This window comes from Phaenicophaeus curvirostris, chromosome 2 (assembly GCF_032191515.1).
Source record: "Phaenicophaeus curvirostris isolate KB17595 chromosome 2, BPBGC_Pcur_1.0, whole genome shotgun sequence".
Lineage (NCBI taxonomy): Eukaryota > Metazoa > Chordata > Aves > Cuculiformes > Cuculidae > Phaenicophaeus > Phaenicophaeus curvirostris.
In genome coordinates, this window is record NC_091393.1 from 74,667,418 (window position 1) to 74,797,199 (window position 129,782).

Here is a 129,782-nt window from a genome sequence, read left to right on the forward strand (position 1 = left end):
ATCACATTTATTTAGGAAGTAGCACTTCTGTTTACGTTAGTTTTAAGAACTTGAGTTATGTCCTTCAGAAATTAACTGAGGTATCTATTGTTCCATCATCTGGTATACAGGACCCAATTTATTTTTTGTAACCAGCAGCGATTAAACCAGCTTGAGATTTAATGAAAAGGCTCTTAGTTTTGGACGTTTTATCTTATGAACAGGCAAGAAAACAGTAAGAACAGGACAAATGCAATGTTTTATTGTGAAGCTAAAGCTATGTGACTGCTTATCATGCTTTTTTTACATTGCTTATTAATAAAACAATGCTTAACATTTCAGAAAACATTATTAGAACAACAATGAAACAAAAGTGCTTCAGAACAACAAAATACAAGAATTAACCCCATCCCAGACTGGAGTCGTTCAATATATTTAATGGGGTGGGGTATAACATTTTGTATCCACCTTTGGTTTTTTTCACTTTAATCCAAATTTCTGAAAAATACTGACTCACCCTTCACAGCAATAAAAATCTGAATCATGTGGCAAACTCGGTTTTGATATTTGCAGTCCCTTTGACAAGTAGATCAGCATTAAATAAAGCACCTTCTTCCCCACTTGTAACAGTAAAAAAAACCTGCAGAACTGAGAGGCTTCTTGTGAGAATATGCCTCTATTGACCAACTACAAAGCATATTGACCTTTTTCCTCAAAGCCGCTTTTTTGAAACAGGATTTTAAGAAGCATGTCTTAGGAAGGCAAGGAAAGTCTTATGGCAAAACAAGGCTGATCACCATAGTTTCCAGACATGTCAAGAATTTGAAAATCCAAAGATCATACTCTGAAGAACCCACAGTGTTTGGCCGATGCATTTAATCCACTGGAGGAGTGTACGCCTCACCAATTATTGCCAAACTCGGGAGGTAGTTACTGACAAAGTAAACAGTTTCCACTCCAAGACTGTTAACGATACATGAGAAGCAAGAAAACCACAATACATATTTCCCCATACTTCAGATGATTTTGTATTTGTAGGAAGCAATAGTTTAACTTCCTCCATCCAGTGGAATTATGACTACAATATTTAAAAAAGTATTGAAAAGAATATTTAACAGAAAAATTCTAAAAGAAATAACCAATTCATCGGTCATCTCTTAGGATGAGCAGCAGATCATCCTAAGCATGAGAATTCACATAGGTGACTAAACAATGTCCTTCAATGCTAAATAGGAGCTCAAGAGAACCTAGCAATGAAATCAGCAACTGCCTCTAATTAGCACAATAACTGAGATAACTAGTTGCATTCACTATCCACCTGCTACTTTTCATTCCACGTTTAATATCTGGTAGAAGTCCCCAACACTAAAAACGTAACAAAAGCTTGAGACTGCCACAGATAATTAAGATCTGTAACCTACAACAGCACTTGCCACCTCCCAAAGCTGCCACATGCAGAAGCATCACTTATAGCACTGGAGTGGCTAGATACGTGTGCCTTGGGCACAGCTATGCATTATCCATGTTTTGAGTAGCAAAGCACTGTAAGAAACTAGGGCACAAAGTTTCACCAGAGGTGGTTAAGGAAGCCCCACGTAGAACACTGCTTTCCATACTGGTCACAGAGCAGACATCTCAGTTAAATTTTCCAGCATAATTGGCTTCTGTAAAAAGTACTTAAATTTCACAAGATGGATTTGGCAGTGGTGCCAACTAGTGCTAAAACCCGCTTGTTTAAAACAGAAAAAACCACTACTGCTTCTACACCAGAAGATAATGTTAATTGTCTGAGTAAGTTATATATGTATAAAACTGTAATTTTAAAAACATTTGAGAGAATCTAACAGTGAAATCAGCAATGGCCTCTCTTTAGTGGAGCGACAACAAATTCCTTGATGGTTTAGAGATCCCATTCTTCTTCATTTTAAAGTGTTCCTATCATATTTATTGTCTACATAAGGTAAACTGCAAGGTCACAGTCAACAAAACTGTATTAGTGACCGACTCCTGAAGTAGTCCACAAGATGCCTCAGGAGCAGAATGCCTATTTCTAACACACTCAACTCTGTAAAGTCTAAGAAACTAACAGGGCAGAGACACTTACGTGTACATAAATGTCCTAGTTTAAAGCTTATCTTTAATATTCAGTGTTGAGTTTGTCTTGGCCGCAAGGAGAAAACCTGTACAGGTTTGGTGTACTTTGCAGAAAAGTCAACATTAGTAAAAGGAACTTAACGTGACAAATTTTCATTTTAAGGAGAAAGAGCATCACACAGTGCTTGAGGTTTTTTCCCTCCCATTAAAGCCACCAAAAGCAGCAATCTGCTGCCTGAGAAGACATTGTTCTTCCAATACACAAAAATACAGGAGGTGCAATTCTTGCTTAGCAAAAAGAGGCAAAGATGCATGAAAGGTGTTTTAAAAAAATAGGGGGCTTAGGATCTGGGTTTTTTTTTTCCTCTCCCTCCAGTAACTGCTACACTTGAAGTCAGCAAAACACACTTGTAGAGGGCCAGACAAGCTGCTTCCTAACATCTCAAAAAAGTGAGCCGTTCATTAGTAGTGGGCAGATTCAAGGAAAAGAGAGGTGGTTTAGACAGCTAATGTTAATGCAAACCTTTCCAAAGGTTAAAAACACCCAAGCTGCTGCTCTGCTTAACCTACCCTACCTCATTCAAGATACTGTATAAGAACATAAACTGATTTTATGGTAAATATAGTTGCAAAGTGAGATAATGCCTTAAGGGGAACAGAATTATTCTTAAAAGACACTGTTCAGAAAACAGCATAAAACATTTAAAGGAGATTAATGAGCCAATTGGCACTTGGTCATGGGCTAAAAATCCAGCAGCTATGGAACAAACTGATACTGCAGAACAGAACTGAGTTCTTATTACTGTGTTCTAGAAATAATTTTTAGAGCTGTAGTTCACCCATTATGTAGAAAACAATCAGGACAGGATAGATAACCAAAAGGCAGTGGTACAGTCACACAGCAGCTCAGACTTCTGACCCTTTTAGCTGCCTGCTGGTGGTGATTTGGCAGATGGGAACTTCTACCTCTGCATTTCAGGCACCTATCACATGCCACAAGGTATGTACTTGAAATAAATACAACTATATTCCTTAAAATGACTTGAAGGACAACAGTTTGTTAAAAAAGTTGAGGAGCACTCAAAATCAGAAGTGTTACCCTCAAATTTGTATTTGCAAAGGATCTCAGGGGAAGTTTTCAAGCTTTACCTACATAAAGGCCAAGGGCCTTTCTCAACTGTTTAGCTATCTGGCAGATGCTAACAGAACAGTAACATTTGTGCTCAGTACTATGAAGTCTATGACAAACACAGATCAGGTCAGCCAGGCATCTCTAACAACAGAGACAGTCTACTGAACGCAGAACTAAGGCAGAGCAAGCAAGACATGAGATTAACAAACTGAAATCTTTTAGCACTTCTCACTTCTTCAGGAAAGTGAATCAAGGGAACAGAAGCCACACATTACATTTACATCAGACACACATTTGAGAGTCATACCCTTAGAAGGCTAAAACTGGTTTGGTTAACTATTTCAAAAGGCATAGTATTGTAACACAATCATTACTTATTTAAGAGCTTTTAATCTTAAGATCAATTAAAAGCAACTCTGGTTCAAAGAAAACAGAACCCCCAAAATATTGCATGTGTGCATCTCGTAAGTTTGACGCAGCTTCTGCTATTGAGTATTCAATACAATACAGTGAACACAGAGCCCTCTCTGGGTATTACTACACTTACACTGCAACTATCAGCTCTGCATATATATATATATATAGAGTGTGTGTATATAATATTTATAGTCAACTTTCAGGTCAGTAATCCCAGAAATATTCAACTTTCTCCTTCTAGTAAACAAATAAGATAAATGAATAATTAAGAACAAAATCTTCTGTTAATACCAACAGCAAACAAAGCTTTTAACTCAATTTAGTTAAAACAATTGTAAACGATAGTCACATTACAAAAATATGTAACTTGGGAGAATTGTCTTTTAAAAACAAAAACCCCACAAACCTGCTCTAACAAGGAACCAGTGTTGTGACTTGCAAACATCTGCATTTATTCTATGTAGAATTTGTAAACAAGATGTCAGGCCTTTAGAAGCAAAGGCAAAGATGTTTTCTTTTATTACAGTATTTAAAGGCTCTTACTTAAGTGGTTATTTTAATAGCTTATCATTTACATAATAAAAACAAGTATTTGTACAAAGATGCAGTTTCTTTTTAAAAAAGCAGATCAGTTGAGTGTTTCACACTTTAATATATAAACCAAAACATATGAAAGCTATAAAAACATTAGTGTACCATGTATTAAACATGTAGCCTCATGTTTTAATGCTTACATGTATCGATTAAAAAGAATTATCACAATGGAAATTTTACTTCCAATTATCATAAACAGACCAAAATACAGAGTAGAAACACGTCATTTCTGAAACTTGACAATTAGCATCACTTACTCTCTCAAACATCAGCTGGGCTTCAAGTTGTACACCATAAGCATAAGCTAACATTCTACCAATGAAAGTGATACAAAAATGCGTTAAGAGAAAATACTGCCAGTAAATGAACATCTTAGTCTATTTTTTTTATTTAGTAATTTATTTTTTTAAAAGACAGTTTGAATTTGGTTTATAGTGTTGGGGTTTTTTTGCTGTTCTGCTATCAAAGGTCTTCTTTAAAACTGTTCTGTGAACAATACAGTCACATTACAACTAAACAAAAAGACAAGTAATAACAGACCAGCTGCTTTTTACATTTTAATAATCATAATGCCCCAATGCTGTTCTTCCTCTCTGCATAGGGAAATTGTTTTATTTGGCACATTAAGGATAAAAAAAAACAAACCAAAAACCAAAAACTGAACCGAAGTTTACAAACCACCAATTTTAAGTTAGTATTTATAAGGAAGAAAGCCAAACATCAATGTCATGGCAAAATTAAAAACAAAAAAACCACACAGACACAACATAGGGAAAAGGTTTTCCAATGATCAATTTCATCAGAACCTTCTAGCTGAAATAAAATATATATATTATTGTTGTTCAAATCATAATGAGATTGCTATGAATCTTGTCTCAAGTCTTATTGTGCTCTTACTTACAGACTGTAAATTCTCACTAACTAGCAAGGAGGCTTCGATGAACACTTTTCACATTGTACAATTTTTTCTTAATCTCAAGTTTCAATGCAGATACTTAAAGATCTGTAAAGTCCTGTAAACTCTGGCTGCTTTTCAGTAGTCTGTACCAATTATTCCTTAGGCAGCACTTTGTTTCACTTCAAGTAGCATTTCACACTGTGGTATCTCCAAAGTCCTTGTTCCAGCGAATATATGCTTCCAAGGTCTGCGGGCTCAAACTGCGCTTTATCTTCTTCAAAGACTCAGTGAAATCTGATAGTTTGATATTTCTCATCTAAACAAAAAGCAAAAGACATCAGGATCACATCTGGTTTATGTACTTCAGTTTATTCACAAAGTGCTTTAGCATTTGTTTTTAACAAAGCATACGCTATGAGTGCTTCATCTTGATATGACAGACATTTTTTTTCTTTAAGAACAGCTAATCATTTGAACAACCTGCTCAGTCACATGGTAGACTCCCCATCACTGGAAGTTTTAAAGATGCAGTCAGGCAGGGTGATAGAGTCTCATCTAAGTTCCTTTTTCCCCAAAAGGTTGGGCCAGACAATCTTTCAAGGTCCCTTACAACCTAGGCTGTTCTTTGATTCTCTAACCTGATGCAAGAATCTTGTAATTTAAGACTTACCATTTTTAATAAGCTAATATTTGATAATCATAATGCCTTGTTATTTAACAGCCCATAAAACTGTGTTGTGATTTCTTATTTCACTAGGTGGTGCAAGCTCGTGCCTTTGAGGGCACGGAACTGAGTGAAGAGAAGACCTGGGATTTTTTCTTTTAACACATTCAAGTTACACCTCTACATACCAGAGGAGACTAAGGCACTGAAAGCTCCCACCCACCCTTACCACAACTGTATTCAGACCACAGTATGCTGTCAGCCAAGTAAACCCGAGTATCTAACCTCTCTGATTCAACACATGCCTTTCAGCTGTTTGCTGAGGACACAGTTAGAAGCAGGTATTTCCTCAATAGAGAAATGCCCAGACACGACAGGAGATAACCAAAGTGTGTGGAACAAGCAATCTCAGTATTAAAGGAGTATTAACATTACAACTGGAAAAGATTCCTCACGTTTCTTTGGGACTAGTGTTCATGGGCTACTGGAGGTAAACTTGCATTCACAACAAATTATCACAGATGTTCTCATCTTTGTGCAACAAATCCTTTCAGCTTCTCATAGCCTTAGCCAGGATCTCAGGCTGAACACAGAAAGCAAAAAGGGAATTAACTTTTGCTTCATTTTCCCCTGCATAACTGTGGTTTGCACATATATTTGAACAGAAATTTTTATATGCTGGACCAACCTCTTTCTTTTCTTTTGTTTACAGATGCAATTTTTGGCGAGGAACTTGATCCATTTTTTATTTTTAGCTTTATAACAGTCCATGTGAGTGGAAGTATTACACATATAGACAAACAACTATTTTAAAGTCACTCAAAGGTTCTCCCTAAGAAAACCTGCTTTATGGGGGTAGTGGAGTGAAAATAAAATCACTTGACAGAATACTTCTAAAAACGCCTTGTGGGAGTAACACCGTAGGAAAATAAAAGCCAGGCTTCTGGCATCATCTGATAGGTAACAGACGAAGCTGCAGTTCAGTGTCAAGGAAAAGACAGGACAGTCAACTGAAACTAACAACAGCAGAGACTCACTATCGGAAAAAGAGGTGCTCTTAAGCCTGGTAACAAACACAAAAAAGAACCTCAGACATGCAAGGACAGGCTTTCTTCTCAATCAGTATTTGTAACAAATTTTCTTCAATGAAGAAGTAAGCAAAAAGGGTAATAACCTGCAAAGTTATGCTAGGTATTTTGTATGATACTATATGTAAATAAGGGGACCTTAAAAGTTTCTGGTGAGTGCGCGTTCTATTCAAAGGGGAAAACAAAACTGCTAGAACAACATACCTCACTGGCAGACATGTTCTTCACCTGTTCTGGTTTTAATTCTGTAAAAATAATGGAAAATAAATGGACAAATAAAGCATGTTAGAGGCACTTCTATTTTGAGAAAAGCCCACAATTAAAAATGATACCTCTCTGCCTCAACATAATCTCCTGTACAGAAAGGTACATGGTTGTTTTACATCCTGCTTCCCCATGCATCAGCTCCTTGACCAGTCTGCTCCCACACTCAAGCACTGCAGAAACAGTACAAAGCGGTAGCAGAGCTACTTCCTTCTTCCTAAAGTACAGACAACAGCACACAAGCTTAGTAGAGCAGCCTCCCTCCATATTATTTCTGGTCCCTACAACCCTCCTACCCCTCAAATCTACAAACCTCCCTACCCCTCAAATATGCACAAATTTCAGGAAATAGAAGGTACCATCAGCCAAGAATACAGAAAATCAGGCAGGACACAGAGGAGTGCTTCTTGTCCTCTGGAGCCCTGGTGGAATCTAACCTCTCCCAGATCTTCTACCATTTCACACATATTTTTTTTTACTGGCAATATGCTTATATTATCAACATATTAAAGCAAACTCTTTGCTCTGAAGGTGCAAGAAAAAAGGATCTAGGCAGGATTGGCGAGGCTGACATTAAAAAACATTTTAAAAAATAAACTGTTTAACAGTGAAGCCAGAAACAGGTGGAAGAAACAGGCAGCACAACATTTCATCGTTTCTTCCCAAAATGGACCTGCATGTGAAATGATTCGTCAGCAAAGTAAAGCCTGCACACCTAAATGCATACATTATTAATTCAACCATTCTAAATACATACAAAGCCTTGGGAGACATCATGTCTCTTGTTGAGAGCTATTTAACATAATTCTGTTTCCCAGCTATTGTGCAGGATTTTGGAATATGTGCCTTACTCTTAGCTGTTGAGATTCTATAAGTGCGTAAAGAACACTACTTTCCAGCAGCTGCTTTCAAAGAGACAGCTCACTAACAAACTAGCATGCTACAGGATTTTTGACTCAATTAAAAAAAATAAGAAAACAAACACACCCACAAAACCTGCATAGTACTCTCCTCCCCATGAATCATTTGAGAAAGTTGCAACAACTTTCATTTACATATAATAGGCTCATATTACAAAACACTTCCACTCTAGCTGCTTTAGTATCTGTCAGGTAGGACAATATATATGCAAGCAGAAAACTATCATCAAATCTTCACCATCTTTTCTTCACAAAATCCCACTATTCTACTAAGTCCACTAAACAAAACCCACTGCTCCACCAAACACAATCAGCTCCTTCAGATGTGGCTACTGGATACGCAATAACTAGCTAGTGAAACTCAGCACAGGGCTGGGGGGTTGGAAAAAGGCATCCGTTTTGCATTAAAATTCTGTTTTTTCAAAGTTGGAAATATCAAGGAAAACCAAGTATATGTAAAATTCTACTTGAGTCACAATTGTCATCTCAATCAAAATTCAACATTAAGAAGATTTAAAAATAAAACTATGCCATTCAAACCATATCTAAAAGAACCACCAAACATAGAATTGCTTCTGTTTCAGTATTTCTTTTAGAATGAAAGTGATCTGCCCCACTTAATAAAGACAAGTAATGCAGTCAGACATTGCTATTCAAGTGAAAATTCAGATACAGCAGAACTGACACCAGCTTAGTAGAGGTGCATTAGTTAACACAAATAAGCAAAAACCAGTTCAACTTGCTTCCCTCTTAAGACACGAAAATTGTTTGACATAGTGAGGTACTACGGAGCTGTGTAAGGTCTTATAAACATGCCACTACAAGAAGAGACCAGAATCTAATCTAAAAAGAGGTTTAAGAAATATAAAGATGTAGGAAAATAAAATTTCTCTAATATCAAGGACAGAGTTTTTTCAAAACTGAAATAAAAAGCTATGCAGCTTACCTCGAATAGGGCCCAGTGCTGCATCCTTTGCTAATGCGGTTAAATCACTTCCAGAGTATCCATCTGTCATTCTTTGTTAAAGGAAAAAATGGTGGAAAGGAGGAAGGTTAAAAAAGCCCAAACCTGCTTCAAATCAATTGAATTGCAAATGATTAATGTTACTTAATCAGAAGTAGCAGTATATTGATGTTGTTTTTCAAGTTTAATAAATCAGAAATGCATTCAATGTAAGTGATCTATATTCAAGTCTCCCCCTCATTAAATTTAAAGTGCAAACATTCAAGTCCCAAATACCATTCTAGGAAAAGCGAAAACACAGCAACCCACTTGGTTTTGTAAATGAAAATTAATCTCAGTCACGTTGACTAGTTCTGTTTCAAGAATGTCCTACTGTTAGTTTGTCGTCATCTGTCATAGATCAATGTAAAACCAAAACATCAGCTGTCCTGTACTCTTTCAACTCAATCAATACAGTGAGAACCCAATACCAGACATTTATAATGATGTGCACTCTCAGTTGACATAGGAACCAGACAAAGGGCAAAATCAGGCATTACTAAAAATCTAACAGTAGCATTTGGTTTTGAAAATGACTGACAGTTTTGTAGTATGCCCTTAATGGAAACACATGGATGCACTTGACCAGTGGGATCCAGAGAGTACAAAATTACACTATTTCAGAAGAGTAAATACAAATCTGAAAAGCAGCACCATTTTGCTTAGCAAGTTACAGTACTGACAACATTACTTTGAGAGGAAGACTTGAAATAATTTTTTTCAGTTTTGAAAGCTTGGTAACTGACTCTACTTTCGAAGTATCTGGGAAGCTTCTCAACATTCTGAATTTACAGTCTACCTTTTAGCAGAGTACTGAAACAGCCTCCTATAGTTTACACACAGAAAATTATCTCTAGCACAGCCAAGTCTGACTTACCAACTGAATCCAATATTAAAGCCTAAACTTGGAACTACTAACAACCAAGAACCAACTGAGGGACTTGAGACGGCTGCAACGGCCTGAGCCATAGTCTCCACAGTTACCTGCAGAAGCCTGAACATTTTACACATTTGGCTTTAAGTAAGGATTATAATTCAGTTTGGAAGTGACATACAGCAGACAGGTCCTTATTTGGAAAGAAACAGGTTCTGTAAGTGTGTTTTGCACACACTTGCCATTGATCTGGAAAATAATATAATGTAAATGTGGGGTTTTTTGTTTTTTTATTGTAAGACTGGCAGATATACAGATCGCTCAAATCCTCAGAACCACAAGGAAGAAAAAAAAAAATCTAACAAGGACCCAGTCTCTATGGGAGCTTTTCCAGAAGGAGACTTCATTTCCAAGTTAATTAGTTAAATACCTTGCAGATCAAAGGTCTCCACTGAAACAGGAGGCCACCAATACCACACCACCAACAGAAGTGAAAAGAAATAGTAAAGAGTTATCTAAAGAAAAATTTCAAAACAACAAAAAAAAAAACCCACTCAGCTTGTTGCTGCAGCTACCCGCTGCTCTACAAGAGCTTAATCACTCAGTCTTCTGGAGAACATTAATTCTGTTCTAGTTTATAGAAAAAGTTGCAGAGGAGTAAAGGAACACAAAATCATGAAGGATGTTAAATATCTATCACTTCTGAAACAAAATCATGGCAGACGAAGCAGGCTTTTATGTTTTTGCTAAACCCTTTAAAAAAAAACGGGTACTTAAATTGCAGTTGTAACTTGGTTTATACATTTGCAGTTAGAATCCCAGACTGTCTTTTTCTTCCAGTTAACTAATACTGCAGCCTAAATATGGCCTGAGCTAGCATCCTTCAAGCAGAGAAAATTTATTCACCTGCATAATACATCAATTTCCATAATCCTACATCTTAGACTGTACTCACAGCCTATGCACAAACAGAAACAGAGAATGAAGTACATCCATGTGCATATTTTTGATAACTCGTGCTCAGTTTTCATTTCTTCCTGGCTTAGGTGCTCTACCTGCTTTTTAGTCTAGCTTTCGTCACATCTATTATGTTTAATTCCTGAGGGTGACAAATAACAATACTATGTCAGTCTTAAAGATGAAAACCAAAAAACAACTTAGTTCCGTAAGAAGGGTATTTAACCCACATTTTCCCAATCAAATATGAAATTGACAAGAATCTAAATTTATCCAGTGCTTGCTCTGCTATGTTGGCAATACCTTCAACACAGCTGCCCAGGGACAAGCCAATAAAAGTTGCTTTTGATTTGAAATGCATGAGAAGTGCAACACTGGTACTGCATTTTTGCATCAGGGAGGGGAGTTGGACTGTCTGGGGGATGGGTGGAGGGAAGCATCCCCCCATCCTTTGTTTTAGAAAGGAAAAGCCCACTTGAGCACGTCTCAACAACAGAAACCTAGCCAGGTGGTATAGGGAAAAAACAAGCACATTTATATGCAATCATTCTCAGCAAGTGTTGTCACTGTCTGATAATTCACACTAGTTATGTTTTGAATGAGTTGAACAGTCCGAATTAATGCAGTAGAACAGTATTTATATTTAATATAGTTACAAAATACTTACCTAGCTAGTTGTGCCAATTCTTTTTGGGTCAATGGACTTCCTTGCTTGCTTAGAAGATTTTTTAACAAAATCAATCTTGTCTGAAAAAAAGATATATTTATCAAATGTAAAACTTGTTTTCATGGTGCACTTAAAATTCTGTTGCAACAACAAAAACTACGTGTTTGTCAGGTTGGCTTTTGTGCGTCACTAGTTTAAATTTGCCTATAGTGCTTTAGAGATCAGAATGTACATCATCATCTCTTCAGCAGAAAAGATAGGGACTTGGTAGTAATGAGATCAAGGGTCAAAATACTTCAAGAATAATACATTAGAAGCCTCATCAAAAGCCCTAATCTGCTATTGAGCTGAAAAATTTTAAGAAAGCTACTTTCACCTTTTGCAATAAACACTCTTCTCCAGTCAACTAAATGTGCTCCTGCAAGCCCTACTTCAGACCTGCCTGTGCCTGCCAGTATGTATGCAACACCCCAATAGCCAAGAAATACTCAATAGCTGTTTTTTTAGTGTTTGATAGGAACGGTTGGACTCGATGATCCGGTGGGTCTCTTCCAACCTAGTGATTCTGTGATTAAAGCACAGTGTATAGGGCCAAGCTGGACAAAAGTTAATTCACAGAACTGTAATCATCAACTAGGACAAGATCAGAACAGGCTATGAAATATATTTTATTCTCTTTTTAATAAAATTCATCTTAAAAAGAAGGAAATGCATGGAAATAAATACTTACTTCTTCATTTGGTAAAGACACATATACCCGTTTGGTGAATCGTCTAGAAAAAAAACCACAACATATATACATGTATATACACACATAGCTTAACTTTTTAGTGTATACAGATCTAACATTTGGTTTGATAAATGTAAAAATTTCACTTCAAAGTCTAGGGAGTAGAACTATTGTTTTTAAAAAGCAAACAAATAAACAACATGTATGAGCCACTTGGTTCCACTTTACTTTTATTGAAGTTACGGAACTCCTCCCAGGCAGGAACACTCCAAGGGTAGAAATACCCCTGACTACCAGCAACAAAATGAAGCATCTCTTCACTGTACACAAAAACTCTTTAGTATCATTAAAAATGTATTTTACTTTTTCAGATAGTGCTGACATGCCTATTTCCCTCAATCACGACTTAAAAGAGAAGCAAGAATGAGAATTCATAGCAAAAAGGTCCTAAGGCAAATCTACAGCAAGATCTGTAATCACATGGAACATCTGAAATCCAATATTCATAAAGAAGAAATACAGGACTTAACTGGTCAAATTTCTTCCTTCACCTGCCATTAAGATCCAAATAATAAAAAAGCCATATATATATATGATAGAAGAGGTCTATAAAATGCTGACTTGGTCTCAACAGACACTGCTATTTAAGACCATTCCAAGGCCATCATGCCTGTGCAAATGTATCCCAAAGGGTAAGAGACAGGCACCTCTTCAAGAAATTAAATAATTTAACCTTGCCAAAAAACTTTTGCTACTTTGTGTCTTCATTTTTTTAAGTTTCAGACTAAGTAGCAAAACGTGCTGTTCCTAATGAATATCCTATTATCATGTTCCAACCAAAGAAGAGATATTTTCCTACCTGAGAACAGCATCATCAAGCTCCTGTGGCCTGTTTGTTGCTCCCATCACAAGTATTCTGTCCTCTCCAGAAGACTGCACCTATATAATGGAGGAAGAAGGCAGGCCAGCTTTCAGTTTACATCAAATAGCAACACAAAACCAGTCAGAGACTGGCTGTGCATTCAGTGCCCTGACGGGATCCTACGTGTATGCTTTTCTTAAATGCCATTACCTTTGCATTTATCTAAAGCACGTTTTAAAGTTCCAGTAAAAAGTAAAAAGAAAAACAAAACAAAACAAGATGGTATGTGAACACAGGACACTGCCAAAGCTACAATCTTTGAAGAGAGTCTTGCAAGAGCACAAATGTTGCTATGTAATTGCAAGTTACAATGCTGGAGAAAACTGCGACTACAAAAAGCACTCAGAAGCTTAGTCATCCAGAAATAATTATGTTTAAAAAGCCAGACCTTCTGCTGTTGTGGGTTTTAACATCAAACATTGTTTTGAAGCCTACAGAGAAAAGGGGAATAAAACCTTTAGGCTAAGGTACAGCCAAAACCATGATCAGAGATTTCATCGAATATGGGTCTCACAAGGAACTAGCAATTAAACAAGAAGCTGTTCAGTAGTACACAGACACAGTAATTTATCTCCCAGTTCACTCAATTGCAAGACTTGATTTTATGCCCTAGAATATGGAGACTTAAAGCTTCCAGACTCCAGAGAAAACACCTGGGTATCAGAGATGTGTCATTCTCCTTCCAAAGTGTCAGAGCTGTGCGTACCCATGATCTGAGCTAGTCTGTTTGAAATCCTCATTCCATAAGCCTCGCCATACCCCTTGACAGTGCATATATGTATAACAAATAGCCATTATAAACCAAAAGATAATACTTAAAGCTATCTAACCTTCTTTTACTCTGCCAGAATGAAGAGGTTTGCTTCACCACAACATGACTAACCCACAAGTGTCCCTCTTGCCCTTTAAGAAAATTTTTTTCCCCTCACAGCTCCTTTATTATTGCCATGTTAACCTTTCTTCTCCGTCCTTAGCCTTTCAACCCATTATGTCAGCACATCTCCAGATTACTACCTTTCACCTCAGACTGAGTCTTTCAGAATGCCACAGTAAGCAGGTGAAAAATTAATAGCAATAAAAAAAGCTGTTTGCTGACCAAGTGGGAGGGAGAGGACCACACAGACAGACAGAGCTAAGCCCCAGCAGCCAAAACCTATTTGTGCTTCATCTGTAGCTTGTACTAGCATCCACTACACATTAGCTAATTCAGCTAAATCAAACAATACATAAGACGAAATACTTACACCATCAAATTCTATTAAAAATTCTGTTTTTAGACGCCTACTCGCATCGTGTTCACCTTCTCGTCTTTCACATAACAGGCTATCAACTTCATCTAAAAAAAAAAGAAAAGAAATTAAGCATAAAACATTAAAGACTTCATATTTGCCTATGCTTTTTTTGCTAATGTAGGGCTCCAGTGAGCGACCAGTTCTTTATTGCTTAGTTTAAAAGCTTGCATAATTTCCTGATTTATCATGCTACTTTGTGTTGTCCTTTGAATACGCAACACCAACCACAGATGAGAGGAAAAAAAATCCTGCTGGATAACAAACTGCAACTCAGGACAAGCAAAACTCAATTCCAAGTTTGAAGTTTTATATATAAATGGGCTTACTTTGTAAAGGTAGTACAGCATGCACACTTCTAAGCATGCAGCATTTTTTCCCACTAATACAATTAAATAGTGTAACAGATATCTAGCATGCTCTATACGGAACTACTGATTAGCATGCAGGTCATACTGAAGATGTTTCCTCTACATTGCAGAATTACCCAAAGAAGTTTACTTCATTATTCCACTTTAAAAAGTCAAAATGTTTAAGGAAATACACAAAGCCCAACAACATTTAAGGTCTTACCAATAAAAATTATAGAAGGCTGAAGTTCTCTGGCTACTGCAAATAAAGCACGCACCAGTTTCTCCCCCTCACCCACCTAAAACAACAAAAACCTGTTTATCAAGGGGGTTTAGAAAATGTTTTTTACAAGAAAACTAGCATAAGGATCTACAAAAAAAAATCTTGATGAACCACCACACAATCCATTCGTGTACACTCTGTTTATCACTAGTTTGCATTACATATGGCAGCACTCTTTCCACCTTAAAAGAAATGCTGCATCTTCACTGATGATCATGACTGAGATGTCAAGAGACTTTGCTGCCTCAATTATCAGAGGGAAAGGGAGCTGGGACTCACTTCATTTACTTCCTAAAGGAGAAGAAAAAACCCACCACCACTCATCTAATATGACAGCCAAGGCCACCCTGAACTGTAAAAGCCTTAGACATTGAGTTATCCAAGCACAAAACAATTTTCACTTCACAAGTCACTTTTCTAAAACTTTAAGTTCACTACAAGCTAACAGTTCATCAAGAACTCAACAGAAGTCTCTGGCCTTCTTAAGGCCCAGTTACAACATGCAATCAATCTGATCAATATAATTTACAGCTGCTACTTACGTATTTTGAAGTTAGGCTTGCTGCACTTATATTAAAGAAAGTAGCATTTGATTCTGCAGCAACTGCTTTGGCCTAGGAGAGGGGAAAAAAAAAGTACTTTTTAAAACATCATACTGAAGACAGCTCTCTTGCTTCTGTAGCTGGCACTCATGTCCCAGCTAATGATTTTGAAACCCCCTCTTCCTTCAAAGGGAACCATGTGCAGATGCTACAAAAACCATCTGTACAGGCTGTTTAGGAATAGATAGCAGCTAAACTACTAGAGAAGTTCCCAAGGCTCCCTCAGATTTCTCTAATCACATCATCCTCCTCATAGCCAACTAAAACTTGCTTACTAAAGAAGACAGGTCTCCAGCTCCTTTTGCTGTATCCTGAGTAGACATCTGAAACAGTTTTAAACAATTTAAAGTGGTAATTTAGAGTAGCAGTTGGATCAAATCACATTAAAAAATATGTTTGTTTGTTTTCTTCTCACCCCATCTATTCAAAAAATGTTTTCACAGGAAAGCTAGGGAAAAAAATCAGTTCAGCCAGAATGCTCATACAGAGTACCCTCTTCCTTAACAATTTCACCATATTCAAGAAAATGATTTCCTGGTTATGCAGGGTTGGTTGTTTTTTTTTGTTTGTTTGTTTTTTAGTGATTAGCAGTTGTGTTCTAGTATGTAAAACATAACAAATGAGCCCAAGCGAGCAGTTCAACATTCATACTCCTGTGCTTCAGAGCTGACCCAGCTTCAGTACCAGCAAAGGGAGTGTGCAGCTGCAGCCACACCACGTGATGCAGGACGATGTGCCTGGCTCAGCTGCATCAGGACACACGACAGGCCCTAGCTGATGCACAGGCATTTCCCTTCAGTTCCCTGAACCTCACACATCATGCTGAGAAAATAAGCGGCAGCCAGGCAGTTCCACAGGACTGATGCTCCTTACACACCAGTGTGGAAGGCAAACAACCCCCTTTCTTGCTACTGTGCTCCCTCTCTGTTTCCAAAACACACTTCTAGCATGTTTTAGTGGAGAGCAGACCATTTTTTTCCTAACCACTGCTGTCCACAGTTAACCATGTTACTTTTACTCTCTGACTCTGAGCTAGAGATCTGTCTTCTTTAGTAAGCAAGTTGTAGTTGGCTATGGGGGATGATGTGATCAGAGAAGTCTAAGGGCGTCTGGGAACTTCTCTAGGGGTTCAACTGCTTATTTGTTCCTATTTGTAAGTAGTGGCCTGTACAGAGGCATTTTGAAGCATCTACAAGGTGCTCCCTTTGAAGGGATGGAGGTTTTCAAAATCATCTGGACTTGCTAACTTAGGTTTTAAAACACTACTTGCAATATTGAAGAGAATCAATGAGAGCAGTTTAGCAATTGCCTCCTCCGTAAAATCCACAGTTAAGAAAGATTTTGCATTGTTGTATTAAATGGACATCATTAACAGATGTCCAGGAAGAGTATACAGTTTATTACTACAACATCCAAACCAAAACCCACCCCTCATGGTTACAATTTAAGCCCACTAACTCATGCATGAAGTAATTTTCTCACCAACATTGTCTTCCCATTTCCTGGTGGGCCAAACAACAATAAACCACGAGCAGGAGCTCTGAGTCCTGTAAATAACTGAAAAGTACATCATCATAAGCTACCTTCAAAGTCTTAAAGAAAACATTGATTTACCTTTGTAAGAAAACAGTTCAATACAGAGGAATGGCTCACTGGGTAGCACTGGTAGCAACAGTAGCAATGCTACAACGGTACAGGTTTTTGGACAACTACATTCTATTACTACCTTGACCTAACGCATGCCAACATTGGTTCCCACACAATGGTTAAATTATGTCATGATCATTCTGTGCACAGAGGCACTGTGAAAGAAGTATTAACAAGTCTAAAGCACCAACTGCATTTAAAAAGAGAGGGATGCAGATGTGTAGTAGGAGACTTAAAGCAAAGTTCCTTCTAAGTCTGTATGGAAGAACCCCTTCATTTTTTTTTAATTAAATAAAACATGAGAAGACAAGCTTTGCCTGAAACTATTTAAAATACTACTTAACAACCAACTACCTCCTCTACATCCTACTGATAATCATCTCCTCCCTCTCCCTTGGCATTGGATTCACTTTTCCAACACTATAAAATTGCACCCATTATATGGAGTACCACAGCAAGCAAATCTACAAGTTCTCACAGAGTACCTATCTTAGTTATTCCTGTAGCTTGGTTTCCCCAGCGCTTTGTCCTTATCCTCAAGATTTTAAGAGTTTCTTTTTTGGCCTCACAGTCACCTCTCCATTCCAGCTTCCAATAATTCCAACAAATGACTAAAAGACATAGTAACAAGTCTCTTACACGTACACACCATTTGTAAACACTACCATTGACAGGCACTTCTCTCCGTAACATCCATGGCAAAAAAATGGCCCCATTACCACTGTAGCATTCCTAAGACAACTGACCAACACGCATTTTCTCTTAGTATTTCATCATTCACATCACTTTGTTCATGCTTGACCGTTCAAAACAGTTATCCAGCATGATTCCATTCACTAATACCTGCCACGTATATTACAAATGCACTTCAGCATTTTAACCTCGATAACTGCATTCCTCAACTGTTTCTGCTTTCCATGCTGCACATCACCGTGTGCACCTCCCACCTAACTCCTTCTGTTTGAAATCATTCCCTGGGAATTCCCTCATTTTAGAGGTAGCCCAGACCAAATCTACAACTTTCCCTCATCTTGATCATCACCCACACGTTTCAGCCATAACTGCCATTTATCACTGAGGCACACTCAGCTTTTAAAGTTTTTATTAACAGACTAATACTAATCATGGCCTGAACTAATTGTTACTGGCTTATTAGCATCTCACTGCTGACATGGTTGCACTCAGGTCTCTAGACAGTGTTTTCTGCTTATTCATCTCAACTCTGCTCTCGTACCAAAATACGCACTAACTGGCTTGTTTAAATATGAATTTGACTTCAAAACTTCATTAAGATTAAAACTGAAGTAGTATTAAATCAACTAAATATTACCCTACACTTTCCACATCTACCATGTTCATTTACAACCCCTTTACTTCCAAGGAATGTTTTACAACTGGCAGGACTTTCTGTCCTTGTTACACCTCTATACGTGGACCAAGGTCAGGCCTATTGCTGAGTATTGCTAGAGTAATATGAAGATGACCCTCTTGAAAATACCGTTACCAGGAAAGAGTCATAACTATTCCAAGCCTCACATCTCAAAGTCATTCTCACCCAGCTCATTGTATTATTGTTACTAAACAGAGTTCACATACTAAAGCACTGTAACAACACAGACAGCACAATGACATTTTCCTTCTGCATAAGAATACTAGAGCATGTATATTACATGCAAAAGCTTTGTTTTCCTTAGGGCTAATATTCCTATGATGTTATGTCAAGGTTTAGCGTTCCTTCCCTGGGACACTTCAAAACCAAAAACTGCACTGAAGGAAAGAGGTAGACCACAGAGCAACTCTGGTCACCCATCCATGTGACAGACAAGACCCACAAGCAAGCAAACAAAGAACAAAACAGCAATTTTGCCTGAATAATCAGCACTGCAGTAAATCATTGCACACAATTTCTGCAAGAGTCTAGCAACTCTTAAGAAGTCCAGCTTTAGAAAATGACCAGTTTTTTTTTTTTCTCCTTAAGCAGCTTAGAAAATTCCAGCAGTACCTAGACCAGACCTAAATGCAGGTAGGCAGTCAGCAGTTGAGGTACCACCTACAATAAATGAAACAACAAATGAAAGCCTGAATGACCTATTTCCATTCCACTCTATGAAGTGAAGAGAAAGCTGCCCTAATATGTTACACACTTCTGTGCACTTGGCAGCTCACCACTAATTTCTTTGCACCCTCTCCTGCTGTGAACAGATTCTTCAGAACGCCTATCCAACATCCACACAGAGAACACTACCACAATATCAATTATGTATTTTTAATATTAAATAGTGTCATGGCTCAATTTACCTATACAAACTTCACCCGTTCAACTCTTCCGACTACAGGCTTTGTCCTTTACATGCCCATATAGGGTTGGAGACACAGCTGTAGCTACCAGGAACACTCAGCCTCATAAATTTTCAGGTTTTCCTTTGGGTTTTTTTTGTGGGGGTTTTTTTGGTTTTTGTTTTTAAGGTGTTTGCAGTTTGCTGTTTTGTTTTGTTTGGAGGGGGGAGATTAAGCTATTGCCTCAGTCACTTTCTCCAACACTGACTAACCAGAAGACAAGGAATTTCATGGTAGTATTTTAACACAAACTCTTCATTCTCCTTTTCCAAGACAGCTGTCACCACACAGCTATCAATAGCAATCACAGCCAGTAACTACAGCATTCACGAATCACCACTTAACGTGTGAAGCATCGATATATTTCCTTGATTCTGTGACAGTGTAATAACAAAACCCAACTGCTTACCTCAGGTCTAAGAGAAGGAAGGATAACAATTTCTTGCAAAGCTTGTTTAGCCAGTTCCTGCCCTGCAATATCATCAAATTTGACAGCTGGCCCACTAACAAAGAAATGGAATACTGATTAGTCTAACAATGAGATACTCTTTTTCAGCTGCAGCTGACTAATTTAATGCATTTGACTATTTATACAGAACCCTTCTGAGGCAACCTACAACTATATAGCCAAGAATTTAAATAAGATAAGCATTTCTGATTTGTATTTTCATCCTTCTGCCAAAGTAACGAAAACAACAACAAAAAAAATCCCAAACAACCCCCCAAAAACCCGCAACAAACAAAACCTACTGATTTTCTTTCTTTACAAGTGAACCAAGATTATACTGAACAAAAAAACCTGTTTTTCTGCACTGGAAAGCCGACTTTTCTTCAGACTTACCTATCAACAATTTCATTCAGGATAAGATTAGCAAGGTTACTGTCCACATTTCTAAATATCTTCAAGTCTTTCTTTTTTCGAGGAGCAGGGGTAGGAGTAGAAGGCTTATTTGTTCTACTGTTTTTAGGAGCAGCCTGGAGAGAGAGGGGAGGAAAAAGCCTAAACAAAATACATCTTGATTCTTTTAAAACATACTGTTAACAAAATTACTTCTAATTTTCACATGCTCTAGTAAAACCTAATATGCTTACACATACCAGATATTCTGACCTTCTGTTTTGCTGCAAACCATACAATCATATTCAAGCACAGGTAGAACATCTTAGGCTCTAGGGGAGATTTTTTTTTTATTATTTGATTTTAGTTCTGGCTTCTTTTTTTTTGGGAAGGAGAGGCAGGGAGATAATTCATTGTATTTAACTACAATATTTTCCTCCAGCATACTTTAGAAATAAGAGTATCACAAACTGTTTCAGATTCTCAGTATCTATAAGCAAGAATTTCTATTACTGTCACACTTCACTGATGGGCAACTTGGAAGCCTTCATATTATAGCAGCAATAATGCTTAACCACATTTATGTTCTTTCCATTCTACTCTTTATTCTACTTTACTATGAAAGCAGCAGTGGGGAGATGAGGATGGAAGGGAAAGAGATAGGTAAAAAAAAAAATACAGCCTTTTTGTGTCATGTTAGTATACAGATTTCTACATTTTGGTCACAATCTATTCATAATTTTCTTTTCAATGTGGTTGCTTCTCTTCCAAAGCATGCACGCACAGGTTGTATTGCAATGTGGAGAGGGCGGGACAAAATGTACTTCTGGGGTATGACAGGTTTTTTCCTTCATCTTTTCCACACCAGGAATAACATTTATTTTTCTCCTAGATAAGCTTCCCTCAGTTTCTCATGCAATTTTCAAAACAAGTATTATCATTCATTACTAAAATCACAATTAAAATCCATTTGCACATGCAGCCAATTTCTAAAAACCACTCTGCAGCCTAGCTCAAGAGGCTTGGCCAGAAAGGTTTTTGGTTTTTTTTTCTCCAAAAACTCTCTGCCACTACAACAAGAAATTAAGGCAGTAAATTTAAACTTACATTGATTTTCCAAGTGTACACCACTGTATTTATCCTTACTGTACCTTATGAGTTGAAGCTGCAGGATTAGGTGCTGGTCTAGACACTGAAGTTGATATCCCACTGTAGCTTGGTGTTCTATGGTGACCTGAAAGGCCCGTGGATCCAGTTTTTGCAACAGTTTTTGAACGAGGAAGGGAATTACTTGTGTGTGTTAAGGGATCCTTCTTTTTTGGAACTGCTCCACTTTCTATAAAGAAAACCAATGTCATGATAACATTTTCAGCAGTCCTATTTTTACCATCACTTCTAACTTGAAGACAGTATCGTTGACACAAATAATAAAGTATTATAGTAAAATAATAAGTTTTCAAGTGGTTTAATACTTTTAAGGGGATTTTAACTTTAGCTTTCTCCTAAAATCAAGTTTTTAATTTCTAGGAGCCCTCAAACTCAAGACTAGTAAAGCCATCTTAGAAAAGCTGAAGACATTTAAGCCGTGTAACAAGGGAAGAACATGATCTGTTCCTTAAGACAGAAGATGACAGAACACTAGTCAGAAGATCTTCCTTCCTAAGAACTCTTAAAAATAATTACAATAACCCCCAAATTTCAAGCCGTTACATTCAGACCATTCATTTAAGCGACGTTAACTGGCTGGTTACTTTGGGTGCTAGCTAACACTATCTATCACCCTCTACACAGAAGCTTAACCAAGGCACTTTAATTTGGGAAAATTAAAATAGTTATACCTGCAAGCAATTACCAGAAGCTTTTTCTCACAACTGTTTCACTTCAGGAATCTCAAGGTGTACGTAAATTCTGAATGGACAGCTATGAAGCAGCTTACTTCCCTACCTTTAAAATTGAGTCTTAAAATACTATATTAAACCACTGAATCCAAACACCACTACACATTCTATACATGCTTACTCTAACTCACCTCCATGAGAGAGCTGGAAGGTCTCAAATGAACTGTCAGATAAAACTTAACATATTGGCAGTGATTAAACTGCAAAAGGCCATTCTAGTCCAGCATAAGTGTAACAGCACTTTATTTCTACAGTCTCCATATGGGACACATGAAAAAATAAGGTTCATCGGCACAGAAATGGCACATATAAAACATCAAACAGAGACTAAGAGGTAAGAACGTGCTACAGCAAGCATGCGGATTGGTCAGGCTGATTAATGCTTAGAGCATAGCATCAGATTGAGGGTTTTCTGTGGTGGTAATACAGTACTGGAAGCTGTCTAGTACAGTACTGTTGTTTGCGAGGGAAACTGTAAATATTGCCTTATTTTATGTTCTTTTAAGAGAATCGAGGAGCCTTTTGATTAGATAAGAGAAATATGCCATCACAGGCAAGAAAGTTCCAGATGGATTTCAGTTACAGGCTTTCCCATTAAGATTTTCGAAACATGCAACCTGCAACTCAGTTTGACTTGTTAGCCTTAACCAACAGGCCAAAGTAGTCTGATTTTTAAGGAAGTTAATGACGCTACAAAGAATTTTTAATTTATAATATTGCAGTTCAGTGAAAAATACTTTAAGTGTAAAATCTTGTAATTTCAGTGTTGTGATTAAAAAAGTCACGCAAGAATACTTCAGTGAAGCAGGCCCATGGAAGGATGAATTAATTACTATGATGTTCTCTGCCTGTTTAAACATAAGAGTCTTGCACGCCACCAGGATCAAATCTTTACACAGCCTGCAGTTACTTACGTGTTGAAATCTTTGGCTAACAAGCTTCTAAAGACTTTCTTCAGTCACAAATCCACCCATTTTGAGAGTTACAGAAACTCTGCGGGGGTCATTATGAACAACGCAGAAATATCAATACACAAAGAGCAAGGCAACTTGAAGAATATCATTAACTGCATTTACCTGTAGGATATTTCTTATAAAAAAACCCAAACCCCCAAAAAATAAAAAAACCCAAACATACAAAAAACCACTAACTCAGAAAAAGACCCCTTCAAACAGGCTACTGACTAAATCACACATAGATCCAGAGCTGGTTGAATTTACTTGCATAGGAATTCACAAGTCAAAGACTCATCAAAATTGGGCATACTTAGTAACTTTCAAGTTCAAAAAGCAGTACATAAATCTATTCAAAAAAACCCCAAACAACTAGCTACTCAATGCTTTGACTGGTCCAATTTAATTGAAAGGTGGTACTCAGTTTGAGTGGGTTTTTTTTCTTTCTTCAGGTTCATTTGCACAGCTGGCTTAAAGTCAATATGGAAAGGCTTAAAAAAGCTGTAGTAGTTTTCTCTGTCTCCTTCACCTTAACATGTTGCTCAATTACCACACTTTCCCAGAACTCCCCCAGTCTATCAGGAATGATACACACACACATTGCAGTTCTGAATGTTCTAATACTGCACAGTTAAGGACTCTTTCAGGAAGATGGAAATACAGAGAGGGCAAGGGGAAAGGAGAACGGTTTAAATACAAATTATAATTTACTCTAGTTGTACCTCCAAGAATTAAGGCCATTAAGTTTACATATGTGCTGTGGTCAGTCCTGATGGTTAGTGCAGAAAGAAGCGCTGATTAACCACTCTTGAACATGGTTGTTAAGTGCCAACTCCAGAGAGAAACTTAATTTTATATAGAAATGTTCATTAAAGGAGCAAATAAAAATGTGATCAAACTTTTCAGAATTAGAGTTTATCTTATCTAAAGTTTACCTATTTCTAAAGGGTGAAGTGCTTCAGAGCTCATACATGTCTCTTATTGGACCAGAAGCCCCTGTTATTCCACTATATAAAATACAGTGTAACGAAAGCAAAACCCCAAAAATATTTCTTATCCATTTGTATTTCTCATCTGCCCAGAGACAGAAAATATGCTGCAAGTGGCCTTGTAACTCCTGCAATATCTCCAGCAGCCTTTTGCCAAATGTTTCACCATTTCATATAAAACAGCAAGAAAGTGCTTAAAATACGTCTTAATCACAAAGACAGATTATGGTATGTTCTTTTCAAGTGTATCTGAAACACAGAACAATGCAACTGTCTGCTTCTTATGTACTTATAGAATAGCAATGTGGGCTTGATCATTTTGAATTTACTCTCTAATTCTTAACTGGACAGAATAACTTTAGTCAAAAGATCTGAGCTAAAATCACTAGATAATAAAGAAGTAATAAAGCTCTTGTCCTGAAAGCAGCCCTACAATTCTAATCTGTCATCCAAATACATGCACAACAAATTATGAACAAGCAAGGAGTAAAATTTTGTCTGAGATTTTCTATTTGTTAAATTGCAACAAACTACAGACACAAAGGCCCAATTTCAAGCTCCCTTATGGGAAGAAATGTTATATTTAACTGGTTTTAAAGGTAAAGTGAAGTAAGGAAGCAAAAGTAAAGTGAAGTAAGTTTGAACAACTTTAAGAGAGTCTCAGTTAGACTACACACCTGGAAACACAGAAACTATCTGGGAAACATGCAGCTCTAGCTTATTTAATAAAGATTAGAATATGCTTTTTATGTCTGAAAAGCAAACCAATTATATTTTCTTCTGTGCATCGAAACCAGATTAAGGCACACCTTAATAAACAAGTTTCTGCTAGTTTATAACTTCTTGAGCATACAAAAACCAGTTTAAATTTAAATTAGCAGCAGCAGTGCCAGTACTGCAGAAGAGTTTCCAGCCTTTGATTGCAAAACCTTAAATATTCAGAAACTACTAATGTATGCCCTTTAACTAAAAGAAGTTGTGTACTGTGGACCCCAAGTTGGAAAAAAAAGATACAGCAGTCTAGAATTGTCTGTGACTTTTTATATGTAGATTCATTTAAAAAAAAATTTCAAGTCTTTCAACTGTTTAACTATAAATTCCCTGCAAATACTGCACGGCAAAATACAAGCAGCAATTGCAAGACTGATAGTTACTTGGGATCAGCATTCACAATAGCCCACAAAACAGTAATTCTTTCAAAGATTATATTCAGATTTTTCAAATTAGTGCATTCAAATAATAAAAAACACCTAATGGAAACCTTCAGGGACTAACAACAATGTGTTCCATATTTCATATGGTAGCACAGCAACACAGGTCACGGAACACAGCTGTTCTCCTTCTGAACTGAAGGAGTCGTGTCAGTTAAAGAGCTAGTGCTGCCAAATTATGATATTAAAAATTTATCTTATTGCTAACTGTTCTTCTGCTTGGGCAACTCCTTAAAAAGCTTCAGTATTAAGAGTAAAATTTATGCAACACGAAAAACATTACTAATACACGCCTACTATAAAAGGCATGCCAGCACAACCTTCCAAGTGAAAACTGAGATTACATACCAGCTACATGTACAGTGCTGATGCTGCAGTAAGAATGAGGAGCTTAATGCTTCTTCTCATATGTCATGCTCAGATTTATGTGTTAAATGTAAAATGGTACACTGGAACTAGTGTAATACTACCAGTTTTGTATGCCCAGTAAATAGGTTCATAAAAATCAAACACTGCCTTTGGCAAGACTGGCATAAACTCCTTCCCAATCTAGTTTGAAAAACAAAAAGATAACAACCCTGAATGCAAAGGAAAACATGCATGTCTGATAAAAAAACCAACAACAAAAACAGATAAATTGTTTTACATCTAATTTAAGAGAACAAGAGTGACGGATATTAAGTAATAAATACGTATTTCAACATAAAGTTTTGGGTCAAGGCTACCTGCTATTATTCTTAAGACAAGTCAAGTTACCGTGTAGCCTTCTGCAGCTGAAGGGCAGGTAAAACTGCTGTAATGAGGTCTTAGGAAACTTCATTATAAACCTATCAGATACATCTCTAGCTATCCAGTTGCATTAGGAAACTATGAATGAGGAAGAATGGGATAGGCAGTAATCTGCGCTATAATCAAGTAAATTGGTCTGAAAGGCTGACATATAGTATCTTGGAAGAAGGAAGAATCTCAGATTAGTTACATTTTTGGAAATAAAGTGTGCAGTATAGATGCAAGAACAAAATAGCAGAAAGAATTAAGAAGCAAAAACATCTTTGAAAATGTTTTGCTTTAAAGGCAAATGAAAGAGAACAAAGCACTTTTTCACCAGAGAACAGGCAAAAAGCCACTTTCTTGATGTCAAAACTATGAATGACCATGTTTCACACTTCATAAAATCCTGGACTTGTAAAAAGCCCAGCCTGATTAGGCAACAGCACAGACAATGCCTTACGAAAATAGAAAAATGAAGCTTATGCCAGAACCCTGTGGCTTAGTATCTCTGCAGCACCTTAACTTTCTCTGTAACAGCAGGCCTCTTATGTCATGTAGTCTGCAAGCTGATTTTGTAGTTTTCTAAGAATGTCATCTACTTTGTGTTTCTAAATGACCGCTGCTGGCCGTGTGAAAATACCATCTTTACCACAACATACGTAAAGGAAGTACTTTCCAGAAAAAATCGTAGCACCAACATCTCACAAACAAGACTCTCTACCCTCACATCCCAAAAAAACCAGATAGAGCAAGAGAGAGAGCAAACGTGCAAGCGTAGGCACCAGCCAATTAAAAAATTCAGACCACTGTTAACAGGCTGACTTTCCTGGTACTTTCAGGAATCCCACAGCTACAGAAGTGAGGTGCTTTGGCTAAACCTCTAACTTCCACAAGTTATGAATCTAAAATTTACCTTTGGCAATGTAAATGTAAATGGCAATAGAACAAGCTTCTGCAGTCTTGTTCAAAGTAATCAGTAGATGCCCAGTACCTAACTTTTTTTATGACCTGCTCTTTAGTCCTTCTGTTTCTCTCAGACCCCACTAAGCCCAGTAAAGTTTCTCCACTAGACCGCATACATTTTCAGAAAGTCAGAAGACACTTTCTTAGAAAAAAAGCACCTCCAGAAGACCACGACCCTTTGCAGCTGTTCAACTGCCCTTTCCTCTGTAGTTTTGCAGAAGACACTCAGTCATCCATCTTCTAAAAGTCACGAGGAATGTGACTCCAAATGGGTAAATCAATTAACACCGATTTCCACAAGTTTACCAAGTGACCACCTACTGCTGCAGGAATTTCTGTAGATAAAAACACCTGCCACAGAACTGGCAAAATGTTTCTTCATTTCCAGTAGATGTCAATGGACATTCAATGCTTTGTTACTAGCAGATTTAGGTAAGTAAATTAACAGTTTTAAGAGTTAAAGTTAAGTCTAACTTTCTCCTGCAGCATCTAATTCTGAGATATGGTGAGAAAAAGGTGGAAGATGTTATCAACTTTCTGTATATACCTGTGTATTTGTTCACTTAATTTCTAGCCAATCAGGTAAAACGACAGGGGTTGTACTGGATCATTTAAAGTAAAGAGTTTTCTAGCTCAGTCTACATAGGAACTTCAATACTGAAGAGCCATTTTAACTACAACTTTTTGACAAATGCAGTTAAAAATACCACACATACAGTAATCTAAAGGTGCCTAACATGACACAGTTCCACTACTTTAATTTCTCATACATTAGAAAGAATAAAACCAAGCCATCAGATGACTTCAGAACTAGAAACGGAGTGAAAACAAAAACCAAAATAAGCATGTGGTCTACACTGAGTTTAAGTTCAGTTACTTTAAAAAGTTAACAGTGCTCTTGAATTAATAGACAAGCATTACAAATTCCATTGCTTGTTAGTTCTCTATTTTAATTACCAGCTGAGATTCCAGCTGCGACACAATAGCTCACTGCTGGCTTAAAACATTCTCTGAAACACTCACAAACTTTGGAGTGACTTTCCTCCTTGTGTATGGACAAACAAGTTTACTTCTGGTATTCTAAGACCTGGTGCAGTCTTCCGAGAAGCCTAACAACAGCCTTCCTTGACAAAAAGCAAGAGCTGGTCCCCGCCCTCCCTCTTGTTTAACTGTGCGTCACTTTCTCAGAGTAAAACACCCTGAAATTTAAAGCAGCTTAAACGCAAAAGCACATTCACTCTCACAATATCATAAAGGAACAACTAATTACATAGGCACAGTATATAAACTATATAGCCTACATTAACTTTCACGCTTTCTAGAACAGGTTTAATTTAATTCCTTTAAGAATATAACGCCAGAAATATTTTCTAAAATATTGTCTTAGTAAATAGTTTAAGATTCTAGGAAAGTCATCGAAAGATAGAACTGAACACTACAAAATAAAACAGTGTTGTCAAAGCCATAGAAAGGATGGAATGTATTTCACATAAAGCCTTTAAAAACAGAAATATAAAACAATTATTTCAAAAGTTGGTGGGGCCAGAACATAGCATTGCGTATGTTTTCCTGTAATACATCAGAAACTGAGAGACATCCCTTCAATAGGCACTGGTAAAACCAAACCCACCTGACTGGAGATGTCCATTGCGGCATGCCAGGTTAGTACTGTCATTATAGACCTCCATTTGCGGCTTGGAAATTTGCAAAACTGCCTGCAGCTTCTCTACATAGTAAACAGAGGGGGAGGAAGGAAAAAGGACAAAATAAACAAACAAAACCCAAAAATGAACCAAGAAAATTTATGTATGTTGAACACACAAATGTCAAGTTTGGCTTTGTTATAATTGATACAGGGTTAAAGATAAAAGGAGTACTTCTATCTATTCTATGTGTTTAACAAACTTGTAAGAAAATTCTGTCAGCATGAGCATGACTGAAAACAGCTTTAAAACTGGCCATTCACGGCTGAGTTAATTACAACAATCTTTCCAGTCTAGTGATTGTTGTTACTTCCCAAAAGCAATGGTCAGGATTAATTCAACTTAATATGCTAAATGTTTGTCTTGATAACCCATTTCTGAAAGTACTCCCCAAGGTGTTACTTTTGATCAACTGCAAGGAGTCATCATTTTCCTGCATACTGAATATTTCACTTAAGTAGTAACAGCCATTTTACAGGAACCTCAACGATTTTGCTCAAACACTATATATATTATGATCGTGTCTTTCAAGATCTCTATTTAGGAGCATAATTGCATTGAAATTAAGCCAATAAAATAGTCATGCAAGCTGTGTTCTTCAAGAGGATTAACTTCAGAAACATCTGAACACGAGCTGCAGGAAAACAGATGGCCAAGTAGAGGACCAGTGTCTTCTGGCAACATGAAAGCACATACTGCAAAACAAGCCAAATTCTACCGAAAATGTACACAGTCAAGATGATAAATATCCCAGTCAGAGGAAGAATTGCCCTTCAGAGCTTGAAGGTCACACAACCGACAAGTACAAACACTACCTTGCTTCCACTTTCTTTTCTATCATAAGATCTTTTTCCAGTACTCCTGCTCCATTCCTTTCTCCTTCCGCCTGCTCCTGATCACTCACTGCTTAGCTTCCCTGAAAAGTTTCTTTAGACCCAATATTTTAACTGATGTTTTAATAATAACATCCAGACTGAACAAGATGCAGTTTAGACTGAAAACTTAGTAGCCACAGGCAAATAGGAAAAGCTTAGTATGTGCACCCAGGGTTTGTTTTAAGTTTAAAGCACTGAAGAGTCGAGTACAGTAAATCAACAAAATGTTAGTCACACAAGACCAGCCTACAAAGAACCACAAGCGTTGTATCTTGCAAGAAGTTATCCTAAGAAACCTCCTTCTAAAGGAGCCTAAGAAAAGTCCTTAGTTTGACTGACTGCAAACAGAGTGTACTCTCTTAGCAGACACAGTGCTATGAAGGAGACAGCAGAACAGTCTACTCCCTGCCCAGTGCATGCAATCTGAATGGAAAATACATAGGGAAGCTTAGGAAGCAAGATTAATATTAATAAACTTGATAAGGTATTAGACAATTGTTCAGAACACTTCTGAACTTGACAAAAAAAAAACAACCCTTCTAGTCAGTGACCATAATAAAAGCAATTGGCTTGGCCAGGAATTCAAGAAACGTTTGCTTCAACACTAACGTTTGAGATTGGGATTTTACCACAATTATCAATGGTTTAACAAATTCCTCACACTCAGGAACTCCAAAACCGCAATAAAAAAAAAGTCCAGTTTCAATTCACACACAGTCTTCCCACCACTTTACATATGAACACGTAATTTTAACACTGCACATCAAATTACATAAAGCAAATATATCACTTTTCTCAAGAGATACTGTAGCTATACAGCCCTCTGGAGTAATGAAAATAAATGAGCTATTAAATATTATTCCAGGGAATTAACAGGACACCCTGTCATCTTCCATTTAAATGCTTTCTCCCTTTGCCTCCATACAATAAAAAATATTTACAAAATCTCATTATTTCTCCTTGATGATTAATACAAATCTGTATGTATCTCCTTGATACATTAATACAAACCTACCAAATAAATACCACTGCAGCCAATGTCAGTTTAAAGTAAATGATTTCTAATAAAATAGCTCATTACTCAATAACATAAGCCTGAAGCAAAACTACCATCACCTGCAAGGCAGTGGAAGAGTCCTAACAGTTATCCATTGAAGCCCGTATCTGTAGAGGGGCAGAATTATTACCAAAGAGGATACAGATGAAAAGATATTTGAATTATGTTCTATGTACATCTTTTAACCAAAATATTGAAGCTACACATAGTACACAGAATAGCTCTTGGGCTGACAGAAATCCAGCTCTCTACAGAAAGTCTCTCAGAAATGGGAGAACAGATTAGTACAACACATGTACAGAGTTATAATTGAATAGTGTTGCACTGGACAGTATAGTTGCCCATCTTTAGCAATGTCAAACTGCTGAGTTTTACGCATTGATTGTAGAAAGTAAATATCCTCCTGTGATTCTAAATATATCGAATATAATTATTCTAAGATGGGTGATCAGTCATTCTAGAGAGATTTGGTCTATGAAGACCATCAGAGCAAGACTTACCCACTCATCTAAATAACTGCACCGCCAACACAACCTAAACTATAACAAAAACAGGGACCACCATGAATTCAAGTGGTAGAACTTGGAAGTCCCCTAACAGTGGGCACAACTCAATATTGTCACTGGACTGCCAAAGTGACCAAGTCACCCTGAGGTGCTCTAAAACATACCTTGAGTAACTTCAGCTTTCAGGCTATGCCATAGCACAGCTTTAAATAGAATACAACACAGTAATTTAGACTGAAGATGAAAAACAGGGCTCAAAACAAATCCACATAAAATGACACAAAAAAGCAATAAAAACACATGCTATCAATACCTGGGAGTTGGTTAAATGGTCTAGGGAATATCACTCAAACAGACTCAAGAACATTCAAGCTTGCAAGGATTTAAATCCATTGGAATACCTCTCCAAACAACACCTTTTTCCTTCCTAAAAGGCAGATGACTTCACTTGCTCCTTTCTATCCAAACTGCTCTGTACACTGTTTGACGCAGACCCTTAGTCCAAACTGAACAAGAATCTAAGCAAAACAAAGTACTAAAATTCCGATAATGTCAAAGTAAAAATTTGTCATATTTGACATCAATTTATGCAATAAACACTATTCTATCTGCTAATCTTTCAAACTGCACTCCAAGTGAAGAACACAAACAGCATGTGAATACAGAGTCTGGTAGTAGAGATGAACGTACCAGCTTGACTTCAACTTTATTTCCTCCCCCCATGTTTACCTTACTTTCTCTTTTCAATCAGAGCACAGCAAGCCAGTCACCTATCCACATCCCAAGTGCTACTACAATAACACAAGCAAGGATGAAGCGCTATCCACAAAATGCAGGAACTGCTACTTCATAGTTCAAAGAACAGCAATTTTTTTTTAAGAAATCCTAGTTACTAGCAATATGGATGTCAGCAATGAGCCACACCTTATCAAAGATTACTAGCATCACTTTCATTCCTTTGTTCTCTAGTTTATTTTACCTCTAGAAGTCAGCCTTTAACTCTTATGAGAGTAGAAAATACTTTTTCTGCATACACTAAGGCTCTGTTGTCAAACACCCATAATAAAGCACAGAAACCAGAAGCCTCCTTCACTCCATTTTCCCTTCACTTTTTTTATCTTTTTTAAGTAAGAAATAAGGATACCAGGAACTCAAGGGACTCCCTGTCAATCACAAGTTAGGACCACAGAATCACAAAGCATAAGAGAAAAGAACATGAGTTTTCCCATCTGCTCTATACACTCCTGGGAGAGGGTGTTAGTAGAACTCAAGACAACACAGTGCAAGACTAAAGCTACAGATACGCAAGTTAAACACAACTACATTTGTTAGTCCTCCCTTAAAGAGCAATTAAGAAAATAATGTTTATTTTCACTTTACTGCCTGAACTGAAAGCATTTCCGAAGTTCTCTGTTTAGAGGATGCACTATACAAAGCTGCGTGTTTGTTGCTTGACCTTTGTTTATCATGCACAGTAAGATGCCATTTCCAATCCTGCCCATTCTACTCTTGTCATTAAGAGCTTATATACAGCATTTAATTTTGATAAAACCACACAGCATTATGCTTCTGAAAAGGAGTGATCTTACCTACTAGTCTTAACACAGAACCCTACTAGATAAAAATTATCACAATTAGGATTTCACAACCTTACGGTCTACGCAATACTAAAGAATTATTATTACAGCACGTACCAATAACCAGGAAAATTGTTTTGTAAGTGACAGCAGAATTAACAGACCATTAAGTAGTTACACTCACTGAAGGCACACTTAGCATTCATCATCAGCAATATATCAGATGTTTCACTATAATTCTAATACAGAAAACCTAAACTAACTCCAACAAGAGTTAGACAAGACTTTCTCAGTTTAAGAGTCAAGTGTGCTATTATACAGACTTCTCAGTTACTTTTGCACTATTTCTTAAGGCATAGGGAAGTGTGACTCCAATTTCAAAATCCATTAACAGCATTGAAAAAAATATTACTTACTTTCAACTAAATACCAAACTTAAGAGACCCTACACAGATAATAACTCCTTCACTTAAAAGATCAAAGTAATATTTTAGAAGAAAGCCTTACATGAAGTTGTGCAAACAATGACAAACTTTCCAAAGTCATGAATTGTAACTGGTACCTAAAAGCTGCAAGCGATCCTTGGCCATTGCCAAATTTGTCATCATTTTAGATTGCAGACGTCGAGCCCGTTCACACTGATCACCTTACAAAGAAAAATCAATGTTAAAACACAATTTGGCAAATTAACTTTAAGTGCTAAAATACTGACACCCAGCCTTCCCTCCTCTTTCTCCCACCCCTTATTTAGAACCTCCACTAAGGAACATCATTGCAAAATCAGTAAAAAAATCCTAAACCCTTCTGTCTAATCAAGAACTTAATGTTAGTTGACACTATCTGCTTTACAATATTGCTTATAGAGCAGGGGAAACCCAAGCATTGCTTTGCATATTCTCTAACATTTCACGCTGACCCAGTACATGTTCTTTGTCACTTTGCTTTTCTAAACAGAAGTCAAATAAAAAAGGTTTTTAAAAATCTTGAAAAGTGACTGAGAGGCAAGTACAATTTCAAATAATTCACTTTGGCAAAATTAACAGATTTAAACTCAGTTGACTGTGTCCCTTTACATTTCAAAACACACAGAATTAGAGACATTAATATCACCACTTCCTAAAAAATAATGTCTGTTCAAGTCAAGCTTTTTTTTTTTTTTAACACCTGTGCAATTTAGATGGGTTGTATCAAATGCCACTGGTATTGCTGCATAAGTAACATGTCACCGTATACAGCTCATGAACATTTCTAAACATCACTGAGGAAAAAAACAGCAGCCTGCAAAAGCAGTTGCAGATTTGTGAGGGGTGTTATTATATTATTTTGAGGACATAAATTCTTAGCAAGTCCTTCACTACACCTGTTTCTTTATGGTACATACCTGCTTCTACACTACAGCTTAAAATGTTTCAACACAAACAGATGGCTTTCCTTCTTTGCTGAAATGTTCAGCTATTTTATCATAAGCTATTCAGAAACACAATACTAGACTATTCCGAACTGAAGTGCTTCTTTTTCAGTTATACCGAAAGGAAAGTGAGAATGTGAACTGCCAACTTTGGCAAATCAAATCAGAACTCATTATTTTGGTATTCCCATTATAAAATAAATCAAGTGTTTCACCTCAGAATTTTCATGAACTGCTTATGATTTGGGACAGTCTGAAAATATCTGAAGCAAGACCAGAACTTTAAGGTAGAACAGAGAAATGGACCAGCATTCACCTACAGCTAAAACAGGAACAAGAAACACACTTATGAATGAATTCATACAGCAGACCAGTCCTAGCACCTACCATGTTTCGCAATATTGATTCCTCACTTTGAAGAAGCCATAAATGAAAATCTTTGCCACAAAACTCAAAACTGGCTTACCTTGACCAATTACTAAGACAGCTATTCCTTTTTCCAGTTCTTCAATTCCTTTCTTATACCATTCAACAGCTTGTTCCTTTTGTCCTGCTTAAAAAGGAAGTGAACCCATTATTTTCTGTAATGAATCAAAGCTTAGGAATGGTTCCATGCTGCATAAAACAAGTGCAAGGAAGGGATATTTGAACAAAATTCTTTGATTTAAAACAACACTTAAAGGGACACTGTCAACTTTATATCTACTGAGTTTCAAATAAGGTTTTCTATTAAAAACAGGTAGTACACCAGCCTCAAATCACTTTTTGCCTGTTTTAGGGATGCTTCTCCATCTGCCTTAAAGAAATCAGCCCCCTTAAGAAAAACAATCCAAAACAAAACAAAAGAAACTCACACACATGTAGAAAAAAAGGAAAAAAAAAAGTAGAAAAGCTAGTCTACACATATTAATTTCACTGTTACTGTTGTAAATGAATGTTTTTTTTTTCTTTCTGGAACATCAAATTGAGACAGGCCTCTTAATCTTCCAGTGACAGCAAACACCAAAGTAACACTAGAAGCACAGAAACTCAAGAAGAAAAGCAACAACTCTAAGATACTACACCAGTGAGACAACAGACACTTTTCCTCTTGTTAACTTCTGTACAGGGCAGTTCATTTGTCATGGGGGCATTTCTCTGTTCATCCTATCATGAAACTGCTGTATTTCAAGTGTACATCAATTTTCACGACGTACAATACACAGAGAATTAGAGTACACCTCTGTACCAATGATGTTGTAAATGGATATTACAGCAAGTACAACCACAAACATGCCTAACCTATACTACCTGACCACACACCAACAAATAACCCATTTCATATCTCCTTCACAGAGCTCCCTTCCTATAAATACTCTGCATTAAAAAGATAACTGCTTGCATATGGAAACACACTTTTGCAAGTTGGCTATGTCACAGTAAGCATACCTTTCCACATAGGAATACAGCATTTCAAGTATTAGAACTGAAACCTTATTTGCGTTAACTAGATGCTAGAGCTAGGGAAGAAAACGCCTATAACAAAGCTTTCAGATCTCATTACCCTAGTTCCAGATGAGATAACATTTCACAGAACTATTCCTAAGTGCCAGTTACCAGTGATTGTGTTGCTTCTGCACTCACATCTTCTGACAACTTCGGGCCCAAGCCCATTTTCTAGCAAGTTTTAGTGCCAGTAAAAATATTTCAACACATTTCTAGAATCCTCTTAAGAATACTTCCCTGCTTCTCTCTTGATGTGAAGTATTTTAAGATTTGGCAAGTTATCCTGTGCAGGTAATGCCACACTTTGCTCTTACCAAAACAAACCAGAGGAGCAGCACCTCCTTAAGGTTGTATACATCACACATCTCGGAAATCATTTTATTGCTGCCCTTTCTCCAGCCATGTATATCCTTACTGCTAAGGACAAAGCTAGATAAACTAAGCTTCTTCACATCACCAATAGAAACAGTTTCAATTGCAATGTAAATCTACAGCTGATTACGGCTATCAAATATCAAATTTGAGATGATTACAGCCACCTCAGCTATTGCCTGAATTGCTTAGCTATGCTGAAGAGCAGTTGTGAACATGCCAAGGTCATCATTAAAAATCTCACTTCCATCTTTTAACTGGATAAGTTTCAAAAGCAATGTATCAAACTTAGCTGTTTTCAAAGGTAGCACTCTGAATCCACACATGATGGTTTACTACTTCTCAGTGCTTAAGACATTAGAAGTACAATAAAAAATGTCACATTCCTTAGAAGTCATTGATTTGCTCTACTGGGTCTGGTTGGGATGGAGTTAATTTTCTTCATAGAAGCCCTATCATGCTGTGTCTTGGATCCGTGACTAAAACAGTGTTGATAACATTACAATGTTTTGGCTACTGCTGAACAGCTTGCACAACCTCAAAGTTTTGTTTTTTCCCACTCTAGATTCCCAGCGAGTAGGCTGGTGGTGCACAAGAAGTTTAGAAGGGACATCAGCAGGATGACTGACCCAAAGTGGCCAAAAGGATACTCCATATCATAAAACATCATGCTCAGCATTAACAACTTTTGTAGAGAAAGAAAAGGGTGGGGGCTGACTCCCAAGGCAGCTATTGCTCAAAACTGGATGGGCATCGGTAAGCAACTGTCTCTGCATCACCTGTCTTCTCCCCTCCACTTCCTTCCTTCACTTATTAATGTGCCTTTATGATGAACCACAAATTTTCTCACTTTTGCTCTTCCTATTGTCACCCCTGTCCCACCGAGGGAAGTAAACAAGCAGCTACACGGGTGCTTAGCTGCTATCTTGGGTCAACCCACCCCATGTGCCATCTTTGTCCCAGGAAATGATGTGAAGCTTGCTTTTGAAAATACCAAAACAAGAATATTAATTTCCCCAATAATTCAGAAGCATAAAAATTACCAGAAGTGCTATCATAGTTACTGAAGTGCATGTAGCTTCCAGAACAGCAAAAAATGCAATATAACTAACAGGATATTAGACAATCCAGAAATTCTAACCATTTCGTATTCTATGCCTATCAAATTGCTTTCTGTTGCAAGATGTACAAAAGCATGTTTACATATAAAATAAATTCAAAGTTATGCAGGTATTCCAGTAAAAGCAGGTAGACAAATAACAAATCTATGTATTAAAGCAAGTTCTTTCTCAGTGAAATGAATATTGCATTTGCAGGGTTCTAACAGCCTTGCTACTGTTTGCGTTAACAGCAAAGATTTTTTTCTTACTAAATATATGACCTGTGCAGCTAATTCACATACAACGATCCTAAAAATATCTATAAAGCAAGTCCATGACTAAAATGGGTATTTGAAGGCTTACTCTTCAAACCACCAACAGTTACAAGCCACAACAGTGGAACAGGCACGCAATAATTTATGGTTTAGCTACTCTTCACAGAGCAATCGTCAACAACACTGAAGTTTTGAGCTACCTCCCCTTCTTTTGTGCTCTGCTCCTATGACCCTCAATGTCTTTGCACTGTACATATGTTCTAAACTAACCTTGCTGCTTCTGGAGGATTTTTTTTTCTCACAGAGCTCACCACTGCCACTCCCAAATTATCAGTACAAAGCAAGGCACATCCCTCGCTTTTATAGTGCTCTCAGCACGCAGCTCCTATTGAAGGCCTATTCCTAGATTTTTAAGCTCTTAGAATCATAGAATGCTTTGGGTTGGAAGGGACCTTTACAGGTCATGTAGTCCAACCTCCTCCAACAGGACAGTTAAGGCATTCTGGTGTTTCCAAAGGATTTTAAAACTCAGGAGAGCATGCCCCCAAGGACTACCTTTTGGATGCTAACAGAGCTGTACTGCTGCATTTGGACTAAATGACTAAATCAAATGCACAGGCAACTGATTTTCATTTTTTTATCCTCTAGACAGACAAAAAAAAAATCCTCACGCCTGTCTTAGTTAACTGAACCCTAAGCACCTTCCTTAACATCTTTCAGTTTCATAGGTTCTTTTAAGAGTACGCATGTCAAATAGTTGAAAAACATTTTTAAAAATACGAATAAATATTTCTTTCCTTAAAGGTCAGGAGATGCCAAATGACTCCAAGACTCCATGACTCCAAGAGCCAAACTTGGCTCTTGGTTTGAGAGCTGTGTGTCCTGAAGGCTTGTTTCCACCATATGTCAGACAGCGCATTCAGGGATGCACCCTGATTATTGCCTCTGCTCCTTTTGTTGTCTGGGTGGACTGGTTAAACCTAGAGGCAGTTACAATCACACCCCTGGTTTGTGATCACCTCACCTGGACCTCTGGATCAAAAAAAACTTTAACATTATAGGAGGTAAATGCAATGACTTTCTTTGCCCGGGAAATCCATTTGACCCAAGGTGGGGTCAGGCAGGTGCAGATCCAGCAGAGAAGGGTATACCTAAAGTGATCAGCTTTGGGAACCGCAGTATAAAAAGGATATCAAGCTACCGGAGAGCATCCAGAGGAGACCACAAAGTTGGTGAAGAGTTTAGATGGGAAACCGTATGAAGAGTGGCTGAAGTCACTCATCTGTTCAGCCAAGAAAAGAGACTGAGGGGGGACTGAGGGGAGGAGGAGGAGCAGGCGCGGCGACCAATGAGGCAGAAAGATGCGCTGGAGGAGGTTTAGGCTGGGCATTAGGAAAAAGCTCTTCACCCGAAGGGTGGCAGAGTGCTGGAACAGGCTCCCCAGGGAAGCAGCCAAGCCTGACAATATTCCAGAAATGTTTGGCCAACGCCCTCAGAACCGTGGAATGAACGCTGGGGTTGCCCCGTGCAGGCGCAGGTGCAGGGCTCCACGACCCTGTGGACCTGCAGGAGGGCAGGGAGGCTCTGCAATGGGATCTGAACAGGTTGTACCACTGGGCTGAGACCAATGGTGTGAGGTTTAACAAGGCCAAATGCCGGGTCCTGCACTTGGGGCACAACAACCCTATGCAGTGCTACAGACTAAAAGTCTGGCTGGAAAGCTGCCTGGAGAAGGACCTGGAGGTGCTGGTTGACAGCAACTGAACATGAGCCAGCAGTGTGCCCAGGTGGCCAAGAAGGCCAATGGCATCTTGGCTTGTATCAGAAATGGCGTGACCAGCAGGTCCAGGGAGGTTATTCTCCCTCTGTACTCGGCACTGGTGAGACCACTCCTTGAACACTGTGTTCAGTTCTGGGCCCCTCACCACAAGAAGGATGTTGAGGCTCTGGAGCGAGTCCAGAGAAGAGCAACAAAGCTGGTGAAGGGGCTGGAGAACCAGTCTTACGAGGAGGGGCTGAGAGAGCTGGGGTTGTTTAGCCTGGAGAAGAGGAGGCTGAGGGGAGACCTCATTGCTCTCTACAAGTACCTGAAAGGAGGTTGTAGAGAGGAGGGTGCTGGCCTCTTCTCCCAAGTGACAGGGGACAGGACAAGAGGGAATGGCCTCAAGCTCTGCCAGGGGAGGTTCAGGCTGGACATCAGAAAAAAAAAAATCATGGAAAGGGTCATTGGGCACTGGAACAGGCTGCCCAGGGAGGTGGTTGATTCACCTTCCCTGGAGGTGTTTAAAAAGACAGGTGGATGAGGTGCTGAGGGGCATGGTTTAGTGATTGATAGGAATGGTTGGACTCGATGATCCTGGGGGTCTTTTCCAACCTAGTGATTCTGTGACCCCCCACCGCGCTCCAACCCAGGGCGTTCTACTCCTCCATAACGCGGTTCCTGCCTCCTCGGGCCGGCAGCCCCCGGCCCGGCACGAGCGGTTCGGTTTTGCGCCCCCGGCCCCGCCGCTCGCTCCCCTACCGGCCTCGTCCTCGTCGATGCGCAGCGCCATGGAGATGCACTCGAAGGCGCGCTTGTGGCAGCCCCGCACCGCCTCGGCCGCGCCCCCGGCCTCGGGCCCGGCCCTGCCGCCGCCCCGGGCCGCCATCGGGGACAAGCGCTCGCGGAGCCAGGCGAACAGCAGCCCCAGCTGGAAGGCGACGAAGCGCAGCAGGGCGAAGGCGGCGAACAGCGGGTACGAGAAGAGGTAGAGGTTCCGCTTGTGCGGGGACGCCGCCGGCGCCGAACGGGGGGGCCCCGCGGCCGGAGGCGCGGAGCTGGAGCCGCCTGAGCCCTTCTTTTTCCCTCTGCCGCCCGGAGAATTCATTCACCGCCGTGCGCCGTCGCCCGCGGCCGGGGACTGACGGCAACCGGCCATGGCGGCGGCCGCGGCGACGCCCCTTTCGCTCGGCCCCGCGGGGAGGAGGAGGCGACAAAGGGAGGCGGGGCCGGAGCCTCGGGGTGTGGGGCGGCGGGACTACGATTCCCGGCGTGCCTCGCGGCGGGGGCGCGGGGGTGCTCGGCCCCGCGGGGCACGCTGGGAGTTGTAGTCCAACGGCGCCACGCGTTGTAGAGAGCAGTGAGGTCTCCCCTCAGCCTCCACTTGCCCGGGCTAAACCACCCCAGCTCCCTCAGCTGTTCGTCATAAGGCCTGTTCTCCAGCCCCTTCACCAGCTTTGTTGCTCTTCTCTGGACTCGCTCCAGAGCCTCAACATCCTTCTTGTGGTGAGGGGCCCAGAACTGAACACAGGATTCAAAATGTCGAAATCTGCCCCTCTGCAGTTCATACCACTGCCCCTAGTCCTGTCACTACAAGCCTTTGTGAACAGTCCCTCCCCAGCTTTCTAGTAGCCCCTTTCAGGTACTGGAAGGTCACTGCAAGATCTCCCCGGAGCCTTCTCTTCTCCAAGCTGAACAAGCCCAACTCTCTCAGCCTGGCCTCCTGTGGGGGGTGCTCCAGCCCTCTGATCATGCTTGTAGCCTCTGGACCCTTTCCAACAGTTCCATATCCTTCTTGTGTTGAAGATTCCAGAACTGGATACAATACTCCAGATGAGGTCTCACAAGAGAGGAATAGAGAAGCAGAATCACCTCCCTTGACCTGCTGGCCATGCTTCTTTTGATGCAGCCCAGGACTTGGTTGGCCTTCTGGGCTGCAAGTGCACATTGCTGGCTCATGTCGAGCTTCTCGTCCACCAGCACCCCCAAGTCTTTCTCTGCAGGGCTGCTCTCAATCACATCATCCCCCATCCTGCATTGAATCCAGGGATTGCCCTGACCCGTGATTTAATAATTATTTAATAATAATAATTTAATAGGATTCCTTATCCCCACTGGAGTTGTGAAGTGCCCTGCAGGCAAACTGCAGTGCAGGCACCGTGCATCCTTCCCTGTGAGCACCAGCTCTCCAGGTGCATGGATGAGGAGGGCTCAGGGGAATGTCCTCTTTTTTGAGAGCCACCAGCCTGGCTTGGAGATGTGTGACACCCAGTAACTTACTGTGCCCATCCTCTCGCTGCTGTTGAATTGCCCCGAGAGAACATTCCTCAGTGCTTTGTCTGCTCCACACGTCTGTAATTGAAATGACAGGCTGTCTTCTCACATGGTGGAAACTGGCATAATTGAATATACATTATGGATAAATCAGTTTGGAAAAGAATCTTAACTCTTTTTTTTCTATCCTTATTACAAATATGAGTACCCAGTTTTCCCAGGCACCCTTGTCAATTAACTGCCCAACTGTAAAATTTATTTATTTGAGTTTTCCCTGGTGAGATGAATCCTCCCACTTCCTACTCCTTTGGTTATTTCAGCTCTTAAAATGCTTTGGTATGACTGGCCTAGCAAACAAGGGGAGACATCGACACATCAGCATTCCCATGTACTGTTCGTGGATTTGCTAATGCCGTATTTGATGCTATAGCAAACCCCTTCCTCTGTGCTTCAATCCCCTCCTCCCCTTTGATTTTTGGTTGTTCTGTTTGTTTTTCATTTTTTTTGTAGGGAAGCTAGCTTCCCTACTTTATAGCAAGAAGGCTGTGTTAACTAAAATGATATGCTAAATTGTAATCACTACTGTCCCCAGTGTTTTGTTGTCATTTCCTAAATTACTATAAAACTGCTGTTTTTTTTTCTTGTTTGCTTATGCCACATATAGTTACTTCTACTACAGTAAATTCCCACAATAATGTGCATTGTTTTTCTTAAATTACTTAGGAGACTGTTTTACCAACAGAACCAAACATTAGTTTTCTTACAGTTTAAAATACAGATTTTCATTAACATAGAAAATATCACATAAACATATAACATAACTATTCATGACCTAGAACCATTATCAGACAGAAACAGTGCTAATAAAATGTAGCAAAGTTTGTTAAGCATTTTCCAGTCCACTCATGACTTCAGTATCTTTTTAAATAGACCTAGCTCCCCTTTAAAAAAACCCCAAAACCACAAAGAAATCCCTCATTTACCGATATAAAAAATTAACAATTTTTTTAAATACCAAAGAAATTCCAGAAACTTCAAGCACTGTTAATGCTATGTAGCATTCAAAAATATTAAGTGAAATAAGCCATGTGACAACAGATTACTGATCTACAGTCTCTATTATCCACCTACAACCTAAAGTGCCATCCATTCCTGAGCAGAACAGTAAAAAAGCTGGTGAAGAATACATTATTAATAAATTAAAGGACAGATTGAATGACAATAGGAAGACAGTGAGTCTCAAACAATCCTGACTGCTCAATCTATTAAGTTATTTTTACTTTTCTAAAAAATTTAGAATGGCACCTTTGTAAGTCATCTGACTGTATCATGGCAATAAAATATAGACTGATGCACTGCTAAATGTTTCCCCTGTTACGGGAATAACAACTTGCTGAGCCAAAACACAGTTTCAGAAGTATGTGTCAGTCAGGAATTGTGAGCAAATGATAATGCTTTTAGTGAGAACCTGCAGAATCAATTCACTATTGTGACTAGTAAATATTTTGTTGATCTGCAATTTTATTGACCCTCTCCCTCTATATTATGCTGGCTCTAGCATTCATTGGAACCTGTCTGTGAACTATTTGAATTAATAATCTGGCATAAAATCAATGTAGCTAAGAAAAAAATCCTTTAAAAAGCCCAAATCAGATGGATGGCTTTCTGCTGGCTGAGTAAAATGTCCTGGCCCAGCAAAAGCTCCTATGAACACCAGAAAAGGGTGGCGGAAGTCATAAAACCTCATATTTTCTGGAGTGGGGAACTGTTGGATCAGCTCATCCACCTGAGCTGATTTCACCCTTGAAGACTGAAGACTTGTAAAACACAGGAGGTTGAATGTTGTATGTCAGCAAAAGGTTTTGGAATCAGAGCAGACAATCATAGGAATTAGAAAGATGCACCTAACTGGACAATACAATTTACCATTGCACAAAAGGTCCAGTTAGGAAACCTTTTCTCACTCCCAACATGACTTCATTGCAAAAACTGAATACAACAGAGACCATACAAATGGGGAAGCAGGGGGCTAGGTGTAAAAAAGTTATTTTCCTTTGATAGCCAAACAACAAATACAGGTATTTTACATATAGTTCTACCAGTGACATTTTAGAGAAAATAATGAAAAATCAGGAGAGAGCCTCAAAACAGAAAGAACAGCTTACACCTTTTCACCCTCACCTGTTGACATTAAGAATTTATTTGTATTCCAGTTTAAAGTTTTCAAAAAACTCTCAGGATTTTGCCTTCTGTATTTTCACCTGGCCTCCTTGACACCAGCTAACTTTGTCAGCAGTAGGTACTCAAATTAACACAAAGACAGCATGAAGTTCTTCTACAATTCCAGGTCCTTCAGGTGAGTATCCAATCTGTGTCTGACTGCACTATGGTTTTTTTTGAGCCTGCTTATCACACAGATAACACTGTCAGTTCTATAAACATTATGTCGGTTTCACTGATTTAAACACATTTCATAGAATCACAGAATGGTTTGGGCTGGAAGGAACCTCAAAGATCATCCAGTTTTACTCCCCCTGCCACGGGCAGGGACAGCTTCCACTAGATCAGGTTGTTCAAAGCCTTATCCAACCTGGCCTTCATCATTACTGTTAAGAATTAGATTACAACCTCAGAGCATAAACTAGCATAAACATGGCATTTTCTGTTATTTCTCCATATTGCTGATCTTTTAAGATCATCAGCTAAGTCATTCATATACAATGTTCTCACTGAAGGAATAGGACAGAAAAAGGAATAGACCTATTGTTGTAAAATAACAAAAAAAAGCTCATTTTCTAAAGAAAAAAAATATTGGACTAAAGAAATGTAACTGCTTCTTTGAGACAGAACCAAAAAGGGTCTAAAGGCCTTTTCGGTCTACCACCACAAACCATATTACCAGACACACAGAATTTAATTCCTAATGAAAACAAAACAAATAAATCAGGCATAGATGCTCAAATGGAACAGGCTGCCCAGGGAAGCAGTGGAGTCTGCTTTCCTGGAGTTGTTCAAAAAGCATGTAGACATGGCACTTTGGGACATGGTTTAGTAGGCATGGTGATTTCGGACTCGCAATTGGACTGGATGATCTCACAGGTCCAACTATAATGGTTCTATGATTCTAGGATAAACACTGTTTTGACTTGTTACAGCACAATTAGGAAGGCACAGATTTTCTGTTTCTTGATAGCTTCAAGTCAAGACAGGACGATTAAAGCTGATCCCTAAAGACAGCCGTGCAATCGCATTTTTCTTAACTCAGAAACAACTGGGCAAAACTGGTGGCCAACCTTGTTTTGCAAACTGTACTTCACTCAGCTCTGAGAGGTTGTTTTGCTAACGAAACCCAGTTTTCGGTTCAAAGTCAGTTTCAGCAAAGTTATTTTACACAAAGGCCACAGTGAGCTCTTTGGACATAGAATCATAGAATCATAGAATAACCAGGTTGGAAGAGACCCACCGGATCATCGAGTCCAACCATTCCTACCAAACACTAAACCATGACCCTCAGCACCTCGTCCACCCGTGCCTTAAACACCTCCAGGGAAGGTGACTCGACCACCTCCCACTGCACATCACACTGCATTGATTCTCAGTAGGTTTCTGTGTCACAAAACGCCCAAGTGATCCTGAAAAAGCTGGCGAACAAAACTCTCCAAGACTCATCTTGGAGTTTTAGAGAGCAAGCGTCCCTTATCAGGGCTCAGCAACAGGAGGGAGTGATCTCCATCAAGTGTGTGCAGTCAGACAAGAGCCGGGGACAGGAAATACTTCCTACTTACATGCACATGGATGAATTTTCCCAGAAATCTTATGCCTATTTTATTACTTTCCAAGGTCTAATTTTAATGTTATTATGAAACTTCACAAGAGTGAAACGTCTCGCTGATTTGGAGCTTTGGAGCCAGCTCTCGCTCAGCTCGCATTTGAGACGGGGAAAGGCTGCGAACAGAGCCGATCCCAGGAGAGACATCTGTTCAGCACAGGCCGTGCTGCCCTGAAGACCTTGTCATCTCCGAAGAGCGATCAGTGTCTGCGAAAACACGAGAGAACGCGCGCTGTCAGAGGGACGTTCCATCCGACTTTCAAAAAAACCCATGATTACTTAGGGGAAGCTTAACTCCACCTCAGCTTAACTCAAAAATACCACCCCCCGCTCTATAACAGCTCCAACCCCGACGCCCCGCGTCTGGGGCGGGTCCAGCCCCCCCCCCCCGCCCCAACGCCTCCATCCCGGGGCGGGCGGGGCCGCGCAGGCGCTCGGGCCACCAGGCGGCGGCGGCGCACGCGTCAAAACAGTTTTACGACAGCGCCGGGGGCGGCGGGGAGCGAGCGGTGCCGCGGGCCCAGCGCGGGTGAGGGCTGCGCGGGGCCGAGACCCCCTTTTACCCACTTCGTACCCCCGGGGCGGTTGGGTCCCGGCACGGCCGCGCTGTCGGGGGGTCGTGGTGCACTGGGGGGGGAGAAGGGGAAAGGAGGAAGGGAGAAGGGGAAGGGGGGAAGGAAGGGAGAAGGGGGGAAGGAAGGGAGAAGGGGGGAAGGAAGGGAGAAGGGGAAGGGGGAAGGAAGAGAGAAGGGGAAGGGAGAAGGGGGGAAGGAAGGGAGAAGGGGAGAAGGAAGGGAGAAGGGGGGAAGGAAGGAAGGGAGAAAGGGAAAGCAGAAGGGGAAGGGAGGAGGGCAGAAGGGGAATGGAGGAAGGGAGAAGGGGATGTGAAGGAGGGAAGGGAAGGGAGAAAAGGAAGGGAAGGGAGAAAGGGAGGGAAGGAAGGGGGTGTCTCTGCTTTCCTGTGGGCACTCCCAGCTGGGCACAGAAGCAGGCCATTGCTGGTGACTCTTGTTTTAAACGATGGATGCTGTGTTTTCTGATCCCGGTGCTGGTTTGTTATTGGACGGAATGCAAGTCGTAAGACACTTCTTGATTATTTGTGTGGGAAAAGTGCGTTCCAGTTTGGCAGTGGGGGAGAACAGAGCAACCTCATGTGCTCCCTGCTACCCTTGCTTTGGTAACCGAGAGGCCAGCTAACACTTGTTGTCATCTCAGCTTGCTGACCAATTGTTTTTGTTATTGCTTTCCAAGATTACCTCGTGTCCAGCAAATTCCACATTTCAAATCATGGAGGCAGAACAGATTATGGAGGGGCAGCCGCAGGTATTGCAAGAAATGTTTGACGTGCATTGTGCTACATGTTACATGTGTAAAAGGAACGTTTCCACTTTGCTGACTGTGTGCTATTTTACAGGTTCCAGAAAACCCCCATTCAGAATATGGTCTCAATGAAAATGTAGAGGTAACAAAGATTTTTATTGCTGGAAAGTACAGTGGAAGTCATGTTCCTGATTGAGGGGAAAAATGTTGAGTCTTGTTTAACTTCAGCAAATGTAGTGTTCCCAAGAAAGTTAAATGGGAACTGACCCGACAGCTACTAATCCCTTGCATAACTGCCTATTAATATTTTTTTCTGTTGTGTTGCTTCCATCATACTAAAGGATACTGAACTAAATAATGAACCTGTTAATGAGGTGGGTTTTTTTGAAGTAGCCTATGATCGTTATTTATTATATCACTATCTAATATATATATCTATGTAGTATACTATGTCACAAAAAGACAGACAGACTTTTATTACAAGGAGGGGGATAGGAGGAGTTGATGGGATTTCTACAGAAGTATCAAAGGGAGGGATTCTTTTCATGTTCTTGTCAGTAGAAATATTGGATTGGAATGATCCAAGCTATCTTAATTACTTATGCTGAGAAAGAGTAGACACAATCCATTCTATTTGCTGTTGGTAACTGTATGGTTTAGAATAATAATTATGCTATTTATTTACTATTCCTTATTAAAGAAATGCCTTCAGTCTCCCTCCATTATAAGCTTCTACTCTGTGCTAAGCTTTTGCAGAAACTTTCTTGCTAAACGTCCTTTGTGACTCGTCTCTCCGATAACTGCCTGCCTGTGTGCCTCACCTTCCACTACAGAACCATAATGCATTGGATACGTTGGTCATGTATTGGTAGACTTGTGTGTGTTGCATTGAATACATTTGGTTTACTGGCAGTGGTGGGGTATAAAATGATTGCTCCGCCCCTGGAAGTGTTCAAAACCGAGTTGGATGAGGCTTTGAGCAACCTGATCTAGTGGGAGGTGTCCCTACCTATGGCAGGGGGCTTGGAACTAGATGATCTTTAAGGTCCCCTCTGACCCAAACCATTCTATGATTCAGCACTTTTTTGACCAAAAGCCACCTGGAAGCTTTTTGCATGTGCTTTCTTTAAAGTGTCTGTCTGCACTTGAATACAGCATGGTCTCAAGTGCTTAAATTTAACAGAATCCACTTTGTCAGACTTCCCCTGAATACTAAAGTGCTTTTAGCACTTTGTGTTAGAAGTGCATGCATACAGGAACCATTTAATTGAGACCACTCTTGTTAGTAGTCACTCTTGTCTTGATGGTGTAGAATTTACTTCTGTGAATGCAAAAGCAGAAATAAAAATGATAGAGATTAAGTGTCTTCTGTTTTATGACTTCCTAACAGTGTTTCCCCAAACCAACATAATTTAACAGGGGACTCCTCTGGATTAGGTTTTTGTGCAAGAAAAACATGCACTTAAGTTTTCTTGAAAGATGTAAAGAAGTTATTACCAGTGAGTTGCAGAGTGATGAGTACCTTGTTTACACTTCAAAGTAGATGTGGCTGCTATTACCGATGTTCATTCATTTTTTTCTTTCTACTTCAGAGGATAGTAGAAAATGAGAAAATAAATGCAGAGAAAACATCAAAGCAGAAGGTGGATCTTCAGTCATTACCCACACGTGCCTACTTGGATCAGACAGTTGTACCTATCTTGCTACAGGGACTTGCTGTTCTTGCAAAAGAGAGGTAAGATGCTTCAAAGTTCCTCCTGTTCTTAGGAGAAAAAGTAGGTCTCAAACTTGGGTACTATGTCACCTTTCCAGACCTCACACAGACATGGTTTTGCTAGTTGTAAGGAAGTCATTACAACAGGTTTATGAACCTATCAATTACTATGATTGACCATGCAGGATATGTTCCTCACTTAGGTGCATATAATACAATGACAGCTGTTTATTGAAGTTTGTAATCTGTCAACGAGGTATGCTGCTGCAAAGGTTTTGGAGGGAAAAAGGTGGGTTTTTTTTCACCTTGTGAAGCAAGGGAAAAAGTTGTTGTAGTTTTGAACAAGATTTTTGTAGTGTGGAACTATAAAGAGTTCTGCTTGCCGTTGAAAAGAAAGAGACACAGACAAATCAGGCTGGACATGTATCTTTATCGGAGATGAAAACACTTTCTAAAGGATGAGGCTGACCGTGCCCTTTCAACACAGTAACAAACAAACTGGTAGTTTATCCTTTGAGTAAAGATTATGCTGTCAAGGTCACACAAGTCTCTTATCAGTCAGCTTAGAGGAGTACTCAATAGTAGCAAATGGTAGTTCATCTTATCCAAATGATTTCTAGCCTTTTGCTGTATCTGAACTACTGGCAAGTCATGCTGCATGCAAGCCATTCCTCACAGAATCACAGAATCATTCGGGTTGGAGGGGACCCCTGGAGATCATCTAGTCCATCTAGTCCACATTAGGAAAAAATTCTTCACGGAAAGGGTCATTGGGCACTGGAACAGGCTGCCCAGGGAGGTGGTTGAGTCACCTTCCCTGGAGGTGTTTAAGGCACGGGTGGACGAGGTGCTAAGGGGCATGGTTTAGTGTTTGATAGGAATGTTTGGACTCGATGATCTGGTGGGTCTCTTCCAACCTGGTTATTCTATGATTCTATGATCTCACTTGCTAAAGCAGGTTTACCTAGAGTAGGTTGCACAGGAATGTGTCAAGGTAGGTTGTGAATATCTCCAGAGGAGGAGACTCTACAAACCTCCCTGGGCAGCCTGTTCCAGTGTTCTGTCAGCCTCACTGTAAAGTTTTTCCTCATATTAAAGTGGAACTTCCTGCGTTCCAGTTTGTGCCTGTTGCCCCTTGTCCTGTTGCTTGGCACCATTGAGAAGAGTCTGGCCCCATCCTCTTGACTGTAAAACACGGCCTGAGGTGGATGCCTCACTTTTTTTAATCTTTCTTCACTAAGGAAGGAGGTGTTCTTTATGGGGCTGAATTCTAGGAGTGAAAGTGGAACATTGATAGAAGAGATTGGGGAAAATATTGGAGGGGAAAACCCTTGCAGTATCAAACTGCCAAGGTCGAACTGGCTATTCATTTGGTGTATTAAAACCTAAGGAGTGAGAAAGCTGAACTACCAGTCCTGCTCTATAATCTTTTGCTTAAAATTGAACTGGAAAGTAACTAATGGATGCTAATTTCTTTTTTTTAAGGAGCATAGAGATGTTCTGGGAATAGCCCAATAAATCTGATGCTTATGCCTGGAATTCAGTAGTAATTACCATCTAGGATAGTGAACATATGGAGAAATGACGTATTTGAGAGGAGGGAATCAACACGACTTTTGTCAGGGATCATAAGTCTCTTGGAGTTCACTGAAGGAGTCAGTGAGCATACATAAACACAAATCCAGTCTGCTTAAATTTCCAAAAGGCTTCTGGCATAGTCTTTTACTAAAGGCTGTTTTTAACGAGTACATTGCCGTGGGACTAAAGGGCAAGCCCTTATATGGACAAGGAACTAGTTGGAAGATGCAACATAGAGTAGAAGCAAATGGTGAAATTTCATAGTGAAATGAGCTCACCACTAAAATCCTAAAAAGATAACATATAACTATTTGAAAAAGTAGCTGACAAAATTCATTATGATACTGAGTTTTACTGGGTCCAGCGGCTCAGTGCTGGGTCCAGCCCTGTTCAGTGTCTTTATCAATGACCTGGATGAAGGCATCGAGTGCACCCTTAGCAAGTTTGCGGATGACACTAAGCTGGGTGGAAGTGTTGATCTGCTGGAGGGTAGGGAGGCTCTGCAAAGGGATCTGAACAGGCTGGACCACTGGGCAGAGACCAATGGCATGAGGTTTAACAAGGCCAAGTGCCGGGTCCTGCACGTGGGGCACAACAACCCTGTTCAGTGCTACAGACTAGGAGAAGCCTGGCTGGAAAGCTGCCTGGAGGAGAGGGACCTGGGGGTGTTGGTTGACAGCAACTGAACATGAGCCAGCAGTGTGTCCAGGTGGCCAAGAAGGCCAATGGCATCTTGGCTTGTATCAGAAACGGTGTGACCAGCAGGTCCAGGGAGGTTATTCTCCCTCTGTACTCGGCACTGGTGAGACCGCTCCTCGAATCCTGTGTTCAATTCTGGGCCCCTCACTGCAAGAAGGATGTTGAGGCTCTGGAGTGAGTCCAGAGAAGAGCGACAAAGCTGGTGAAGGGGCTGGAGAACAAGTCTTACAAGGAGCAACTGAGAGAGCTGGGGTTGTTTAGCCTGGAGAAGAGGAGGCTGAGGGGAGACCTCATTGCTCTCTACAACTACCTGAAAGGAGGTTGTGTAGAGGAGGGTGCTGGCCTCTTCTCCCAAGTGACAACAGGGGCCAGGACAAGAGGGAATGGCCTCAAGCTCCACCAGGGGAGGTTCAGGCTTGGCATAAGGAGAAAATTCTTCACTGAAAGGGTCATTAGGCAATCACAGAATCACAGAATAACCAGGTTGGAAGAGACCCACCTGATCATCGAGTCCAACCGTTCCCATCAAACACTAAACCATATCCCTCAGCACCTCATCCACCCGTGCCTTAAACACCTCCAGGGAAGGGGACTCAACCACCTCCCTGGGCAGCCTGTTCCAGTGCCCAATGACCCTTTCTGTAAAGAATTTTTTCCTCACGTCTAGCCTAAACCTCCCCTGGCGGAGCTTGAGGCCATTCCCTCTTGTCCTGTCCCCTGTCACTTGGAAGAAGAGGCCAGCACCCTCCTCTCTACAACCTCCTTTCAGGTAGTTGTAGGGAGCAATGAGGTCACCCCTCAGCCTCCTCTTCTCCAGGCTAAACAACCCCAGCTCTCTCAGCCGCTCCTCATAAGGCCTGTTCTCCAGCCCCTTCAGCAGCTTTGTTGCCCTTCTCTGGACTCGTTCCAGAGCCTCAACATCCTTCTTATGGTGAGGGGCCCAGAACTGAACACAGGATTCGAGGAGCGGTCTCACCAGTGCCGAGTACAGGGGGAGAATAACCTCCCTGGACCTGCTGGTCACGCCGTTTCTGATCCAAGCCAAGATGCCATTGGCCTTCTTGGCCACCTGGGCACACTGCTGGCTCATATTCAGTCGGTTGTCAACCAACACCCCCAGGTCCCTCTCCTCCAGGCAGCTTTCTAGACAGACTTCTCCTAGTCTGTAGCACTGCACAGGGTTGTTGTGCCCCAAGTGCAGGACCCGGCATTTGGCCTTGTTAAACCTCATGCCATTGGACTCTGCCCAGCGGTCCAGCCTGTTCAGATCCCTTTGCAGAGCCTCCCGACCCTCCAGCAGATCGACACTTCCACCCAGCTTAGTGTCGTCCGCAAACTTGCTAAGGGTGCACTCGATGCCTTCATCCAGATCATTGATGAAGACATTGAACAGGACTGGACCCAGCACCGAGCCCTGGGGAACCCCACTTGTCACTGGCCTCCAGCTGGAGTTAACTCCATTTACCACCACTCTCTGGGCCCGGCCATCCAACCAGTTTTCCACCCAGGAGCGTGTGCGCCTGTCCAGGCCAGAGGCTGACAGTTTCTCAAGCAGAATGCTGTGAGAAACTGTGTCAAAGGCTTTGCTGAAGTCCAGGAAGACCACATCCACAGCCTTTCCTTCATCCAGCAGCCCAGGGAGGTGGTCGACTCTCCTTCCCTGGAGGTGTTTAAGGTGCGGGTGGATGAGGTACTGGGGGGCATGGTTTAGAGACTGGTGGGAATGGTTGGACTCGATGATCTGGTGGGTCTCTTGCAACTTGCTGATTCTATGATTCTATGAATAGGTTGGGTTTTTTGTCTTTTTTTTCTGTTTGGTTTTGGGTTTTTTAAGTTGATCAGTTGTAAACAATTGCACAAGGGGCTACATAAATTTGGTGTGAAACTATGGGAGACTGCTATGAAAAACTGAATGTATGAAAAATTGAATACAAATAAGCGGAAAATTATGCACCTAGGAGGGTAATAAATAACCTAATGCTACTGACAAAAGTACAATTACCTTAGAGAAAAATATTGTTGAACTGTTAAATTTATGTGTTAATGCATTACTCAGTCAAAAAAAAATTCTAAATAGTAGGACCTAGAAATTGAAATGGTACGTAAAAGCATATTGTCACTATTTAAATATGTAGTCATCTTGTATTTTGAATATTGTGCATAATTCCATTTCCCTGGTATTCTGGTAGAATGTGAAAAATCAAGTAGAGTGACAAGATGGCCAAAGTATGGAATGCTGTCTGTGTAAGGAGTGACTGAACAGATGATACTTCAACCAGGAAATGAGATTTCTGAGAGTGTACTAGGAATCTTTTAAATCACTAATAGCATGGAGATGCTGTATTGGGGCGGGTTGTTTATTAACTATTCTGAGATGGTAATCAAATTAATCTTGGAGGTTGCAAATTAGTAATGAACACAAGGAGGTGATCCTTCACAGGTCACATAATTAAACTATATAACTAGCATCAGGTTCAGGACATTTAACATTTTATTTGGGCTCAAGGGGCAACTAGTAAAAGTCATAGAGGAGTCCACCCAGGACTATCAAGGTGCTGGCTCAGGAAGCTGCTTAACTGTCCAGGCTTGTAAAAAGATGGTCCAGAGAAGTATCTGTACGCATTTCTTCCATTCTACATGCTCTTTATAGGCATATTTACTCACTACCAGTCTGACTCAGTGTGCAATAAGTAAGCATGTCATTTATTGTTTATATGCAAATCCAGATTTGCAGGATTCATGTACAGTAGCTTAAGGAGCTGTTAAAAACTTGTGGACTAAGGCCAGTGATCAAAAGTGTGTGTTATTGACTACTTGCAAGTTATAGCACTTTTCAGACTTAAGAGGTTTTGTTGTGTGCGTTTAAGAAGAAACAGCAGTTACCAGAAACCCTGGTAACAGCTCTAATGCACAAGCTACAAAATAACCATTTCAGGAAAATGAAGCAAGAACGCACTGACAGATTAACTTTTACTTTATATAGCACCAATTAAAGAAATAAGCAAATGCCTCCAACTTCCAATGATGTATGCAGAGTCCTTACACTTGTAGAGTATACCCTGTTTTAGGTATGTAACTGCTTCAACAGTTTAGTAACATTGAACCTATGGTGACCAAGACTCATTCAGAACTTATTCATGAGACATAAAGTGGAAACTGGAAGGGTAAATGTCGGTAGTTGGTCATCCGTAAACTGGTGCTTGTCAGTGTTAGGGAGGAGTTACATTGCTTTTCAGGGAAGGTGATTTATTCTTCAGCTACCTAATTTCATACAGCAAAAATAATTGCTTTTGATTTACTTCTTTCTTTACAGGCCACCAAATCCCATTGAATTTCTAGCAGCGTATCTTTTAAAAAACAAGTCACAATTTGAGGACCGAAATTAACTCCATATAAATGAGGACTGTTTGGCTGCTAGACTGAAATGCTCATTTGCCACAATTTGTTTTCTGCTGTAAAAATCCTTTGGAACCATGACATTGTCTTTCTTAATTGCAGTTTGCTTTACTTTTTGCGTTATTTAATAAAGAACACTTTACATTTCATTTGTTCACTTGTTTTAAACTAGCTATTAAGAGACTTTTCAAAATAAAGTACTGAAACTGCACTATGGATTATGAAGGTCTGAGTAATTCCGTGGGGCTACATCACCTGCATGCATGAAACAAAGGGGAATAATTTATTATGGGAATCACATAAATGACGATGTAGATTTTATATAGCATTTTTCATGTGCAAGGTACCTAAAGAGAAAGCAAATGAATTAAGAGCAGTTAGAATTTATTTTGAGGATGGATGGATTGATCAGGCAGAAAGGAAAGATCTTGCTTCAAAACACCAGGAAAAGGGTTTAGTTAAAACAGTTATGTTCAGCAGCTGAACAGATCACCTGCAGACAGTGTCCAGCATCTCAAGTATTTACATGAGTGATGTGCTGTTCAGCATTTGTTATTCATCTCCTGTGCCTGTTGTGCTGGATTCAGCTGAAACACAGAATGAACTTTCAAGGTACTCATGAAGGTTCTGTAATTCAGTTCTCTGTAGTATTGAAGCATTCTTTCTCTGTCAAAGATAATCCTAATCTATCCAGTAAAATACTGAGTCTTCTGATTTCCCTTTCTCTCCCTTCCCTTAGGTTTACTAGTGTGTCTTGCTATTTCTATGCTTTATCTGTCCCCTTCTTGTTTATTTTTCCCTGTAGCCTCCTCAGCAGGGGTAAAGGCCAAAGACCTCAGGGTACACTAGAAGAAGCCCTGACAGAAGACTGAGGGTCAGATGGAAATAAGACAGTAAATGCGTTGTGGAAAAAGTACTAGCAACTCTCTGAAAATACAATTGTTGTAGCTGGAGAACTAGCTCACTAAGTTATTGGTAATGTGTACAGGACTAGTCACAGACCTCAGAATTGCCATTTTTGTTTTCTGAAGCTTGTAGCAAGGAGCATAATCAATGTTGTTCATTAGCACTGGATACTGGAATCCAGATTAAGCATAGCCCAGTTTCAGTAGATAGAGTGAACAACCATAATTTGACAGTCACAGAAATGGCTTCCAAAAGTTGCTCAGTTAATCAAAATCCTAAATTTTTATTCAAATGAACTTCAGTATTGACATCTTACCATTCCCATCTCCATTCCGTGTTTCTTATTTAATTGCTTTAACATTGTAAGCAGCTGAAGCCTTGTAAAAAAAATTCTTGCTGCAAGGGTTAGAGTTTTTTTCTGTGTAAGATTAAAGGCTACCTTTTTTTTTTTTTTTTGTAATTATGCATAAATTCACAGAAAGAGGGCTTGGGTTTCTCATTTGACTTGTTCCTGTGATGATTTGAAGACATACATTGTATTTGCAGTATATTCAGGTGGCCCGCTGCACAAATAGTATTTTCCCTTACTTCCCTTGCCATCTAAATGGCTTTCCTATGGTAACCTGAAAATTTGCTGGTTTTAACATAGTATTGCTTCTTTAAAAGCTTATATACAGTGATGTAAGAGTGGCCAGAAAGTAGATCCTTCAGAAGTAAAACTTAATTTTTCAATTGTCTGCTAACTTGCAGGGGATTGAGATCTAGCTGTTAGGAGGAAGACTCTCAATATTTTGTTTCTTGAATTAGTGAAGTCCCAGAGCAGCAAGACTGGTGAACAACAACTATGAAAAAAAAAAAGGGAAAAAGAAAAAAACCTTGTAAACACAAGCCTGAAAAGCTGTATTTCGGAAAATGTACAGAAATTATGGAATGAAATCACTAGTTCTATTGTGTTATGATGAACGCAGTCTCCATCAAGCACTGACACTTAAAAAAAAGACTGAAAGGATTTTAACAAGAGTCTTTTAACTTTCTAGAATTAATAACATTTCAGTGAAGACAAGGAGACACTCTATAAAGACACCATACTGCTATTTTTATTGCTAAAACAGCATTCCAAGGTTTCATCCATAGGTGACAACATTGTAAAATTGTAAGAATTGTTATACGTGGAAAAAAAATATCTGTGCCGATCCCCAATATCTATATTGAGAATTTGTGCAAGACCTTACAAAATGAAGCAGCTCAAATATTAATCCTGCCTAGACAGAACAATTTTTCCTGTATCACCATGCCTGAATTCAGAATAGAGTCAGACTTCTCATCTTACAGTAACATCCTCCAAGCAGCTGCACAAAAGCTTATAAACACACTAGATTTCTGCACAGCTCTTGCATCAACCTAGGATCAAAATGTATGAGTGGGTACCAGTCTTCAGGTGAGCTGTCCCTGCCAGCAGCAAGCCACCCACTCAGCTGTTGGTGCCTCTGTTGGTACACAGTGTCATCTGCTGTTGTCTTCCCATCTACGCTGGTTCAAGAAAATGAAAGGCCAAGTTCACAAGGTGATGATTTTAGAAGATTTACTACCGCAGCTTTTATGGGAAGCTTCCTCCAAGAAAATAAGTTGAAATGTTACCAGTAGCAGTGACGTCACCAGCTCTAAGAAATGAATTTTAGTGATTCTTGCAAGGGTATGAGAAATCAACAACAACAAAAAAAAGTGCAACCATATCCCTTTACCTGTTAAATTTGTTTCACCAATTAGGGTTTGCTGCTTAGAAAATGCTCTGTAATGGGAAGATAGCAAGTTACAGTACTATCTGAATACTAAGATTGTATTTTAATAATCCGTTTCTCAAAGTTAGGGAAGCAATGATAAAGTCCGAATTTTCAAGGCATTTACTTGATTTAAACTCTCCCACTACAAAACAGTGAAAACGTGAAGAGACTTAACAGATGCTTGCTATCCCAATGTAGTCCAGAAAGAAAGAGTACTATTTTCCCCATGAGAAATTACAGTTCTGAGGGCTTCAAGATAAATGTATTTAATTTTGAAATACAAATTAAAAAAAAGTGATTTTACATTTATAAAAATGAGGAACTCGTCAATAAAATGGAGATGTAATGGGCTACAAATTATTTATAGATACAGAATAAAAGCTTGAAGAAATAAGGTGGCAGCTTTAGATGTATGACAGACTGCTGCTAAGTAGCTGAAATTACCTCTTGATTCTTAAACGATTATTTTTCACTTTTCTCTATGCTACCCTAGGTAACCAAGTCAGTATATGCTCTGAAAGGCAGTAAAACTAAGTAGAAAATAAAACAGAATACCAGGTTAACAGCACAGCACACCTTCCAGGGTAAGTATTTTAGATCCAAAATCCAGAAGTTAGTATTCAGTAACTGTGGAAGAATTATATATGACTCATATGCAGTATTTTGAAGTCTGCATGCTTAAAAGCTTCTACCGAGAACATTTATCTTTACCTTGAAGACAACTGCGACAGAAGAAAGGATTTCCCACTAAAAGCAATTCTGATCAAAGGAGTCTACATTCTCATATTCTGAAGCCTGTTACCACCTAAAAATACAGTCTGACTTGCCAATTTTTTTTTATATTTTTTTAATCTCCGATTTATCAAGGACTTTCTCTGATGTCAGTACAGGTCTCTGAGCTGTCTGTTTTACTCTGAAGTGTTGTCACTATTGTAAATGCAGTCTGATGAAAAGAACTTCTCTCTCCCCTATTTCTAGAAATAAAACAGCTGCTTTCAAACAAATGAAAAATCTAAAAAATTATGAAAGACAGAAGCAGTTGAAACCACTAGCTTGGAAGGGAAACACATGAAATGAATCCCTGTGCCCACCAAGCCTAAAAGAATACACGTTTGTATTTATTCTTATCATTGTACTAATTACATAACAGATTATTCTTAGCCAAGCCTTAGCTTGTGTCCTCTATTCTATTTTGTGGTTAGAGTTCATTTTAAGAATGACTACATAGCCTAGATCACAGAAGTACAGAATGTCAGCTGTTACAGAAAAAGGCATTTTACCACTATGAAAAAGCATCAGCAGTGCTGCTGCTAATGTTCATTATTCTAATATAGTTTTAAGTGAGGACTTAAATGCTATCTGAGTAATTACAGGGCAGTTTACATAAGTGCTAGTGCAACACTGGCTAGGTATGTGTCATATTCCTCTTCCCAATGTGCTTTGTTCTCTCTTCTCAAAGTTTGTTCAGCAATTGTGCAAATAAACCAGTTTTCTAAGAGAAGCCTAAATTGATAAAAGGCTGATGGATTGTTGAGAAGTATTTCCTGGACAGCATATGGCCCTCCTTTTCCTCTGGTGTACACTGAGGTATTTACAAAATGGTAAATACCATTTTGTGGTATTATGCAGATGCTATTATGCAGGAAATGGAGATATTTCCCTTGTAAGGAGCATGAAGTCTGGAGTGGCCTGCTTTAAATGGTAGAAGGAAGGACTGCTAGGAAGAGCAGATTTCTCAGATGGAGAATGACAGTTTCTAAAGAGGAAAACCTAGAGTAACAGTGGCAATGAACAGCTTCCTGAGAAGGGAGGAGACACAAAGCAGACAGTGAGAAAAGCATGATAGGAAAGAAGGCAAAATAAACCATGTCCAAGATGACAACGAGAGCAAAAACCAAGAAAGCAACAGACCTTGAAAGCTGGGCCAGCTGAAGATGTGCCACCCAAGCCAGGCACAGGATATGCAAGGAAAACTGCACGCTAAGGGCACACTAACTGCCAAGTCACTCTTGCCACAATCTGCCTCCATGCTTTTCTTCCAGGTAAGTAACAAACTGCCAGCAGACCTACATGTGTAGCAGAGGTCTGTGCTTCAAGGGTATGCTGATCTGGGGAATCTGTCCGTGCATTGTGTCAGCCCTCCCCTGCACCTCAGGGAAAGATGACGGAAATAGATCTGAACAGGTAAGTGCTTCTGTTAATTTCCCTGTACAAACAGTGCTCAAAAGAATTGCAGACAAAGCAGGAGGATCTCCCAACCTCACTCATGCTTCACAGCATTCACCAAAAGCTGAGTACTGTTTCCTAGCCCGTGGCTGGAGCACTTCCATACCTCCACATCCTGAGCACCACGAAGCCCAGCATCACCATATTCTATTTAACTGAAGCGCTGCCTGCTTTTGTTTCTGCCTCTTTCGTGTATGTTGTGCAGTACTGAGGGAGTGCATCACCAGCTCTTAAAGAAACAATCCATCATCAGGAGGGCATAGAAGTTTTAAAAGAGAAACCCACAAATCACTAAACACTGCTCAGGGGTATTCTGTTCACCTGTAATAGGGAGCAAATTAAAAAATCCTATTGTCACCCTTGCCAGTGGAAACAGCAGAAATTCCTCCGGTAGTACTACCAATAACAAGCTTTGGCCCAAACAGGCAGAAACTGAGGAGAGTGTCCTCCAGCTTCACTGAGCTCTGTATTGAGAGTGCTAGGCGATAACAGTGAAGGACAGAGACTCACTGGAAAACAGCTGTCATGGTGTTTGTAGTGCACACCACAATCTGAAGGATGGGAAAAAAAAAGCTTTCTATGACCTGCTAAAACTGAGTTGCAGTTGTTCCTCTGCATCTATATGGATGCTATGTTCACGTTACATAAAGGAAAAACTTCATCTTAATCTAAGCTAATCTCGCTGAGGAAAAAAAACTACACAAGGAAAGAAAGACTAATGAGGAAGGGAAGGGCAAAGGAAACTTAAAAATTCACAAGGAGAAAATGAATCCAGCCGGAGAGTTATGCAGCACCAATAACAAAATGAATTAAAGACATTTTAAAGGGTAAGCTGAAGAGGGAAAAAAACCCACTACATAAAGAAAAGTAGTAAACCCAGGAGAAAATACTTACAAAATGGTTTTACTCATTAAACCATCTAGATGGCCACTTGGAAGTTCTTTTATTTTATTTTCATTGCAGTGGAAGTGCTTCTTCCTCTAAATGGTAGAAAAGAATACCAGTTCCCCTGAGATGTTCCTCCTAGCAGCCTCCTCCAATTGTTCTTGGACTGTAGGACAATGGTGCCTCAAAAATTTGAACTCTATGCTGTCATGAACATTTCTCCAAGTATATAATCATAACATTTATTATTCTCCATAGAGCAAAATTTATCCTGCGCTGCATTTAGTTAACTTTATTGAGGGATTAGCAGTCAGTTCAGGAACTATTCCCAGTACTGAAGTTCATGTGAAACATTTGAGAATTATAAATCAGTATCATAAATGCCAATATAGTTTTATGTTAAAGCAGTCAGGCAGGATAGTTCTTTCAGTCTAGGCAGCAGTTATAATCTAGATTAACCTTTTCCAACACACTATTTGTAAAATAACAAAGGAATACTATAAGGCTAGATAAGAGCAGCGAAGGCTACATAAGAAGTTAGACATTTGCTGGGATAGTCAGGCCCCATTTCCTCATTACAACCTATTACAAATATTATTAAGTGGAGACTCCAGTTCTTACTGCTGCACTGGGAGGCCAGTGTCAGGGGAGGATCTGTGCTGATGAAAGTGACATCGGCCGTATCTCTGCAGCATGAGCCTTTTTTGATCTTCAAGACATACTGCAAACAATGCCTTTGTCCTCTCAGTTTCCTTTGTTTTACTGTTAAACGAAAATACAACAACAAAACAACCAGAAGCTCAGTATTTTGCATGCAGTTATAACTGGCTAGAAGCCTTTTTGAAGAATAAAATGACGTAAGGGGGGAGAAGAAGAACGTGTTCCCTGGCCCGGCCCACACATTTTCCACCTCACAAAGCATCAGTCTGCCTTGATACCTTAATGGCTGCGGCCCCTCATCTCTCTTGTTACAGCCTCCCTCTTTCCCGGTTCTATCTCATACGTCAGGGGACAAAATTGCTTTTTCCCTTTTGTACTGGCCATACTCCCCTTTCCGGTTCTGCCTCACGAGCTATTTTGGGTTATGCTTGATGTCTCCATGGCAGCAGTCCACTTACCAAGCTAATGAAACAAAAAATAAAAAAATTAAAGGGCTGGAGAAGGATTAAGCAGAAGGGAACTGGAGACTCGTACACAGATGTCGCCCCCGGCCCGTGGCAGGGCCCCTCCACAGCACCTCAGGCGGAAGAGGCGCGGGGAAGGCCCCGTGCGGGCTCAGCCAGGGACGCGGGCCCGCTGCCCAGAGAACCCCTTGTTCCTTCAGCCTCTGCCCCCTGAGCCCTCCGCCCCCGACCCGCGGAAAGCAAAAGGAAGGACTAGGGCCCCGCACCGCGCCCTCCCCACGGCGAGGAGGCACCGCCAGCCGCCTCCACTCAACGCGGCCCGCCCGCAACCCCAGCCCGGGCCCCAGGCCGCCATGAGGCGCGGGGACAGCCGGGGGGACTGGGGGGCTCAGGCCTGCCCCGCCCGCAGCGGGGACACCGGGCGACGGAGGGGCCGGGGCCGCTAGGCCTCCCGTGAGAGGTGGGGGGGGGGGGGGGAGGGAGGCGGGGCGGGGCTCCCCCCCGCCCCCTGCTCGCGCCCCACGGCCTCCCCTCACCTGACCCGCGCCCCTAATCTTCCCTCGCCCCACGGAGACACGGCGCCAGCCAATCGGCACGCCCGGCGGCGGTCGCCACGGCAACGCGGGCGGCCAATCCGAGCGGGGCTGCCCCTGCCGAGCCCCGCCCACTCGTCTTCCCCCCCGTTTTCCTTCCCCCCCCGCCTCGAGGCGGTGCCGCTCCGTTCCGGGCCTGTCAAAGCGGTGGGCGGGCGCGGCGGGGCCGAGCGGCCAGTGGCGGCGAGGCTTTTGCTTTCGTGCCCAATAGGGGAGCGGCGGTCCACGGGAGCCGAGCTGGGCCAAACCCAGCTGCCGCCGCGGCCTCGGCCCCTTCGCGCGCTTCCCCCTCCTCCCCCGGCCCCCCCCGCCCCGCACGGCGCGGAGTTGGCGGCGGCGCCTCCGCGCTTTGTCCCCGCGCCGAGGGGCGCCCGGAGCCGCCGCCGCCCCCGCCGCGCTCCCCGCGCCCGCCCGCCGCCGCCGCCGCCCGGAGCCGCCGCCGGCAGCGCCGCCCCCGCCCGCGGGGCCCGGGCCGAGCCGGGGGAGGAGGGGGAGCAGCGCCGCCGCCGCCGCCGCGGCCGGGCCCGTTCCCCACCGCCTCCCCCGAACACCATAGGCGGCTCCGGCACCAAGATGTCCAACCGCGTGCTCTGCCGGGAGGCCAGCCACGCCGGCAGCTGGTACACAGCCTCAGGTACCGGCGCCGGGGGCTGAATCAGCACTTTCCGACGCCGGAGACGCGGGCGGTACCGGGCCCCGCGGGGGGGAGCGGGGGGACGGCGGCTCCGCCCCCGCCGCACACGGGATCGGGGAATGGGGGGGGGGACGGGGACACGGGGTCGGGAACCTCTTAGGACGGGAGGGAAGCCCGGGGTCGGGAACCTCCCGGTTGGGAGAAGGGGAGCCGGGGTCGTGGTCCTCCGGGGAGCGGAGAAGCCGGGGGTCGGGAATCTCTCGGAACGGGGCGAGGGGAAAAGCCGGGGGTCGCGGGATCTGAGGTCTCGGGATGGGGAGAGCCGGGGGGTCGGGAACCTCCCGGTTGGGAGAAGGGGAGCCGGAGGTCGCGGTCCTTCGGGGAGCGGAGAAGCCGGGGGGTCGGGAACCTCGCGGAACAGGGGAGCGGGGTGGGGGAGGGGGGTCGGAGAACCTCCCGATTGGAAAAAGGGAGTTGGGGGAAGAGGGGAAGCCGGGAGTCGAAAACCCCCCGGCTGAGCGAGTGGGGGGTCGGCAGCCGGCGGTCGAGAACCTCTCGAACCCGGGAAGCGGGGCCGTGTGTGGGGAGCCGGGAGCCTCCCGACTGGGAGAAGGAGAGCTGGGGGTCGTGGGACTCCGGGGAGAGGGGTCCCGGCTGGCCGGGCAGGCAGAGCCGCGGAGGGGCTGGATCGGCCCCCCCTGCTGTGGCTGCCCCCGCTCCGGAGCCGCAGCTTCACGCCTCAAGGCAGCGGCGGCGGAGCCGGCCTGGGTATTGTGCCTCGCATCGAAGGTAGCACGTAATCCGTATAAAGAGCACGCGAACAGATTTCGGGTTTTTTGGCGTGCTCTGGTGTTTTGTCGTCCCCCCACCCCCCCTCCAAGAGGATACGGGATGTCTGGAGTGTTCTGCGTGTTTAGAAGGCAGGTGCGTGTGTGAAATAAGGAGATTTGTTTCAGTTTTCGTAGTCTGAGATGAGCTTCTGCCTTATCTTCCAGAGCGTCTTTTGTGCTACAAAGCAGCAGTACAGCATAGGCTCTGTCCATTTAAAAATGTAGTATTTGCAGAGAAAGAATAGAAGAAAGATGTGATGTGCTGGAGGGCAGGACTAGCACTCCCCTTGCCCTCCCAAAGAAAGACAGAAACCTGTAATAATGGCTCGGTTGCACGTATGTTTGGGAGGAAGTTTTGTTGGGTTTTGGGGCAGAACCCTGCTGTTGTGGGTAGGATGCATGTTTGTATTTTCAGAGCTGTTAAAGGGATTGGTATAGAATAGTCTTTTACTGGCCTCGGGAGTCAAGATAATCAGAAATCTGCATGTGAACAAGTGGAGATGAACAGGAGGCTGTGGTTCAGAGGGAGGGGAGGGATGTAATTGAAAAAGAAGAGATGCATTCAGGATCCTAAGCTGACATTTAAGAAGAACTAGATATGAGAGATCACTTGCTTCCCTTGGCTGTAATAGGTGCTGTTATACCTGTTTAGTGTTCCAAACGTAACTGTTGTGTCCATTACCAAACTGGTCTGAAATCTTCATCCAGTGCTCATGGTTTGCAATTACGGTCTTTTCCAATGGTGTAGAAAGGTAGATAGTGCTCTTTTTTTACAGAAAAAACCCAAAGTCATGTCAAAGGTGTAGATTTAAATGCATGCCAAGACATCAAAATGTTGAAGCTTTGTGGTAATGCTTCCCAACTTGATTGTGCTATTTAATGAATAAGGTAGAAAACTGATTTGCAGTGTGGAAGGCTAAGTGACCTTACGCGTAGCTTGTAGGTAGTTTGATATATGACTTCATGTTGAGTTACTGCTGGATACTTGCAAATAAGAATTTTAAGGTTTTTAATTATTAAGAGGCATAGATGCTGTGTTTGTCTGTTTTCTGTTTTGTACAAACTCAGTGCATAATTTTGTTAAGACTATGCCCTGGTTAGTCTGTGTGACTAGTTGGGCCAGTACTACTTGTCTGCAGTGGAACATCCAAATTATGTTGCTCCCATGGCTTTTGGGCAGCCCTCTGGGTGTTGCTTATTTAAGAAGTGTGGGATGGTTGCCCAGATACCCTTCATGAAAAAAAAAACCAAACTGAATAATGTAATGAGTTATGGTGACTGTACTTCTGACAAGTGAAATTGTACCTGTTACACTGTGGTGGAGGTAAGCGGTTGATGTTGCACAGGCTGGAGTTGTGGGAAATGTGCTTTGTTTTCCTTAAGCAAGAGCATTAATTATGTGTCTTTCTACAGAGCGATCTTGTGCTGATTGTGTAGGGTATGTGGGAGCAGGAATTCTCCCTGTTCAACAAGACTGGGATTACCCATTATTTGCTAGTTGGAAACTAGGTTTTGTTTGCCATTCAGGAAGGTTCATCAAAACTCAAGAGAAACAAATGAGAACTAAGAGGGTCTGTGTTCATCACAGACTTAACTGAAGATCTATCTTCTTGTATTTTAGGCCAAACTCACATGTTATTTGCCATTTCAGACTTGTAACATAGGCTCAATCATAGTACCTGAAGAAAGTCTGGGGTTTTAACTATGTGGTTTCAGCCAGCATAGCTTCAAGGATGGAGCTGGGGCAGCGATTAAAGTCCGAATTGTGATAGTTCTTCAGTGCGTTCCTGTGATTCTTTGGGAATTGTGTCGTCACGTTCTCCTGCCTACTCTGTTTGTGCTTACTGTCTCAGCCCAGAAGCAATTTGTTGGGTTATGTATGTAAACTGGTTAGCGTTTAAGCTTCCTGTTTCCTGAAAACTGCTCTTCCTGACAGATCTGAGTTTGATTACGTGAGGCAAGCAGATGCCCTGTTAACCATCATCGTGCTCTGTAGTTAAGATGACCTTGTCAGAAAGGGTAGTGAGAAGCATGATTTTTGAAGGATGTCTTGAAAATCATTATGTCCGGAAGTACTTCAAAGAGGCTGAGGGATGAAGTTTCTAAGTGGCAGTTCATCCTGAGGTGCGTGGTACCTGAGGGTAAAATGTCAACAAAACATCCAGAACGATGCATGACATCCTGAGTTGGTATACTTAAAAAAAAATAATAAAATTGTATGTGTTAGATCTGGCTGTAGAAGTTCACCCTGGGAAAGAGAGGCTGAATCCAGCTGAGGGAGGAGAGGACAATGAATGGATCCAGAATGCAAACCGGCTTTTGTGGCCAGGAGATACCCTTGAACAGGATTAGCTAGCTCCCCTGTGCTTCTGCTGTGGAAGCAGTATCAGAGGTGGAGCCACAACCCTGTAAGAGGGATCCACTACTCTTCATGGAGGACCAATGTAATTTATGTAAGAGGGTTTAGAAGAAATGACACTTGTCCTTAGAGACTGCTCGTTTCTGTTGGGCAATAGTTGCCTTAGCTGGAAGTAAATACTCGCCCCCCTATTTTCTTCAGCTATGGGATATGCACTGCTTAGGTTCTGCCTTGGAATATACAAACATGCACTACATTCTAGTGCAAATACATCACCTAATTGTATGATGCTAATTAATATTTCAGAGCAGGTGAGACTGGCTGTGTAATTATGCACATCCAGACACGTTCACATGTTAGAATGTCAGGTCTCTCTGTAAGTAAACAAGTTGTTATTGGAGGGAAAGTGAGGTCCCAGGCTTAAAGCTCACTGCTTCCTACTCACTTGATGAAGCTGAGGAACGGAGTGAGGAGGGGAATATAGGCTTCACAGTGGTGTTAGCATTTAATTTCCCTTGTGTTCTCCATCCATAATTGTGAAAAAAAAAAAAGGCAAACAAAAAACCAAAAACATAATTAAAAAGCAAGTTCCTTAAGAAATGTCTACAGTTGAGCTCAGTATGAAAAATCTGACCAAAATTACTGTTGTATATTCTCCTCTAGAATTCTTGATATGGGGAAGTTCATCTTCATTCCATATCAGCCCTTGTAGCATCTTAATGGACTTGAGACATGGACCTGTGGAGCCAGCTGCCTGGCAGCAAACTGACAATGAACTCTGGTCGGTTGTTCCTCCTCCTCCTTAGCAGCAGCAGCAGCAGCACTGAATGTGGGAAGTTTTGCAGCTGAGCCTCCAAACTGAAATAGCATGACCATTGCTGATAGTAGACCACTGGTCTAAGTAACGTATTTTTTCACTTGCAGACTTTGATCTGTATGTCTGCTTTTAAAAACGTTAAAATGATATGTGGTATGCCATTGCTTCTGTGGAAGAGCAGCCTGGCACATGGTGGCCGCTAAAAACATTTGCAAAAATGAGATAAAGGCATGCCATGTATACAAAAGTATCACCCTGTTGCACTGCTGTGGCTAGATTATTGTTTTTTTTTTTTTAAAAAACCAAAGTATTACTGTTGTGTGGTGAAAAATATTACATTCTGATTTATTTTTGGAAGGAAGTCCCACTCCTGCTGGGTTAATTCAACCACCTAGTATCCAGACCTCTTGAGAAATTGATTTTGACCAGCAGGGGGAAGAGGAAGATTAAGGACAACTTTGAAACAAAAATGACATAATTTTCCATGACAGGGCAAATGCATTCCTAGATAGAAAAGGAGCAACTGAAATGTAACGGGAACGACATGCTATTCTGAGCATGGACTATTTGTGGGACAAGGTGTGGATGCTCTTTCCTGATGCGTTCCTCCATGTGAGTAGATTCTGTGAATGCTGGGCAGTTCTGGGGGGGAATCAATCCATACATTCCTGAAATCAAAATAATAATTGGCATATGCACATTTTTTTTCACTGTGTAGCATGCCATTACAAGTGAGATGTCACACGGCAGAGCACTTAACATGGCTTATTTGCTGGCAGCTGGCCTGCCTTGCCTGGCTCCTGCAAGTGCTAATTGAACGCTGTACCACTCTTTATTAAAACATTTAATAAGCTGGGGTTTTTTTTGTTACAGCTTTTCCCCAGTCAGTGTCATGCTGCTACAGATAAAACACAAAGGTTTTTGGTAGGCTATTCCAAGTCACAGAAATAAAATAAAATTGGAAGTGTGTGTGTGTGAATAACAATACCATATGATCTGAAACTTGCGCTGCCAAATGAGTTTGTCCAGTCTGTTAGGTATGGCTTATTTATCCATTTTCCTTGACCAAGCCATAGTGGTCAGAGGTGTGCTTTCTGGCAGCCTATGCAAAGTTGTCTGAGCTAGGAGAAGCTTGGTTCCCATACACTTACTGATGCAAATGTGAGTTGGCAGGGCAGTTGCTCTGTTGACTTGGAAGGCCTTTGCGCTTATTGTCTTCAAAGCTGTTTTTTATGATGAGCCAAGTGAGTGGTCTGTCTCCACATAAATGTTTGAAGAGAATTTAAATGTCATGGTACTCTTGGGTTCAGAGTTGGTTTTCTGCTGCCTTGGGTTGTAAGTAAAAAGAACCCCACAGGAGGTAGGCACTGACTTCTTGTTGCTAGTGTTTGTTAGGATTAAGTTTCTAACTTGTCTGGACAAGAAATGCCAGAACTTCCAAATAACTGGCTGTCATGTGGCTAGGGATGTTCAGACCCTGTCTTTTGGGGTGAGGTCTGCATGATGGTGTTTAGGTCAGCTGGAAAGCATAATACTTCAAAGAACTTCTGCAGATCAGAAAATAAATGGAAAGACAGTTGTGTGCCACTGAGTGATCTATTTAGAAAGTATGCTTTTGTCAAAGTTGGACATGATTTTAGCATGTTTGTACTCACTTCTGCCCCTTTGTAATTTCCAATAAGACTTGCATTAGTGCGTTTTTTACTGCCAAATACTGGGTTTTTTTTTTCTGATGCCAAAATCCACTAATTTTCTGTTAATAGCTCTTCAACCAGTTTTGATGTGCAATAGCAGTGGAATTCTGAGATGGTATAGCCTTTCTCACTTATATCTTTTGGGACTTCGGGGCCCTGGAGGGCGACATGAAAGTGTCTGTGTTAATGAATAGTGATGTAATCCAGCATTTGTGTGTTTGTTGGCACGAGCTGAAACTTCTTGTCAGCATCAGTGGAAGTGTGCATTGGTTACAGCTATTTCTGCTCTGCCATGATGTTGCTTAATGAATAATCTCTTCACCTGGCCTGCTACCCGTGGTGTCTGAGGACAAACACCCCTGCTGGCTTGTCTTTCACTGACACTAGGGAGTGGCTGAATCCTACCTTAGCTTGGAGCAGAAACCCTCCTCTGTAGTGTGTTGGATCTGAGTCTGCAGCAGCAGCAGAAATGGTTAGAAGGGAATTACGTTTGTGATTTTTTGTGTTGTTAGACTATGAATGCAGATGAGAGCTTGAGGAAGATGGTTGCTATATACTAAAGGAGTCTTTCTAGGAAAATGCTTAACTTTGATGTACCAAGAACCCTGGTGGGTTCCCCAAAATGGAATAACTCATCAGAGCTCATTCATAAAGGGAATGTGCAAGTAATGTGCAATGTGTTGTTTGTAGATGGTTTCCAACAAATGGATTCAGGAAAAAATGGAAAAAGTATGTGAAGGTCACTGAAATGAGAGGAAGCTCTTTCCCTACAACAGAGGAACTTTCTGCAGAAGCAGGCTAATTAATGTACTGATCATGAAATCTTAATGTTTTGACATGAGCTGGAGCATTGCAAATACAGCTGTTAAGTTTTTACCTTGCAATCTGTGAACAACTAATCCTAGTGTCTTGTAAATTTATGAAGTATTTGCTTTGTGATATTAAATACTAAACGTAGTATTTCTCTCCCTTTGATCATCTCTCTTTATTATTAGACATTTGGGGGGAAAGTGGATGTGTTGTTGCTGGCTTTTGTATGAATTAATCATGGCACACTGTTAATGCACAGACTGTATTATTTAACATTATGTACTGTAAAAGTATACTGGAATAATTTAAAATACAATTTCTAGGCTATTATTTCTAGCTGCATCACTTAAATACAATCAAAATCAAGATACTTGTAATTAAAGAATATAGATTGAACTTTTATTGTAAAATTGGAATTGAAAAAGAGCTTTACTTCTAGTGCAGTCCAGGTATTATTAAAATAGGCCTACAAGTATCACTTCGTGAGTGCGTCTACAAATTCATGTTACATTTAGCGTATATTGGAGCCAACATCACTTTCTCAGAGCAATAAAACAGAAGGTCATTTGTTTGCATCTCTGAATGACCTGACTGCTAAGGCATTGTATAAAGCTGGGTAAGTGCAAGTTGGCTGGTATTCTTAACAAGTGGCATTATGGTTTGGTTATTTCCTTTACTGAAAGTTATTAGGAAGCTAGAGAGCTAGTGGAAAACTGGAAAACTGTGGCATGCAAGTAAGAACAGCCACTAAAGCAGAGTTCAGCATTTTCTGTTCTGGCTTCAGGGTACATTTTTTTCCCCCCTTCAAGCATTACTTGCTGTTTTATGTACATCTTATAATGTGTATAGCAGGAATTGATGTAGCATTGCTGTAATCTTTATTTGTATATTAATGTTTTTTCCCAGTCCTGTAGTTAGCTTAAGTAAATTTCTGCCTGGCTTATAGGCTGGCTTCACCATTTTATCCGTCTTCAGTATTGGAAGAGAGTATAAGGCTAGCAGTAGAGAATATGCCCATCAACATGAGTTGCAGTTTTAACTAAGAACAGAAGCTGGTTAGTCCTCTTGTATTTTACATTGGAGTTTGCCTGACAATTAAATCAAACGTTTTGGATTCATCTTCAGAGTTGTGGAGAGAAGAGTTCCCTTAGTTCCAGTTATTAAACTAATGGTACGCTAGCCCTCAAAGTTTCACTGTTACCTTGGTTTTTCTAACAGCCTACAAGAACAGACTTATTTACTTCTTGGTACTTATGCTGTATTACTTATTAGAAGTATTTTCAAGGTGTAGACTTTTTCATAATGGGTAAAGGTAGTTGAAAGATTAAAGGAGTGAGGTTCAGAAAAAAATGTTGGCTCCTGTAGGGTAGGAGGCATGTTTAGGCAAGTAAAAGCTGTCAAGTAGAAGTATGAAAGCTGGGGACTGCAGTGTTACTGTCATTGTGCTCCAGCATTACTTGCATTGCTGCAAGTGCTGTACATGTGCAGCCAAGGGAGAACTGAGCAGTTTTCCTTGGTGCTGCTCTGAACTTTGGTTGAGACTTACATGCTTACAGTAAAAAAAGTGCTCTTTGAGAATGAGGATTTGGAGCAAGCACTGCATGTTTCCTACCAATCTGAAAAGGTGTTTTTGTACTAGTAATGGTGGCTGCTGAGGGGCAGGAGTAAGCTCTGATTGTATTGTGTTGGTGCTTATACAAACGCTTCAGCCTCATGTGACAAGATGCACTTGGCTGGTAAAGAATGTGCTGGTTTGGCTTAACCCACAAAACTTGGACGGACCATGACAGCTGTAAATTGAGGTGATGAACCTAAGTGTGTGACTTCTGGGTGTCTTCATGTTATTATTCATTGGGTAACACTGTCCTGTGTTTAATGGGGAAGGATTCCTTGTTACTCACCGTGGTTCTTTGTGAGGGGATAACATTGATTGTAAAAATAATTTATCCTTTCAGGCCAAATATTTGAATAAATGCTTCCTGTAGCTTTATTCATAAATTTGTCTGGTGGAGGCTTTGTCTGTGCTTGCTATTATTTGTAATTTGGCGTGACTTATTGCTGGTTTCCAAATCAAAGTAGGATGTGAAACATCCACAGATAATGTCAGCATTCTTTAGTTACATACATTTATTTATACCTTTCTTCATAGAGTTGAAATGCAGATCTTAATGTTAGGTGCTTTAGTGAAGCTCATATTTTGCTGCCTAATCTTCCTTTAATCAATAAAAGGTCTGATCATGCAGTATTAATGCTCGAGTGTATTGATTGTTGTGTCCAGAATTTGCATCCATAAGGCTTTCTGTCTGGGTCACCCTTAAAAACCCCATTGGGCTCATCCTACCAGCTTACATAAGTTGAGGGGCAGGGGCATCTCCTGCTTCCCACCACTGTGGCAGGAGGATACATAGGCAGCAGCGCTATTACTTGCCCATGCGTGTCAGCTTACAAGATGGATATTTATGGCAATTATCTCAATGACTATTTGTAAAGACTTTTTTTTTCCAGTTTAACTTAATTTACTTATGAACAAAACTTACTTCTAGAGCTCTTCATGAAGAAACTACTCATCTCCTATAATACAATTCCATATGGCAGAGCACATCTACCGTAATAAAGTGGGTTTATTTATATTTTGTAAATTAGATTTTTACTTTTACCGTAAGCACTGTCATGTTTGCTAAGTTGGAAAAAAAATGTTATTTGAACACATCCAACAAAAAGTTGATGCCAATTTGGTAACAAGAAAATGATGGGTTTAGAGTATCCTCCTTTAAAGTATTTGTTAACATAGGAAGCTGCATTTAGGCTAAAGTCCTTTCGGTTCACGTGGGTGCTATTACATTTTTTGTTTTCTTCTTTTTAGCTGAAAGATCAGGTGGATATGTTGTACTCTTTCCCTTAGTACGTCTTTTATTAAAATAGTGTAAATATGTATCAGATGAGCTGGAAACTTACATTAGGTCTCGGTTAACCGTTTAAGAAGGCATTACAGGGACAAAATCTGAAAGCAGATGTGTTATCTGGTCTTTCAGTAAACCCTGACAGAAGTTTCATCCCTTGGGTCATACAGATCTGTTACATTATGCCTCTAGGAGAAAAAAGTCTTTGTTACTTTGTCAAAGTGTCTGCTGTAATAGTAAACTAAGCAAACCTGGGCATCTTGCTCTGGTAAGCTGTAAGATCAGAAGTTTTGGGCAGATTGGATCGTCTGTGTGGAATTTTAGGAAATTACCAGAGATTCTGAACTTTGTCTTTAAACTGTTCAGCAAGTTACCTAATTGGTCTTAACCAAAGACAAATCACCTTAACCACCTTCTAAAAAACAAAATAAATCCTTGTTTAAGAAGAGACAGAGGAAGGCCAAGCACCATGCATTGTTTTGGAAGAGTCCCAAGGCTGTCTTCTTTTGCTTGAGAGGTTCTGGCCTTTCTGCTGTTGTATCAACAGAGGGAAATTGGTGTGGTTTTTTTGACAATTTCGTTATTTCATGAAGTGGCTGATCAGTGTCACTCTTGCCCTTGGTAGTGCTGTGGACAGCAATTAAGGTGTTCAGGGTGATGGTACGCTTAGGGAAATGGTATTGCACTAGTTTGCCTTCTTTGTGCAGGAAGGTAGGGTTCTTTACAACCACAGAAGTCATCTTTCTTTTCATGAAACACAGGAATTTAATTTTTGTACCAAAACCTGCTTTGGCACGCACACAGACATACAAAGGGGTGTTGTAGAGAAAGCTTTTTGGCTACTGCTGCTGAGTGACTGATTGGATTCTGCAAAAGCTGGCATCTTTGTTCTGATTCTCTGTAGTTCTTGTTAGCTTTTTGGAGCGGTCAGCCTGATATCTGGGCTGTTTGGAACATAGCTGTGAAATAGTTGCAAGTATTTAATTTGATTTTGACTTTTTCTGGCAGTTGGTGGTTTTACACCTGCATAGGGAAGTTACAAAAACGTACAATGTGTGAGGTAGAAGAACAGCAACTTAATGCACCGTACTTTACAGCTGAACTCTGACATGCAGTTCTGTCGAAAGCGTAGTGTCAATTGAAAGTAGTGAATCTATTTCTCTTTGTTAATGATATGCTGCTTGTAACAATAGCAGCTGAGTGAGTTGAAATTGTCCTTTAATAAAACGAATGTTGCACTATGTTTTCCAGAGTTGCTGCTTCAGTAATAGCTTTACATCAAAAAAATTTCTTTGTGATGGGAAATAAATTTTTTTTTTAGTGTTGTATTTCTAGAAGGCATTTTTATCACCTGTCAGCTAATTGAATTGAAAATATTTGCAATGTTTGGAGGTACAGGATTTAGTTTAAAGAGAAGTTAAATATTGTGTTGACCAATTATCAAAATTAATCTTGCAATGAAATTTACATACTTACATGTTCATTGATCAGACCTTGTTAAGGCATGAGTGTAAGCATGGTGTATTCTCACTTCTTGCTTTTTTTCTGTGTATTTACTGTTTTCTCAGGTTACAGTGTGCTTTGTGTTCTGCTCTTATGCTTGCTTGATAATAATAAAAGGACTAAATGCCATAGCCGTTGGCTATCATGTCAGTATGTATGATCTTTGTATTATATCATTTTCCCATATTGGGCTGTGTTGGTATAAGTCATCCTAACTCTTTACTTCTGAATTCTGCAAATGTGGTAACCAGAGGAATCAGTCATCTGTTAGCCTCTCTTTTGAGGTCAGCAGCCACCTTTTCTAGTGATGAAATGGTATGTGCTTCAGTCCACAGAGCAAGAAATATAAGTGTGTGTTTGGATGTGCGATGAATGAACTTCTTGAACTAGGAATTTTAAACTTTCCTACTGTAACTTTCAACGTTATGTTGAAGGTGTGTTGGGTTTAATTTTTTTTTTTTTTTTGAGATTTAAACACAGCCTTTCATGTTTAAGGTGATTTTAAATCTGGTGGACTTTCTAAAATACCTTAAGAATTAAACGTTGTTTTATGGCTTCAGTATTTCCTTGTTTCTTCATAGGACCCCAGCTGAATGCACAACTAGAAGGCTGGCTTTCTCAAGTACAATCCACAAAAAGACCTGCTAGAGCCATTATTGCACCGTAAGTTTGAAATCTATTTTTAGTACATATGACGCTTGATTGGTTAAATGCTTCTTCATTTTGAGTGATTTTGAAAGCTGAAAGCTAGAAGTAATTATTTTGGATATGGCGTAGAATGGAAGAAATCTGTGCATGTTTTAGTATACAATTAGTTTCCTTTTGCTGATGGACTGAAGACATGACATTCACTTCTGATCTAGTAAGACAGTTAAGAAGTATATTAGTGGAGTGGTAATCTAAGATTATAGCTCTTTCAGTGCACTTCTAGTGTAGAACAGCTATGCACATTTTAACAACTCCAAACAAATAACAAACCATGCAAACCAAGCAAGGCTCCAGCACCTTCCTTCCCCTGCCAAATAAAAACTTAGCAAAGTTGAAAACAAAAATTAATGAAACACTATTCAGTTATCCAGAATGATTTACTCTTTGTTATTTTATATTTGTGTTGTTGGGCGTTTTTTGTTTGTCCCCAGGAGAAATAGGGATCATCTAAACTATTTTGGTAGAATTTAATTTTCTGAAGTTGGCAAGACTAAAAATAGATTGATCATTCCAATTTAGTATGAGCTGGAAGGAAACACTAGAAGAAGCACCTTAAATATGGTGTTTTTTCCTGTCCTGACATAGCATTGACATAATATTTGAGCTATTCCATAATAATGTTGAATATGCAGACGAAATTGACCTGAATCTGCTCTAGTCTTTCTCACAGGAATGTCAGGGAAGAGGCCTTTCAGCTGTACATTAGGTAACCTGGATTCTTCTTCCAGAACTTCTAGAGGTCTTCCCTTTGTCTTGCCAAATTGTGTTGTTAACAATGCCATTCTTTTACCACTTGTAAAGTGGGATGTGGCTAGTAATATTTTTGTGAAAGACTGAAGAACCCTCCGCCTGTAGTAAAGGAGCCTTTCTGAAGGCTCTACTGACACTGTCAAATAATGTACCTTGCTGGTTCGCTAGGTCTCAGTCTCCTGTTTGTTCACTGGGTTGGGTATGTTATTACCTTTGAGCTCTTTAAATGAGTGAGATAAGTGGTGCTGAAGTAAAACCCAAGGTAATTTTGAGGGTAACTTACTCTGGATGTCACTTTGTGGATGAATATACATGCCTGCAAGCATACGTATGTGTAAGTAAATATAACATCCTCCGGTACTGTGAATGGGAACTTATCTTCAAACATCCTAGGTCCCAGGACTTGCAGCATCTTATCATTCTTAGTATCATTTTATAAAAAAGCTATCTGGAAAGCTGTAGTTGTGTTGTTGTGTACATATTTGATTTTTAAAATAGATGATAGCTATTGACCTAGGGTCACAGGTGCTCTGGATTATTTTTAATATTTTCATCAATGTTTACTATTTTGATCAATGATACAGACAGCGAGATCGAGTGCACCCTCAGCAAGTGTGCAGATGACATCAAGCTGGGTGGTGCAGTTGTCATACCAGAAGAACAGGATGTCATCCAGAGGGACCTGGACGAGATGGAGAAGTGGGCCTGTGTGAACCCCTTGAGGTTCAACAAGGCCAATTGCAAGGTCCTGCACCTTGGTCAGGGCAACCTGTGGTTTCAATACAGGATAGGGGTTGATGTGGTTGAGAGCAGCCCTATTGAGAAGGACTTGGGGATATCGGTGGATGTAAAGCCAGACGTGAGCAGGCAATGTGCTCTCACAGCCCAGAAGGCCAACTGTATCCTGGGCTGCACCATAAGAAGTGTGGCCATCAGGTCAAGGGAGATAATTCTCCCCCTCTGCTCCATTCTTGTGAGACCCCACTTGGAATGTTGTGTCCAGTTCTGGAATTCCCAACATAAGAAGGATATGAATCCGTTGGAACGGGTGCAGAGGAGGGCTGTGAAGATCATCAGAGGCCTGGAGCACCTCCCATATGAAGACAGGCTGAGAGTTGGGCTTCTGCATTCTAGAGAAGAGAAGGCTCTGGGGAGATCTGATAGCAACCTTCCAGTACCTGAAGTGGCTAACAAGAAACCTGGGCAGGGACATTTTACAAAGGCATGTATTGATAGGACAGGGGGGAATGGATTTAAATTGGAAGGGAGAAGATTTAGATTAGACATTAGGAATAAATTCTTCATGATGAGGATGGTGAGGCACGAGAACAGGTTGCCCATGCCATGGTAGGAGTCTTGGAACTGGATGAGCTTTAAGATCAATTCCAATCCAAATAATTCCGTGATTCTGTGAGCTCCAGAGGCGATGAGGCCTGGGACCCTGGGAACCTAATCTAGAATTAATGCTTTTAGCAGTGTAAACTGAATCTTCTCCTGTTTTTAACAGTCTTTAAGGAAATATTTCTTGGGTTCTTGATATTTGGATGTAATACTTCAAACAAGTAGTCAGAATAATTATGAACATTTTTTGTAGTACACATAGGTCAAGAAAGGCTCCAGGCCAGAGTAATATGAAATTATGAAGCATGTTATTACATTCACTGTGATAAAAGCTACAGTGCTGCATTTCATTCCTTAACCTGTGCCTCTACATTCTATTGCTGAGGTATTCTATGACAGCGCTTTTTTATTCTCTGTTAATCTGCTATAATTTGTTGTCTCTCTCTTTGCCAGGCCCCTCTACACTGTCATAGTATTCAGTTACTGGAGTGTGATTAGAAGAGCTTTCTCCAGCAGCATGCTATTCCCTTGTCCCCTGGCAGCATTCTTAGTATTACCTTGAGCTTCTGATAATGAGCAGTTGTGTAGTCTGACCAGTAGTATCTTATGAGTAACAAAAGGTATTTGATCTGAAGGCTTACTTACTAACTTTCACTGTTTTTAACAAATATGTCCCTCATATGTTCAGTACTGGAACAGTGCTCTCCAGCTTGTGCAGGACTTGATTTTTTGGATCTCTCTTATTATTTCTAGCTAATTGAGGACAAATAATAGTTAAGATATTAACATTTAACAGCAGTATCAGCATATTTAAGATGTTAAACAATATTTAATGTGTTAACGTTTTGTACATCCTGGTTTGCAGCCATGCGGGATATACCTATTGTGGATCTTGTGCAGCCCATGCTTACAAACAAGTGGATCCTAATATTACGTAAGTATTAGAATTTTTCTTTACTAGGCAAAGCATAAGACAATGCCATTGCAATTCTCTGAGAAGATGAACATTCTTTTTATATTCTTAAGTACTTGAAATACTCAGATTTTAGTTTTGTACTGTTTTCAGTCTTTTATGCATCTCTTCTCTTTTGACATCATTTTTGTTCATAGCTTAGATGTTATAAAAGAAAAAATGTCATAATGTTGAAATTCCGAATGTAAAAGCAGTGTTTTCAAAAATTATTGAGAATTATTGATAACTAACTTTTTAGAAGGGAAGGGAGAAAGTTGTTTTTCTTGCAGGTAATAACATTTAATTTGCTTTATTTTTACTTTATTGCTGGATGTTCCACTGCCTTTATTAAAGCCCAAGCTGTATGGTTTTGGGTTTTGTTTTTTTCTTTTTTTCTGTTGACAAGTTTTGATTGTTTAAGTATATAGAAATATTTGATCATGATTCTGCATTGGTTTTTCAGTGCAGGATTATGGGCTGAATGCTACCAGGATTCTCTTCTGCTGTGGAGAAAGTGACCAGTGTGTGTATATGATATCTGAAGTCAGTGAAAGTTACTTGTAATAATTTTAAATGGACTTCTAACTGCACAACAGTTAAAAAAAAAAGCCCCAAAAAACAACAAAACCAAACAAAAATTAAAAAACCCAACACTGACGGTAGCTTGTGCCTGCCTCTGAAAATATGAATCCAGTTATTCTAGCTTAAAGGAATATAATTCTTATGTTCTGCTGACTGCAGCATTTTTTTAAATGACAAAAATTTAAACCATCTCCAGTATTTACTCAAAGTATGTGTTTTGCAATGTTAATATAAAAACTAGCTATGTCTATCAGTGGCTTATGAGATAAAATGTTGTAATGCTCCCCAAAGAAAATGGTTTTGATTATTTCTAAACTGTTGTAAACAAAGTGAAGGTAACTAGTTTCCCTAAAATTTCTAGAACAAGTTGCATTCCCCAGGTTTAATGACATGGAGTTGACTGAACTTTCTGAATCACTTGCTCTTTTGCTGCATGGGATGTTTAGAGTTAGTCTTTCAGCTCAGATATTGCGTGTTGGCGTATTTTTGTTTCTATGAGCTCTGAAAAACTTGTAGTTTTTTATTATAGCTTGCTATAGCATTACATATGTAAGGAAAAAAAAAAATTACATCTCTCACATTTTAGTTCAGTACCGGAAACAAGGATTCTATTATTCTGAATATGAAAAGCTGAATTTCCTATAGTTTCCTATAGTCTTGTGGGAGGAGATCTAATCAAGAGCCAGGAACTGAAGACTTGATAAAATAACATCGTGATGACATGTGAAAACTTGGAGCATTAGCAAGGAATGTGCTGGTCCAAGTTGCTGATGTTTATGCAACAGCTGGATTGAAACAGCATTTGAGAATGACTTAAACTTGAAATTGGTGAAATCTTAAGTGAGGCTGATCAAGTAAATAAGTTAAAAGCTCTAAATAGATGATAAATCCATAATCTTTATCTGAGGACATGCACCCATAGTTGTCAGAGGTGGTATGTAACTGAAGGTTGTGTTGGTCCAAGAACAGCATGCAAAAATCTTTGTGTGTCTCTAACACATCATTTGGCTTCCAGATGAGTCCAGTCAGAGCAGACAGATTTCTAGCTGATGAGTGCTGTCTGATGTATAACCTGCTTAAGAGGTTTAAGGCTACTGGAAGCATCTCTGAGACACCAAGGAAGGCTAGAACATGGATTGATTTGTGGTCTTACAGCAGAGTAAAACTATTGGTAACCACCAGAAAGTATCACTTTGTACATTTTATTAAAATTGTTTCTATAAACCAAGTCTCTGTACAATTGCAGTTGTCTAAATGGTGGGCTTTTGTGTTAATTGTTGTAGCCGAAAAGTTTTCATTCTTGGGCCTTCCCATCACGTGCCCCTTTCCCGATGTGCACTTTCCAGTGTGGACATTTATAGAACACCTCTGTATGATCTCCGAATTGACCAAAAGAGTAAGTGCATGATAAACCTTGCATCTTGAAGATTGCTGAGGCTTGACTATTGACTGTGATACTGCAGTTCTGAGGACTGTCTTGTTGTTGGGCACTTAATGGCTTTTAAGTGGCTTACAAGTAAATCTGTTTTTACTGCAGTGAAAGCTAACTTCTGAAAGATCCTGGTGGTTGCAGGCATTGCTGTATTATAACCTTAATGCCTCTCTTGCTCTTGCAAGTAAAGATTTTTCAGTCTTTCCTTATCTTTTCCATTATGAGTGTGTGCCTCTTGACAAGTGATCTTTTAAAAGTGATCTGAAAGTGTTACATTTGAATAATAGCCCACTACATACCTGCCCCATTATTCTGTGAGGTATTCTGTCTGCAAAAAAAGGGCTTTAGTTTATTTCTGGCAGAGGAAAAATAGAAGAACAAAACATAGCTTTTATTTGGATATGTTATTGCATAAGACTTTTTAAACTGGCAGAGTACCTACAGAACTTAAATTCTTAGTCCATGGAATACCAGTCTCTCAGACTAAGCTTAAAGGTGCGATGAAAATAAATTTGGTATTTTGATTTTTTTTGAGGTATACCTACATAATACAATGTATTTTTCAGAAGGGCTAATAGCACAGATATATTCCATCATGACTATGATGAAGCAAGCTGTTATAGTTCAGGTTTTCTAAGCAGCATCTGCCTATGGAAATTTCTTTAGGCAATAAATGTTTTGGTGTCTGTAGAACTCTTTTATGGAGTGGAGAAGGAGGCACAGCCGTACATAAAATTATTCATCCAGTGGAGAGTTTTCAAAATGTAGTCATGACACTGTGTACCAGAAAGCACACATTAGAGTAGGAGAGATAACTTATAAATGTGGATTACCTAATCAGTTTTTGCTATCTCTAGATTTCATGATTCACTTAATATATTTTGTTAAATAATAACACATCCAGCAATGGCTCGGCTCATCAGCAATTTTTAGTTTTTTAAAACATACGATATGTTTGTGAAAATAACCATTCACTGACTGGGCAAACGTATGCATGTTTTCAAATTTGTTTTGTTTTGTGTTACGTAAATTTCTTGTCATAACAGAAAAACTTTCTCAGTATGCTAATGAGGTCAGTGCTTTAACACACTTATTTTGTAAACTGAATCAATGATGTTTGTATTGATGACTTAAGTATAACTTTAATCCTTCATTTATTTAAAAACGAGTGGCTTATGATGAAAGTCCTTGGAGGCAAGTCATTTGTTATAGTGGGCTTGTTCTGATAAAGGTGGCATTGTATCTTGCTTTACAATGTTTTGGAAAATAAAGTAGTAAAAGATAATCTTTAATTCATTTCAGTTTATGGAGAATTATGGAAGACTGGAATGTTTGAACGTATGTCCCTACAGACAGATGAAGATGAACACAGTATTGAAATGCATTTGCCTTATACTGCTAAAGCCATGGAAAGGTACTAGGGCTAATTACTACTTGTAAAGAATGAGTATTATGTGCGCTGAATGTTTGAACTACGTGTGAAATGCAGTAGGAAGTAATAATACCCTTTATGGTATATAATATCCTATATGATGTATAATACTAACACTTTCCCACCCTCCAGTAAGAATTTTGGAGAGGAGAGAGTCAGAGACTAGAATTAGTTACTGTAATAGAAACTATGAGCAGAGCAAACATTTAAATGATTAAATTGGAACACCCCTTATGAGTAACTTTACATTGACCTAACAGAGTTAATTAGACAGGCTTTCATGAATCTTTCTTATTAGGTGTTTGTTTTTGTTTTGTTTTGTTTTCATCTTTACAAGGCATCTCTGAAAGAAGTTCAAATACTAATAGGTGTTTTCTGTGGGGTTTTAAGTTAGTTTGGAGCCTTAATACTAATTCTGAAATTGTGGTTCTGTTTACACCTGCTATTTCAGATGAGTGCTTTGAATAATTTTTCATTAAAGGTGATGTTTTTTGTCAATTTGTGGTGGGTCTCCCTTCCCCTGACTTCTTATTTTTTTAACTTTTCTTCCATAGTACCTGTAATTTTTCCTGGAGTATCTATATATATCTGTGTACTATCTTGAACATTTTCATACAAATTGGAAAACTACTCAACATTTGTGCAGCATCTGTATAGGAAGAATGAAATTCTTCCTTTATTCTTGGTTTCGTATTGTCTTTTTTCTTTTTGCTTGCCTGGTGTTTTTACATTGCGACAAACATAACTACTCTTGGCAGGGGGGGCATTTATTTTCTGAAGCTAAATTAATTTCAGGTTCTAAAACAAATTCCTAGTATGACTGTAACAAATTAACTGTATTTTCAATTAAAACATGCCCTTCTAAAAGATTCTGCAATTTCAGTTAGCAAGCCGTGAAAAAAACTTCAGATGTTACTTGAATTACAATCTCTTTTCTTTTGCTTATAAGCCATAAGGATGAGTTTACTATTATTCCTGTGTTGGTCGGAGCACTGAGTGAGTCAAAAGAGCAGGAATTTGGAAAACTCTTCAGTAAATACCTAGCTGATCCTAGTAACCTCTTTGTGGTTTCTTCTGACTTTTGCCATTGGGGTAAGTTTCACTTCTCTTTGTTCTAACAGCATGATGAATATTTTGTAATGATTTACAAATCGTTTATTTTATTAAGCGTGGAATATTTACATTTCTTGTTAATCTATCTTTGAAAGTGAAATGCCTTTGTAAAGCTAAAAAAGGATTTTTTAAAAAATCTGGAATGAAAAATATTAAGGTGGTGATGTATTTCAGTGTAGTGGAGGAAATAAATGGTAAATGTATATGGGTTTATATGCATCTCTTTAGTGTTGCAATGAAATCAGTATCTGAAGTTTCTTGCTCTTTTTACTCTTCTTTTAAGCATCTCAAAGCAACTTGCAAAACTAAATAGCTAAAACTTCAATGGACATGGCAACATCCCTCTGAAGGAAATAAGTTTTTGTACATTTTACTGCTGGGTAAGGGAGCACATGGAGTATTTATGCCAATTCACGAGAAGTATCCCAGTTCATCTTAGTGGCAGAGCTATAAAGACTCCAGAAGCCTTCACCTCTGTCCTGCTTTAACACTTTATTTTTTTGTGATAATGGCTGGAAAAGGGACTGCTTTAGAAAGATGTGTTTTATGTCACACAACAGACCTTCTTTCCTTTTTTCATTACATACATATTTTACTCGTCTTTGAATTGTGGAATACATGGACGTTCATAAGAAATAACTGGGTTCTTCTGTGCCTAATGAACCATCTAGAACTGTTCGCTGAATTATCATAAACTTACTCTTTTAACCTTCATTTGCTTTGGGTTTTGTTGTGCAAGCAGAAGCTGACTCCAAGGTTGACTTTGTCAAGAGGGGTAGCAAAATGAAATGTTGCTTTGGTTTTTTTTAACTTATAAAACTGGATTCCCAGGAAATAGCAGGCAATAAGCCATACTGCAGCATCAGTTTTACATAGTAGGTTTTCCTTTAGGAATATAGCTGCCCATCATGTATTTCTTACTTTGCTTCTGGGCTGCTACTTTGGTTGCCCTAGAATTTCCTCAGTTGAGCTAAAAAGTATTAAAAAAAAATACTACTTTACAAATACTATAATTTCAATTATTTAGTAAGTACTAGGGCGTGTTTTAGCGACGGTTCTTCCCTTTTTTATTTTATACATGATTTTTGTTTCAAGGTCAGAGGTTCCGTTACAGTTACTATGATGAATCCCAAGGAGAAATTTATAGATCCATTGAGCACCTAGATAAAATGGTAAGTTTTCAGATTTGGTGGAACTAACTAACAAATTTCTCCTGTACATTACGTTTCTTTGAACACTTTAGAAGTTTCTTTAACAAAATATTACAGATTAGCTATTTTATTGAATGTATACTTTTCTTTTGTTCACTATAATGAGAATTTAGCCATTTTTTTAATTTAGCTAGTATTCTCAGTTTTACTGACTGCACACAATACATTGTGGGTATAATCTGGTAAGCATAAGTTGTGAGAATAAATGCATGTTCACCTATCTTAAATGCCCTAGTGTAATGTAATTCCTGTTAACATCCCTTCTTATGTTTTCAAGAGGCAAATAGATTGTGAATTGAGTAGTGTGGTAGTTCAGGCTTGATAGTTGCATATTGAAACAGCGTTGTGAGTGTGCTAATGGTGTCAGCAACATCCGTTTTGAGGAGGAAAGAGGAAAGATTGTAGGGGGTTGTGCTGGTCAGGAAAACGTTAAGTCACAGTTTCCTTGGGAGTAGTCTTTCCCTCGCCCCTTAATCTGTAGTAGATGATGGGGAAAAGCAGTAGACCAGGCTTCATTGCAGGCTTGGCAAATGGCTGAGAGGAATGCTAAATATGTAAAGATCATGATGGCAGTTATGTTGCATTTTCTTTGCAGTCACAGGAGCCAAGGTTTTATTTATAATTTAAAAATTATTCTTGATGTTCAAGAGTGTATTTAAGACACAGAAGAGAAGTAATTCTCCTGGAAATACCTAAAATTTGGTTTTCAGCTGTTTGGATCATGTATCTTCTGTAAAATCTGTTAGAAGAGAAAACTGTGTTATTCAAGACATGGTAATTTTTTTTCCTTGTCTTGAAGGAATGAATCGTATCTGCTGGAGAGATCTCTGGAGTTTTTTGCTTTGTGTATCCATATTAAACTCTTCAGGTTTTCACTATTCATTGCTGGAATGGAAACAGGAAATAATTTGCCTTCATTCCATTTATCCTGTTTTTAATAATTCTTGTTGTCAGTTAAGAGGTTTCTCTATAAAGACAAGTGTTTATCTACAGAATTCTAGAATTTACAGCTCTGAGTGTTTTTGCAGAAAAGCAGATTAAGGTGCATTAGCAAACATTAGTTCTCCCTTCTTAATTTTTGCAGTGAAAGCTTGTAGAAAGACTGGACTTTGGCATTTAATTAATTTTAGTGAGTACATTGCTGCACCAACTCATTCTTTTGTTAGTTATTCAGCCAAAAGAAAATGACACTTTTTATAGCATTGAAAATTATATTTAATAACTGTGAATATACTGTATAATAACTGTGAAAATACTTTTTCAATCTAAAGCTTAACTGGAAAAGTAAACGTGCTGCATAGCAGCATATTGTGGTTATTTTTTGACTGTTTATATCATGGTGTATGGGAAAACATGACTCCATATTCAAACTCTGCACAGAATAGGCTTTGCTTTCGGTGAATTTCAGAAGTTTTGGGTTTTTTTAGCGGTATTATGAGTATGCTTGGGACACTGTCCACAGTGCCTAGTTGCATTTCTCTGGCTTTTAGAAGGAGTTTGTTCGATTTTTATATGCCTCACTCAGCTGCTTCTTGTTTCCTTTCGTGAGTATTGAATTTTTTAATGTCATTTGGCATGCTAAAGAAACTTGTGTCGTTGGAACCTCTAGGCTTCTCCACAGAGGAAATATTTTTAAGATACGGACAAAACTGTACTAAAACCGTTAGAGGTTTTAACCTCTGCTGTTACTGGTCCAGTAATTCTGTTGGGCCAAACTAGGAAAGCAGCTGGCTGAGTGCTTTCTAAGCAGAAAGATATTCTGGGTTAAAATGAAATTACTTTTCTGTAGAAATGCCCTTGTAGGAAGACAATAGTCTCTTCCTTATTTAGACTGGACATGAAATACAGATGCATTATGATTTTCCTGACTAGTGCATAAACAATGTTAAATGCTTTGCGCACTGAAGATTGATTACTTAGTAACCACTGTGATAAATATTATTTGCTGTGATTTTAAGTTAGAGCCCTTAGACTCCAACATGAAATAATTACAGTAGTAAATATTGCTGGGCAGACATCAGTTTCTCTGTGGTACCGTTTAATGTGACTGCTGTTACCCTGGGAGTACCTCAAGGCACCTTGTGAAGTGACAGTGAAAGGGGTAAACAGCCCCATAGTTAATTGGAGTTCCTCAGGGAAGAATCCTCAACTGAAGAATTATAATTGAGGCACTGATGTGCAATAATTTCTTTGTATATCATAGTCTGGGCAAGACTTCTTTGTATATCATAGTCTGTATATCATAGGGGCAAGGGAAGTATTCTGTAAGATGCCATTGAAGACTAATTTTTTAAGACAGAAAATGCAGACTGCTCACTTCAGTCCTCACTGTCAGACTGCTCATCTTTTATCTGTTTGTCAAACTTTGTGCCTCTCAAGTGAATAGGAGGATTCTGTGACAGGGGACAGAACGAGAGGGAATGACTTCAAGCTCCGCCAGGGGAGGTTTAGGCTGGACATTAGGAAAAAATTTTTCACAGAAAGGGTCATTGGGCACTGGCAGAGGCTGCCCAGGGAGGTGGTTGAGTCACCTTCCCTGGAGGTGTTTAAGGGATGGGTGGACGAGGTGCTGAGGGTCATGGTTTAGTGTTTGATAGGAATGGTTGGACTCGATGTTCTGATGGATCTTTTCCAACCTGGTGATTCTATGATTCTGTGAATGCTGGCGGATAATGCAGGTGCTGAGGAGAGCTGTTGTGCAGGAGCCGTGCACAGCACAGGTGGCTCTATTGAACCACGGAATTCTGGTGGCTTCTGTGGCGCTGCTGTGGCGAGCCAGCACCTTCCACAGTGCTTGAGCCTGAGAAGGCTTCTTAGCTTGGGCATAATGTAACACCACAACTCTCTGCTTGGATGCCCAGCTCCCTGTTCTCTCTGCTGCGCCCAAACGGTAATTTTCATGTTGGTTGTTTATCTTCTAGTCTCAGAGACTCCACGCATGGAAGGGTAGTTGGACTGGCTAGTGCTAAAACCAAGTTTGTTTCTACTTCCAGAACTGTGCTACTAGTTTATATATTTTTTTTAAGTGTGAAGAAGCAGCTGAAGTAACTGCAGAGTTAAACTTCACCAGCCAGGGATTATTGGAGCATAGAAAAAAAAGCCTGTGGGTTGTTTTGTTTCGTTTGATTTTTTTTTTTTTTTCTGTGAGCTTGTAGATACTTGGCCATATTGGGGATGATATTTAAGAATGTAAGTCCTTTTAATCATATTAAGTTCATTTTGCTGGTATGTTGTAGATGCCATTTACTAACTGAGATGTGCAGTTTCTGTGTGGTGCCATAATAATGATGTGATAAACTGCAGAACCGTGTGGTGGTTTGCAATTTTATCATGTGGGTTTTGTTGTGTATTTTACCTCTGTTCTAAACTGCACCTGGCTGAGTTGCTGAAAATGATGAGCTTCGTACTTATACTTTTTAGAAATGTAGAGCACAACCTGACAAAAATGTTTCCTTTGTTACTCAACCCCATTTTAGATTGAGAAACAAGCTTGGTAGTCTTTGCTCCTCTGCTGCAATGATTTTGAAGTCCAAAAGATTGAGAAGTTCAGTACAGCTGAATGCTTATAGGCTATGTGTCAATACCTGTTTCCTGCGGGTTTTCTCCTGTCTGTGATGTATGGAGATCTGTTAGTATTTGCTGAGATGAACTGCATAGCTCTAAATGTTTTGCAGTACTGAACTGTGCATTGAAATAAGCTTACTAGGCATTCTGATAAATCCATGTCTGCTCATTAGAGACAGATGCTCAAATGCCTCTGCCCAATACGTTCCAGCAACTTAGAGCTATAAAATGAGTCTCTCCATTGAGCAGCCATTTTCACTTCTTAAAAAGTCGTGAAAGGGTTTACAAATGGATGCAATACGTTTCTTATGAGCTGTTCAGTATCTAAATAAGTCTTATGCATGTTTATTTTCACTTGAGCAAACAGTTAGCTAAAGAAAGCAGAACCAAGCTTGTGTATTGACATGTATGGTTCAGAAGTAATCGAATGGTTCAAAGACATGCTGCTTAAACTTCAGAAATGCAATGATATCTAATCACTGCTAGTTAGAGAACAGCTACCTTTATTTTTCTGGCACTCATTTAGGTTCTGTAGATCTGGAGTGAGTCACAGCTGTAATTACCAGCCAGGGCTCCAAGCACCCTCTCCATGACCTGAGAAGAGCTGAGCTCTTGCCAGCAATTGGTCAGCATAGTTTGGTTTTATTTTTCCATAAAATTTCTCTTTATGAATTCATCTTATGTCTGTTTTTAATTAAAAGTACACAAAGGTAGCGGTTATGGTTCCTGTTTTCTAATTCTTCCTGACTCCCTTGGAAACTCCAGCTCCTCTATTGTAAGCTGTGATCCAGTCTGAATAATTAGTGCATCTGCCAGATCAGCACACGCCTTTGCAGACTATTCAAGAGGTTTTACTCTTGAGGTGGAGGTCAGACTGACTGCATTGTGATTTCTCCTTTTATAACCAATGCTTTCCCAAAAGCTGGGGAAGGGGCTTGGAAAATTGTAGAAACCTTAGCAGAAATTATCTCCCTTTGTGATATCAGCCTTCCATTGTTCCCATGCAAAATGTGTGGCTCTTTTCAGTCTCTAAGGAAAACCTTCCTGTTTCATCAGCTACTTGCAAGAAGCACAGCCATGTGTTTTACTGAATTAGTGAGTGTCTGAAGCTCAATTACCCGATGAAGAGAATTAATCATTTTCAGAGGAAGGAAAAACAGAAGAGTCTGAAGTCTAATACAAGCAAAATAGCAAAGTCATGATAAAATCCAGGCAATAATTGATTTAGGCTTGCTTTAATCTACTTTCACTGTATTTGATCTGCTCTGTGGGATGGGGTAAGAGTAGGCTGTATCTGGAATTGTAGGATTCTTGTTGTTTTTAGTAGTGCAACTGTTTATGTGGACAATTTTGTTTTCCCTACGTGTTCTGGTTATCGTAGTGTGACTCTGTGGCATCATAGGTTTCACTGTGCATGGAGAAAAGGATGTCTATATGTGACTGCCTCATGTAAAGTGGAAGCATAATCTCCTGGCTGTTATTTTTCTGTCATGCACCAACTTTCTAGTGCTTTAGACGTGTTCTGGATCTGCTTTTTATGCTCTGAGCAGATGGTCAGGCTGTGCCCAGATCAACTGCCTTGCATACCTGGTGTGTCTAGGATGCATTACACTTGCCACATGCTTGAGTTCCATGTGTTGTATATTGATGATTTGTCTTGGATTTTTGGGCATCTGGAAGTCCCAGGAAGTGCTCAGCTCTGTGCCCTGTTACCAGTGAGAAGACTAGTAAATTTGTCTGGTTATTGCTATACAAGATCGTATGGAAGGAGGGCACCTTTGGAGGTGGGGATCAGCTAGTCTGTGGGAGGAGATTTTTTTTTTTAATATGAGCTTCACTATGTCTGCCATCATAGCTTCACAGGTCTGTGGATTGTAGACAGCTTTGGAAGAGCTCCTGCACGCTTAGTTTGGTGAGGGATGGCAACAATATAACTGCAAGCTAGAGGTTACATGCTGAGATTCCCTTCTTACAAAGTAGAGGTTTTTTTCTCCTGAAATTTTCTATGCTGTCTTAAATAGGTGATGTATAAACATCTGCTTATGAATTTGTGAAGTAATCATTGCTATTGATTATTTTTCAGGGTATGAGCATTATAGAGCAGCTAGATCCTGTATCTTTTAGCAATTACTTGAAGAAATACCATAATACAATATGTGGAAGACATCCTATTGGCGTATTATTAAATGTAAGTAACTTTTGATTTGTTGAAAAATGTAGCTTTTAGCACAGTGCTTACTTCTGTCTTGAAGGCAATTTTGCTGGAGTATTTCTTAGTTCTTAAATGCAAGTGTTGAACTAACTTATTTTTCCACGTGTTCACAACTTGGTCTACAAGTTCCCATGTATTGCATATAGACAAATGTAAGCTTTTATAATGGCTGAGGATTTTTGGTTCCCTTAGGTAGATGAGGTACCATGTTCTTTTTGAATATCTATGAAGTACAATCATTCACCTTCTCTTGGCTCTAAATAAGCAAACAAATAAATCTGTCTCCCTGAAGAAGTAATCTACACACGTTACATCTTTGATTCGGTACTTGGAATCACATATATTTTTTTTGTATTGATATTAGCTAGCTATTGTGAGTGCCTTGGGATGTCTGGCAGAGTTTGAGTTTTGATGAGGGGTATGATGAGAGATAGCAGTGCACTGCACTAATGCTTGCAGAGGCAAACTGATAAATTAATGGCAATTAGAATTCAGATTGACTGGTACTTTCTAGTTACCATATTCTGCTTTGGTGGTGCAGTCCAAGTGTAAATCTGGCTTAACTTAGTTGTCTGAATTGGATCACAGCTGCTTTACAGAATTGCTGGAGTCATGCAGATTTGTCATGTTGCTTGAGTGCATCTCACTGCAGTTTTACTTTAAATCAGCTCTGAAACAGGAAGCATATTAGCTTTTTTTAAAAGGGAAAACTTAATTCAGAGGAAATGCAGTCTCTATGGAGACCATATAGATGAATCTTTTAAAGCAGAGTCTATAAAAGTTTGGATGACCAATATCAATATTGGTGGATACATATAGCAAAATTCAGTATTATGACAACTCTGCAAAAATATTGAACTCTTAATCTCAGGTAATGATTGGCTTTGCAGTTAATTTGAGCTAAATTCTGTTCACTCACTTTTACCAGTTGTCATGCTTAAATTCTTGATACATTCTTTTTCCTTAATTGAAGAAATATGATCCAAAAAGTGTCAATAGTGTTTTTTTTTCCTGTTACGTATGTGTTTCTGTATAAGTTCGCTGTGGAACTTGAAAGCGTTGTTTCTGAAGGACCTGTTTTGAAAGGTTGTTTAGTATTCCATTATAGAACTGTATGAATGTACACAGTGCAGTGAGAGGAGCATCAGTAAATGAAATGGCACAGAAATGGGATAGGTGGAGGTGCTTATATAGTTATGTGAGATGGTGCAAGGACCCTTGGGTGAGGGGAGAGGACTGAGGTCTAGAAAATGTCATAGTGTCATTGATAACTTTATTGAAACAGGTTTTTGGTTTTTTTTTTTTTCCTCTCTACAGGCTATCAGTGAGCTCCAGAAGAATGGAATGAATATGAGCTTTTCATTTTTGAATTATGCTCAGTCAAGCCAGTGTCGAAACTGGCAAGACAGCTCAGTGAGTTATGCAGCTGGAGCACTTATGGTCCACTGAACCACTAAATGCTCAGGGATGGCACCTGCACACACTCTGTATACGGGGTCCGAGCCTAGCCCTTTCAAGAATACAGTCCCTGGTCTTTGGGTATACTGAAACCTCAAACTAATAGAACTCTCTTCTTTTCTAGTAGGTGTAGTCCTTCCTTAGTTTCAACACGTTAAAAAATGCTTTCTTGTTTAGGACAATGGAAGGAATGCTGGTATTGAAACATGTTGTGGATTTTTTTTTTTTAAAAGAAATGGCTGTGAAAGCTCGGTGGCAGACAGTCCTTACAAATACAACATGTAAAGCATTTACCATATCCTAAATTTGCACTCTTTGCAGACCTGTGCACATATACTCAGCTTTCAGAATAGTTTTGCAAATTGTAAACGGAAAAAGGGATGGAAGCTTTTTAATAAAAGAAAAAAAAGGAAAACAATGCATTTATAAATGATCCTGTATTAGAATATAATGAAACTCCAGTATAGTCAGTTACTACCCGTGATGTACAACAGATATCTTCTATTTTAGTTGCTAATAAAGGGCTACACAAACCAAAATAGTCTGATTTAAAATTATTGCTTTGTGTTCTGTATGTGGCTGCTTGTCATTAACAGTCTTTATCCTCAGTTCTTATGCTTGATAATTCAGACAGTCTGTAAAATACTTTAGAATGTATTTTATATTCAACATTTGTTACAACTACTTCATTTACAGATTTTTTTTATCTTAAACCTGCACTGAGTTCAGCTGTGCAAAAGAATTTTAAAAACCTTTTGTATATTCTAAATAATTTTGGTTTACAATTATCTATAAAACAATATCTTTTAGTATGTGATACAAATTTGTATCAGAAAAACACTTTTAATGATTTTTATGCTCAGTTTGATTATTAAAGTGAAATGGATGCAGTATTTTTATTTGAAATGACTTAAAATTGAAAACAAATAGTAGCTTGAAAATTATAATTCTTAGAGTATCCATCAAGTATTTATAGGCTGCAAAAGCCATACAGTGCTCAGATCAAGCAATTATTCCTCAAAGACTTAATTGGAAGGGGAAGGTAAGGCTTTGTATTTTTTGTTGGTGTTTTTTTTTTTTTTAACTTTATTCTTTATTTTTTGACTGTGGGTAGAATTGTTTCATATTCCTTAAACATCATGACATCTTAGGATTTCTTGAACTTTCTTCCAGCCAAAATAATGTTGCGATTCTTTGAGTTATCATTCCTGAAGACTTCCTTTTGTTCTAATAAGAAATGCAAAGTAGGATGGCAATACTGGCTCATTATCTAAATGGAGATTTCATTCCCTGATATTTCACCTGCTGTCAAGCAACCTCCTGGTATATTCAGCTTTTCTGGGTGGCAGAGGGGAATTTCAGAATTCAAGTCAGACTATCTTTGGACGTTGTGGGAATTGCTGCATACAAAGTCTTTAACTGAAAGTGTACCAGACGTCTTGAATTTTTTTTTTTTTTGAAGTACCCTTTGCTAACAGGCACTGCTTGCACCACATCTATTATCACAGTTGGCCACCATTTTCATAACAACAGGTGAATGCTCCATTTACAAAATGAACTACTTTGCATATGTTCAGAATCCATTCCAAATGCCAAACTCCTTTGCACATCCATTCGTTTAGTTGCCTTACTCCTCTGCCGCGTTCTTACAGACTCAGCAGCAGACAGGGGAAATTACTTTCAGATAACTTTTGACAGACCAGCAGGAAGACTGTGCAGGTAAAACTGAACTGGTAGCCAGTCTTTATAAATACTTGTCTGACTATGCCTTATTAAAAGTAGTTTCGTCTTTTCAGTCTTTGAATACGAATTCAGTTAGGACTCGGGTTTCTTTCAGTCTTATGCCAAATGCTCAATCTCATTATTGAAACACGTAGTTAACAGCAATCTTTGCCCTGGAGGTAAACATAGTAATTAGCTCCTGGATACAAATGCTTAAGTTACATCTTAGTTCTGTAAGATGGTTTTAATAAAACCATAACATAACTGTGAGAGCTTCAAGGAAATTGATCAGCCATTTTGCTCAGCACAATGTTATGAAATATCTTACAGTGAAAGCACTTCACATGTAAACTGTATCATGTATGTCAAAATAAAGTTTCTAATTAAAATGGGAATTTCTGTGCCTACTAATAATAACCACCAATGACAGTTCAGAAGCCCACTCAGAGAGAAATTTTAAGCTTTGTGAATTCTGCTCTAACTTCAGAAGGACTTGTAAAAACTCTGAAAGCAGAAAAGACCCAGCTACAAAGAACTCGGATTTTTTTTCTCTTTTTGGTGGGGTTGGAGGGAATCAGCTTTGTGTGCTTTGTTTCTTGTTGTGTCAGTTTAAAATGTGTCAGAAGAAGTAAATAATCTCCTGAAAAAGATATTCTCTCAAGGCTATAGTTACGTTATTTTAGCTTTATCATGCATTTTATTCTCGCTTAAATATACATTTAAATATAGCATTTTGGGACAAGAGTCTGTCTAGTTAGAAAATATTGAATATTTGCAGTCCTTTTCATGTCTGTGGAGGCTTCTATGCGTAGGATAGCTGAGCTTTGACTGCTCTTCTGGTGCAATAAATCCAGCCAGGGGCATGGTTTTCATTTAAAAATTTTGGCTTTTTAGAGAAGTGTTCAATGCATGAAAATGTTGGTTAAAATACTTCTTTGTTTTTCTGTTCTTGCGTTGCTCACAAAAGAGTTTTATGGATTCTGTTTTTTAAAATGGGCTCTTCAAAAACTGCTTTTAGAGTACTGTCAACTGAATTCTTAATTCTTCAGCTTAATGTTTTTGACATTGAAATGGAGTGGTAGGTCTTCCACTGCTTTGGGTTTGGATCAGCAGAAGCAGGAGAAAGTACAGGCATAAGCAGCAGCCCCACAGTGGATGCCTCTGTGCTCTCAGCATGGTGGGAGTTAGCTGTAGCTACTTAGACTCTCAGCCTTCACCAGGTTATAAAAAACATTACTTGAGGGGCTTTGATCCAGTGTTATGGAACTGAATTCTTACTCCAGTGCAGTCGCCTTTCTTGGAGCCTCTGGAAATGCTGAGTTTGCCCACACATTTTTTTAGCCCTTGCTCTTGTTGTTTCCAGTCAGGTGCTTATTGCTGTATCTTGGGGGGTTCTAAATGTTGCTGTAGACTTTAATCATTAATCTGGAATTGAGATCTTGAGCACTGAAGTGTGTGTGTGAGAGTGTGTGTGTGTGTGTGCGCGCGCACACGCAGATTTGATGCCTGCCCATGGAGTCTCCCCGTACTTTGGCATACTGTTTTGGTGGTTAGTGTAGGGTTTTTCCATTTCACATCTGTCCTTTTCCCCTTACTCCCTCAGGAAAAAATGCTCTCCTCTGCATCAAAGGAAGCTTTGCTTTCAAATGACATCAGTCACCATAATTTGCAGTTGATATTTCCTCAGGCTGAGTGCAGTGCGCTAACTAGCATGTGATCCACCCTCAAAAATTGCCCAAACTATTACATTCATCAAGAAATGTTTAAAGTCCTTGTATAGGTGACCTTTTGCCTTCTATTTCTGTGAGAAACTTTCTGAAACTAGGCCTTTAAGCTAGCCTGTGAAAAGATAATTGGTGTGAAGTAAAACTGAATTTCAGGATCCAGTTTAGTGTACCCCAAAGATGTGACATCCAGATGGCCTTTTCAATAGATGGTTGCAAAACATGATTTGGAATTGGTCCGTAGAGATGAACTGACTTTGTTCTTTCAGTAATGCAAAATCTATTGCCTCTACTATAATTATTTTAATTTCTTTTTAAAATATAAATTTATTTTCTTACTTGATTTTTGTTTAATTCTGAAAACGATCTGTCCATGCATACAGCAGACAACTTCCAGATGCCTGGTGTCATTTGGGGGTTACTCCAGCATTAGCTGAAAACTCATCATTGGCTTCTTCCTGTCTTCTCTGGTACGTACTGAGTATGTGCATTCCCTAATGCCAGGGTCTGAGACATTGGTCATATTGCTTATATTCTAGGAATGAAAATGCCACGGTAGTGATACCTCTAAATTAAGAAAGAGATTATGTCAGTTTGCTTACTTGTGGGTCTTTTTGGTTTTGGTTGGTTGAGGGGTGGTCGTGGGGTTGTGGCAGAGGCTTGGATCTTTTTGGAAAGAAAATAGCCACTCTTCTAATTTAATGTCAGCAACCGTTCTGCTCTCCTATTAGTGAGCTGATATGATGCGAAATGTTGCCCAGCTCAGGTAGGGGCTGGATGCAGTGGTGGGCAGCCTGTTAGAACTACTTCAAAGAGAAGAAATATTGGAGGATTTTGTCAGGTCGGGCTCAATTTATTAGAGCTCAAGGATGAGAATCCTATGCTGACATCTTTAACTTACAGGTAAATAAAGTGTCTTTGGTCTTTATGCAAGGTGACTGATAGATCCCCTTACCCTGTAGGTTTGTAAGTCAATGTGTTTGGTTCTCAGTGGATTTAAGAGAAGTGATTATCTCAGCCCTGTGAGTTCCACTGACATTAATGTGAATATGTATTCCCTGTAAACAATTCTATATACCTCTTTCAAAGCTTATGAAACCGAAGTTATTTAATTACTGTTTTCACACAGAAATATATTATAATTCAAGTAGTTGTATTTAAATCCTGTTAAAGAATTATCCAAGGCTTAATATGCTGTGAGTGAATCCAGTAATGAAACTTGAGACAAGTGATACAGTATCTGCTCTGTATATGACAAAGACTTAAATGACAAGAAGAATAAAATAGTATTAAGCATTAAGCTAGGAATGCTCCAAACCTAAACTTCAGATTCTGGTTTTTTTCCCTCCAGTGAATTATGAAAAATGTATAATTACTTTCCTGAGCCTCTAACTGTAGCTTCAAAAGACTCAAAAGGCCAGTGCTCTTGGGTGAAGTTTTTTCTTAGGTAAAATGTATTTATTATCTTTTTCTTCTCAACTTTTGCAGCAGACAGTTGAGCTAATTGCAGCTCAGGCGCTAAGATACTGAGGCTTGACTGAGCTGTTGGGCTGCATGAGCAGGTAGGGAAAGGCATCCACTAGGATATGTTGGCTGATACTTAAATGACCTTCAATTTGTCTCCATGAATTAGAAGCACAGAATCACAGAGTTGTTTAGGTTGGAAAAGACCTTTAAGATCATTGAGTCCAACCATAAACCTAGCACGGCAAACTCCACCACTAAGCCATGTCCCTAAGCACCACATCTGTATATCTTTTAAATACCTCCAGGGACAGTGACTCAACCACTTCCCTGGGCTGCCTGTCCAATGCTTGGCTACCTTTTGGTGAAGAGGTTTCCCTAATATCCAATCTAAAGCTCCTCTGACACAACTTTAGTCCATTTTCTCTTGTCCTATATCTTGCTACCTGGGAGAAGAGACCAACACCTACCTTGCTATAAACTCTTTTCAAGCAGTTGTAGAGCGTGATAAGGTCTTCTCTCAGCCTCCTCCAGACTGAATAACCCCAGTTCTCTCAGCTGCTCCTCCTAACGCTAGTGCTCTTGACCCTTCACCAGCTTCACTGCCCATCTCTGGACATGCTCCAGCACCTTGGTGTCTTTATAACAATGACTTGTTATAAAGATTTGAAGAGTGAGCCTTTAAGCTCATCTGTGATGAATCAGTGTTGAGCTTGTGCATATTTATGACACAAGTATCCTCCTTTGTGATCACAGTCCAAAGAGCTGGTGTTACAAATAACGTGTCAGTGAGATGTTTGAAATAAATAGCTGGTCTGGAAATGCTGACTGGTGTCACAAGTACTTTCAGGGAGAAATCACACTCTGCATTGTAAGAAATTGTTTTCTTTTTGCATGGCTGAGTTGTAACCAAATGCTGCTTTCAAGCTGTTCTGAAATAAATTGAATGGGTTATTGTATATAAGCACTTAGCTCTGGTATGTGAATATGAGCCAGCAGTGTGCCCAGGTGGCCAAGAAGGCCAATGGCATCTTGGCTTGTATCAGAAACGGCGTGACCAGCAGGTCCAGGGAGGTTATCCTCCCTCTGTACTTGGCACTGGTGAGACCGCTCCTTGAATACTGTGTTCAGTTCTGGGCCCCTCACCATAAGAAGGATGTTGAGGCTCTGGAGCGAGTCCAGAGAAGAGCAACAAAGCTGGTGAGGGGGCTGGAGAACAGGCCTTATGAGGAACGGCTGGGAGAGCTGGGGTTGTTTAGCCTGGAGAAGAGGAGGCTGAGGGGTGACCTCATTGCTCTCTACAACTACCTGAAAGGAGGTTGTAGAGAGGAGGGTGCTGGCCTCTTCTCCCAAGTGACAGGGGACAGGACAAGAGGGAATGGCCTCAAGCTCCGCCAGGGGAGGTTTAGGCTAGATGTTAGGAAAAAATTCTTTACAGAAAGGGTCATTGGGCACTGGAACAGGCTGCCCAGGGAGGTGGTTGAGTCCCCTTCCCTGGAGGTGTTTAAGGCACGGGTGGATGAGGTGCTGAGGGATATGGTTTAGTGTTTGGTAGGAACGGTTGGACTCGATGATCCGGTGGGTCTCTTCCAACCTGGTTATTCTGTGATTCTGTGATTCTGTGAAGTGGCAGGGCAACAGAATGCATTACTGACATGTGCCTATGTATTTCCAAGCCAACTCTGAAGCCCTGGGGCTGTGTGGTGAAAATAATTCCAGTAAGGTGCAGAATAGCTATGTTGTGGCAGGTGTAAACTATATAGAAACTATGCTAATATTCTCATATTCAATTAAAACAAAAACAACACAAAAAACCCCAAACCCCCAAAATGCAAGAAAGAAGTGCAAGTGTATTTCTATGAGTAGAGAAAGCTGTACAAGAAGGTTAGTCTCCTTATGCAGGCTAGAGCAAGCCTGTTTGGAGGTTTCCTATTCCACATCTGCAGCAGGTGCCCTTACTGGTGCTTGCTGGAGCAGGTGGTCCTCGGGGTGAGCTCAGTTCTTCTGGTCCAGAGGGAAGGGCCTTTTCCACTAAATGCAAGTGAAGTCTCTTCTACTCAGCAAGTCTTTTAGAAAAAATGCTTTTGCCCGTACTAGAGAATGAACTTTAGTGAAGAGTCTCTTTAAACAGTCTGCTTTCCTGCAACCAGAGTCTTGTATAAGTTCTGGGTGTCAGGGATGTGTTCCTATGGCTGCACAGTAGTTGACTGGAAAACAGGAATTTCCTGCTGCTTCTTTCCTGTTACTTCTTAATGCTTTCTAAGTGTAGGCCAGGTTCATCCGCAATTGCTGCTTCTGTCAGCCAGGTACAGCCAAAGCTACAGAATCACAGAATAGTTTGGGTTGGAAGGGACCTGAAAGATCAGTTCCAAACCCCTCTGCCATGGGCAGGGACACCTCCCGCTAGACCAGGCTACTCAAGGCCCCATCCAACCTGGCCTTGAACACCTCCAGGGATGGAGCATCCACAGCTTCCCTGGGCAACACGTGCCAGTGTCTCACCACCCTCATCGTGAAGAATTTCCTCCTTATGTCTAGTCTAAATCTGCCCCCTCCAGTTTATACCCATTTCCCCTCTTCCTATCGCTACAGGGCTTTGTTAACAGTCCCTCTCCAGCATTCCTGCAGCCCCTTCAGGTACTGGAAGGTCACTGTAAGGTCTCCTTGGAGCCTTCTCTTCTCCAGGCTCAACAACCCCAACCCTCTCAGCCCGTCCTCCTATGGGGGCTGCTCCAGCCCTCTGATTATCTTTGTAGCCCTCCTTTGGACCCATTCCAACAGTTCCAGATCCTTCTTATACTGAGGATTCCAGAACTGGACACAGGACTCCAGATGTGGTCTCACAAGAGAGGAATAGAGGGGCATCATCTTTAGCAGCAGCCGCCTTTTGAGCACCGGGCAGACCTGCCCTCAGCCAGCCGACCCTGGCCGCCTCCCACCGCCCCTCCCCAGCACTGCTCAGTGAGAAATATTCTGGAAGAAAGGTTTTTCCTCGGCGATGAGGTTATTTCGGAGCGGGGAAGGGTTGTCTGACACTAGGTGTCAGTGTCGCCCTTCCTGCGGCAGCGTCTGCAGCCTGAATAGTCAGCAGGAGTTGCTATTTTTTAAATACTACCTCGAGCCTTGCGTTTTCCATTTTTTTCTGAAATTCCTGGCTACATCCAAAAGCCCCCTTTCCAACAGGCTCTTTACAGCACTGTGCTTTGAAAAATACGTGTGGTTTGTTTTTTTGTGGGAATAACATTCGATTAGAGATGATCACCTACTGAGTTATCTCTGTCAAAAAACACAGTAAAAAAAAAAGGCAACAACATTTATTACATACAGATATTTTTGTTGACAAAGCTCATAAGCAAACATCTATAGGTACGGTGATGATGCACCTCCAGCCATGTCTCTGGACATGGACCCTCTTACTCTCTTGCAGGCTCTCGGTGTTTTGCAAGTCAGGCAAAATGATTTCACTTGGTTTGGTGTGGCACCTGACCTCTGTACAGATAATTATTTTCACAAAGCTTGGAAAAATACCTCTGTGTCTGACCAAGCTCCCACTGAAGTCAACAGAAGATGGATCAAGCTCCATGTTCTCAAGGTCATGAGGAGCTGCTCAAGAATGCAGTGAGGCAGCCAGGTCTTAGGCTTTGTAACCTGGGCAGAGGCTGTGGAAAGATGCTACTGGCAGCTTGTGTGGTGGAACAAAACCAGAGATGAAGAAGATGCGCTCAAAGTGTATCTGGAGACAAATGTCCATGCTTTCTAACCTCAAGCAGAAGTTTCATTTATCTCATCTGACAGTTGATTTTTACAAGATTATTTTGTTCATTAAAAAAGGAATAGGAGCCAACCTCCTCTACTCCCCCCTTTTTTTCCTTTCTTTTTCTTTTAAATCTTGTTATGTTCCACTTTCTTGACATGTGAGCTTTTCCATGACTGAAGTTTCTTTTAGCTGATCTCATCTTATCTGAAACAGAAATCTCAGGCTGGATCCAGCTTATTGTATAACTAAGCAGCATTCCAAAATGAAGTCAGAAGGTGAGAGACTAAAAAGTCAGGCTAGAAAGACGCGCACACACAAAAAATAGAAAAGGCAGCGTCCTTTTTTTTTTCCAACCGACTCCATCTGGGGCAAAATTATGCCAGTGAAAACATTTTGAAATTCATAATCTTAATTTTCTATTGTTGAAATGCTTTTGCTAGGAGCGAGTATCCAGCAATGGGGCCTGGCACCTTGTATGGCTGAAGCGAGCCATCACTAGTCCTTTCTGGGGACATAGCACTGTGGACCTAGCACTGGTATAGCTCTGCCTCTGGTAGCAGAGAGATGTGTGTTAAAGTGGGCAGTGTAGCTGCTGTGTCTGTGTCGTATTCAGCTGCTTTGCATGAGTGTAGCTGACAGGATGTGAAAAAAATCCCTTTTCCTGCTGGCTATTTCTACCATGGAGCTGTACCTCTGTAGGATGAAAGATAAAACAGAGGTGAGAGACAGTCTTAGAATCATAGGATCACTAGGTTGGAAAAGACCCACTGGATCATTGAGTCCAACCATTCCTATCAAACACTAAACCATGACCCTCAGCACCTCATCCATCTGTCCTTTAAACCCCTCCAGAGAAGGCGACTCAACCACCTCCCTGGGCAGCCTGTTCCAGTGCCCAATGACCCTTTCAGTGAAAAATTTTTTCCTAACATCTAGCCTAAACCTCCCCTGGCGGAGCTTGAGGCCATTCCCTCTTGTCCTGTCCCCTGTCACTTGGAAGAAGAGGCCAGCACCCTCCTCTCTACAACCTCCTTTCAGGTAGTTGTAGAGAGCAATGAGGTCTCCCCTCAGCCTTGTCCAGGCTAAACAACCCCAGCTCTCTCAGCCCCTCTTGTGAAGATGTTTCCACTCATTCTCTAATAGCTTGCTGTATCGAGAGAAACAAAATCCAGGGGAAAGCCCAACTTGGCCAGAGCCAGAAAAAGCAGCTGTGCCAAAGCATGTTTGAAGCAGGACCCTGGGTTAGCTGATCTAGGGCACTGCCAAACCAAGTTCTGCATATTCCCATCCAGGGACATTTCGCCACACCACTGGGCAACTTATCTCAGCCTTTCTTTTGTCTCACAGTGGAAGAGACAAAATTTGATCTGAAATGACTTTACTGTCCATTGCAGTTCATCCTCTTGAAGAGAGTGCTTTCATCATCTCTACATTCCCAACAAAATACCCCCGCGAAGCCCTTGTGTCTCTAGGCTGAATAAATGCCATCCCTTCAGCCTTTGTCATTTGCCAAGGTATCCAACCCAATAACCATCTTGGTGTGCTAATGCCTCTAACCCCACTGGACTCTCCCCAGTTTTTCAATGTCCCTCTTGAGCTTGGAGTACCAGAACTGGACACAGTGCCCGTGTGTGATGTGGTCATATCCCTTTTTCCACTAGCTGCACTCTTGCTGACAGAGCACAGTTAGGCACCGATACAGTCACTGTCACAGGGTATTTTTCATGAGGGGATTTCAAAATGCTTTGTAAGATGTTTTAGGAATAGCTCTCAGTTTCAGCCCTGCTGAGGTTTTTCCAAGGAGTCTGAAGCTTCTTCAACCTTCTCCTGCACAGAACAGAAGAATCAAGTCTATTGTTTTAACTGCCTTCTTCCTTTTGGCATAATGGTCAAATCCATCATTTTCTGTAGCATGTAACCCTAGGCAGACATTTACATGGGAGAAAAGACTCCCTTGGAGTGTAAGAGGGATGCATAAATTTTACAGATAACTGCAATGAGTTTCTCTTATGCATATACCTCATGAAAGGGATTAAACTTTCTCTAAACTGTTCTATAAATGAAACAATTTTTTTCTTAACTATTTTCCTGAGCAACATAGCATAGACACAAAAATGAGCCCTGGCTCTAATCTTGATAATTTTAGCAAAAAGCATATTCCAGCTGTGTGACTGCTCCACCACATCCCTGGCAATGGGGTTGTAAATTCTGGAGGAGAGCACGTCAGCCTTCTTGCCCAGCTTTGTGCTCAACCAAAAGACAAACTTTCATCCAAGCAAGGATACGTGCCTCAGTTTCCTCATCTTTAAAACAGAAACCGTTGTACTTGACTTCCATTTGGCAGCAGCAATGGAGAAATACTAGTGATAACCACCGCAGCTACTAGGGTCTTTTTCTTGCTTGCAGGCTTTTGGAGAGATAGCAGTGTTATGTTGAGTGATGTTTGAGAGGTTCAACACACCACCTCTCAGTCGGAGAGCACATGCTTAGGTGTTGCCCTTCAGAGATGTTTCTCTAATGTGTCCATGACGCGCCTCTTGTGTGGTTGACTCCCAGCATGGGTCTGCCAGGGTTTTGCTGTCCTTCCTGGGGGGCACTTTAGTTGGGTACTGCTCTCTGCAATTTAATCCCGTTTGTTCTCCTATCCCAGCAGACTTGTCAAAGTCTTCTATCTCCTTTGCAGCTACTGGTTTTGGTTATGAAAACCTTATTGCATTTCAGTTTCCTTTTCCCTGGCAGGAACAGCACTAATTCTCTGTATCTTTTCCTCACCATGACTAGTTGCTCTTGCTGCTTTCCTCCAGGCTGCTTGCCAATGCGTCCTCAAACTGTAATATCCCAAATGACTCCTTTCTGCTGAGGCGAGACTGATGCCAAATGGGAGGAGTATCACTTCATATTTTCACACATCTCACCACTGTACGCTGTAACCCAGTGTGGTGCTCACCCTTCCCTGCAGCAGCAAGGCTTGTGACACGCTGACACCTAAACTCCACAGAACAGCTGCGTAGCCAGGCGTTGCCTTGTCAAATGCTTGCTCATCCTGAAACCCATGCCAGGTTTGCACTTTCTTTTGTGTGTATCAAACTGCCTTCTGTTTTTTATATAGCTTATCCTGTTTGACTAGATCATTTTGAATTCCCAGGCTGTCCTGTGTATTGGAGGGCTTTCCATCCTTGCCATCATCTGCAAATTCAACAGCCGTACTCCAGTTTCTAAACATCCAAAACATTAATGAAGATACAGTATAGACCCATATGAAACCATATCCCTTCAGTGAAATCTATGCTTTATGTACCCTTACAATTTGGGCAGGGATTTACTGACAGTGACTCTTTGAAATAATCTTTCTAACCAGTTCTGAACTTCCATTGCAATGGTGTCATATTGACTCAAGTCACCTCCTCTCATAAGCATGCCATGTGAGAAAATGCCAGAGCTTTAGTGTAGTCAGAGCACATCGGTGTCTTACATAGAATGACAGTTTCTACTTTTATCCTTACACAGAAGGGACCTGAAATGGGTTTCACATTAGCTCCTCCTTAATCTGTGTTTGCCATCACTCATCTGCTTGGCATCTTCCATGTATTTGCAAGTAGCCTGGTTTGTTTTTACAGTGTTTTTCTGGATATTGAAGTTAAGCCAAGTGTTCTCCTGTTGTCTTGCTCATCTGTCCCCCCTTTATAAAGCTAGGTAGGCACTCAGTATGCCCTTGGTCAGTCTTGTGTGACATTGTTCACTCTCTCCAAATTCTCAGGTAACCTCAGGCAGCTCTGAGATAGATTCTGCCAGTGGCAGAAATACCTACGGAGAATTTCATTAGGCACAACCAGCTTGAAAACGTAATTTATCTAAATGGTCTTTTTAGATAAATTTAAATCGCTTCCTCTTTTTTAGTACCCTGAAATCCCAGTCTTTAGGTGGCAGTTCTGTCAGCTGTCCGCTCACACTTTTCCCTTTCTGTGGAAACAGAAAAAAATAAATTAGAGATGGTCATTATTAGCACTGATAGATTTAAGTGATAGAAATGTGGGAAGGGAAATGACTACCTGGTTCAGAAAGTACCATCTGTAGTGGCCATAAAGTATAGCATAACTCGGAGACCACGCAGATCTCTGCACCTAACAAGCCAACCCACCCTAAACAAAAGTCTGCCAGGAAGTGATGGCCCTGCACGGCTAACACTGAAGAGGCAGGCTGAGCTTTTGAAGACCTGGTGGTTTACCTTTTGCCTTTCTTCATTACTGAATGTTATGGTTTATCCCTGAGGTGGTAACAAAGAACCGGCTGCTTGGTTTTAGTCTTGAGTCAGGAACAGAAGAACCACAGTGGCCCCTTGCTCACCCCTCTCTCCCTCAGATGGGATGAGAAAAGGAATTGAAAAATGAAAGGTATAGCTCGTGAGCTGGGGTAAAAACAGTTTAACAGAGCAGCAAAGGAAGAGACAATACAAGAACAATAATAACAGTAAAGAATATACAAAACAAGGGATATATAAAACGGGTGATACACAATGCGAAATTGCTCATCAGCTGGAGACTGACTCTTGACCACTCCTGACTGAGAATTCCCAAAACCACAGAAACCGCGTCATGAGACCCACACCCTTGAACCCAGCCCAGCCATGCCGAGCCACTCAGAGCCACCACTCCACTGACCACCTCCCTCACATGTACGGGACATGATGTTGGTGGCATGGAATATGTTGTTGGCCAGTAGGGTCAGCTGCTTCAACTGTGTCCTTTCCTGGCTTCTTGTGAAAATTAACTCTTTCCCTGTCAAAAAAAAACCAAACCCAAACCAGGGAATTAACCATTTCCTAACCAGAACAGTGATAATTATGCTTGTACCGATTGCTGCAGCACCAGCATGCGCTCAGCTGCTGCCCTGCTGGGTGGACAGCTTCTGCAAGCCCCAGACACCACTGTCTGGATGGCGAAAGGGGCTGTGTCTGGAAAGAGAGGCCAGGAGGAACAGTCCCTAAGGCAGGGAGTGGCTGAGGTGGCCTGAGGAGTGTAGCCCCTGCATGGTCTGTCATGACCAAAGGTCCTCTCCTTCAGCCCTTGTTGCAAAGAGGGAGAGTTGCAAGACCTGGGCTTGGGCTGCCTTGGTGCAAGGCTTTGGGCTGCAGATTAGAGACCCTCAGAAACGTCCTCAAGCTGTGAAAAAGGGTTAACTGTCCAACACTCTTATTTTCAACTCAGTAAAGTATTATACAAGCAGTCATAAATGCTGATCTTTAAAAGGAAGAGGAGCTTCACATGCAATTGTCTAGCTCAACCAATGTACAAAGCAAAATTTTTCTTGGAATTCTACATTATTGTTATTTTTTTTTTTAATAGTAAGTGGTCCTTTAGTGAATGTTAATCTCTGACAGATGGCTCTGTCCATCTGGCACTGCTGAAGGGTGTGAAAGCCTAATTTATATGGAAAACTTATTTAAAATTATATATTCAGTAGAAACAACTAAAACAACTGATCTTTTCATCCTGGGAGTGTGTGATGGTGCCAAAGTACCACTAATGAATTCCACTTCCAAGAAGTGGGAGATACTTTGCAGACAGAACTGATGGCATGAGCAATTTTTCTCCTTTCATAGTTGTTAAATATTTTTAAGGAAAAAAATCCTGTGAACAAAGGGCAATATCCCTCACAGGCAGATTTGCACAGGCTTTGGCTCATGCTGAAGCTAAGTGCCGTATCACCATGTGCCTTGGTCTCTGTTGGGAGAGAGAACATCTCTTGTGGAAAGGCGGAGTAGGAAATTTTGACTCCGAGTGTGCTTGGCTCAGCACAGCACCTGAAGGGATGATGATGGGCCACTACTGCTGCTTCTCTCACCAGGCCAGCAACTTTATACACATCCAGCCTACTGCAAAGGGCTGAAGCTCTTGTCCAGCTGCCCCAGTGGCTTGTGATGCTCGAGGATGTCGCCTGGAAAAGGCTGCTGTGTGTGTGGGAAGACAAGGATAGCTCCAGCAGGGAAAGGCAGAGCAGCACACATGCACTGCAGGAGGAAAGGGAGACGGAGGAGATTGGGACCCTCTTGAAAGTCTGCAGAAGGGCATAGACAGGGGGGTGAATCCACATGAAACCAGGCTTTATCAGTCCTGCTACTCATGGAGAAGTGTTACTCACGCAGGCATCAGATTCAGAAAGGTTTAAAAGGCAGGAGAGGCCCTTCAACAAATAGTTGCACAGGAATTTTAAACAAAACAAAGAATTTGTCGTGTTCAGAGCATGATCCCGCTCTGATGGTGGCCTGTGTGGTGAATCTCCTTGGATTTTGGGGGAACTTGACTGGGTTGTTGCATTGCTCTGGGAATCTGAAATGTTATTTGAATGTGATGCTATACTCAGAGATTAAAGCAATACTTTTTAGGAGACAAAAATAAATATTTATCTGTTCTTTTTCTTCATTTACCATCATCAAACACTCAACCTGAGAAGAAATACCATTTTTATATTTGTCCTTGAATAAGAAGACTTTATTCTATGTAAGTTCAGAAAAATTTCTTTCTGTCTGCAATGCACAAGCTGACTGTCTTACCTTGAGCCATGAAGAGGCTGAAGTTTGAGTATTGCTTCATACCAAAGTAAAGATATAATTTTGTCCTGACAATCTGAACAGAGCATTGAGTATTCCTCCAGCAAGTGGATCTATATTTAGAGTGAAAATGCACAAGCTTTTCCCAGCAATGATAAATTTCCTTCTACAAAAAAAGTGTCCTAAAATTAAATCCTTTGACAAGACTGCTTTGCATTAAAAAAATGCTCTGTCTTTTAGACTTCCAAGTCAGCTTAGCCTCTTAAATCTCTATAGAAAAGTATTAGATTGAAAAGGAAACTGATCAGGCTCTTGGTATGCAATAGTAATCTATTAAAATGTGTAATTTCTCTAAACTTGTGATTTTTGGTGGTATTTTAATCATGGAGTATCTGATAGCAGAACCATAGTTTTCTATTAAAGTTCAATGGAATCATTTTAAGGGCTCAAGAACACACTTAATTTCCTTTTAAATGCTCTATGATTATTCCCTAGCAGTGAGAGGCAGTAGCTCCAGGCTGCCCTGTTCAAAGCCAAACCTCACTGTGTGCAGCAGATGTTGAGGGAAAGCTGTCAGGGTGCTGGCCTGTGAATGAGAGGAGCTGAAAGGGGATCTATACTCCATCACACCCTGCCTGCACAACTGTCTGTAATCTCTTAAGTGTTTTACAGTACCACGAGGCTACAGCCTTCATGCAGGGCTACTGACATGAAAGCCAGAACCTGGAGTTAATAATTTTTATACAGGATTCAGGGGTGGTTTGGCACCCATTAAAGAATGTTGGAAAGCAAGCCTACTATGGATCAGGGAGCCTATACACTTTGCCACCAGGAGATGTATCGGGAGAGATCTAGAATTAGTGTCCTCCAGACCTGGGGCAACCAAACCTGGATCCTGTCTTGAGGGCTAGTCATAAGTCTTGCCTTTTGTTCAGAACCGAACAAGGCTCATTTCATCTTTTAAAAGCCAAAAGAAAAGAAAAGAAAAGAAAAGAAAAGAAAAGAAAAGAAAAGAAAAGAAAAGAAAAGAAAAGAAAAGAAAAGAAAAGAAAAGAAAAGAAAAGAAAAGAAAAGAAAAGAAAAGAAAAGAAAAGAAAAGAAAAGAAAAAAAGAAGGCATTGGGAATTGAAACTGTGCTCACAAAATGAGACACATGTTTTAAGCCTTTCTCGGCTGGAGGACATTCAAACCCACATGAGAGAGAATCAGCAAGGAAGAGCCTGTAGCTCAGGGATAAGAGAGAGTGCTCAGGGCACAGAGAGCAGGTCTAGTAACATATTGCACTCTAGCTTTTGAAGGAAAAGCAAAAATAATTTTGGGAACACATATTGGAGCTTCACTGGCCTTCTGAGTCATATGTCCTCCTGCCTGATCTCTTATGGGCTTTGGAGAGCTGCGTTTGTACTGCTGCTGCCCAAGGGAGGTGGCTCCTGACCCTGAGACAGATATTTAAAATTATTATTACCTTGAAATGAAACTTTCCTGATAGAAACTTCACAGAGGCAAGGCACAGATACTTTATAACTGTGTATGAGTTATTGAGGCTGGCCATGTGCTCATAGACTTCATTTTACCTTTATCACCTTTATGGTAAAGACTACCAGCATTCTACCTTCACTAAAATAGAAGTCATGAGGTCAGTGTCTCTATGTTAAAACACAAGTAGTGGTCGTTCCACACATACTGATTTAAAAGCTGACTTCGCAGTTCTTCCCTCTGGAAATATGAACTTGAAAGGGTTGAAAAGCACTCAGATACTTTAAAAGAGACTTGCTTCATTGGAAAAGGTCCCGCATGAAAACCACACTGTCAGCTGTTTCCCAAATGCAAAGACAGCAGAAATCTTGCATTGTAGTGGGGACAAATCCTGGTAATGGTTTTCCATAACCCTTGCTGGGCAGACCAAAGTGAGATTGTCTTTTCTGGTGTGAGAGCCCCTAAGCCCATCCCTGAAGAGGCACAAAGTTTCCTAAATTTAAATAACTGAAGGAGAATAGAATTTAATCCAATAGCTATTTAGAATGAAATTCATAAGCAGATCTGCCCTTCTGCAGCCAAGGGATTGCTCCGTGGAACCGAGGCATTTTATTGCAATTATTGTACTACCAGAGGGTCGCTTAGATCCCTGATTCCCACAATCCAGGGAACGCAGGACAGTCACAGAATTGGTTAAAAATAATAATTCAATTTCTAGCTGTCATGAGCTTGAAAGAAGCTGGAAATTGTTACTTGATTTTGATTAAAGAGTTCAAAAAAGCAAAAGGTCATGGGTATTTTCTTTTTTAATGTCATTATTTTAAAACTAGATGCTTTATATAAAGGAAGAGAATGATCCGTGAAATCTGGTCACGTGTAGTTGGCAATTCTGCGAATGGGACTACCCTGCACATGCTGACTCGGTTGTGTGTGCTTCAACACATGCACATTTTAGAAAATAGGACCCTGATGCCTATTTGCTAGTTAAACCTCCCCAGATCTGGCTGCATTGGATCTGTTCTGGAGACACTGCTGGGCATTCATCAGTATTTGTGTTGCAGGATCTGATGTTACCTGTGGTATTTCTAGTTATAGAAAAAAACACTTTTCAGGGGCAGCAAACATATTGGGCTTGGCAATATAGGGGCTTGACGTTCATAGCACCACCAAGTATTTTTAGGCTTGGTTCATTCCTGTAGTTGAAAGTTTTTGAAACCTTTGGAACAACTGCGCAGGGCTAAGTACAGGTAAAGGAGAGGCTGTCCAAGTAACAGCTGACCTTCTGTCTTAAGTATTCCCTGATGACAAGAGCTATTTCAGATAGTCAGTAGCACTTCATAGAAATAATGGTTTTCCCAGGGCTGCAGGATTTTTGTACCGTTACTAAGCTTTGCAAGACTTTACATATGGACATGGAAAAGCAACAGGAAAATCACAGAGCCATCAGAGCCCTCCATTCATAATCCCCTCGTTCCTCTTACTTCTGATCTTAAAAGGACCAGGCAGGCTTGTTTTCTCTCCCCTCTCTATTTCTTCCTTTGTGTAGAGAAAGTGAGTAGACCGAGCCAATCCAATCATGGACCAGTTGAAAAGGGAGAAACTTAGTAAAAGCTAAATGCATACTTCTTCCCTTGAAGAAAATAAATGGCTGTTTCTAAATTTGAGAAAATAACCAATGAGTTATTATCCCTCAACTTGCTGGCCACACTTCTTTTGATGCAGCCCAGGACACAGTTGGCCTTCTGGGCTGTGACCGGGGAAGCTCATCCCCCCCACTACTAATACTTAAGCCAGGAAGAAAGGTCTAGCAATTTGCTGTTTGCTGTTATGTTTGCGTGTTACTTAACTGGAAGGCTTGTGTCCTGTGACCATGAGGGAGTGCAAGCTCTCAGCCATAGAAACAAATCCTGAGGCTTGAACACAAGCTCAGCTGTTGCCAATACAAAGTAACATTTAATTAACCTAGAAACTGTTACTGAGGAGTTTGTCTGAGCAACAAATGATCAAAGAAGATGTCTGCCTCATTTCATTGGTGTGGTTTAATTCTCTACAAAGGGATGTTTTGCACTCTGAACATGGAAAGGGGCATCCTTTGAAGTTGTTTTCAAGCACTTTTGGCAAAGATGGTAAGAAGTGTGATGTTTTATATCTTCTCTTTGCAATAAAATTGCCAGCTGCAGAGGCCAAAGCCTTTCCCTGTGAACTGCAGAAGAGTGCAAAGGGCTGCTCCTTCAACACATGATGAAGCTCTTCCCAATAAACCTGTTTTACTTTTTTTGCCAGCTTTTTTAGAAGACTGTTATAGACTCTCGTGATCAAGCACAGCAACTGACAGGTAAAGGACACGATGCCCAAGGGGACTGTGGTAAGCTGGGACCAGGAACCTGGACCATAGCTGAGACTAAGCCACGTTTTTAAAGTTTTGCTGTTAGCAGCACTTTCAGCCCCAGTCAAATCTGAAATGGAGCTGAGCTGGAGCTTTTGATGACTCAACTCCCTGCTTAACATGCTGTTCCCAAAGTGAAAGACAGCAGGTTTTAAATGGCACTGTGAAATGTCACACAGTTTTACTGAGTTGGTTCTCTGTTTCCTGATCCAGAGGGAAGGTGCTTCAGCAGGGAGTAAAGGTGGCACAAACCATTTAAAAGTGACTAAAATTATGCTGTAGCCATGATCTTAGAGGACCTGCAGCAAAGACTTCTCTAACAAGCTCCTCTTATGAGGAGTGGCTGAGAGAGCTGAGGTTGTTTAGCCTGGAGAAGAGGAGGCTGAGGGGAGACCTCATTGCTCTCTACAACTACCTGAAAGGAGGTTGTGGAGAGGAGGGAGCTGGCCTCTTCTCCCAAGTGAGAGGGGACAGGACTAGAGGGAATGGCCTCAAGCTCCACCAGGGGAGGTTCATGCTGGACATCAGAAAAAAATTTTTCACAGAAAGGGTCATTGGGCACTGGAACAGGCTGCCCAGGGAGGTGGTTGAGTCGTCATCCCTGGAGGTGTTTAAAAGACGGGTGGATGAGGTGCTGAGGGGAATGGTTTATTGATTGATAGGAATGGTTGGACTCAATGATCGAGTGGATCTTTTCCAATCTAGTGATTCTGTGATTCTGTGAAGGACATAGCTCTGGTGCATGTGGTTCAGTAGGTAACTAAGTTGTGCTCCATATGATGGATCATAATGTGTAATGTATTCAATCCAGCCTTCTGGCAGGAACAAACCAAACAAACACATACACAACCCCCACAGTACTGTCTTAAAACTTTTTTAAGAAGTAGATTAATGTAAAAATGAAGAAAGTGATAAGAAATTAAAAGAAAACTGAGGTTAATATGCTTGTAGGCACAAATCAAATAGTTTGGGTTGGAAGGAACCGTTACAGGTCATCTACTCCAATCCGCTTGTGCAATGAGCAGGGACATCTTCGTCTAGATCAGGAGGCTCATTCAACCTGACCTTGATTGTTTCCAGGGATGGGACTTCTACCACCTCTCTGGGCAACATGTTCCAGTGTATCACCACCCTCATTGTAAAAAATTCCTTCATTACATCTAGTCTGAATCTACACTCTTTCAGTATAAAACCGTTACCCCTTGTCCTATCACAACAGGTCCTACTGAAATGTTTGTCCCTATCTTTCTTATAGGCTCCCTTTAAGTACTGTAAAGCCTCAATAAAGTGTTCCCCGAGCCTTATCTTCTCCAGACTGAACAACTACAACTCTCTCAGCCTTTTTTCATAGGAGGGGTGTTCCACTCCTCTGATCATTTTTGTGCCCACCCTCCAAATCTTCTCCCACAGGTGCATGTCTTTTCTGTGCTGAAGGCTCCAGAGATGGACGCAGTACTTCAGATGAGGTCTCACAAAAGTGTAGTAGAGGGGCAGAATCACCTCCCTTGACTTGCTGGCCACTCTTCCTTTGATGCAGCCCATGATACACTTGGCCTTCTGGGCTGCAAGCACACATTGCTGGCTCATGTCCAGCTTTACATCCACCGATACTCCCAAGTCCTTCTCCACGGGGTTGCTTTCAATCCCTTCATCCCCCAGCCTGTATTGAACAGTTTTTTTTCTCAACCCAGGTGAAGGACTTTGCACTTGTTTAACCTCCTGAGGCTCATATGGGCCCATTTCTTGAGCTTGTCCAGGTTCCTCTGGATGGCATCCTGTCCATCAGGTGTGTCAACTGCACCACTCAGCTTGATGTCATCTGCATATTTGATGAGGGTGCGCTCAATTCTGCTGTCTACATCATCAACGAAGGTATTAAACTGTACCAGTCCCAATAAGGACCCCTGAGGGACACCACTTGTCATCAACCTCCATTTGGACATTGAATCGTTGATCACTACCCTCTAGATGTGACCTTCCAACTGATTCCTTGTCCACAGAACAGTCCATCCATCAAATCCACAATCCTCCAATTTAGAGAGAAGGATGTTGTGGAGGACCGTGTCCCTCACATTACAGAATTCTGGATAGATGACATCTATAGGTTTCCCCTTGTCAACTGATGTAGTTACTCCATCACAGAAGGCCACTAGGTTGGTGAGGCAGGGCTGGCCCTTAGTGAATCCATGTTTGCTGTCTCAGATCATCTCCCTGTCGACCGTGTGCCCTAGCACAGCTTCTATAAGGATCTGTTACATGATCTTCCCAGGCACGGGGCAACACACAGATTGGTTAAGGACACCATTTTAGAAGCTGAGAATAAATGTTTCTCTTTAATGAACAAAAACTCTGACCCCTGATAAGCCAAATAAGTCAGTGTGATGTCTGTCGAGTTAGAAGTGAAAACAAAAAAAATGTTGGGCCAGATAAAAAAAATTTGAAAAGCAAGTCAGTAAAGGCAAAAGCATTAAATGTTTTTAAATGCATCACAGGCAGGACATTGTTTGGTTATGCAATAATAGCTTGTCTGCATGCCCACAAAGAAACACAGAGAGATGGGGTAGGGGGACACATAACACCCTGCCTAGCTCCTCTCAGGCCCATCACGGGGGTCATTAGCCCACCAGATGTCCAAGTCCGCATGCCAGAGGAGCACAGAAGCACAACCAGAGGTGAGAACCTAAATAAAGAAGCAATTTCTCCATGTCCCTCCCAGAGCTATCCCAGGAAGGCCTCAGCCCTGGTGTCCAGGCTTGAAACCCATCACAAGGTGTCATATGGAGCAGCAATTCAGATCTCCTTTTGGAATGTGAGGATCCCTGTTTGGGGCTGTAGGATACATTCTGGGGTGCTGGGAAAGAGCAGTTTGGGACTGCATGTGACATTGTAAGATGTTTAAAGGAGGAACCAAAAGTGGGAAAAGGCTGAAATTTAGGTGACTCAAGGTGCTTTTTTTGTGTATACCTGCTGGGAATACATGTTCAGCCTCACTACTGGTTTGATCTGGGACGTGCAGCTGTGACCTCTGCGCCTTTCTTGAGCTGTCAGATTCAGCATGATGTATTTTCCTCTAACAGAAACCAGCCAAAAGTCTGTGGGACTGATAAGGTATTAAGGAATAAAAGGAGCAAGCAAGACAGGTAACAGGCCATAGCAACAAGTTAAGCAGAAAAGCTTTGGGGTCTACGGTGTTGGACTTTAAATTTTCTTTATGGCAAAGAAACTTCCTAAAACTAAAGAACGAATGAAAGAAACTTCAGAGCTGATAATATGAATAATGGCTGGCTGGCAGGGCCAGAAGGTATTCACATCAGGGTTCTGAATACAGCTAGAACACAGACAGAAAATCTTGAAACTCCTGCTTGGTTTTATAATCCATCCAGACATAGTACCTCAGCTGTGGTGGCAGAGGAATGGAAGATGACAGATGTGACACTAATTTTTAATTGACGACACAGATCAGCAATCCTGACTTCCACTCAGGGACACGGCACAGAATAAGACTAGAAGTAGTCACGCAGATAAATGTGGTGTGTTGAGAAAAGTTCTATACTGTTTTGAGAAAATCATGACGTGTGTTAGATTCCTTTGAAGCTTTTCAAAAAGAATTAAATTGCCAGAGGGAATTATCTTAGGAAGATAATGTTATGTATTAATAACTGGTTGAATAATAGGAAAGAAATTTTTCTCAATGGAGAAAGGACACCAGTGGAATCCGTCAGGAACCAGTGGTAAGGCTGTTGTAAACAACCAGAAGTATGTGAACAGTGAGGCAACAAAATTTGTTGACTATAAAAGCTGTTCATATGGACTATGTTTATCTGAGTTCAGTCAAGGTTTTCAAGGCTCGTAATGATTTACAAGTGATCCCAAACAGGGAAAATGCACAAAGTAATAAAAAGTTCAAGACATAGCTGTAATATAACCCAGATGCAAAACAAATAGCAGTTACAATCTGGGTGTATAAATAGTCTCACCTACGTAATTCTCAAGTAAAATAATAAATAAATCCGATTGTAGTACTATAAATCTGTTTTCTAAAGAACTGCCCATTGTCAATTACCCTGTCTCTTTAAACTGGAGACAGTTGAACACAGGGGCTGGCTGAAATCCACTATCAGATGTTATCTTAGCTTAAGTTGGACAAGTCAACAGGCTCCTAGTAGAAAAGGCTGCAAAGGGACTTCTGAGACCAGTCAGTCCATTGCCCTAAGGCTGCATCATGTGTACTTGCATCTTTCCTGACTGACCAGTGTTTCAAAGACCTGCAGCACTGGGGAACCCCGGGCTCCTCTTTGTAACCCTTCATGTTGTAATGTTCTTCTTAATGTTTCTCTAGAATGTCCTTTGAAGAAACTTAAGCTAATTATTTTTCATTGTGAATATGGAAATAGATTATTCCTTTCCTTTGTACAGTGACTTTGTACAGTTCTGTGTAGTTAAGGATATAAAAGATCCTCCTGACCTCTTCAATCTTCTTTTCCTTTGGCCTTAGAACCCAGTTCATTCATTCTTTCTTCTTAAGTTGTATTTTTAGGTCATTTTTGCTGCTCTTCTCTTGACTTCCTCCATCTGCAGTGATGTAAGCTAGACCAGCACAGGCAATATTCCTGCTAAGTTGTTGACAAGCACCGAGCAGAGCAAAATGGTAATTTCTTCTTGCAGTTTAGGGTCTTCCTTTTACAAGAACAGCATTTGCTTTACTGCCACCAGAACAACACTGTTGATACGATATTCAGCCTCTTCAATTTGCTTATTAATCCTCTCAGATAATTTTATGGTGAAAGCTTCATAGCATTTCTAGTTACGACCTGTGACTCTAGAGACCTGTGTATTTTCAGTTCATTACCTAGTTACAGAGAAAACCTAGACGACATTACAAAAAAAACATGTCCATCTGTTATACATTTTAATAGCGGACCAATTTGCAGACACATGTGCAACCAGTTTTGTAGTGGTCCAATGATAGTTCAATGTAAACCAGTGATTTTGAATTTTATCATCTTTAGGCTTTGATAAAGGGCTACCTTTAAGGGGTTTCTGAAATGTATCAAAGAGAAGTAGGCACACTTTAGGTAATTAAAGCTTACTATGGAGGACTTTGAGCTTCCTCATGGATTGACATTGGAGAAGGCTGAAAACCATTAAACTAAACGATGCTTTCCTAAGTTAGAATGAAAATGTCAAATGAAATGGCACTAAGGAAGGCCTGGCTAGAACCATGGAATGTAGAAACTCTTGATTTTGCCCTTTCCATGAGACCTGTTATCCCCGTTGCAGAAGGAAAGCAAACTGATTTCACCTTTTTATACTTGACAAAGCTATCTTAGCTGATACTCACTTTCTCTGTCTTCCAGATAAAGTTTGTTGAATTTTTTCCATCGAGATTATTTTCAGTGAAAATTTTCTTTGTTCAGTTGATAATTTCCCATCTCCGCTCTACACTTTTTAAAGTTACCCACTACATTTTCATTTTTCTCATCTTCAGGCCACCTTGTTTGCCCTCTGTTTTTGTTTGTAGAGGTTGTAGAGGTTGCAGAATTCTGAGGTTAAGTCCACCAGGTCCTCAGGATCTCAGGCTGAAGTTTACCACTCCCAGTCCATTTGAAAATTTTAAATAATCTGAATAAGTTCTAATTCATTCTTTGTCTATTTCTCCTTTGTAGCCGATACTATTTATTTCAAATACTTCAGATACTGCCTCAGATACTCTTTCTCACTCAGATGCAGCCTAAAAGGAACAAAACGAAAAGGCCAGAAAGGCAATTTCACAATATTCCTAAATAAGACTCAATTAAAAAGGGACTGTAATAACTTAGTGAGGGCCAAGCTCTGTCTCATCTCCTAGGCATTATACAATAACTGAATACAGGAGACAAAAGTAGCCTTTACACTAAAAGCACCTGGAATACAGACCAAGGACCCTCAACCCCCATAATCAAAATGCGTCCACCACCAAGAGAAATCAACCCAGCAGAAGGAAGAACCACATGTGTTTTAGGCAAAAGTTGCATGCTCCAGAGAGAAAATCCAACTGAGAACAATAGGGAGTGAAGAGGGTTCATAGCCAAACCACACACAGTTTGCTGTCTATTTGCCACATTCTTTGCCTAAAGATGACAGCCAGAGAATGGACAAAATGCTTCACTATTTCATCCCCTAGAGCTTCCTTTATCTCTCCTTAAGCCTCAGGATAAAGGCCTGGTGATAACCAAGCGGCAAAACTTTTCCCAAAGTCTCTCCATGTGGCCTGAAAAAAGAGACCAACAGATCTTGTGAAACTCAAGTGGCAAACCACTGGTGCTGGATGCCATCCTGGGAACACAGCTGCTTGAATCAAAGGTCAATGCTGAGAGAATCAACCCCTGTCCAATCCTTTACTGGTCCAAAGATGAGTTGCTGTGAGGATCTTGAGATCTGGTGAGTAACCAGTGGACACGAGTTCTGCAAAATGAAGGCCCACAAAGAGCCCCAAGGCCCTTGGCACTGCCATTTGCCTTCTGTGCCACAGAATTTAGGGCAGAGCAAGGAAGAAGTGAGCTAGTGCAGTAATTTGAGGGGCTAAGGAGTCAAGCACAGACAATTACCCCAAATGTTGTCATCCCATACTTCCTATAAGATGTTGCTTTTTGCTATTTTCTACTCTCAGTAGTGCCTAAGGTTACATAAAAAGAAGGTTTTTATTAGCTCTGAGGATTCCAGAACTTCTCCACATGGTGGCAAAGACCTAGGGCTGTCTAGCCTATGTGTTTCCTACAGAAAATTAATATTTACTTTCCTACTTCCCAGCACTGCTTAAATGGAGGAAAAGCCAACCCTCAAAGCAAACCCATGTCTTTAGGAGAAATCCCAACAGTACCACGATTACATGTTTTATGTAAGGCGAGTTTTAGAAAGTCACGGGAAGAAAAAGTTTGAAAGAAAACATGAGCTATGAAGTACAAGTTCAAATTCTTGTCTACATCTCTGTTACAGACAATAAAGATAGAAAATAACTTATCTACCATTGCATTAAACCCTGTCCAATGAGCTACAAAGAGAGCAGCACTAAAACACTGTGAATTATGCTGTCTTTCCTCAGGGTGAAAATGTCACCAAACATCAGCCAAGACAAAAATCACTGAGCAGAGAAGAGGCAGTTCCAAATGTTTCCCATGTAACATCTAGTCAAGAGTGTTTCAGATCACTCCCCCAGAATAAAAGATCAGTCATTAAACAATATGCCAAAAGAACAAATGATCTTTATGGAAGAAACATAAACGTTAATAAAAGAAAAGATTATGTTGATCAAAAGAGGAACTCAAAGCCCAATAAACAACCTGGAATAAGTTCCTGAACAGAAATCAAATCAAGCCAGAGCTGCAAGCTCTACACCACAGCTAAGGAAAACTTCCCTTCCCTACTCAGTAAACCAGTCAGTTCAAACGTCTTTACCCAAGTACACCTGTGGCACAAAACATAAATCTATTGTCTCTTGGAACCTGTACTGTGAGAAGAAGAGTCTCTAAAGAGACATATCTGCAGAGATTTACACTTTGAATGTTTGACAAGACACTTTTTACAGAGGTTAAAAAGGGAGCCAAGACTTAGAAAAACTACTGAAACTAGAACAGTTGGTGGTCCCCAGGATCATCACTGGCCCAATAAGTTCAGCAGCTATCGTTCTTTTTAGCTTGTACCGTTTCTAGTTGCCAGGTTTTAGTTACAGAGACATGTTCCACAATACATTGATCAGATAGGTAAAACAAGGTAAAATCTGGAAACAAATAGCACCGCTATCTCATCTTCAGATCCATCAGAAAAAAACCTAAGCATATCCTCCTCAGGGCATGGTGAGACCAAAGGCACCCCTGGTTCCCTGATTCTCTGCTCCCACGCTTGAATTGTTTAACCCTCTGCCAAGACAGTTGTCACTCAGACCAACAACTCATACAGAAATTAGACACTGAGTGAACATGTGGAGAACACTTTCATTAACATTACTCACAAGAGAAGTTTCTAAAGCAACATCCTTAGGCCTTGCCATTAAAATCAGACCTCTCGGATCTCAGGTGGCAAGAGAAGCCCTAGGTGGCTGGAAGGAATGCTGACTGAAGGGTTTCTCTGATGCACCCAGCACCAGACATTGTTGGAGGCCAGGGGACTCTGGATTTTCTTCAGTCCTAAATAACATGCTGCAAATTTGCCTTGGAGATCTAGGTCAGGCATGGCAGTAGCTGTTGGCTAAAACAGGATGCAGACGTGTTGGTACAAAGATTTGCTTAAGTAAACTAATTTTAAACCTCATGATTTCAGCAACAAGTAAATTAATAGCTTTTAAATCCATGTTTAGTTTAGCTGTTTTTCTGAAATATGTTTGGGAATAACCACATGCTTCAAGGTAGGCACTCGGTGGAAAGGGGGTGAGGCAAGTGGTGTCACCAAATACCATTCCTTGTTCCAGCCACGACATCTGTTTGTTTTTTGGATGTTGATCCTTGGCAGATAAGCCATGATGTGGAAAGTTTTGATCCCATACAGGCAGCAAGAGTATTGATGAGCACCTGATCTGGCACCAGGAGGCCATTATAACTGGTAGAGGACTCATGCTGTGAAAGCATCAGACGTGGCATGTGGCTAGAGTTTGGTGCAGGTGGATTTAAATCAGATGGGACTTACAGGTGCATTAGAGAGGGAGATAGGCATATGAGACCCTATGTGGCTTTGCTGTGCACAAGCCTGTGTAAGTCCTATGTGTAAAACAGCAGCAGTCACCTACGCTTAGGGACCTGCATCCCAACCTTCCTGTACTTCCTGGTTTCCTCTAACCTCGAATGACAGCCTGACCTGGAGAAGGCTAACAGCTAATAAATGCTGCCTCACATGTTACTCCACCTCTGGGCTTGGGTGGCCCTCGCAGCAACCCTGTCCCGCTCTGGCTGCACACAGTGACAGCCCCTGCTCTGTTTATGCTGGTATTTATGGTAGGCAGATCAAGCCTCTTCCCAAGGGTACAGCTGCCAGGAAGGCTAATGAGGTGAATCGGACAGTATTGCTCTCGTAAGACTTCACAAGGAGTTGTTAAGAGTTGTTTGCTGTCACAAAGCACAGCATTTGAACAAGATGTTTGAACTCTTATGTGAAAACCTAGGACAAACCGTTGAGACACTAAGGTGCCAACAAAAAAAGAGACGCAGGACGCAGTCAAATCCTGATGGTCTGGACAGTTACTACAGAACTGTGTTTACCTTTCAGGGAGCTTGTGTGTATCCACAGGGCACATAAACTGAGATTTACAGTACAGCAAATTTTCCACCACAGCTTTTGCTGTGTCTGCTCTCTCAGACTTGCAGACAGGAATGAGACTTGCTGTGGAGGCATCACAGCTTAGATACTTTTGTGTATAAGTTCCTAGGACATTAAAGTGGCTAAGACAACTTTTGTTGCACTTGTCTTGCATCCTTTTTTGGTCCTATCCTGGACCAAATAAGTGATGAGATATGAGTTCTTATGTACAGGTGGATCTTCAAGAAATGAGACTAGGCACTGAGTGGCCTGTGTTACTAGTTCCTGTACCTGGGAGAGCTTGGATATGAAGTTTCACAACCTAAGGAAAAGCTAGCAGAAGGCAGCCTGGAGCTGAAACCAGTGATGAGTAGGAACTGGACTCTATCTGCCTAGAAGCACATGGGCTCTCACTAGACATTCCTCAGGATGGCAGATGGGTACTAACCATTCAGACAGACCGAGATGAAGATAATATCTGGAGGTGCAAATGAGCTGCAGTCGGTTCTTTGGAACCTGATGTGTGATACAAGACCTGTTACTGAGATGATTCAGCTGTGATCAAATTCCGAGCTGGTGAAAGAAAGTAATTCAATCCTAAGATGAATTCTTGCATTTTGAATCTTGTTTTCATTCTAATTTAGGATGAAAAGACAAAATTTAAAAGTATGAAGAAAATCTAGAACAAAAATTTGAAAAGAAAGAGAAAAATGTATCCAAAGACATGGAAACCACCTTATAATAGTATTTCTTGCATAAAATAATTGCAATGTAATCATGAAAGAGAAATAAGAGGGCTGAAAATAATAGCCTGAGAGAGGTAAGCTGCAATCTCTCATTTTCATTTGAGGTCATTCCAATATTATTATTTTGAAATTTTGCATCAGAATTGATAAATTCCCATTAAAAATGAAATTCTAGGGAAATTAATTTTACATCTGTTTTGAAAGTAATAGAGGAAATCACTGTCTTTAATTGGTAACAAGTCATAAAAAAGAGCTCTTACCAATCTGGTCAAATTTGCATTTGAAAAAAATGGAATGGATGAAACAAACCTCTGAGAAGCAATTGATCTGAATTGAGCAAATTCCTGATCTTGCCAACTGAAGCCATAATTTGGGTCAGATGTCTGGGCAATTCACAGCTAGAAATAGATGAAGAATTGTTGAGATTTGCTTTGAAACACATGATGGGGTGAATTTCAATTGTCAGACTTCATGTAAAGTTGAAGCAGGGTAGGTTCCTGCTGACTGTATTAATGAAAAATAGCTAGCAGCAGAAGAATGGAAAAAATGAGTAGCAAAATGCAAACCAGGGAATATAGCACAAGCTTGAAGAGGAAATCGAGTCCTCGAGAACCCAGAATATGAACCTATCTTCAGTGGCATCTGCTGTCCTCACATTGCAGGCCACAGGCACTTTCACAGCAGCAAGGGGTTTACTTTGTAATGCACCAGGAACGTGTTGTTGTTCCTTGAAGCAGCACTGTTCCCATGCTAAAAAGAGAGACATAAATTGTTAAAGACAATCTGTAGCCTGCAAATGAAAGACATTCAGCCTTTGCTGGAATGTGTGATGACAGCTGATTGTTGCTTGATTTTGTAACTGTCTGGGATTTTCCAAGGCACTTCAAGTGGTTAGATACCTGCTTCTCACTGGCACCCAAGTGGGATCATAATATGTTGTTTTCCTGCACTCTTTTCAACAGCTTTAATATTGCACTTCATTTTTCTAGGGGGGGACCTGTTTCCTCCTGACATAGGAAGGAATATTGACTTGAAAATATTCTCTTCAAAAGGAGGTAAAGCCACACAGGTGTAGGACATCTCAACTGCCATGGACACCCATTGCCTACTGGTCAGCATGGAGGGCTGTGGTCACTGCATTATCCCATGTCTGGTCTCGGACCTCAGGCTGGGGCAGCCCTGGGACCCCACAGCCCACTGGCAAGGCCACCCACTTTTTTTTTGCAGGGAGGGAGTCATAGAATCATAGAATCATAGAATAACCAGGTTGGAAGAGACCCACCAGATCATCGAGTCCAACCATTCCTATCAAACACTAAACCATGCCCCTCAGCGCCTCGTCCACCCGTGCCTTAAACACCTCCAGGGAAGGTGAATCAACCACCTCCCTGGGCAGCCTGTTCCAGTGCCCAATGACCCTTTCTGTGAAAAATTTTTTCCTAATGTTCAGCCTAAACCTCCCCTGGTGGAGCTTGAGGCCATTCCCTCTTGTCCTGTCCCCTGTCACTTGTCAGCAGGGTTTCCCCAGGAGCCAGAATGTACCTGTATTTCATGAGTCACTGCTCCGGCCAACAGGAGCACAAAGCTAATGGGCGCTGATGCCTCTTCCCACACAGGTATCCCAGCTGGATTCAGGTCAGACTTTCTCAGAATTTTCTGAGAACCCAAAAGAAAACACTTTTAAAAGCATTGTAGTATCAAAACCAGACAAAAGATGTAACGTGACCCTATGTTTAACACCTGCTTGAGCTAGGAAGTCTTCCTGAACTTTGCTTGAGATCCTACCAGCCACATCACAGAAATCATTGCAATTAGAAAAATTAAACTTCTCTGAGGAGGAATTTCTTTAACATTTGACTTGTAACCATGACCACTAGATGCCAGTCTCTCAAGAAATGACCATTTGATGCTTTTCAAAAGACTGAAGAGTGGAAAAATACAAACAAAACCCTTTTCAGTCCATACTGACAGGGCTATGGTAAGGAAAATGTCTTAAAAATCCCAAAGTAAAACCAAGTTTACTTTTCCAAAGTAAAATTCACTATTACTAGCCACTGTTACATAAAGCAAAGAAATTCTGCCCTGAATTTGCAATTAAATTTAGAACATTTAAAATTAGAAATAAAACCAATTTAAATTACTTCTTTTTGGCATAACAGCCCTGGTTTTCGGTTATCTCTTATTATCTTTTGAAACTTCCTGATGCAACATTCCTTTACTGCCAAACTTGCAGAGAAAAATGAAAAATGTGGTGATGTTTCAGTTGACTATGCTATCAACAGAAAGCGGAATTGTCAGCTGCACCATTTCTTAATATGTGTATAATCCGACCTTTAGGAAATGAAGACAAAGCTTTAAATGTAATTGTGCTAAAAAACAAGACAGAGCAGGTGCTTAGATCTACTACAATTTATTCTTGTTAATTTTTGCACCAAGAAAGTGAAAATTTGGCAACGGGACCACATTTTTAAATTACTAAATTAATGATAATAGGTTTATCCATAACATGCTTAGTGTACGTTTTCATCTCTGAAAAACTTGTAACATAAAATCAACAACCCACATTGGCTGAAGTTATTCTCTACAATAATGAGTTATGGAGTAGGCTACTGTGTATTTAAAACTTAGTTTTTGGTAATGTAGAATTAATTTTCAATGCCTACTTTTATGCTGTTTTTTTACACAGAATTCTGGGTCAAAAAATGCAAAGGAATTCAGCTGAAAATATCTCTGCTTTCGAAACAAACATATACATACATCTGTATAAAATATCTTTTTTTCATCATCTTCCAAGGGTTCACTGGTAAATTCAAAGAAGGTAAAAAAATCAATATTTTTATCTAAAAGAAAAGTTGCAGAGTGAGATGGAGGTAATAAGATGGAGTGTACAAAAGTACAAAAATGTTGTTAAAACTGAAAAAAGGGAGCAGGAAATGCCATACTGCAGCCAGCCTTAAGCAAAACTATCAAAAGATTGATTAGTGTATTTTCTTTTTCAATAAAACCGGGCAAAATATTGTGTTTTTTTTAAAAAAAATGCAATGATATATTAACTATGCTTTGTGGATTTAAGCAGCTGAATTATTAAAACTAATTTTTTTCTGGTTTTAAATGAAAGCATTCTTTTGACATGCTTAATTGACTTATGTTGACTATTTTTTTCTTTCATTTGCTGCTTCTTTGTTGAAATACTGAACTGAACCTGGAAACACTAAAGGGTTTGTTAACAGCACCGCTATTTTAAGAAATCTAATTTTATCTGCTCTCAAGGTAGTAGGCTTTTCAGTAAGTGGAAATGTGAGAAAAATACCTTTTGAAATACAGTACCAATGAATTCTGGAAGAGGGAGAGAAAAATGGATACATGTCAGGACATGGCTTCAAGCATTTGAGAAATTTCTGCCTTGTGTTACCAATGCATATTGTGTTTTAGAAGTTTCTGAAGATGAATGTCTACTTAGTGGGTGGCAGAATAGCAGAAAGCTCTTCCTAGCAGAATACAGAAGGAAAGAAAGAGAGGTGACTGCTCAGTACCTCCATCAAGTGTATGGGATAATTTTATCTTCAAGAGCAGCGTGCAGGGGCAGTAAATGTGCCGAAGTACTTCTTCATGCATAGATTCATAAAATGCTTCCAACCTTTTTATGAACTTCAATAGATTGTTAAGGCACATTATCAATTTTGAAGCTGCTATGCATATGTTGTTAATATGCTATGGTATTTGTAACTGGATATGACCTCCTGTGACATTGAAAATTTGACTGTCCGTCCCAAAAGACATTCGCAAATTTTATGGAGGACGAGTGTGCTTCAATAAACCTTTTAATCAAGAACATATGTTCTATAAACAAAAAGCTTTTATTGATTTAATAAACAGCAAGACAATGTCAATCCTGAGCCAAGCAAACTATTGCACAGCTTACTAAAGTGCTCTGGTACGTGTGTGATGGAGAATGGTAGGTATTCGCAAGGCAGGCTACTACTGGTCTCCTTGTTTTGGGGCTGGTCACTTTGGTCAGTGAGATAACTGTCTTCCCACTCAGCTCTGTGCAGGTTTGCAACTGTCTCCCTGCACAGGAGCAGGAGCTGTAAAGGAACAGGAGCAAAAGGGTGCTGTGATCACGTTCTGGATCTTTCCTTCCTGTCCTTCTCCTTGCATAATCACTGCGTAGATATTGTCTTGACAGCTTTTCAGTCATCCTCTAGTTCTTTTGGTTCTCTTCCTGCAGCATGTGTTTTGTCTTCCAGTCTTTTAGTCATGTTTGCCTTCTCCTGGGAATGACTCATGAGATCAACAAGCATTTCTTTATAAGCCATGCCTAGGCAGGGGTTACCAGAACTGAAAAACCACATAGTTACATGCCATAACAATGTCAGGCAAGTGCCAGCATAGATAAAATGCTATTTTGCCTTATTTTTTTCAGTTTTGAATTTAATTTCTTTTTGCTCTTGCCATTGTGGGGAGTGCCTGAAAATGGAAATGCATTTTTTCCAGATAAATCTGCTGTCAAACTTCTTGTACCATTGTTATGTGCCCTAGTTTAACACTCCTTTGTCAGATGAGTTCTACTGAACATGTTATGATGAAGATGATTAAATGACACATGGCTTATTTTTTTTCTCAGATCTATTGCAATTCACTGGTTTTGTCACAACACTTGGTGCATTTCAAGAGTGTTTTTTTTCCCCACATGCGATTTACTACTCTTCATATATCTTAGCACTCTGTGGTTGCTGGGAAGAAGCCAATGGGGAGGTACGTCTCCATGGAAAGACCCCTCAAAAAGTTGTTATGATAGAGTTTGATCCTCCATAAGTTCCTCCATGAGCTATTTGGTATATACCAACAATATTCAGAGAAAGATGGGACATCCAGCCCAGGCTGTGCCAGAACAACATGATTAGACAGGCCAAGCCTAGTACAAGCTAAGGACACGTGGGCTGGCAGAGACAGGAATAATTGCAGCAGCAGTTGTTCTAGCTTGCATATGCATCAACATGATGTCTTTACCTATTTTGCTTTCAACTCTGAACGAAGTGGCAAAGTTCTTCCAATTATTTTGAGAAAAAAATATGAGTTAAACTGAAAAAAGGAAAAATATCAGTAAAAGTCTTAATTTTTTCCTATAGGAAAAAACAAGCCACAGTTACTACTGTTGTTCTTTTCAGTTGCTTATAACATTTCGGCAGTATCGCTTCTCCGTTCAAATGCTCATATTATAACATACATGAAGAAAAGTAATTTGCCTAAATAAAATAAATAGGCACAGTGGAAAAGGGAATAAATAGACCCACCTTGTTTCCACTATTCCATTATAAGCATTATATAAACATATATATAAGCATTATATGTTATGTTATGTTATGTTATGTTATGTTATGTTATGTTATGTTATGTTATGTTATGTTATGTTATGTATAAGTATATATAAAACATTATAGGCAGTTCCAATAATAACATCTCCACTTAATTTTGCTGACATTTCCCTGTTTTCTTTACTGTATTTTCCCTGTTTGCTATCTGTCTAAGACTGATCAAAGTGATAGACGAAATGTTGACCATTTCTGGGGACATCGCTCGTGTGGGAGAAAAGTACACTTCTCTCCAGTTTTAGGAACATAAAAATATTTTAGTTTTAATATGGTAATTTAAAGTAAAATTATTCAAAAATTATTCTGAGAAAGATAACAACCTTTCGGAGGATGAGGTGAAAGGAAAACATCTGCCTTTTACCTCATTGAAAATTCTTAAAACTAGTTTCTCAAATAGAGAAAAAACCCTCGGTGTTTTAGAACTGACCATTTTCACTTGGCAGTGATTTATCCTGGTGCCAATCCCCACTGAAATATAGTGAAATATAGGAAAGCTGAAGAGGGGCTCTTTATCAAGGAGTGCAGTGATAGCATCAGGGGTAACGATTTTAAACTGAAAGAGGGAAGATTTAGATTGGATGTTAGGAAGAAAATTTGTTTACTGTGAGGGTGGTGAAGTGCTGGTACAGGTTGCCCAGAGAAGTTGTGGATGTCCCATCCCTGGAAGTGTTCAAGCCTGGGTTGAATGGGGCTTTGAGCAGCCTGATCCTGTGGGAGGTGTCCCTGCCCATGGCAGGAGATTGGAACTGGATGGTCTCTTAACTTCCGTTCCAACCCATTCTATGATTGAAATGTGTCCCAGTTTCCCACTTTAGATGACTTGTATGCTCTTCAGAAACTTTTAAATATCTGCCAGCTGATTCTTCAGACACCTGTCTGTAATGGGTATGGCCTTATCCCTCTCAGCAGCCTCAATATACTTGATCTCCACCAAATGGCCAAACAGCCTCTATCCCATGGCTGAAAATTCAGCACGAATTTCTCACCTTTCTCATGGAGTTTCCCAAATGCCTATGGTGTGTGATAGTGTGATAGCAGTGTGGGTGCCTCCATCCCTCCTCAGCAGGCATCAGGTCAACAATGAGAGCAACCTGCTGCTTCTAACACTAGTTCCATCAACTCGAGCAACAAAGGCATGTTCTGTTACTGTGCCTCTGCAGACACTAATTGTGCTGATTGCCATTGCAGCAGCTCAGTTAGCTCCATGGGAAAATGTTTGTCTTTTTCAGTGTTCAGGTTAGAATGTGATGTTTAAATAAGACTTTTTTCCAAAGGCTTCCAATCATAGTCTTTTAATTCCGGGGTAATGAACCGATTCAAGTTCACATTGTGTCCTGCGTGCAGATCAGTTCTCATTCCGTTCTTATGGCAGTCAGCAGCTACCTATAAGCTATGTGCATTAACTAAACTACAGCTGACATATGGAGTCAGGCAGCTGGCTGATGACTTGAACAGCCAATCTGTGCCTGTCCAAGAACAGCAGACATTTCTTCATCTATTTCTGGTCTATAGCAAGGAGAAGGTACAGTTTCCTACCGAGTCATAGAATCATAGAATCACTAGGTTGGAAAGGACACACTGGATCATCGAGTCTAACCATTAAAGTCAATACAGCAAGTCCACAGCCACTCACTTAATAATGCTGAACAACTATAAATTCAATTGGACTGATGAGATTTATATTAAGAGAATAAAGTAGAAATATATATTTACAATTTCATATATGTTGAATTGCCTGCGTGTTTGTAAAAATACATGCTACTTCGGTTTTCTCAGAGAAACCAAAATTTGTCCTGGATTGCTTCTGGATATGCATTAGTTTAAGTGCTCATTCTAGTTTTAGAAATTTAATTTTAGTCCATTTGAATTCATATTCCACTTGTTATTACAATTAGACATTTTTAAAGTTCCTATAAACCTGTAAGTAGACATTTGCTATGTTTTAAAAATGTACCAGTTCTGTATGCTTGCCAATATGTAGAACTTCTAAGTTATGGGACTTGGCATATGGCTTAGCACAGGCCAGGTTGCTTCTCTCTTGCCACTGACAAGTGAAAATATTCTCAATTTTTTTCTTTTTCTTTATGTAGGTCAGCACTTCAACTATGGTTGTAATCTAATTCCATCAGAATCATGTCAATCTTATTCTAATTCTCTCATTAAAAGCTATAGAGTTTTATTTTAGCTCTAGTTAAGTATCATAGAATCATAGAATCACTAGATTGGAAAGGACCCACCAGATCATCGAGTCCAACCATTCCTATCAATCACTAAACCATGCCCCTCAGCACCTCATCCACCCATCTTTTAAACACCTCCAGGGAAGGTGACTCAACCACCTCCCTGGGCAGCCTGTTCCAGTGTTATAATACTTCTAACTTAAATGAATGTATGTGGAGCTTCAAGAGAATGGCAAGTGCCACATTTCTGAAACAGAACCTAGATTCAAGTACTCTCAAACAGCAAGTCCCTGTCTCCAACAATAGAGGAGATATAACTTACAAGAAGAGGTCATGTCCCTTTCTCTTCCCCGAGCCCATGCCAAGTCCCAGTGTGCTGTTGTGCTGTGTTGGATTTTGAATAGTCTTAAAAGCTCACTGTGAGGGGGAGAGCAGCTGGTAGAGAGATGATGGAGGAAAGCCACAGATCAGGCCACTGTGTCCCAAGAGGGAGCTTGGGAGGAAGGACCTCCCTGCTCTGCTCAAGCATCCGAGCTAAGCCAAACCTCTGGGGATGGCCGTCAGCAACTCTGTTTTACTTGGAAGAAAATCTGCTTACAGGGAACAACGTGACTTTAAAGTTACTACTCCAGAGATGCAATTTTTGGTTCACATGCTTCCACCCTCCTATTCCTTTTCACTCACCCCACCTTTGCTACAAGTCCTCAAGAGTTAGTGTACGGAATCGGGCAGTGAACCTTACCCAGGGCTCAGCAGCATGGCTGTGGGGAACATAGCATTCCAGGGTGGGGTATAAGGGCTCCTGCAAGAGTCAGGGCAGTTTGTGATTGTTCAACACACAGCAGAATGGATGATGTCTCTGGACACTCTCATGAGACACACCAGGAGCCCATCAAACAAAACAGCAATCTAAACAGTAATAGCAATCTAAACAGTAATAGCAATCTAAACACACCCCTTAGGTACAGCAAATCCTTTAGGTAGGCATGCTCAGCAGCTCCAGAAAGTGAGCAACCAGAAAGTAATCAAATACTTGAAGTACCAAACACAGAGATTTCTGCTTCCTCTATGACTGTCAGAGCAGCCTGGCAAAACAGAGGGAAACAGTATGACGAGCCCCGCGTTACCACTGTTTGTATACCAGGCTGGCAAGCACACAAAAGGCAAATGCTGAAATAGAAGAACAACCAAAGCTGCTTACAACATAAGTAAGAACCATGACAAACTATTCCTAAAAGAATGCTGCCAGATAAAATAAAAGAATCAAGTTTTAACAGTAGAGTCATAAAATCAGTGTGGCCCCTGTTGTTTAGGTCATGCCAACAATATGTCAGACCCACAGACTGTGAAGTTTGAAATGCTTCATCACAGGTGCTTCATCACTTAGTGCTTTGTGCACTAAGGCACGTGTATAGGCTGTGTCATGAAGAACTGCTGCTAATGATGAGGTCTTGCCGGGCTGGTGATGCACACTTCCTTCATTTTAGTTCCTTAGGGATTGTGGGCTGTTCCTGCTGTTGTGGGGATGCTCTAGTCCTGTAGAGGCAAGCAGCCTGAGTTCAGAGAGGTTTGTTTTTTTAATCAAAATGCTGGAAAAATAACAGTCTAAACCTTGTGGTGGTTTTCTGCTGCCCCAAGTGAGAGGGAATGCAGGGTATGGGGCAGACCTGCAGCATCTTTGGTCTGAAGATGAACCTTAAGGATATTAAAGAAACCTTGGGTATTTCACAGGTGCTTTGCCAGGGTGTTGTGTTTAATCAACTCAAGTCTACTTGCCTTGTGCAGGCTTAAAGGATGGGTTTGAAGGTGCTGAGGGGCATGGTTTAGTGTTTGATAGGTATGGTTGGACTCGGTGATCCGGTGGGTCTCTTCCAACCTGGTGATTCTATGATTCTATGATTTTAATTAAATAGCTCACAGTATTAAAGTGTTCAAGAAACCTGTAGTCTGGAACACACTAGGCCTCTTACAAACCAGGGAACTCTGAATTAATAAAGTGCTATAGTTTCCATGTCACAAACCAGAGACTGAGGGAAAAAGTGATTGAATAACTTGCTCAAAACTATCTGATGAGTTTCTGGCAGATCTGAGAAGTAAACAGAGATATTCCATGTACTAGGTAATATACTGAAACATTCTTTCTCTTGCTAAACTTCTATTGTCTGCTCAAGCATACAGTTAAGACAACAGCGAAGTCTGAAGAAACAATATGAGAAAATACATGCCTCCAGGGTCTCCTGATGAATGGTACTGATTGATTGAATCTAAGACAAAATGGTAGCCAATGACTACTAAAATATTCCCTTGAAATCTAAGAAAAGGCCATATCCAACCTTTCTGAAGTCAAGATGAGTTGTTCCCAGTAATCTCAGTGAATTTATGGTGAATTTCTGAGGTGAGGAGGAGGCATGTAGCAAACACAGATTAAGCACACGTTAAACAGATGCTATGCTGATTAAAATATGAAGACCACAGACATATACATAAAAAAAAAAAGCCCTAGTGCTAGCTTACAGTTCAGAAAACAAGTCCTTTCAGCTACTTCATGTCACTTGGCAACCTCGTAGTGAGAACTTCATACCAGGTACTTCGAATGTTCTGCTTGAATGCACAAACATATCTAATCATATGTTTAGAACACAGACACTCTGCTCCCATGTCACAGACTTTTCCTTCCTCACATTTACCCCTTGTAGATCTAGTAGCCATTGCCTCTCTGATCAGTCCATGACAAACCCTCATTGTGTCTCTCCTGTAGTTCATGCTGGCACTTCAGATGCTGAACTGTAGATCTTAGCTGTAATGACAAAAATCTAATTGCTTTTTCCAGATTTTTGCACAAAGGTAACACAAGGGTCTGGGTGCCTTTTATTAACCAGATGCATGCTACCCAGATTCTTATTGTAACTGCCAGACACAACTGATTCTCATTCTAGAGGGTATTTGCATAATGGTCTATCCAATGCTTATTATATTAACAGAAGTGAAAGTTAGTAGAAATTGGCAAACAGTGATTCCCCAGACAGGCTTTTAGAAGTCACAGCACAGCAACATGTGGTGTCCTTT

At 40.5% G+C, this 129,782-nt stretch overlaps 3 protein-coding genes across 7 annotated transcripts; 2 read left to right on the forward strand and 1 right to left on the reverse strand.

Moving 5' to 3' along the window:
- Nucleotides 1-219: 219 nt before the first annotated feature.
- SPAST (spastin) lies at nucleotides 220-40,646 on the reverse strand. 5 transcript variants are annotated; one of them, XM_069852500.1, is made up of 17 exons: nucleotides 40,214-40,645; nucleotides 34,927-35,010; nucleotides 33,615-33,698; nucleotides 28,965-29,060; nucleotides 21,701-21,885; nucleotides 20,553-20,686; nucleotides 20,121-20,214; nucleotides 17,210-17,284; nucleotides 15,668-15,739; nucleotides 15,066-15,141; nucleotides 14,448-14,539; nucleotides 13,141-13,220; nucleotides 12,282-12,324; nucleotides 11,552-11,631; nucleotides 8,997-9,067; nucleotides 7,071-7,111; nucleotides 220-5,430 (listed from the first exon to the last, which is right to left on the reverse strand). In XM_069852500.1, the coding sequence occupies exons 1-17, from the start codon at nucleotides 40,557-40,559 to the stop codon at nucleotides 5,308-5,310; spliced, it is 1,776 nt and encodes a 591-aa protein (XP_069708601.1). In that variant the 5' UTR covers nucleotides 40,560-40,645; the 3' UTR covers nucleotides 220-5,307. The 5 variants fall into 5 exon arrangements, with proteins under 5 accessions (XP_069708601.1, XP_069708600.1, XP_069708603.1 ...); XM_069852499.1 differs by having other exon boundaries at nucleotides 34,927-35,013; XM_069852502.1 differs by lacking the exon at nucleotides 28,965-29,060 and having other exon boundaries at nucleotides 40,214-40,646.
- Nucleotides 40,647-46,008: 5,362 nt separating this feature from the next.
- Nucleotides 46,009-54,477, forward strand: DPY30 (dpy-30 histone methyltransferase complex regulatory subunit). Its single transcript, XM_069852511.1, has 5 exons — nucleotides 46,009-46,083; nucleotides 46,806-46,877; nucleotides 46,969-47,016; nucleotides 48,467-48,609; nucleotides 54,179-54,477. The coding sequence occupies exons 2-5, from the start codon at nucleotides 46,842-46,844 to the stop codon at nucleotides 54,249-54,251; spliced, it is 300 nt and encodes a 99-aa protein (XP_069708612.1). The 5' UTR covers nucleotides 46,009-46,083; nucleotides 46,806-46,841; the 3' UTR covers nucleotides 54,252-54,477.
- Nucleotides 54,478-62,181: 7,704 nt separating this feature from the next.
- On the forward strand, nucleotides 62,182-90,617 carry MEMO1 (mediator of cell motility 1). Its single transcript, XM_069852512.1, has 9 exons — nucleotides 62,182-62,410; nucleotides 73,905-73,986; nucleotides 76,988-77,056; nucleotides 78,940-79,052; nucleotides 80,391-80,502; nucleotides 81,470-81,612; nucleotides 82,729-82,805; nucleotides 88,492-88,596; nucleotides 89,938-90,617. The coding sequence occupies exons 1-9, from the start codon at nucleotides 62,350-62,352 to the stop codon at nucleotides 90,067-90,069; spliced, it is 894 nt and encodes a 297-aa protein (XP_069708613.1). The 5' UTR covers nucleotides 62,182-62,349; the 3' UTR covers nucleotides 90,070-90,617.
- Nucleotides 90,618-129,782: the final 39,165 nt, after the last annotated feature.

Coding starts and splice junctions, on each gene's coding strand:
- SPAST (XM_069852499.1), bottom strand. CDS start 40,559: ATGAATTCTCCGGGCGGCAGAGGGAAAAAGAAGGGCTCAGGCGGCTCC. Junction 35,014..40,213: donor CATCGACGAGGACGAGGCCG/GTAGGGGAGCGA, acceptor TTCCTTTTTAAG/CAGGACAAAAGGAACAAGCT. Junction 21,886..28,964: donor CAATGGACATCTCCAGTCAG/GTGGGTTTGGTT, acceptor TTTTCTTTATAG/AAAGTGGAGCAGTTCCAAAA.
- DPY30 (XM_069852511.1), top strand. CDS start 46,842: ATGGAGGCAGAACAGATTATGGAGGGGCAGCCGCAG. Junction 47,017..48,466: donor GTCTCAATGAAAATGTAGAG/GTAACAAAGATT, acceptor TTTCTACTTCAG/AGGATAGTAGAAAATGAGAA. Junction 48,610..54,178: donor GCTGTTCTTGCAAAAGAGAG/GTAAGATGCTTC, acceptor CTTTCTTTACAG/GCCACCAAATCCCATTGAAT.
- MEMO1 (XM_069852512.1), top strand. CDS start 62,350: ATGTCCAACCGCGTGCTCTGCCGGGAGGCCAGCCACGCCGGCAGCTGG. Junction 77,057..78,939: donor CAAGTGGATCCTAATATTAC/GTAAGTATTAGA, acceptor TAATTGTTGTAG/CCGAAAAGTTTTCATTCTTG. Junction 79,053..80,390: donor TCTCCGAATTGACCAAAAGA/GTAAGTGCATGA, acceptor AATTCATTTCAG/TTTATGGAGAATTATGGAAG.